The sequence below is a fragment of the Rhinolophus ferrumequinum genome, chromosome 5, assembly GCF_004115265.2.
Source record: "Rhinolophus ferrumequinum isolate MPI-CBG mRhiFer1 chromosome 5, mRhiFer1_v1.p, whole genome shotgun sequence".
Classification (NCBI taxonomy): Eukaryota; Metazoa; Chordata; class Mammalia; order Chiroptera; family Rhinolophidae; genus Rhinolophus; species Rhinolophus ferrumequinum.
Window position 1 is genome coordinate 24,153,351 of NC_046288.1, and position 144,179 is coordinate 24,297,529.

Below are 144,179 nucleotides of genomic sequence, written 5' to 3' on the forward strand. Positions count from 1 at the left end.
AACATATCTTCTCTTTATTATCATTTATGGTCAGTTGGAATGTGCTTTTAGGTTACCTTCACTGGAATAATTATATCTAAGATTTTTTTTTATCTTAATACAAGTCTTTCTCTTAAGAACTTTAAGCATTATGGTTTAATTTTTTTTAGGTAGAATATATGAACAGTGATTATATAAATGAATATATAAATTAAACATGTAAACTGAGTTACATTTAAAAATCATATCTCCTCATTGAAGAAAAATAGTAGAGCTAGAATATAAGAGAAAGAGAAATGAAAATGAAAGTGATACACAAAATACTCATGTTTTGTGAGAGGAGCTACAATTATAATTAAGCCTTTGAAAAAATAAATGCATGCATATTTGGGTGCTTTTGATTTCCACTTTTGTGACTTTACAGGGGACCCAGAGAAATTTTTAATTATTTTACAATAGTCTTTAGAAATCTGATTTGTTTCTTTTAATAGAAAACTGAGACAAATTATCCCTATGATTACATAGTTTTGTTTAAATTACTAAGAGTTATATATCATTCTGTTTGGAAAAAAACAAAATAAAAACAGTCTTTTAAAACAACTGATTTAGTTCAAAAGACTTACTTTGTGATAAAAGAGAGATGCAATATGCAAGTGTCTTATTGAAGGACATTATTTAACTGAAATAATCATTCCGCCATCCATTTCAGCACTTTCCCCTAATTTCAGGGTTACCTGTGATTGAGAATCTGATGATTGGATAAGAAGTAGAAAGTTATAACCTAAAGAATGAAACCCTTCAAATCCTAAGTTACCTTGATACTTTCATATAAGACAGAAACAGCCAGAAATACAAATATTATTGACATGATTTTTTTTTTTTTTTTTTGTTTTGTTTTTTTTTTTTTAATTTCAAGGCTTTCCTGTGGAGACTGCAAACCATTTCATTCAAACCAAGTGGACGTAGTTATATAACTTAGTAGTCTCTTGGCAGAGGAATGGCAGTACATGAAAGTTAAAATTGGGGGTCTATACAGATATTTATTATGTTGCATTGTAGTGTTTATTTCACACATTCCATTTGGTTAACTTAATACTCATTTGGCCATGCGAATTTCAGGTCCCCAGCAATACGAGACTAATAAACACTTAACACCAAATGGACTACATGTTCAGTCAGGATTCAAGACCAAAAGAAAATGACATTAAGCATGAATAAAGATAATGTTCATCAAATTATTTAGAGACAGAATATAGAGGGTAAGGGGAAAGATTAAAAAGTTTATTGTGCTAAAGCCTTGGGAATTTATCAATTGTCAGACTTAAGTGGGGATGAATGGAAAAGTAACTAGTATTACTGGGTGCTTATTATGTGGCAGGTGCATTATATGGGTGTGCCAAAAAATATACACACATGATTTGTATTCATCTTTTGTTATCGGTGTATATTGAGTATTGCAATTTTAATACAATTTTTTCCTTTCTTAAAATGTGTATACATTTTTTGGCACCCTCTGTGTATATGGAAGCTGGATACCAATCTATGGTTGGACACAGATTCTTCTACCTTATTAAGAGAAAAAATGTCCCCTGTTCTAAGTACACAGTAAACTTCCTTATATTGCTTAAGACGTGACATTTGGCCTGCCCCACCAGTGTGCCTGCCCCCTGCAGGGAGGGGTCAACTATGAGTAGGAGCCTGCTGGAGATATGTACACTCTATAGACACTGATCTTGTTGCATTTCTTCTCCATCCTGTAAGTAAAGGAGTCCACCAGTGACTTGTGTGTTGGTTCTTCCTTGACTACTCCCAACCTGTAGAAAATGGCATGAACTGATCGATGTCTGTCAGCTCCTACTTCTGGAGGTTGGCATTGTTATAGTTTGTGCTATCCCTCTACTCATGGGAATCCTGACCTGGGATTGGTAACTAGATCTTTCTGCTCCACAGACAGTGTCTATTAGATCTAGTTGGTTTATTGTGCTGTTCAAGTCCTCTACTTCCTTACTTGTCTCGTATCTTATTCCATTAATTATTAAAAATGGTATATTGAAGTCTCCAACTATTGTTCAAATGCCTATTTCTCCCTTCAGTTATGTAAAATGTTGTCTCATATTTTAATGGTTTATAATTAGAGATATAAATGTTTGCCATTATTATATCTTCATGATGTATTGAATCTTTTATTAATGAATTCTGTTTTTTGTTTTGTTTTGTCTCTTGTAATTTTTTTTTTTTTTTAATTTAAAGTGTGCTTTGTGTTATATTAGTAAAACCTCACCTGTTCTCTTTTGGTTACTATTTGCATGGAATATATTTTTCCAACCTTTTACTTTCAAACATTTTTGTCTTAAGATCTAAAGTAAATCTCTTGTAGACAGTATATAGATGGATCATTTTATTTTTTATCCATTATGCAAATCTCTATCTTTTGATTAGAAAGTTTAATCTCTTTGTATTTAAATTAATTACTGATAAAGAGGGACTTTTGTTGTTTTTTGTACACCTAATAGCTTTTCTATTGTCTCTTATTTCTTGCCTCACTGTCTCTTTTACATTTAGCTGATTTTTTTTTCTATTGAAACATTTTAATTCCCTTCTCCTTTACTTTTGTATATATTTTATGATGATTTTCTTTCTGGTTGTAACAGGGATTACATTTAACATCCCAATATTATAACATTCTGATTTGAATTTATACCAGCTTAATTTCAATAACATATAAAAACTGCTCATGTACTGCTCTGTTCCCACTATTTTCAGTTAGCGATGTCACACAATTGCATATTTGCACATTGTGTGTCCCAAATGATAAAGTAACAATTTTAATGCATTAGTCTCTAAAATAAATTGGAAAACAAAATGAGGAGTTATAAGCCAAAGTTACAATAATACGAGATTTTAGACTAATAGGTTTTTAATGTGTAAGTTTCTTAAATCATGAAAAAAAAAATAGAGTTCTAAACCCTTGTTACAATAATTCTAGCTTTTATAATTCCCCATGTAAGTGCCTTTACTGAAATTTTTATTTCTTTTTATGTCTTTGAGTTACTGTTTAGTATTCGTTCATTACAACCTTTAGAATTTCTATCAGGACAAGCTTACAGATAATAAACTCCTTGAGCTTTGTTTATCTGGGAATGTCTTCATTTTTCCTTTATTTATGAAGGGCAGTTTTGCCACACACAACATTCTTGTTTGGCAGTTTCTTTCCTGTAGCATTTTAATCCATCAACCCTCTGCCTTCTGAACTCCAAAATTTCTAATGGGATATTTTGTTGAGGATCCTTTGTATGTGATAATTTACTTGTCTCTTGCTGCTTTCAAGAATCTCTCTTTGTCTTTATCTTTCCACAGTTTGAGTGTAACATGTCTTCATATGAGTCTCTTCAAAGTCACCCTACATGGGGTTTGTATTCAGGTCTTTTGTTATATTTTTGAATTAAATTTATATTAAATGGTCTCTTTTCCCATTGCATTTCTTTGATAATTCACAAGAATTATCTACATTTTCATTTAGCTCTTAATAGTCTGTTGATTTTTAAAATAGTTCCCCTTCAGAGAAGCCATGTTATTGAGTGGACTGAAGAGTGTCCCAATAATCAATCTGGGACTATATAGCTTCTTTTTTTTTTTTTTGTCCTTTTTTTTAAATTAAAGTTTATTGTGGTGAAAATTGTTAGTAAAGTTACATAGGTTTCAGGTGTACAATTCTGTAATACATCATCTATATATATCACATCGTGTGTTCACCACCTAGAGTCAGTTCTCCTTCCATCACCATATATTTGATTCCATTTTTCTTCATTTGTTTGTCTTGTTCTTTTGTTGTTTTCAGTTTTGTATACCGCATATCAGTGAAATTATATGGTTCTCTACTTTTTCTATCTGACTTATTTTGCTTAGAATGATAATCTCGAGGTCCATCCATGTTGTTGCAAATGGCACTGTTTCATCTTTTCTTATGGCCAAATAGTATTCCATTGTGTATATATACCACTACTTCTTTATCCATTCATCTATCGAAGGACATTTTTGGTGTTTCCATGTCTTGGCCACCGTAAATAAAGCTGCAATGAACATTGGAGCACATCTGTCTTTATGGATAGATGTTTTCAGATTTTAGGGGTAGATATCCAGGAGAGGGGACCACTGGGCCACATGGCAACTCTATTTTTAAGCTTTTGAGGAATCTCCTCACTGCCCACCACAGCGGCCGCACCAATCTGCACCCCCACCAACAGTGTATGAGGGCTCTCTTTTCTCCACAGCCTCTCCAACACTTGTTACTATTTGTCTTATTGATGATAGCCATTCTAACTGGTGTGAGGTGATATCTCATTGTGGTTTTTATTTGAATTTCTCTGATGTATAGTGATGTGGAGCATTTTTTCATATGTCTATTGGCCATTTGTATGTACTCTTGGAAAAATGTCTCTTCAGGTTCTCCGACCATTTTTTAATTGAATTGTTTGGTTTTTTTTTTGTTGTTGTTGTTGAGTTGTATGAATTCCTTATATATTGTGGATATTAGCCCCTTATCAGAGGCATTATTTGCAAAAATCTTCTCCCACTCGGTTGGTTGCCTCTTTATTTTGTCGATGGTTTCTTTTGCTGTGCAGAAGCTTTTTAGTTTGACATAGTCCTATTGATTTATTTTAGCTTTTACTTCCCTTATGTTTGGAGTCAAATTCATAAAATGCTCTTTGAACCCAAGGTCCATAAGTTTAGTACCTATGTTTTCTTCTGTGCAGTTTATTGTGTCAGGTCTTATGCTTAGGTCCTTGATCCATTTTGAATTAATTTTGGTACATGGTGACAAGTAGCAGTCTAGCTTCACTCTTTTGCACGTGGCTTTCCAATTCTCCCAGTATTATTTATTAAAGAGGCTGTCTTTTCTCTATTGCATGTTTTTGTCTTCCTTGTCAAAAATTATCTGTCCATATTTATGTGGATTTATTTCTGGGTTCTCAATTCTATTCCATTGGTCTGTGTGTCTCTTTTTCTGCCAATACCATACTGTTTTAATTATTGTTGCTCTGTAGTACAAGCTGAAGACAGGGAGTGTGATACCTGCAGCATTGTTCTTTTTAATTAGGATTGCTTTGGCTATTTGGGTTCTTTTGTGGTTCCATAAAATCTGATGATTTTTTTTGTTTATAGAGCTTCTGATGCACACTTATTTTGCCAATAAGGCTATGTATGACTTCTTCTTATGTATAGTAATTAAATACTATAGTTGAATACATTTCATATGCTTTGCATTTCCACCATCATCCTTTGAGGGAAACGTTGATTGACACTTCCATGAAATAGAAGAGTTAAAAAGATTCATAAAAATACAAAATGGAATTAAAGCTCCAAAAATATGTTACTTTAATGATGGGCAGACTAGAAAAAAATCATAGATTCATTTAATCTTTCAATTTTGTATCAATGGATTCTGAAGGTAAATGTTGAAATGGCAATTTTACTTAAGTTTAATTTTTATTTAATGCTGCCTAGCCTTTTTATTCAAAACTATGAACATTTACCATATCTTGGCAAATTTTAGCAACCTGCCTAGTATATCACCAGCCCATTAGTTTATTTAAATATATCAAAGACCCCATATATCACTCTTTTCCTTTGTCCACTTTCTTTACTCTTGATACTATAATTTTTCCCTGTGTTATAAATTGTTTGTAGAGTGCATATCTCAACAAAATGTTTGACTGCCCTGAGAAATAAAATTGTATTACTATTTTTGAAATATTTCTGAAAAAAAATGTTCTTAGTGCTTCTCGGGGGCAAAATTCTTTTTTTTTTATTTAACTTTTTTTTAAAATTAAAATTTAGTGGGTGACATTGGTCAACAAAACTACATAAGTTTCAAGTATACAATTCTGTAATATATCATCTATATATTGCATTGTGTGTTCACAACCAAGTCAGTTCTTCTCCCATCACCATATATTTGATCCTGTTTACCCTCATCTATTAACCGCCTCCCCCTTTACCCTCTGGTAACTACTAAACTGTTGTCTGTGTCTCCGAGTTTTTGTTTCTTTCTTTCTTTGTCTCATTCCTGGCATCATTCACAAATAATAGTGTACAATGTGATCATCCATTAAAGTCTCTCTAGCAATGTCAAAATTTTAAGATTTTTTTTTTCTTATGTGCTATGTGTTTGGATACTCCTCAGAACACAAAACTGCTCACTTTGTTCAGCATTTCCTAGTAGCCTGTCTCACATGTTCATATTTAGTGTTCTTTCATGAATTGAGTTCAAATAGATGGAAATAACCTTTTTCTGTAAATAAACAGTCCAATTGTCAGTTTTTTAAAACTGGATTTTTCTCCATGTAGCAACTACAAGAAAAAAATAATTCATCTGAATTATACTATTGTAAACAGAAACTGATTTTATATAAGCAACTTAGATTCAACATTCCTAATTGATAGACAGAGAAAGAAAGAGTGCTAACATTGAACTCTTACAGGTATGTCATCTGTAAACTGATCCCTTGCAGTGTCCTTGAATCATTGCTCATCACTGCATATGCAAGGATGATTAACGCTTTATTGTTGCCTTCAAAAATGCATAAAATATACTGATATTAGAACAGGAAGATAATAAGTAGATGTAATACGATAAAAGATCTAGAAACTACTATAATGGGTACATTTGAGTATAATAGAGTATAATAGTTATATTTAGGAGCCTAAAAGAAATAACACCCAAACGTGCCAGAAGAGAGGGGACCAAAAGAAGAAAGGTTATGGAAAGTTTTATAGAGAAGTCAATTTGGTTGATCTTTAAAAATAATTTCATAGCTTTATGATTTGTCCTATTTTGATATAAACATGTACACACACACACACACACACACACACACACACACACACACACACTAATGGAGATGAATGCTGGTGAAAGTTGGATTAGATAAACACCTACCCTTAAGGGATTTCTTGAATATTAAAGTGTGGCCTCTTATTGTTCGGTTGGCTTAGAGCCTGGTACTACCAGACGGCAGAACATTATTTTCACTCACATTTAAATTAACATTAAATCCACATGTTAATTGAGTTGTAAGTGCTTAATAGTGCCAAGTAACTATAATCAAGGTCTTAACATTTAAAAGTGTATGTACCTATTTGTCTCTAATTAATCACAGGTATAGAGAATCAGTTGGCAGAGAGAAACAGCTATTTAAAAGAAAAAAATGTAAAATAATAAAATAGCTAAAAAAATACTTTTTTTTCTTTTTTATTAAAGTTTATTGGGGTGGTAGTAGATGAGGATAAAGGGGATCAGATATGTGGTGATGGAAAGAGAACTGAGTGGTTGGTGAACACACAATGTGATATATAGATGATGTATTACAGAATTGTACACCTGAAACCTATGTAACTTTACTAACAATTGTCACTCCAATAAACTTTAATTTTTTAAAAAAAGAAATCTCCCACACATTTCTTATTAAAAGTAGCTGGAGAAGGGAAAAAGCTCAAAAGAAAAAAAATGTTGAATCAGCTGCCATATCACTCTACATTATCACAGCATGTTGGCTCTCTTCCCCATACCTTAATCATTTCTCCCTCAAACTTCTAATTTAAAGATGTTTTTGGTTTATTTACAAGTGTTTTCTAAAAATTGTTTGGCTAAGTTTGAATAAAAATAGACTTGTATGTAGTGAATTTTTTCTTTTAGCAAAAGTTTTGTGAAAAGTTATTCTCAGACTCATGCAGACACACGCACAACAATTTTAAGCAATATTTCCTAAAACAGTTAATGAAAACATGGTAGCATCAAAAATTTTTAAATAAATATAACACATTCTCATTTTTAAAATGTGAATATTCAACCTTACTTTTCTGTAAAAAAGTTATGCCCAATATCCAAGCCTAATCAAATCTTAAAATTAAATACTATAGTTGAATACATTGTATATTTATCTTTAATCTTCTAGTAATTAAACATATTTTCAAGATATATTAAGTTCAATTTTAAGAAACTAGCATTCAGTACAGATTAAATTTTAGCAGTTGATATATTTCAATTATAATATTTATACTTGTAAGATAAAATAAAATGACGTCTGAATCAATAATGAAGGTTTCTTCTATTTTTATTTTAATAATAATAATAATAATAATAATAATAATAAAACTTGTGGCTGCTCCCCGATATTAGAGGTGATTATAGCAAATGTTACTTTATAAGTACAATTAAAGGCATTTATGCAGTCTTTGCATAATGATAATAATTAAAAACCATTTATTTTAAAGGCTGCTTCAAAGTTAATTTTCACCCAGGTGCATATTGAAGCCTATAATTAGCCTTCCTTCAGAGAAGGTTTGGTTGTAGAAATATACAAAACCATTTCTTGAGGCAGAAGTTCCCTGCTAGAATGGGATTTTAATTTTTAACTTTAGTTTGATAATGCTTCTTAAAACATGTGAGGAAAAATTGCTCTGAAATATTTTTAAAAATGTAACCGAGGGTGTTTAGACTAATGAAATAAGTCAGAGAAAGACAAAATACTGTACGATTACACTTATATGTGGAATCTGAAAAACAAAAACAAAGAAAAAAAAAATAACAAACAATTCAGAAGCAGACTCATACGTAGATGCAGAGAACAAGGTGATGGTTGCCAGAAGGGAAAAGAGTAGGGAGGAAATGGGTGGAAAAGGTGAAGAGAATAAGGGTACCGATTTCCAGGTATAAAATAAATAAGCCACAGGGACGTAAAGGATGGCACAGGGAATATAGTCAATAATATTGTAATAAATTTTTACAGTGACAGATAATTACTAGACTCATCATGGTGATCACATCATAAGGTATATAAATGTTGAATCACTATGTTGCACACCTGAAACTAATATAATATTGTAAAATAAAATATTGTAATAAACTATACTAAAAAAAAGTTAAAAATGTACCTACAATCATCCCAGATTTAATTTCTTGAAATATGAAAGACATATTTTCATACTATTCCAATGTTTGAGAAATGAAATCTTTCCTCTCTAACGGGATGACTTTCCAGTTGACTTTGCAGAGTATTTAGCCAGATAAAGCATTGCAGGTAGAACATATTTGACACACAGAATTAATGTATATAAGATTCTGAGACATGAGCCTGTCAGTTCTTTCAACCTGTGGTATTTTCCATTTTGTATTCTAGTTGGATATATACTCATATATCATTGTGTATTTAACTTACATTTTCTTGATAGCTAATGAAGTTCAGTTCCTTTTCATATGCTTAATAATCATGTGGGTATCTTCCTTTGTGAATTGCTGTTTGTCTTTTTTCCAAAAAGCTATTGAGTTTTCTTTCTTATTAATATGTAGGAAATCTTTATGTATTCAAGTTGTGAGTTCTGTGTTTTATATATCTATCTATCTACTCTCTACTCTATCATTTATTTTATCTATTCCTCTATGGGGCTATCAAAATAGAAAATATATTCTATTCTGTGAGTTGCTTTTCTGGTCCCTCAAGTCATATTTTAGTAATTATTAATATTAATATAGTCTACTTAATTGTTCTAGTTTATAATTATTGCACTTTGTGTCTTTTTAAAATGTTATTTGTCTACTTTAATGTCATAAACATGCTTATCTATATTTTTTGCAGGGAATTTTAATATTTTATCTTATGTATGTAGATCTGCAATCTATCTGAAACTGATGTTTATGTGTACAGAGTTATACAGAGGCCAAAATATATTTTTATTGCCTAGATAGCCAATATCCTATACTTTTTATAAAGAAAAATATTGCCTATTGCACTATATAACATCAAAAATCAGGTAAGTGCATATGTGAGATTCTATTTTAGGTATTCACAATTCTATTCATTGGCCAGACTTTTATTGTTGTTGTTTGTTTGTTTGTTTGTTTTGGTTTGGGTTGAACCTTGCATCCCTCCTACTTTGTTTTAATTTAGTCATGTTTCCTACTAGCATTCGTACTTCACCTTCATTTTAGTTTGCCTTCTTTCAGGATACTTTGGTTATATTCGGGCCATTGTGTTTTTATTTGAGTTTTAGAATTATTTTGTGAATTTTTATTTTAGGTTAAAAAAGGTACTATTCCAGACAATTATTGAAAAAGTAGCTATTAGAGTAATGATTAGATTAAATGAGCTATCAGGTTTCTGTTTAATATTTTGTGTAATCACAAATCTAGAAAATTCTGGTGTTAACTTAGAATCTTATATGCTTAATTATGTTTATAAAATTTAAATATTGACATTCTTGACTACCATTCTTAAGAAACTCCTAATGGAACGTGCAAAGCTATAGCTTGTCAGGGATCATAATTATTACATTAAGGGATTTGGAGATAGAAGCTGCTATCTGTAATTATATCTTTGCACTCCTGCTTAAGATTATTTCCAGGCTTTGTTTGGATTAATATATGTATCCCACCTGTCCTTGCTGCATCAAAGATTTAATACTGCAAGGATGTGCAAACTTCTTGGGTTGGCATTAGTCAGGATCCAATTAAGAGAACAGAAACTATTCTTTGTCTTTCAACAAAGGGACATTTACCACAGGTAGTTAATTACATAGGTGTATTAGGTGTATATGGTTTAATGCATTAGTGCTTCCTCTAGACTTTTGCATGATTCCATGCTATTTTGCTGAATGGGTTTTAGGGAGTTAAAGTTTGTTGTTGTCATCCCCTGATATATTTTAATACCCTATATTTGGGAATGATAACCATGCTTTTAAAAGGGTATTTTTGTTACTTCTTGAATAATTGACCACATATATTAATAATAAATACCCACAGAATATATATAGACCTATCTTTACCGAGGATATTTTGTCAAGTACATATATAATCTAAAAACTTTAATGAAGATATTCTGTTCCATATATATAAATATCAATCTATGTCTATATCTCCATCTCCAGCTTCACTTCCATCTATATATCCGAGAATTGGTAAGTCTTTAGATATTAACCAATCTAAATAATCCCAATTTTAAAGTGATGAAACTGAGAATGTCTTTTAAACATTTAACTAATATGTACTTGATCTTTGTAATATCAGTCATCTCGTCAAAATGTACGTGCATATTCACATACACACACGCACGCATGTACAAGGCTTTGAGAGGGCATAAGCCTTTAAAAATGAAGCTGAATAATAATTATTGTCAACTATAGTATATAATATATAGTCACAGGATGTGGCGTACAGTATAGGGAATAGAGTCAGTGGAATTGTAACAGCTATATACGATGTCAGAGGGGTATTAGATTGGGGGAGGGTGTTTATCATTTTGTGAGGGATATAAATGTCTATTGCATTATTTTGTACACCTGAAACTAATTTAAAAAAAGTAAAATAAAGCAAAAAATATTTTCATTCTAAATCTCAAAAAATCTCCAATTGCACTCTCCCTTCATAATCACATATAATCCATTTGACCTGTATATATTTTAATATATATTACACATAAACATGATGGGTATATAAATGTAAAAATATATTATCTATTCCAATAATTTAAAAATGTCTATAAATTATTTTAATTATTATAATTTCAGAATGATAGCACATAATATTGTATTATGAATAAATAAGATATATAACTAATTGCAAGTATTTCACTTTTAATGTAGGTAGTATTTCACAAGAAATTGAACTGCTAATATTATATAAGATACTCAATACTTCTCAATAATATTTTGAATAATGAAGAAAAAATTTAACTACGATGAATATAATGTATAAAATTCAAGTGATTTAAATGTCACAACTTCTAAAAATATTTACTTTAGAATTCAGATAATTTAATTGTCTTAAGCAAATAGTGTTATGGAACATTTAATGAAGTAAGAAAATTGTATTCAAGGACCAATCCCTTGCAAACATACTGGATGCTATTTTTTATTACGCATGTCTACTTTTTCTAGTCTTCATTTGCCTTAAGTTTATACTCTAAATTTAGCTATATTCTGACACTTTATGTTTGTACTCAATATAAATTTGTGGCTTGTGAATTTCCGGAACATAATAGTCAAACATCCTCAATCAAGTCTCAATTAGTGAGTTTATGTAAATATTTTTCTATATATAAGATCAGTTATTTTTTTCTTACAGTATGAATGGAATCATTGCTGATTTCCTATGCATATAAGAATTAAATTTCTTCAGATAAATCTTATGTTTCTTTTGTGCCCACAAAGACATCTGGATACTCATCAGAAGTGTAAAAATTCCAACTAGAAGAAAAAAGAAATAATTATCCTTTCTTATTATAACAAGTTATATTAGGGGTAAAAACTCATATCCACCTCTTAAAATATGTCTCAAATGCTGCATAGTTCTCTATCAGTTTTCATTATTGATTGCCTAGCATAATATGTGTTCATTCAATATTTATTGCATGGTTGAATAAACATAGAAAGTATATAGCAGAGGTCAAAATAAATCCACATATTTTATATCCCATTGCCACAAAATACTTCCAAATAAGAAATATTTTTGTCTCTGAATGTTTCAATACTGTTTCCATATGTATATAATATACCTCTACACACATACACACAAATGCATATAACAAACCACCTTCATTATGATTCAAAATTTTTGTACAATGGAACGGAGAATGTATGTAATGGCTATATATAACAAATATCCCTTCTAATACATGGAGTTCATTGATATTTCACTTCCTTGCGTGTGTTGAAATGCCCAGCATTCAACATTATACACTCATGCCCCTAGCCTGCCCTACAAAAACATTCAAGGACACTAGAATACACAGCACATGCATGACTGTGCATATGCACAGGAGAGAGCTTCAAGTGAAATGCGTTATCACCACTTCTTCTTTTTAACTATATTTCCTAGCTTTGATTAGGCCTCAATTATAGAGATACAGAGTAAATATTGTTCCAATATATTATAAAACTGCTTAAAAATCCAAAATAAAAATGAAAGTGCAAAATCCTTTTGTAAACATGACAAACTTTAGTACTAGAGCAACTTCTTCTCAGAAATCACTTCTAAAGATACATTTACTTCAACTGTCAATAAACCTGGTCTTACCTGGCAGGGTTTGTGTCATAACTGTGAAACTGATCCATGATCCAATCTGTTAGATTAAAACATAAATTAACAAATATCTATGAGTAATCTTGTAAGTTGCTAATTTGTGTCACTAAACAGCTAATTGAAAGCTTAAAGCACAGTATAAAAATTACAGTTAGAAGTAAATTACCTCCAAATAATAATTTCACTGTAAATAATAATTTCATTGTAAAATCATAACCAATCTTATAAAACAGTATCATGAGAAAATGGAAGACCTTGTTCTAAAAACTTTGATAAAAAGATCCTCAAACATCTCAAGATAGTTCATATGAAGATTGTAGAATTTTATATAAATATGGGTAAATATATGTACATTCTTTTTTCCAGGGAAAATTGTGGTTGAATTGTTCCAATTTCCTATGCCTATAACTTGAATTGAAATCTATATCATAATTTATGTCTATGTCTATGCTATATCTACAAATAAAAAAAACATACATATCACATATTAATGTACAATAAATGTAAGCACATAAATATGCTTATTATGTAAGCACATAAATATCAGCAAATAAAGTTTGATTATTTACATATATAAATAGCATACCTCATAGGTATAGTTAGGACATGAAACCAGGAAAAACATCCATGTGAAGGGGTTATAATTTGGACTTGGAAAACAGGCATTAGTCCCTTTTAGAAAGGAGAGTAAAATGTCAATGATGCTACATATTGCAAATTTGATCATATATTTATTATATAATACTAAATTCCCTAGATCAACTGCTATATACCACATGAAATGTCATCATATATTTATAGAAACCTATTTCACAGATTATTCAAAAGAGAACCATTTTCAAATGTTACGAATTTTGACTCAAATAGAATACCTGTAATTTTCTGACCATATCTATAGCTATATTGCTATAAAATTTCAGAATACACTACGATAATCAATTTTTAAGAGTTTAATAAAAATATATAAATGTTACTTTGCACACCATAACAGTTACAGCAGTATTGCATACTGATATTAATAAATATATTTTAACAATTTTATGCCTTTTCATATTCTCCTTCAGTGTCAAAGAGGATAATTTGGGTTGAGATTATTAAATACCTCAGACTTCCCTTTCTACTAAATTGGTGAAAATCTAAAGGGAATTTATAAGGATATCATATATATGAGAAAAGTGTGAAAATCTCTCATGATACGATTACAGTGAATATTGGTATAGTTAATATTCAGAAATACCACATAAATGATTTCTGTTCAGCAATCAATATTGTTATTTACAGCTCTTGTTATACTTTGCATATTGTCACTGATTTCTGTTAGTAAGTTTTCGCCATTTAAATTTTTTCAAGAAACATTTTAGATAACAAATTTATAATGATTTCAAGTTGAACTTTGAGCTGTGACATTTGTAAATGTGAAATATAAAATTGCTGTTTATTCTCCATAGCAAGATTTAATCAGATAACACATAAACTAATCTCTTCTAGTTATAGTTCTAAAGTCATAATGAAATGTCAGTATGGTTTCAAAATCGTAACTATTGGTAAAACATCAAGGTACAAATATATTAGGTTCTGTGCAGCTTTCATGTACTGCTCGTTTCAAGATAAGGATAAACATGTATGCTATTTAACATTACAGATTATGTGGTTAACATTTATATAAACACCTTTGTATAATGCTCAGGTAGCCATCAACAGAAAGATAATTGAGGAAACTTCCATGTTATATCCATGAATTTCAGAGGTGGAAGATGCGTATGAGATAATCTGGGTTAAACCCTCTACTTTAAGACTGTGCAGCCCTGAGGGTTGTTGGTGATCAGGCGGCCACAAATACAAATTTCTTCCAGATGTAGTTTGTGAATGAAATAACCAATATATCTTGTGATGTAGAAAAACACATGTATATACGTATTGTCTCAAATATACATAGTCGCTGTTAATTGTAATAATAAATTTAGGCATTACCAATTTAATACTTACATTCCCATGATATGTTTTTTTTCAAACTATACTTACTATTTACAGTAGAGTTGCTATTAAAAGTCTGAAGATTTTTTTTTTACAGTATAATGCTGTACCACCTCAATTCTTCAGGCATCAAGCATTTATTCAACAGCTTCAGGAAGTATTGCTGACAGAGAACCTTCAAGTCTCGACACCCACTATGAGGTTGCCTGGCTGAAGGAAGTGACCTCACCCAAGGTCACGTTCAATTGCTGGTTTAGCCTTAATCCAATATTGGACCAATATGGCAAATTAATGTCTCAATTCAGAACAACATTGACAATTCATCACAGATTTGTAATGTTCCATAGGTTTATCTGAGACTCTCATTGATACTGTATTGCTCTCAATTTCCTACACAAATATGATTTCTTTCTTCCCATCCATAAAGTTACTCCCTAGCAAAACTCTTGAATGCTAATCTCCATCTCATCTGCATCCTATAAAACTAAAGCTACAGTATTTGACACCAGGGCATTCCTCATTTATAAAGAAGGGTCTTAAAACCTGAAGATCCTGTAGTTGTCAGGACAGAATCACTACTGTTGGCAGAATAATTGACCCTTATCTTGAAGAGGAGGTACACCTGCTATTATACAATAGGTTAAGGTGATTATATTTTACCTGTAGCCCTTGGACACCTTTTGGTACTCAGTTGACCCATAGACATCTATGTCCTGATAAGTACATAGAGACATAATCTCAGACCCTCAAGATGAGAGTCTATGTTATGCTAACAGATAATCCTTGAGATGTTAAATGTGCCAGTTAAAGGTGAAGGGAATCTAGGGGTTTGTGGAAGAGGAAAATGGTGCAAATTAGTTGTTATACCAAAACCATGTGCAGTGGTGAAGGCTGTATAATTTCCCACTAACATATCTCTTTTAAATTTGCCCCAGAAAGAAAGGCCCACTAGCATCCTATGGGCGTGTTCCCAGAAAGTATACAAATACATAGACCTGTGAAGTAAAACAGGGGACTATGGTGGATGCTGTGATATGCTGCAAGATCCCCATCGGGAATAATGAATTTCTTCCATAACTGCTGAGAAAGCTGGTAGCAGAAAGCTTTCATCTGCCAGACCTTCTGAAAGGAGGGTCTTGATTAAAGACAGCGTCCTTATCCTAGATCATTCACCCTTCCCAGGGAGACCCAAATTCAGTTAACCATTGCTATATCCTCCAACTTTGGAAATCTCTATAGGGTTATCCTAGCTTCAATTATCTCTATAGAATTGACTGAGACCATTGCTGAGACAGCATCAAAGCTCACTTTCTCCCACTTGGCACAATTCTCCTTCCTTCCCTCTTTTTCATACTTTGTAATAAGCTTCTTTTGAACTTACTCTGTATCAAATTATGTCTTCCAGGGAACACGTTTTGTGACACCTTGTTTAAACACTCAACGTTAAACATCACCCTATACATAACTCATACCTAAAGCAAATCTAACTAGTTGATATTACTAAAAGCTTCAGTTAATTTGTAAGTGGGGAAATAAAAATCCAAGAGCACCAGAGACTCATTTAGAGCTGATACAAGAACTGATAGTTGGATAACGATTTCACATAAGGAAAAATAATATTTTGAGTGTGTAACTGTCTATAGTTCGTTATCAAAAGATGAGGGTCTATCCTGTAAAAAGGTCTGAGACCTGATACATCTCAACATGGGATCTGGAGAACTGAAGTGAAATGATTTCATAGTGAGGCCAGAGGTTTTTGTCTTAGGAGGCAGTACTTCCAAAAGAGGACACAGTGGTATAGGAAGGCAGCTCAGAAGGGGAAAACATTGCTTGGAGGCTTACAGAAGGGAAAGACGGAAACAGTTCTGGGAGTTAAGGAATTTAGAAAACAAAAGTGTTTAGAGAATCAAAAGACACAATGAACCCCGCATCCCTTCCAGAGCACACATTTTTAGAGACTTCAACACCATCACTCCATCTCTAAAAACATGTTATTTCTTTTCAATAACAATGCACTTAAAAATGAACATTAAGTTGATCTGCATTCATATAAATATTCTGCATGTATAAAATAGAAATTGAGAACCTTCTCTTTTCTCCTGCTGATAAAAATAATCCCCCAAAGAGAAACCAAAAAAATTTAATCAAACACACATACCCAGAAGCATTTGCAGTTACCAAAAAACATAACCATTAACAAATGCCATAACTCAAAATAGATGTGGACAAAATAACAAGTAGAAAAAAATGACAGTTGATGGTACTAAAAAAAGGTAGAAAAAAAGTCATCTCCGTAATTATTGAACATATTTCAGTTTGTCTAATGATCGAATGTTCAATAGAATAAGGAACATTACATAAATGAACAAAAACAACCAAATTAAAACAAAAAAACCCTATAAATAGGAAGTGATAGATATATGTTTATATGTTAGAGGCAGATATAACATAAGTTACTTTAACATCACTCTCCTCCCACAGTCCACAAAGTGACACAGTGTATTTTAAAACTTTAATAAAAGAAAACTTTCCAGAACTAAAAAAAGACATGAATCAATCTATTGGATGATTTCATCATGTCCCTGGGGAAATGGAGTTGGAATTGTCAACTGTAAGATACACCCTACAAAACTAATAGACTTTGATAATAAAGAAATGTCTTCTGAGTCTCCAGGCAAAAAAAAAAAAAAAAAAAAAAAAAAATCAATTAAAGAAAAGATTAGTTGACATCTGATATCTCAAAGCAAGATACAGTGTGGAGTAACAGAGACACAAGCAAAGTGTCACATGAATAATTTCAAAGTGATGTTTGACTTTGAAAACATGATGACTTAAATTTTTCATTTTTAAATAACAACATATTGCAGAAGGTTGAAGAAACTTAAGCACAGTTATATTGTTAAAGGATCAGAATCAAGATTAAAATTTGTGATATTTTTAACTTTGGCAATTTCAGCATTTTTGTAAGATTCTGTTGTATTTTTCTTCAACACAAAAAAACAACCACAATATCAGTTTTTCATCCGGGCTTCACACACCTTCAAAGAGAATTCAGCAGATCTATGAATATGGACCAGGTAAAAATTACATTCAACCTCATAATTAAATGTACGCTTTACTTTTATAAAAATGCATGCAACAAACCACAATAGCATTTGATTAATCTGTTAATTTTTTTTCAGCAAGAGTCAGAACAGATAGTTTTAAATCATATTGTAGTTTTATATATCCATATATAATAATATAGTTTATGGTCATTGATACTCAAAAAAGATAAGTTGTTATCACAATATTATTTGATGTTTTAAGAATATATAATAACATTTATTATATTAAGCATTTTTCATGTATGCAAATATTTTAATATAATAAATTCCATTTATGATTCTATGTATTTCATTGTACGCCTATATAAAAATTATTCTGGAAAGTGTTTCATATACTTCAGGCTGCCAGAAATGTGCAAGACAAAAAAAAAATCGTTAAGATTTTTGTAAGATTCTGTTGTAAGATTCTGACAATTTCTAACAAATCCAGATAGAAATTAAAACAAACTTGAAGAAAAACATACACTATTATATTTTCAGCTGGACTGATAACAACATGAAGTCCAAATGTTGATCATTACTATTTGAAATATACAATTAAACTACGTATTGTGTACAATAAGCATTTGTGAATCTCTACTGATAATTGAACCTGAATGGGTGGATTGATTTACTCAAAATATCTTTAAATGATATAGATTTCAATGTTTTCAAGTATTTTTGGGTAACTACCAAATTCCAAGTGCTCCCCTAGGCAATGCTTGTGTCAATCATTGTGCAAATTAGATCAAGTTTGAGAACTAACCTAAGTAATCTGGATATTCGTCAATGGATTTCATAGTGCTTTACTTCTTAATCATAGGTTTATTTTTGCACATTTTTAAGTGAAATTGTTTGGGGCATGTGTGTGTTGGAGGGGAACGTGGGTGTGTGCATACACACTTTAGAGAAGCCATTATTAGGGCATATGATTTTGTTTAAATATTTGGAAAACATAGACATTATAAGGTAAGGAATAGGGCATACTATCATAAATGTTTCCAACAATTGCTATTTCCCTTTTTAAAATCGTTGATTTTAAGGCTTTTTAAAATAATAATCAACATAATTCACTCTAGAAAAGATTAAAAGAAAAGAGACTAACCTGTGTGATTGGGATGCGCCAGCACTACATTGATGAAATGATTTCCAGCTTCACAAATCTGTAAAACATTTTTTTTTCAGTGTGATATACCTCTGCCTCGTTAAAAAGTGCATTCTGTAGATATATTAGTATCCATGTAACATATTAATCCCTAAGATTCAACAGATGTATTTTACTCTAATTGTAAGGAGAGGGAATTTTGTATTATAGTAATGAAAGTTGTCGGTGGCATATGGAGAATCAAAATAATGAGTCATACTGAGTTAGAAATTCTGAAGATATTATTGATTTCATTTACTAAGTAGGTTCAAATTGCCTGGTTAGTCAGGTTGTGCTGATTATCTGCTTTGTACTTGTTACAGTGGATACATTTTCATGTCATGAAGAGACAAGTGACATTGCTGAAGATACAAGTGGCATATGTTTACATAGATTTACATATTCTATGTATATTAACACAGAAGCAACCTTTCTACTGTAAGCTTGGTAGTTTGATTCCCAGCTTGTTTCAGCTCAGTTTAGAAAACCCATTTCAAGTAGTACTGTCCCACAAAGGCAGTTGTTGCTCATCTGTCATCTGACCACTACCTCATGTATACTGTACTAGTAGTTGTCCCTGTTAATAGGCCACTATGACCCTCTAAGAAGCTCTGGCCTTACCAACATCTCCTGGGGCTAATGCTCCCAATTTGCAACGTATATCTTTGGAAGATAAGACCCTTTTCTTTGTCTGTTACATGTACCTTATCCTATGAAATACAAGGTACATATTCAACATATAAAGACTGTATTATTAATAAGAGGTTAGGCATTTTTAGATAAGAATTTCATAGCTGAAATTATTTATATGTGAATGAGGTTAAGAATGTGGGCTTTTAGTAGGATGGATTTGAGTTCCAATCCTGCATATTTCACTCTCTCTTTGTTAGAGATTAAGCAATTTAGACATTTGAAATTGTGTGTTTTCATCTAAATGAAAATATTAATTCCTTTCTCATAGATATTATGATGATTAAATAAAATAAATATTTTCATGAATTGTTCAATAAAATTATTATGATAATTTTAGTTACCCACATAACCAATAAAACCTTCTCCAGAAAGTTCATCTTACTTCTCTAAATTTCTATCTCACACATTGTAAGCATTACAAAACACTTAATTACCAAATTGATGACTTATTATATATCTGTTTGGACTTGATATCTTTTGCTCCTCTCTCAGTCCTGACACCTCATCATACTTATTTTTCATCATTCACAGTACCAAACACAAAATAAGATATATGATAAAACTATGAATTTTAGGAAAATTAACTTACCAAATATTTATGAACAAATTTTATATTAGAAATTGTTTTCTCTTCAGGTGAAACATACTTTGTATTTATCAATATTTTTTACTCAGTCAACCATCAAAATATTTTTTTTGTACTTACCACAACTGAACTAAATATTAAAATATTAATCATCTACACCAAGTATGGGCATAAATAAAATAGCATTTTGGTTTTAGTTAGACCAGTAAAGCAGACCTATACAAATGTCCTAAATTATCATTAGGTGATCTTTACCCAAACCAGTCAGTAGTTATAGTGATTAAATGCGTATCTAGATACCTTCTGGAAGTGGGGAGAAAAAAATCCAACTATATCTATATGCTTAGAAATGCTTAGTTTATCATCAATTTAACAACTCCCTAATGGATTTTTTAAGAGCAATGTGACAATTTATGATTTTCACCTTAAGCACTGGCTTTAAAACTCTGGTGAATAAGTAAGTCCAATACAATCTGCAGTACTAATTGACCTAGATAAAAATGGTTGATATAATTTACTCTAGGGTCAGGGCTGAGTAAGATGAGAAAATCCAGTCAGTGCTGCAAACTCAATATATGCTTCTTTCACTGATTAAACTTCCAGGGGCATATTAAATGTGAAACACTGGAACATTTCTCGGCATAATTTATACATTTCTCTTGGGTAGATTTTTACCAAATTTAGATGTCTTCAACTAGGCATATTATATGTTAATAAAACCACTTAATAAAGTGTGGGACAGTTGCTGTCTTTAAGTTTGATTTTACATTATTTAAATTTTAAATTACTTTATTTTAAATGTTTAATGATTTTTCAATTATGGTTAAAATACATTATTATATTAATTTCAGGTGTAGAAAACAACATAATGTTTAGACATTTATATACCTCATAAAATGATCACCCAATATCTATTACCCATCTGACACTGTACATAGTTATTATAATATTATTGACTATATTCCCTACTCTGTACTTTACATCCCTGTGACAATTTCTCTTCAATTATAGTTGACATTCAATATTATTTTATATTAGTTTCAGGTGTACAGCATAGTGGTTGGATATTTACATAATTTAAGACATGATTCCCCCAATAAGTCCAGTACCCACCTGACATGATATATAGTTTTTACAATATTATTGATTATATTTCCCATATTGTACTTTACATCCACATGACAATTTTGTAACTACTAATTTGTCAATTTGTACTTCTTAATCCCTTCACCTTTTTCACCCAGTCCCTGAGGGGATTCTAGAGGAAACTAAAATGGCAAATGCTGAGAAAACATACAGTCCAAGATTTTTCTTTGAGTCTTTAATAAAATATAAATGTAAATACTTTTATCAATAATAGGCAAAGGATCAAAAAAATTGTCACAACCAAACTTTAGCATATTGCTGAGAATGAAAGCACTTAACTTTGGCACACTTTTTCTCTCATTCAACTCATCCACAAATACCAAATATTCACAAGCAGTTCTCTTGCCTTTCTGTGATTTCCACAGTAGAGTCCTAACCTTTATTAAAAGCTATGATATGTTGTTCCCAGCATCCTCTCTCCTAATCAAAAATTGCTGTTCTGTGCCCAAGGTCCTTCTCAGCTAAATGTTAAAGAGAAGGTGTGACTACTTGATAAGAGCATAATTTATTACTTCTCCAAGATTATTTGCATTTTAATAATAATAATAAAAAATCTTAACCTAAGTGAGTGAATGGATAAATAGGGATGAGACTGGAGACACAGAGGTGAAACCAGGGAGAAGAGTTATTTTCAGTTGTTTGCAATGTTCAATGTACACAGAATTATCAAAAACTATAATTGCTTTTGCAGAGTCAATATAAAGTTGAGAGGAAGAGTAGATAAAGGAAACAGAATTTTATTTTATAAAATAACAAAATATTAAAAATTATAAAATATATTTTGTTTTGCAGTTGTGATTTTGGTGTTTTTATCTGTTGGTTTGTAGGTGGAGTTGGGGTCAGAGGATAGAGGGTCACAGAAATATGAAAAGGCTGGATTATAGTGTGTCTACAATATTTACAGCAAGAAAACAAAATTGCACCTAAAATTTATAGGGAAAGGTATTCTAATATCTTTATAAATTTCCCCATATTTGATTCTATTTGATTGATTTTTTTCTTATAGATTATGTAATAACAGAACATATTTAAGGAAACAAAGTTGTATAAAGTCAGAAAAAATTTACACAAAGGGAAAAGTGATAAAATACTTCTCAGAATATACTGTAAACATGGCAAAACTCGCTAAAATCAAAGATTTTGCACAGGGTATTATTACCTAACTTTCTAGTACATTAAGTATGCATTGCAAAGTATGTTTTATGCTTACAATATATTTTGTTTAGTATATTAGGAAAATCAGAATTGCAATAAAAAGAAAACAGAGGGAGCAGAAGAGAAAACTATAATTGTTAATGGTTAGTCCACAAAATGGATGATTCGTACACGAGTAATTAAGAGTTAACTAAAATCATACTTAACAAGGTTATAATATATAATTTTCTTACCAGGGATAATCTGGCTCTATATAACAACAGAAACAAAACCAACTTTTTTCATTTTTTGGTTTTTTTGGGTTTTTTTTTGATGTTAGGTCAGTTTTTTTTTTTTCAATTATAAAAGCAGGAATAATGCCCCTTCCGATGCTTTATGCCCTTTAATGAAAGGCATGGGTACTTCATGAAGTGTGGTTTTTCAGTAAAAACCACATAAAGGATATGGACTTGTACACAAATCATGGGAGTTAATCAATGTCTCAAGGATTCTTATTATGGGAGTTAATCTTTCAAGGACAGGAAGGAGGGAAGAACATGAACAAGCAATGAAAACATGGAATTGTGTTGTGTATGAGACTAAATAATATGTCTAATAAAATAATGCTTGTCAGAAATAAAAAGGCATAGGTTGTACTCAGATTGATATGTACCTGATTCAAACAGTAATATGTGAAATTAAATAGAATGATTTAAAGAACTAGACTGAGAATAATTAAGAATGATCTACATCTCATTCAAAAAAGCAAATTATGTTTTCATCTGCACTTAGTTAACAATTATGCCAAAGTGGTTTTTGGATGTTCATCTGTTAGACTTGTAAAATTTTTGCTCTTAGAAGTTTGTAAGTTGGTAAATGTCAGACAATAAAAAGAATTAGTGATTATAGTTATCCCAAATTTTACTATATTTAAAATAATTCTAATCATCCTCCTTCATAAATGAGAGGAACATTTTGATTAAAAAATTTAGAGAGCTAATGACTTGATTATGGGAAGTTATTTGATTTACTTCATTTAATACCATTATGTATATTATATAAAAATAGATCATATTATTTATATGGCAAATCCTCAAATATAATCTGTTTTGTATTTTAAATAATATCACAATTAGAGCATGAATAGAAAATAATATAAATAATACATACGAGAAAATTGATAGCAGATACCGTGACTTGCCTGTTTCCAAATGCTAGAAAGGAGATAAAGAAGATGTTATGCAAACACTTATATTTTGGATTGTCACATTACACACATAATTCAGGCAAGGTTTATTGGATATCACTATTCTTTAATCAAAAGTAATCTCATATGTAATTGACCTTTTGGGATGATACTTTTGCAATCTGAAAAGAGGTAAATATTTTCACTTTCCACGTGCACTTTATTTGTAGTAACCTAATTATATTTAGAATACAAATCAAATTTATTTTTAATTTGTGTTATTAAACTCTTTGAACACAGATTTAATCTATCTTGTTTGTTATTTTCCAATTAATGTTGTGTTTATTTATTTTGATTATTCTTTAATACATGTGCCGAATCATAAACTGAAATTAAGATATTGTTTTAATATTAAAAAAATAAATAAAATCACCCAATCAGCATGGCTTAACATATAATAACACCCAATAATGTCTTTTGATTCTTGAATGTTTAACAATAAAAATATGAATAATTTTTCTTTTTGTATTGATTTGTAACAGGCAATATTTGAAATATTTTATATTTATTCAGATAAAAACAAATATGAGACAAGTTTTATTGTTCTCCTTAAAATAAAGGAAAATCATAGGTTATGTAACTTCTCAAATTATATAAAGAGTAATAGACAAAGTGGAATTTAATACAGTGTCCTACCACGTATCACCTTGCTTATGGTGGAAAAGTTGGAATATACAAAAGTACTAAACGATAGACTTAGCCGATTAGCCCATCATCTGTATTACCAATTGCATTTCTTCTAATTTTTATGTGAGTGTATATACATGCAATTTAGTTAAGAAGAGATTCTACATACATGGTGGTGTATACCGTGGGTGATTAATGTAGTAGGCAATCCAAGAAGTGAATCCCCAATAAAAGGCACAGCCCTACAAATAATACAAAGTAATAACACAAAGTAAAAGTTAGGTTTATATGTAGCATGCTATATATAATATATATCATATATTTTTTATTTATCTATCTATCTATCTATCTATCTATCTATCTATTCTATCTATCTATCTATTTAAGTATGTTTTTTCAAGACCCATCAGCTCCAAGTCAAGTAGTTGTTTCAATCTTGGTGTGGAGGGCGCAGCTCACAGTGGCCCATGTGGGTATGGAACTTCGACCTTGTTGTTAAGAGCACCACGCTCTAACCAACCGAGCTAACCAGCCACCCCTATATCATATGTTTAAACCTCATACATTTAGGTGCCACACTGCAATAGTTTTACATGAAAAATGGTATAAATTTTCTAAGATGGATAAATGGAATGCTTCTTCACCCAGTAAATCAACATTTTAAAAGTACCTGTTTAATATCAATCAAAAAGTGCATTCCTTTGTTCAACCCTTATTAATGTAAATGGGTGTTCAAGATATAGGGCAAATTTAGGAAGGTTTTTCAAGAATGGTTTTTTTTGTCTATCAAGTAGGAAATATGAATGAAGCAATAAAAAAATAAAGTATGTATTAGATACGTATTTCCTAACAGTAAATGAATAAAAGAATGCATTATTTAACCATTAGTAATAATACATATTAATTTATTACAAAGGGCAAAGGACTGGTTTTAGAAGTCCTAGGCTATAACACTGATCTTACACTGTATGGTAAATTTGAATACTTCTGTCAAAAGAAAAGCTAGCCTAAATGATTTCTAAGGATTCTAGGAGTTCTAGAGTCTCTGAGGTTCTAGAGTTCTAGGGTTTACTGTCTCATTACAATGACAATAATAGAATGGCTGTCTTGTCCATATTTTTGGAAAACAGATATTTGCAATAAAAAACAGGAATATTTTTGGAAGGACATAATATTGAAAATAAATTTTAAATTGGAAAAAAATTAAAATTTAATTTGAATTAGAAAATTGAATTGTGGTACTACCTAATGTATATTTCCACTTCAAAGGTTCAGAAAATGTCCTATTTTCTTAAATAGTTATTTGTTGGTTAATCACTGTTGCATTTACTATTTTTGAAGATCAAAGATACTGTCATACACTGACAACTATCATAAACATGGGAATAGCATTATTTTAATCACACAGATGTATATTTATAGGAGAGTTCAATATGAGATTCTTCCTCTTCAAATGGCACTTAAAGAATCTGAATCTAATACTAAGTACTAAGTATTTCCAACGTTAAAAGGTGCCTAAGTATATTCACCTTGTAACACAAGCTCTTGGTAAATCTTTCTATGAAGGATTATTGGGTGAAGGCAGCTCCAAAGAAATAGGTCAACCAGGAAATGACATTTCATAACAGAATGTTTGATATGTGATAGATGAACAAAAAGAAACTAGGCTTGAGATAAATAAACATGATTGAATTATTTTGCAGATGATCCAAAATACAAAATCTCTCAATAAATTAAAATTACAAAACTTATCAATCCCTACCTTTATCAAATTTTTCAAAGGTGTATGACCTGCAGAAACTCTGTGAACAAATAAAGTTTCCAAAAGATATCGGATATAGTGTATACAATGACAAAAGCATGCCAAGCTAAAAAAAAAAGAAAACGAACACATTAAATTTCATTGAGAAAATCTGGCTTGCCTTATTCATAAAACATTTTCATTTCTTTTTTAGTTTACTATGATATTCTATATTAGGAAATATTAATTCCAGTAACCAAAACACAAGTGTTTAGTATAATATTTTCAATCCAGAAAAATTCTGAATTTATTTAATAAGTAATGGTACAACAGTCTCTATAAATTTACTTCTTATGACACTAGAAATATATTATAATACTAGTTATAAGCTGTCTGTTCACACCTGCTCCAGGAATATGTATGAATATAATACTTGTTAATGTGCTCATATCAAAATGCCTCTAAATTGAAGCAGATAACTTAAAAGTTTTAAAAATATCCAAAATATATTTAGAATGCATTTGACATTTTATAATACTAAGAGTAACTTTTTCATTATCTTGTTGTTCCTTGCAAGTACCATAAATTAAAAGTTTGAATTTAATCTTCTATGAAGCCAACACAACTTGTGTTTTGTTTAGTTTATATTTGGTTTGTACCAAACTAACATATTCCAAAATTTTGTTTGTCTCTGTGTGTTGTGCTGCTGTTGTTCTATGTTGCCACCTCTACTTGTCATTTATATATAAATACTATTTATACTATATATAAATACTATTTGAAAAGTAAATATCAAATGTGATTTCCAGAAGTATATTTTCTTTTATATATATATAAAAAATATTTTCCACAAACATATGTGCCTATTTTGATATAAGTAAAAATATAAAATTTCAAAAACTTTGGCTACTATTCAAGAAAATCAATATGAATCAAAAATTGCATTATCCAACCAATAAAGGTTGAGCATGCAATTTACTCTATGTAAAATGAATATTGAGTCTCCACTGGGAGTTTATTTTAACATAAATGAATTAATTATTTCTGGTATTAATAATAATGACTTTAAGGAAAACAAACAAATAAACAAACACAAACCCACCTGGCTAAGTCATCAGGGAATTTATCATTGTTGATTAATTCATAAATATATAATTGTGCACGTATGTCGGAGAGACATGTTTTATGTGATGTGTTTATCTATGAACAATAGACAATTTCTGAAATATGTGAGAGAACAAATAGTGTGGATATCTGGGGGTGAATTTTCTAGACAGAAAGACCAACAAAAGCAAATGTTCTGATATAGGAGGTTGCCTTGTGGGTTCAAAAGACTGATGAGGGAATTGGTCTGTGTCCTAACTTGTTGGGTTTTTTTTGTACAAATATTTCTATAATTACCTGAGTAATAAAGTTTTCCATTTTGTCAGAAAGCAGAAAAATTAGGTTATGCCCAGCAATGTAAAAGAGCCCTAAATGAGAAATTCTGTTTCAAGCTATGACACCTCTAAATTAGTTAGTTCACCTACTTATTTTATGCTATACTATGAGAGCATAGAGACCAAAATAGCATATACTGTTATGGCTTTACATTTGGATACATGCTACTTTGCACATTATTGGCAACTTGCTAAGTTTGATTTCATTTCAAAATATTCCTATTTTATTTAATTTTGATTGACTTCCTTTGAAATATCATCTCTCTATTCTGCACTTAACTAACTGAACATCCATAAATAGGCTTGGATTCAACTATTTTCTCCAGTTATAATATTTGAAAATATATTATCCTTTATTAAGTGAGTTTCAAGATGTGAGGGCTTTGAAAGAAGACACGTCTCAGCTTTACAGAGCTGCAAGGGAGGCAGTGTATCAGGTTACTGTTGATGAAGAATATAAAGGCAATATTCAGATGAAAAGTTGAGGATATAAGAGATTTTGCTAATAATGAACTTTGAATTGCAGAGGGCACCATAGAAGGATTCCAGGAGTGGGGTAGGATTCGGAGAAGGCAACAAATAGAGGACGAGAGTTTATTGAGATGGAGTGTGAGAGATGAAGGATAACCTGAAAGTGTGGGGTTAATGAGGTGGGTGAACTAAAGAGGGATAAAGTATCTTAATATCTGAAGTATCCTCTTGTATTTAAGGCAGATAATTAAACTGAATGCTGAGTGTAAGCTGCTTTTCCATCCCTCTCTAAAGTATCCATCTCTAGCTGCTTTTCCATCCCTGATGATGCAGTTAGAAGCTCCAAGGAGGTGAGGTCTTAGCCCCAGAGAGCTAGTTCACTCAATCCCTCTATTGGAAGGACCATGATAATTTTGAGTATGTATTTTCTATCTTAAATACTGTCAACTGCATAAAGAACATCTGTGTTACACCAGGCTGTGGATCACCTTTAACTACAGGTAGGGATAGAGATCCTGCAGGAGATTTGACCCGAGCTCTAGTGTACAGAGGTTTCCAAGAGATTCCAAAGAATTTTGTGGCAGTTGAGTCACATATAGATCTGAACCTAGCTGAACAATACTTTTGACTCTCTGATTTGATTCAAAGCACTTTTGGAGAATTAACATTGGAGTATGTGGCAAATGGATATAGCATTTTAAATTTTATATTTTTAACCTTGAGAAATGACATCATCCATCCTGAAATTGGATTGCCTTAGAAGACTTGTGATTATTTTATAAATCTATACTAGACATTCAAATTTCAGAAGTAGTTTGTGTATTTGTGTGAATCTGTTCTGGAATGATTTCATATAACCTTAACAATATTTGCTATTTTGGAATTATGTTGCAAAAAATATTTATCACTGAGGTGTTATAAAACCATACTGTGTTTGTATGTAAGAATAGTAACCAACTGTCAGTCAATTCCTTTGAGAATACCACTGGGAATAAAAATGTTCTTTTTTTTTCATGCTGTGCTATACATCTCGTATATGTTACATATTTTATCTAAAAATTGAGTGCAATTACATTCTCTTTATGAATTCTCCATCCTGTACTCTTTCTAAGTGAATTGAGCATTCTCTTCACTTGAGAAAAAGAAAGACAGATGTTAATGCCAAAAAGGCCCTGAACAACCTGCCCTGTATTGACCTGGCCAATCTGCCCTTGCTTGTCTGTGTCTCTGCCCTACTAGCTTTCGTTATGCTCCAACAATGCACCAACTGCTTTGTACCACAGAATTTTTCCATATGAAGATTCCTCAAATTTAACATCTGACTCATCCCTCCAGAAAGAAAAGAAAATAATTCAAATGCAACATTCTTAGAAAAGCCATCCCAGAACTCCCATCAAGGTCAGGTTCTTCTCTTTTATATTCCAAAAGCAACCAATGTAAAAAACCAATGTGTGTAATTTGTTCATCTATCTTAACATTCAAAACATTTATATTGAGTATTCCCTGTAAATCAGGTAATGTGTTAAGCAGTGAAGATAGATTGGACGTCAAAGTGCATCCATTATAAAACTTTAACTCTATAGAGACACAAGCAAATTATTATATAAATATATGATTTTAAAGTAAAAAATTGTATAAAGGAACAGTACCATATTTTAGTACCATATTTGTCATGAGAGGAATAGCAATGACTGCCCGGAGTAAGACATGTTTAGGTTCTACTTGAAGTTCGAATAAGAGATAAGGAGGTAATGAGGATGGAGAAAGAGGGACGGCCTATATAAGTGCCCTTGTGTGAAAGGGAGCATGGTAGGTATAAGGATAAGAGAGGTCAGTGTGGCTGGAGTACAGACATTAAGGGTTAGGAAAAGCTTAATTAGAGATGACAAAGTCAGGAATCAAATCATTCTCTGTCTTCTAGTGTCCTTAAGACTTAAATTTTGCTTCTTAATTCACTTAGAATTTTGTCACTTCATCTGGTTCTTTTATTTTGTACCTATTGCTAATCCTACAGATCAATGTATCATCTTGAATTATTCTCTTTCTCTTTAATTTGGTATGGAGAGAGAGGGGAGAGACAGAGACAGAGACAGAGACAGAGATTCTACTTTTTATAACTGTGCTAGTTTTTGTTTGTTTGTTTGTTTGTTTGTTTGTTTATGTCTTACTTCAAAGTCAAATCTTAGTTTGGATTTTGACTTACTAAAGGAAACTTGCAAAATATTTTTTTCCTGTTTATTATTTACATCATTATTTCTTTCCTATGCAATGTTGCCCATGCTTTTAAAGAAGTATTTATATTTTGAGCCTTATACATGGCCTCACTTTATAATTTTAAGCTTCTTCTTTTTCTAAATTTCCAGAATTCTCTTGTTAATTATAATTATTATAAACTTAAATTAACTCTATTTTAAGGTAGTATATCTAATAGCTGTTTATAAATGTACAAGTTAGTGTGTATACATTATTTGTTGTTACCTAAAACATATTTCCTTAAAATTGAATCCATTCTAGTTTTATAAACTAGTTTTATTAACATCCATTAGTTTTATAAACACCCTTTACTAACATAATATCTGCATACTGGTTCATCTCCACTTTAATTCTTTATATGTACTATGTGTATTACTTACTGTACCACAGAGTGGCGTATTCTTCTAGAGCTCTCTTTCATGTCATATATATATGGAATCCTCAAATAAAAGAGGAGATATATTAACAGAGGTCCTGTGTATTCAGCCAAAAATACCTGAAAATAAGAAAGTAATTTAGGTTAAACAATAAATTAGCCTGTTGTATGAACTGGTGAGATGGACAGTGAAGCATATACTTTCAGAAGAGTTAGACTTTGTACTAATAAAATAACAAGAAGTCTTCCCTGGACAAACGAGCCAAGAGATAAAGAGGACAATTATAAATATAATTTAAAATAAAAATAAATATTAAACTTACTATAATGATTTCTTCATAAATAGAACAAGGGGTTTCTATTTAACTACCAAACTCTTATAAACATATTTCTGTGTGTCTCCCCAGCCACATGCATACTCCATTTTCTATGGGAACTGTCCCCGTGGTCACTGAATGATTTGATCCTGATTCAAATTGAAATAATTTAGTCCTTTCTTTTGGAAATTTGAGACTTTATTTTTAATGAATCTGAGCGGGTAATTAAAAGGTTGTCCTCTGGATTCTGGAGCTGAGAGGCCATCATATATGTGGAGAGAAATATCTGATTTATAGAGAGACAATCATAAGATTTGGAAAGAGCATTGGAAACAAGACCAAAAAGATTATTCAGCTGACAGGTTTCAGATAGTTTTTGACTCTGGTAACTGTCCATTATTTGGTTTTATTTTGATGCTAAAACCAAGTTAAAGTTATTCTCTGGAATTTTCAGACAGAGAAGGGAAAGTAATTTACCTCTGAGCATTCAAGGAAAACAGAAAGGATACATACATTACAATGATAAATTCAACTGCCATTACTACTTTGTCTTCACCGATTTTCATCATTTTCTAAGGAAGAAAATGTAGAGCTGCACGTTTTTCTCAAATATACAGGTATGCCCATTCATTAGAAAGTATGCATAGTTTTATGTATATATGCACATATATATGTAACCATATATATGTATATATGTACTCACATATTGTCATTTATATATGTAGGCTTCTTAAGTTATAATTCTTCCTTCTAACCATACTTATTATCTGTATGTGAGGGTAAAAGCAATGCAACATCTGATAAATTCAGTGTAAAAGTGATCTTTTTACTGAGAGACTATATTAATTTATGGAGATAACATGCCTGATTATTTATATATAAAGAAAAATACCAATTTTGAATGCCTACTAATAAAGTATCATTAATATGCTAGAATAATAAAGAGAGTGATTGTTTTATTACAACAAAAAGTTTAAAATATTTATTTAATGCCATCTGATCTAGTCAAGCCAAATTTGAGTAAATTTTTTTATTATTATATAAGATGTGAAAAATGTTGTGAATAATAGTTAACCTGGCCAAACATCACTTTTTATTAAGTTCATAAAAATGCTATTACAAATATAAAGTTTCTTTGGATCAGAGGAAATTAAACTACAATCTTATCTCCATCAACTCCTAAAAATAAATTGAGAGAGACTGCTAGTTTATAGTAATATGTTCTAGGAGACCCAATATTTTATCAAAAATATCGTTCATGCTGAAACAGGAGAGTTAAAACAGTACCCAAGTATGAAGAATAGATTCTAACCTGAAAGCACTAGAAAATGATAAGAAATAACTTTCAGACAATGCATTTATAAAAAAAAAAAAAAAAAAAAAGGAAAAAAGAAAAAAAAAGTTCATTTGGGTGTAAACAGAAGAAAGTAGGGCAGGTGTTTTAATAAACAAACGTGAAACATAATCAGAAAATAGTTTCTGAATAAATAAAAAGAAGGGTCAGATTGACAAATATTAATGACAGCCTTCTAAAAAAGGAATTACTCTTTTTCAAAAACAGAGAGAAAAACCAAAACCAAAATAACAAGCAAATATGCCAGGTATAAACCTAAGCAAATCAGACAAATTTACAAAGATTAGGAACTCCATTATAATAAAAAAAATTAGTAGAGATTCTATAATCAAAATAAGCAGATACACTTTTTTTTTTACTTTGAAGATATATAATACTTTTAAATTCCAGTTTATTTCCAATATCAAATTACTTTCATGCTTTCCTTTTATGGAAAGTTCTCTGTATTGAACTAATGTGTTGCATTAAATGTAAAATTCACTACTTCCACTAAGCAAGCTAGGTAATTGGGATTTTTTTGGAACTTCTGTGGCATATTCCAGTTGGTATATGTCTAAATTGCAAAACAGAAGAAAGCAATAAGCTATTTTAGAAAATTAAAATTAAATTGTGCAACTGCGATCATGAATTGAACAGCACCTTTGTGCTTAGACTGTGCTTAAGGCATTTCATTCTTTATTGGAAAAAATATATATATATTAATCCTTTCATTATTAGGGTGATATTGGCTTTACTTGTTCCTAAAATTACAATTGACAATTGAGAACAAAATGAATTGCACATTTCACAGTTGTTGAAAATTACCAACAAAAATAAAGCAGTGCCAACTTTAATCTTCTAAAGATAGGAGAGCTACTAAATAAAATGATGAAAGCACTTTCTAATAGTAATAATCATTTTGTAGTCAAGTAGTATTGAAGCTAATCTGATAGTAGAAGGATTTTTGTGTTTGTTTAGTCTAACCATTATATAATTAACATATAATGAAGAATTCTATTCCAAGTTTTTCAAATAAACCATCCTAATGAGATCAGAAAGAAAAATTGAGTAAAATGCTTTTCAGGCTTCAAAGAACTACTGTCATTGAAGAATGAGAAAGTTAAGATTTTTTTTTAAATAGCATTTTTTTGTTAAAGTTTATTGGAGTCACAATTATTAGTAATGTTACATAGATTTCAGATGTACAATTCTGTAATACATCATCTATGTATCACATTGTGTGTTCACCACCCAGAGTCAGCTCTCCTTCCATCACCATATATTGGATCCCCTTTACCCTCATATACCATCCTCCTCCACCCTTACCCTCTGGTAACCACTAAACTATTGTCTGTGTCTATGAGTTTTTAAATAAGTCAGACAGAAAAAGTCGAGATCCATATGATTTCATTGATATGTGGTATATAAAACTGAAAACAACAGAATAACAAGACAACAAAAGAACAAGACAAACAAATGAAGATTTTTTTTTAAATGAGGCTTTTGAGTAGTGCTTGAATCTGGGATATGAAGCTGATAAGAGCCGGACAAGAAAACCAAATCTTCTGTGGGTGCTTGAGAATAGAAGGACAAAAACAGTTGCTTGATATCTTTCAAAGATGAAGGTAGCCTTATATAACCTACAGAATTTGGGTTAGGAGTTACACCCTAGGAGTGAAAATGAATCAGAAATCGATCTATCTTCACAGGTACTGAAGCTCAGCTTTAAATTGTTTCAATCACTGATTGGATTAAGATGACTAGTAACCCTATAATGCCCTTAGTCCATCTGCAGGCTGATAAATTATCTTTGAAAGAACATAACATTATTCTAAGCCTCATGTTATTTTTTAAATTTTTTACATGAATTGTCCTGCACTAAGGCAGAAACATGCAAGTATACAAAGAGTAAAGATATTTTGTGACCAAAACCTAGGGAAACAGCCGACATTTAAAATAGATGAAATGAAGATTGACCTAACAGAATGAACAGATGCATACTTTTAGACACTGTATTTTATATGTCTAAATAAGTTAAAGATAAGGTTGAGAATTTCAGCAAATATTTGAAAACCTTAAAACAAAAAAATATAGAAATGTAATATGAGACCCAAAGGAGAATACAAAGAGACTAATGGAGAATCAAAAGGTGAAGAGATAGTCTATTTTGTTTCCAAATTAAATATATAAATTTATATATAGAGAGATATACAGATATCCGACTCAGATTATACTATAAACTCAAATTAATATAAATAGAAACATAATCATAACTGTGTGCATCTTAGTCCAACTGCTGATAATCAAGCAAGAGAAAGTTGTAAAATCAGAGAAAAGACACATTAATTTCAAAGGAATATAGTGGATTTTTCAACAGAAACAATAGGATTCAAAAATCATAATACAATTTTGTGAAGTGAAGCCAATAACTACTGCTAACATGGTATTATTTTTTTCTGCAAAAATATTCTCCAAGAATGAAAGTTAAATAAATAAATTTTAACATGAACAAAATTGAGAGAATTCATCAATAGCAGACTACAATAAAGCACTAAAGGTGTTCATCAGGAAGAAGGATAATTTTACCAGATGAAAGCTCAGCATTAAAAGGAAGAACTAAATTGAAATAAAAAATGATAAATCTAAAAAAATGTTGGCCATATAAAATTATACTAGTGAATTTGCATTAGAAATATAGAAAAATAAAATATACCACAACAATAAAAGATGAGTCAGGAGGAGCTCAAATATGTTAGTCACTCAACTATCTATGAAGTATCTTCACATTAGTAAACTTAAATTAAGCAATTTAAATTAGTGTTTAATATTTTAAGATGTACATTGCAATCTCTTGGGTAACCCTTAGAGTTACTAAAAAAAGAAGATATAACTATCAGAATAATAGGCTAATAGATAAGAAAGTATGACAATTAATCCAAAATGAGGCAAGAAAAAAAAACAGAAAATGAATTGTAGAACACATGAGGAAAATTGAAGAAAATATTCTTTGGCAATAAAAAAATAGATAATCCCTTACATAAAAATAGGTTATGATTAAAATGTAAAATATAAAACTATTAAGTATTGGATGAAAACAGGAGAAAAACCTCCCAGATCCAGCACTAAGCAAGGGTTTTTACATGTGCTAACAAAGGCAAGATCCTTAAGAAAAAAATCAATAAATTAAACTTCATTAAAGTTGAAAACTTTTTGCACAACAACAAAAACATCCTGTTAAGACAATGAAAACACAAATTAAAAAGTGAGAGAAAATTTTCATAAACCACGTATCAAAGGACTTGTATCCAGAACAGAAATTATACTCTTGAAACTCAACATTGTGTCCCAGGTAAATAAAAACTTATGTTCACACAAATACCTCTACAATAACAGATGGCAGCATCATTTGTAATAGCAAAATACTGACAGCCACCCTGTCAGTCAATGTATGAATGGTGAAACAAACTCTGCTACATCCATGCAACTGAATACTATTAACCAATAAAAAGGAGCTGAGTATTGACACATAAAACAACTTGGATGGTTCCCAAAGGCACTATGCTCACAGAAAAATACATATCAATCTCAAAAAAAACTAAACTGTTTAGTTTTATTTATATAGCATTTGCGACATGACAAAAATATAGGGATGAACAGATTGGTGGTTGCCCCAGCATAGGGAAGAAAGTGAGTGAATATAGGGGGTAACATGAGAGAGTTCCTTTGTGGGGATGGAACAATTCTGTATCTGATTTTGGTGGGAGATACATAAATCTTTGAGATAAATTGCATAGAACTACACATACACATGAATGAATGTAAAAATGGTGAAAAACGAACATCTTTAGTCTAGTTAATAAGATTTATATAATGAGGATGGCTATCATATTATATTAATCCTTTCTCCTAAGTCTTTCAATAAGTTCAATGAGGCAAGAAATTTCTTAATATTCTGTGACAAGACATTCTTACTTGATGTAAAATATTATTAAGATCTTAATTTTGACTTTTCTAAATTAAAGGGATTGTTTCTAAAAAGAAAAAAAAACTATGATAATACTTTTATTATAGGAGCACATTTTAATATTTTATAAGTACAAGAATGTTATGTGTGATAATATATTGCTTTTATTGTATAATTCAGTTGATATAAAGTGGTTGTGATTGCCATGGAATGTGCATATTTTTAGCATTTAATAGAACAACTCATTTGCTACAGAAGACTGTGTGAACCATAGGGTTAGCTTAAAAATATCCAGTTTATTTGCAGAGTTCTCTTTGTCACCTAAATGACTTTCCTCTCAAGTAAGCTATAATTTCTAGTACAATTGTCATAGAATTCCACCTTAGCACTTTTTCTCCTCAGTGCTTATCCAAATGATGCAGCTGGAATTTCTAATGAACTCACAGTTAATGCCGCTCACCCTGACAAAACTTCTGTAGACAGAATTCCCTTTTCATCATAAATGTGGACAAACACTGAATATTTTAACCTTTGAAGACCAAAATCTGCTTGTCTAAAATCTCTCTTAGCAAAAGTCTGTAGATATCACATTTAAGTATTAAATGTTTTTCTTACACAATGCCTGCATTAATAGGTTGTTTTGTGAACATTCTAATACACCTCACAAGGATTGTGAATGTCATAGATGCAGTTTTTAGTGCAGCTAATTAGTACTCAAAAGCTCAACAAACTATGGAAACTGAAGCAACTGTTTAACCAAAAAAGATAAAATAAATATAATTATTTAAGTGAAAGGAGATAATATATGTTAAAGGAAAAAGTAAAGGGTGTGACTGTATTTTAACTAACGGATATAAACTTGAATTACTCTTCTCAAGAATTAAATAATAATGCCTGAATTATCTTGTGTGTATAATAATTTTAAAAATAGATTGTTTATAAAGGGAAAATAAAGCAGTAAGGATGATAGCATTGATCATTAATGGAAACAGGAAAGCAATTTTAAATTGAAAATATTAAATGTATAATCACATAACAAATGAAATGGAATCACATTCCAAATGGAATCACATATGTAATAGAATGTATTCCAAAAATATTTAAAAATCTAAACAATATAAATAAGTTCAATTTAATTGAAAAGTAGAACAATTGCATTATTCTTTGTATATCAGTGTCAAAATTATATGTCAGATTAACAATTTCATTGTTTCTTTCACTAATTATCATAGTATTTCCTCTTGCTACTAAAGCTACCCTATCTTTTCCATTACTCATGAATAGTTCAATACTTTTGAATTAATATCAAGTATGTTCTCTGTTTTTTAGTCCTCCATGTCTTTTAATGTACTTGCCATTCTTCTAATGCCGTTGGATTCAGTTGTCACTACTCTTTTGAAAGCTCCTCCTCCAAGTAGAACCAAAAGAACACCACCACCACCCTGTCCACGCACCCATCAAAGAATTCTCACTACTTCACTCTGTTTCTAAACTGTCCTCCCCCTGACTTAGAACATTTTTTTGTTGAACATTTTTATTTCCCCTCTTTCCAATGTGAAAAGTTCTTCATTATCCCAGGTTTCTAGAAATAAAAACTAAAAAAAAAATACCATTTAACTGACAAGACATAGGGTAAGTAGAAATGGGGAGAAAAGTCATAGGACAGACTGACATTTTTAAAAAAAATCTTCCTTTCTTAAACTGTGTATTTCCATCAATACAATTATTGAATGAAATTTTGGCCACTGATCATAGTAACAATGTAAAATTCTAAATACCATTCAGTACAATATTTTTTTCACTATGAATTTATTTGACAGTATTTGTCCTCTATGTCAACAAATTATTCACATCAAAATGTGGGACATGTATGTTGCATTTCAAATTGATACTTACTGTAGTCCAACTGACCTGTTGACCGAGGTCTGTAAAATAGAGTGTGACAATAGAGGAAGCAGCAACACTTTGAATGGTTATGTAATCCTTCAAAAAAGGTCCACCTTAAATCATAAAGAAATATTATTTCAATACAATTTCAGGACATAATGATAAATAATTTTTAATGTGAAACCAGTGAAAGCTAAGGATTAATTTCACATAAAAATTTCATGTATAATATAACTTTAAAGTAAAATAAATTATGAACAAGTCAATTTTCTAAAATGTCTACCAAATTTTCAAATGCATAGTAGTTTTACAATAATATCTAAAGTACATATTACCCCTAGCTACTATCCTATTATTTTCTAAGAAAATGTAACATTAGACAATTATGATCAAATACAATACAAAGTAACTTTTTTTGGTTCAAATTTGTTTGAAATTTTTAAAAAAAATTTATTATGTTTATTGGGGGTAGCATTAGTTAGTAAAATTACCTATGTTTCAAGTGTACAATTCTATACTACATCATCTATTTATTGTATTGTGTGTTTGCCACCCAGTCAGTTCTCCTTCAGTCACCATATATTTAACCCTTGGAACCGCTAAAATGTTGTCTGTGTCTATGAGTTTTTCTTTCTTTATTTGTCTCGTTCCTTTGTTGCTTTCAGTTTTATATACCACACATCAGTGAAGTCATATGGTTCTCGACTTTCTCTGTCTGACTTATTTTGCTTAGCATAATAATCTCAAGATCCATCCAAGTTGTCACAAATGGCATATATGCCACATCTTCTTTATCCAATCATCTATCAAAGGACACCAGCTGTTTCCATGTATTGGTTACTGTGAATAATGCTTCAGTGAACATAAGGGTACATAAATTTTTACTGATAAAATTTTTCAGATTTTTTGAGTATATACCCAGCAGACGGATTGCTGGGTCATACGGTAATTCTATTCTTAATTTTTTGTGGAACCTCCATACTGCTGAGGTTTTGTCATACGTGGCCTTTATTATGTTGAGGTACTTTCCTTCTGTACCCATTTTATTAAGTGTTTTAATCATAAAGAGGTGTTGTATCTTGTCTAGTGCTTTTTCTGCATCTATTGAGATGATAATATGATTTTTACCCTTTTACAGTATAACTTTGGGTGTCAGTAGACTTACATTTCAACTGTACTCTGAATGATTTTATGGCAGGATAAATTTATTGGGGTAAAAATGCTTCCAGTGAGTGTTGCAAAGCACCAGGGGAAAGGCATGATTTACCTTTTTGAAAGATCACTCTGCATCTCTGTATGTCTCATGCTTTTTTTTTTTTTTTTTAAATTGGATATTTTAAATAAATGTGACAACTGTAAATCAGATTCTCCCCCCTACTCAGGGTTTGTTATTGTTTATTTTTTTAGTGAAATTTCTGAGTTAATTTTTTGTTGCTTAGCCACTAAAATCTCTTCTTAGTTAAATTGGTTGTTAGATAATAATTAGATAGAGATTTCCTTAAGTTATTAGACCCCACAAGTCTTCATTGTTACTGAGAGCTCTGTGTACATGTTGGGGCACACCTTTTTCACTCTGCCAGCAGTTAACAACCCTGACTTAGCCTTCTGCTTCTCCTGCTTCTGCTAAAAATCAAAACTATCCGGATGTAAGAGCTTAGGGCCTCTTCTGTATTTCTTGAGTAGTTATATATCCCTGAGCATGTGCACATGCATGACTTCCTAGATTCTGTGGAATATGTCAGTACTTTTCAAAGCCCCTTTGGACTTCTTATTCCACAGATTCCCTTTTAAGCTTTTGCTCTAGCCCATATACTATGTTGAAGAAAGGGTATGCAATAAAGACTATCCTTGAGAAAGCCCAGACATTGGATACATTTGAAAAACTAATGCCTTAAAAGTGTATCTAAGAAGTTCAATAAGTTCCAAGAAAGATAAACTCAGAAACACAAGCTCAGACACAAAATAACTAAACTGTCAAAAATCAAAGACAGACTCTTAAAAGCAGCAATAGATAAGAAGCAATCACATACAAAGGATCTTCAATAAGAATTATAGGCTGATTTGTCATTAGAAACCATGGTGACCAGAAGATAGTGGGATGATGTAATCAAAGTGCTAAAAAAAAAAAAAAAAAAAGAATTCTATATCCTGTGAAACCATCCTCTAAAAATAAGGGAACATTTAGACATTCCCAGATGAACAACTCCTTCCCTCATTCTGTCCCTCTTAAAGTATCATCTGGAAAAAAAAGTTACATGTGATTGGCCTTCCATAAGATCTTAATGTAGACATTCTTATGGCTTGGCTGATACCACTGAATTGCCTCAGAGAGCAAAATCACTAGAAATGACCCTGGAAACCATCCACCAACCTTTCCAAAATCATGTTCCAGGTTTTCCCAGGTTCCCCACAAGGATGCTTTGTTGATCACTGTGGGAATCAGAAGGGAAGAAAGAATAGCCCGGACTCTGGATCCTAACCCTCTTTCCAGACACAGAAGCTTCTTGTGCTACAGATAAAGGCTTCCATGGACTATTCCATTAAAAAGAAAAATAGCCTCCACTACAAGAAATTAAAAAAAAAAATGTTTTATTAAAAAAAAAAAAGATCACTATGGATACTGTATGGAAAATGGGAAAAAAGGAAGGAAAGAAATTATATAGGAGGAGCTCTAAATTCATCAAGTAGGGAATGATATTTGTTTGGATTAAGATGGCAGTGGTGGAAACATTAAAAATGCATCAATCCATATATAATTTAACATAGAGTGGGTTCATCTTAAGAAGAGAAGATTCAGTAAGATAAAGATTGGTCTTAGATTTCTGGCCTGAACAATGAGGAAAGAGCAGAATTTGTAGGTGAAAATTAAGATTTCTACCAGGGTATGTTAAGTGTGTGATATCTATGAGACATTCAAGTGGGAACTGTCAAGTAGGTAGTTGGGTAAATATATCTATAGACATTTGAAAGTCATTAACATTTAAAACCATAGGGCTTGATAAGATTATTTATGTATCCTGTTTAAAAAGATAAGGGAAACTGAGATTGAGCTGTCTAGCACTCTGGGATTTTGAAGTAGGAAGAGAAATATACAGCAAAGATTATTGAGCAGAAGACCCAGCCATATTGTATCTTCAAGCTAATAAGTGAATGTTATTTTGAGCTGCTAAATTTGTGATAATAAAGGGTGTGGATGTTTGCAAACTGTGATGGGAAGAGAAGGGCCAACTCTACCCATGTTTTACCTTTCTATTGTAGAAATGCTATGATTCTAAGAATTAGAAATTCAATCTTGTACTTCCAATACATTATGAAGTCCTGGTAATTAATCTAGGAAGAGAGAACACATCATAGTAACCAGTGCGTATGACAGACTTAGTGCAATAATGGCTCCAATTCTTCACAATTACCATAGCCATATAATTTACAATATGACTTTTAGTTCCTCCTGTTAAAATTGGGGTCTATTCCCCTACCCTTTGAATATGGGCTAGCCTAGTGATTTACTTTGGCAAACAGAATGCAAGCCAAGGGATCAAATGCTAGTTTGAAGCCTGGGCCTCAGGAATTCTTGAGTACGTGTGCTCATTTGTTTACACCTCTGATTTCACAATGAGAACAAGCTCAGAATATTCTGCTGGAGCAGGAGAGACCAAATGGAACAGAGAAGAGTGGTTGCAATTGTGATCATCCTAGACCAATCAGTCTCCAACCATCCACCAGCTGACCACAGGTGCATGAGTAAGCCTACCACCTAAGGCCAGTTCTAGTCCAGCTCAGCAGAACCATTGAGCTCAACAAATGTTTGTTATTTTTCCCATAAAAATCAATGCTTGTTATTTTATTTATGTTTTAATCATGTCTTTTGTGTGAGGAAATTGTAAAACACTCTAAATCCACATGTCATTCCTCATAGTATAACCATTCTGACAAATATATTCTGACAGCAAACATCTGTAAACATTTAGTCCTTGCTTTGTCTTTGGAGTTGAGTCTTTTTTTCTTTAATAGTATAACTGTATTTATAGTTGTAACTATGATTGATAAAACATCTACCATATGCAAATCATTATACTATTTTATAAGCATAATCATATTTAATATTTACAAAAAATAACTTAGGGTCTTTATTGCCTCTATTTTATAAAAGAAGATCCTATAAATAGGTAAGTACAAGAGTCAGGTTTAAAGTCCTGAGGTACTCCAAATAACCTCTTCTTTGCACCATACCCTGCTTATCTTACTATATTAATTAACTCTTTTTTTCAAATACATCATCACATTTCTCCCCAAGGACACTTTGGTATAATTTATTCGACCACACCCTGGTACATATAACCAGGTAAATAAATGTGAAACGAAAGTAAAAATTCACATTTACCAGAAAGGTTGAACTAACAGAAATTTCCCCAGTTCATAATAATAGCTTTCAAATTGAAATTACATTTGACATTGATGCCTGTGGCATTCTAAGACTTCTTTATATGAGTCAAATTCAGAAAATGATACCCCTATTTCATGTTATGTTATTTCAGCATCCATGTGTTGAAAGGCATTTATGTGCCTGGCATATACTAGGCTACACAGAGACAAAAATAAACAAGACAATGATTCTTCTATTTTAAACTCTAGCCAGATGGGAATTTGTCTTGAACATTTGAACTTGGAAGAATTTGAGATCATCAAAAAAGTGTGACTTTTAAAAATGCCATGGATTCCTATGTTTTGTGACATAGAGCTCTCAGAGAAAGATCAAATGTTTAAGACAGCAAGCAGTTAGAGCTAGCACATCTTAGATATAAGGAAATCATCATGTTTCTTTATATGAATATGATATTTGAAAAATGAAAGCCTTAATATTAAAAAAAAGCACCAGAAAAAATACAGTTTACTATTGTATAGAAACAATAAGAGATTGAAATTCCTTAATAGATGCTTCTTGTAGATTTACTATTACGGACTTTGACTTAGTATTCCTCCAACATTTACATTCTTCCCCACAGCCTTTATTTAACAAATCCAAATTCAAGGTCAAGTTGATCCAATATCAATAGCAATGATTCTTAGCAGGACACATTTTTAAGTATATCTATCTATTAATTTTCTGAATGGAAGTTAAGGTTTGATATTTTGAGAAACTTGAAGCTTCATGATGGATATAATGCTTTTCCCTATAATTCATCTGTATCTGCTCCTCCTTACCTCACTTATTCTGCTTTAGAACAGCGAGAGAGAGAGAGAGAGAGAGAGAGAGAGAGAGAGAGAGAGAGAGAGAGAGAGAGAGAGAGAGAGAGAGAGAGAGAGATTGAGAGAGAGAAGTTGGATCCCTGAGAATATATTAGAAGGCAGAAGAATGAGCGGTAATAGCTTTAGAGATAGAAAGATGTAAGTTCAGATCCTGCCTCCCATATGCACTGACAGTGAATGGCGAAAATTATCTCCCTTTGAGACTAAAATTCTTCATCCATAAAAGTGGAGCAATAGCTTGTTGAGAGTATCACATGAGATAATATCGTTAGAGCATTTATTACAGTGACTGCCATGTAGTAAATTATAAATAAGTATTAGCTATTGGAGACAGAAAAAAGGATTCCAAATTAAGTAAATAGATCAGCAAAAGTTCTTACCACATTCTAGCTGCAGGCCGACTCGGGAAGGGTACCATTTTGGATCTATTCAATGAAAAATAATATCACTTAATTGTCAGCACAAGAGTAAACATATTTTAAAATGTACTGGTTTTCATTGGAAGACAAATTAGGTATTAGGAAGTGAATAAAATGGTTATCCAGTATCAGAAATAGAGATAGCGTTTACCCTTGGTAGGGTGCAGAAGGGCGGAGGTGGATAGTTCTGAAATAAAGTCCGATGGGAGTTTTGGGGTGGTAATTTTCTGCTTTTTGATCTGCAACTGCATTCAATTTGTGGACATATACCAAGGTATGTGAACTATGACTTGTGTACTTTTTGCAAGTTGTTCTTCAGCTAAAAAGGTTAGGTAACTTCATTTAAAACTGGAGAATTTGCTGTCCTGCAAAATGTATTTAATATAGACATGTGAAAGTGGGTTATTTTCCTATCAGTAATAAAGCACTCTATCAGAATAATATGTATTATTGACTTTTAATATTACAGGCGTATTGATCATAGTACAAACATTCCTTTGCCATCTTCTACTTATACTATCATTAGGAATAAATAGATTGCTAAATAATTCTATCTGGATAGGAAAATCAAAACATCTTTATTATAAACTGCCATGATAAAAATGTTGGTTCACAATTACCAGAGTATAAGTCTTTTAAAATGAATTATGGGTTATTATCTTAAAGTCTTTACTGAAAATCTAATTCTTAAATTTGAGGTCCAATTTTAAGCAAATTAACTTGCTAAATAATAAATTAAAAGAAGAGTATTGTGCAAGGAATATTTCATAATTATTTTTTTTCAAAACACGATTTTTTAAAGTGTCATTATTTTTTAAGGAGTGATAATAATGTGATATAACTAGACTATGGCAATAGATAGTCAACAAAAAAACAACTTATACATGTAACTTCCAATGGACAAATAACTCACAAGTCAAAAACTGTCATCACAAGTTAAAAGCTATTTAGGATTACATATAAACAAAATTTAGTAATAGCATGGCAAATGAGGAAGGCACAAACATTTAACTCTGACATTTGATTTTTTAAATTAGAAAATATTCAGATAAAGACACTATTTTTATTTTGTTTTTGTATTTACTAATACAATTATTGTTTATATAACCATTTGCTGTTCTGGAATGTATGCTAACATTATTTGATGAAAAATATTTAAAAATAGCTACCCTTATTACTCATAGTAAAAATCTGCCAAAGAAAATATAGTGGAAATGAATATAATGGAGACATATACAGTTTTGTTTTGTTTGTTTTCTTTTGTTTTCTTTTTAATTAAAGTTTATTGGGGTGACAATTGTTAGTAAAGTTACATAGATTTCAGGTGTACAATTCTGTAATATATCATCTATATGTCACATTGTGTGTTCACCACCCAGAGTCAGTTCTCTTTCCATCATCATATATTGGATCCCCATTACCCTCACCTACCACCCCTTTCCCCACTTACCCTCTGGTAACCACTAAACTATTGTCTGTGTCTATCAGTTTTTGTTTCTTCATTTGTTTGTCTTGTTCTTCTGTTGTTTTCAGTTTTATATACCACATATCAGTGAAATCATATGGTTCTTGACTTTTTCTGTCTGATATTTTTAGCTCAGCATAATAATCTCAAGATCCACCCATGTTGTTGCAATTAAGTTTCCAACTATGTTTATTGGAAAAAATAAACCTACGAGAATCTGTTTATATTTGACAGCCATTGAGCACCTGTGATTATTGTACATGAGCTGGCATGTTCTGACCCTTCTAATAATATCCATGTAAGACATCACCCTCACTAGTGCTTTATAATGCCTTTCATGACGGAAATGTTAATGCAGAACTAATTGCATCATTTTAAGGAAGTAAATATATATATGAACTATGTGAGTGAATATTGGCAGAATCCACAGTGATAAAACAGAGAAGTTAGAAGCTCTAACTTCTTCCAATTCTATCAACATGGATAAACTATAAATATACTGATGAAATAACTTGGTATTTATAGGTTGTAATTTTTGAACATTGTGTCCTAGTGAAAAAGACTTACTAACTGCTTATCTTAAATCTTTAAAGTAGTTTCAGTCGTCCTTTAAAAGAACACAGATACATTTTTCTGAAGTGTTGTGTACTTTTTGGAGTGAGGTAGAGTAGGCTAGAAGAATAGCAGAAAAATAGACAGTTTATAAAAGATAAAGGACACATGTTGCATGACAATTTTTAGCATGTATAAATAGTCTAAAAGATTATTTATAATGCTGAGTAAATTGAGCTTAAACAACTGGTTCACAGCTGAATTAAAACTATTTAGTAGATCTAATGCGTCTGACACTATATAAAATTATTTAAGATGCAGCACTTGATTTGTGTAGCACTTATCATATTCTAACTATGCCTTAGAGTTCTTTTCTTGATACTTGGAAGTGTTCATATCACTATATAATAACTTCCTAAATAAGTAATGTCTTCATGTAATTCAAATATACAGAGAATGCATATATATATATATGCACACATTTTAAGAAAGGAAAATACTGTATTAAATTATATTAATTGTAATAATATATACTGATAACAAAAGATAAATACAAGTCACATTTGGCATCTGCAATTACAAGAGGTGCTCAAAGTGGTTACCATCAGTGTCCAGACACTTCTGATTACAGCGAAATACTGCTTGAGCATAAGTAACATCTCTTAAAATGCATATATGGTTTTTGTAACCCTCTGTATTTTAATAAGGTAGTTTTCCACATGGCTGATTTTGACCCATTAGTAAGTTAAAAAATAGAATTAGTATATTATTCTCAGCATTATATAAAGCAATAGAATAGAGTAGAATAGAATAGAATAGAATAGAATAGGAAAAAAAAAACAGAATAGAGTAGAAATGAATTGTCATGGCATTGGATGCCACATATTGAAATAAGTTCTAGATCAGTAAAGTATTATTTGCGTTTTTATAAGACTAATATGCATTTCTTACTCTAATTCATAGTCAAAGAAGTTTGAAATCCCTGGGTCTCTCTCTCTCTCTCTCTCTCTCTCTCTCTCTCTCTCTCTGTATATATATATACACACACATATATGTGTGTGTGTGTGTGTGTGTGTGTGTGTGTGTGTGTTTTAATTTCCTAAAACTATATATTATGGAAATTTTACATAAAAATTGGCATTCATGATTGAAGTAAATCCTGAAAAATAAAACAGTTTTGAAGTTTTTGAATATTTCACCTCTTGGAAAAGTTTTTTTTTTTTTAATTCTGAATGATTAAGGAAGAGGGCAATAATATAAATTATATTATATATACATCATCTAAAATATGTTATAAGCCATATTCATTCAAGTATGTATGTTAGATGCCTGCTCTTGTTTGCTTTTAACCTAAGGGCATGTTAATTACCATCATTTTTATTGCAATTAGAATTTATCCTATAAGATATTGGTCAATAGTATAAATTTTAACTTAAATGTATTACTCGTGTTTCCAGAGATCCAGTTTTAGAAATTATAAAAGTAAGCAATAGACAAATGAAATCTCTTATTTTTGACTTACTGGTGGCATATCTTTGCATATATGAAAATAGAGAGCCAATTAGTAGTCAAGACATAAGCTAAAGCATACATAAAGTTAGAGTAGTATATAGTCTGCAAGATATTAATAATTATTACTTATAGTTCTTGATTATAGATGGTATTAAATAGTAAACTGAAGCCTATGTGTCATATTATTGCTGAAAAAAAAGAAACATAGATGCAAATATAGTGGGGACATTTTTCAGAAACAATTAGTATCCTTGATGACCTAGAACCTTGAATTGCTCATTTAAGACTCTAGGTAAAACTTGTCCACTAGCCTCAACACTTTTCTTGACATCACCGATTCCAGTAGGAAGGAGAAGTTCTGAGAGCAATTAAGAATTAAACTAAAGGTGATACTTAATTTATGTGATGGGATATTAAAGTGGACTACAGAGACTTTGGGGAAGAAAAAAATTGGTGATCAATTTTGATTGTTTACATCCTGTGCTATCTGTGGCAAGTGTGATGAGATATGATGAAGTGTAAACAGGAACAGAATATGGTTCTGAGAAGTATGCTTTGCAGAGCTGACTCTGTTCAAGACTTTAGTGGAAGAAAGGTAAAACAATGATCTACAAGTTTCTACTTGGCTCAGTTCAGTGCCTCAATATTCCAGAATTTCATGTAGGAGGAAATAAGTGAAATAGAGTGTCTTTTAATGAAAATGTAAAATAAGGAGATTATTAGACAGACAAATCTTATACTCAGTAGATACTTTCTGTCTGAGTAGATGGACAACTAAAGGTCCAACTTTGAGAAAAAGTAATATAGTCCAGGGCTAAAAGATGAGATAAACTAAACAATATTGAGCAAAGAAGCTAGCATATATGTGGATAATTCTATATAAAATAACTATATATATTTATATATGATTATATAAAATAATGATAATTTATATTCATATACAAAAATAATATGCTGAACAACTATAATATACAAAATGGAAGGTGTTTGGATTTAGAGCATCTTGAATAGCTTTTGTATTTAGGAAGAAGTAGAAATAGTATTAATCTTAGATTTTGATAAAATGACTTTTTTTAAAAATAAAGGTTTATTAGTAAAATTTCATACTTCTGTGAAGCCAAATGTGTCCTAATAACTTCCACCTATTTTCCTTGTTCTGTCATCCAAATACGTATACAACTTTCTTCTTTCCTGTCAGGCAAAAGCCTGACCTAATGGGAAGTTCTAATGTGTACAAAACTAAAGGACAGGGAGTCTCAATGAGGGACTGGAATGCTAAATAGGAAACATGATGGCATGACAGAATGTTCTGTGTGCATTGCATTACCATTTTGACTATATTGCTTTATTAGTTAGTACAGTATTGTTATACTGTTTTCAAACATTAAAAGCCTAAAAGTGTGAACCAAATGGCAGGCACATTAATTCTGTTTCCTGTTTCATTAAAAAAAACAAAAACAAAACGAAACAAAACCAAAAAAAACCCACAACGACAACAACAACAACAAAAAAACATCAAGCATTATTATACAAAACTCTGCCTTGATGTACTAAAATACTGATTCAGTACTGTGAAATCAGTTGTCTTATTTGTTGGAAATCATTCATTCATTACATTACATTAATTCACTGGAACTAAATGAACCATTTTATTCCCTGTAAATCATTCTTGCAGTCATATAAATGTTACCTAGATAATTAAGTGATCAAACTAAAGTGGAATCAAGGAAACCAGCAAGATATGATATGTGTGATAGTATTTATCTATTGGAGAAATAAGAGAACCTCTTTCTATTTCATACCCAACAATAGCAAAGTTTTAACACTCAACCAGCACCAACCAACATGTATAAATTTGCTGACCTTGAAAAGAAAATACATCTGCTAGAGAGTTTGTTTTTACAAAGTACTCAAATAAGAAAGACAAAGTGTTATAACACTCTATAATAAGCTAGTGCAAAGCAAGACTTCTTAGGAAAACACATAGTTCTAAAAATGGAAAATTTAAAAGCTGCATGAGCAGATATTAAAACCTATAACATAAAAAAGTATGAAAGCAAGAGGCATAAAGTAACAAGCCAATTTCACAAACAAATTCAGTAAAGTACAAGACACAAAGCAAGAATAATGTGAGACAGGAAGAAGAGCATACAGAGTGCAACCAAACTATGTATCCTCACTGGTCTAAGTTTATAACCAGTTTGTTCACCTAAATACCCACCCTCCCAGGATTGATCATCATGCCTATGTTCCCATTTACATTAGACACTGTTAGCTGTCCAATTCTCCCAGCGTATCCACCATCACAATGCCACTTCTCCCATTTTTGCTTTGCGCAGCTATTAATCAGTCCTGACTGTCCACATTTCCATGCCTTCTCAAACTCCCCCAGTGTACATTAGGGCACTCAGTCTGTCATCAGCAAAACCTTCTAAATCAACAACTTCCATTCAAAATCCCTCTATTTTGTTACTTTGATATAAAACTTCTCTGCATATTCTTTAACTGGTATTTATTTTTTCACATCAAACCTGCCCAATTGTGAAACTAAAAGTATATTAGGGATCCTTTTTGCTATTAAATCCAAACCATTTGTTTTTGGTTCCTAATGGAATGCAAATCACCAGGCTTTACAATCTAATATTATTTTTTCTTTTTGCCAGCTACGATGGACTGAACTTTCCACCTAAATCACTGATAATTATAACTCAGAATATGCTCTCCATGACTACTCATTTATCATTGTTGGTTATTTTAATATTAATTTAATGTCCTGTCCTTTAGTTCCTGGATCAACTCATCCAATTATCCTCTACAGTAATGTGCGTCATAATGATGTTTCTGTCACCATATATGACAGTGGTCCTATAAAATTTAAAGGGAGCTGAAAAATTCCTATTGCCTGATGACATTATAACCATTGTAACATCATAGTGCAATGCATTACTGACTCACCCAGAGCAATTCTCAGTTCAGCAAGCTACATTCAGGATAACTTTCCTACACCGCTATACCATATTTTCTCATTCATATCACATTTCTACTACCTTTTCTATGTTTAGATGCACAAATATTTACCACTGTGTTACAGTCACCTATAGTATTCAGTACAATAACATGTTGTACAGGTTTGTAGCCTAGGAGCAATTGATTAGACCATCTATATTTGTGCAAGTGCACTCTATGCTGTTCGCACAATGATGAAATCGCCTAATGACCCAATTCTCTGAAAATATCCCTGTCATTAAACAATGCTATGACTGTATCTACTTTCTCACTCTTTCCTAGAGTCTCATGCTCAGCAATAAATATACCACATCCAAAATACAAATATCAAACATCCTACTTTCTCATCACCTTTACTTTTCCTTCCTACTTAAACTAGTATTTCTAGTTCAAATATTGTTTTTGATTCTTCAAAGATTTTTCAAAAATTGTCTTATTATTTTCATGATGACAAGTTCCTTGTTTCTCCCATATTGTCATTCTTCTCTGGGCTCAATTCTAGGATCCACAGGTGTAATCACACCTTCATCAATGGACTTAACTACTTTGCCGAACATTTTCTCTCTCACTACTTAGAAAACATTAAACCTTGTTATAGTCAACTATTCCATTTTCTGTGTATGAATCTGAGTTTTTGAATGGCTCTTATACAGAGAGAATTTCTCTGATACTATCAGAATGAGCAGATCCCAGTATTACTTCCCAGTTACTTTCTCCCATTACCCTGTTCTTGATCTTCCTATCTGAAATTGTTATTTACCTGATAAAATGTTTAGTATACATTTTTTTCTTACTATTGTGCAACATCCATGAGAACAGACAGTCAGGATCATTTGTATTACAATTCCATATTCAGTGATTAGAAGATTGCCTGGCACAGAGGAAAGTGTGATTTTGTACTATTTGAATAATTATGTGGCCTCTAATTGAAGAAGAATTGGTAGAAGTTATATGTACACCATGTTTTAATCAAATGTGAGATTAGTTATTTATAGTAAATATTATCCCTGTATAAAGAGTCAATGTTTTGTGGCTAATGAACTAAAAAGTCAGTGGACATTGACTGAGTTTAAATCTTCAGACTATATTCTACTAGTTGTCGTATTGGTCTTGGGCATGTAACCTCTCTGAATCATATTTTTCTCATCTGTTAAGCAAATAAATTAAAAAAAAAGAGGAGAGGCAACAAAGGTATCTGACTATCAGGGATGGCATGAGCCTTAAATGAGATCATGCATGCGAACTACCAAAAGCTGTTAAGAACTAATTTAAACTATGTTATTAATTTTAGTTTTAAAACAAAACAATGCAAAACTTTTCAATGACTTGTATAGATAGAAGAATTTCTGCTAAAATATGATAGATGCATTCTTGAAACACCTCTTCTGCAAAATTACACTGAAAATAACAGGGGTTATGAGAAAATAGAGTTGGGAAGGTTATGCAATATCTGTACAACTCTGTATTGTGATCACTAAGAGAAACAGTGTTGTGATCACTGAGACATCAATAATAATCATAATAAAATTACCAGTACGTTTTTTAATAAATAAATAACACTAAAATATGAGTCTTTACCTTCTTTTTAAAAAGTAAAAGAAAGATTGATGGAAATATGTGTAAGAAAGATTTGTGACTGCGGAAATTAACAAAGGCAATAACCATTTCCAAGGCAGAACACCTGGGCAAATTGAGCCAGGTGAAAAAATAGACGTCACGATATAGTGTCTATTCATGTACAGTTTCATGTATCTATGAAATGTATTTTGCTTTAAGCTGCTGTTCCTTGGTCATGCAAAATGGTCCTGTTCAAAGAAAAAGTCTGTGTGAACAACTGTAAATTCCACGTTATGCTAATGTCATTATCCTATTTATCCATCATATATGAACTAATTAGTGTTACAGAAACAAATACTGCAGATAAATAATTGAGTATGGATAATTTCACAGTCAACATGCAGTGGCTGTTTAACAAGAAAAAAACAAGAAAACATTCCCCACCCCATCCCTCAAATTATCTATTCGATAGTTTGTTATTGTTGCTTTTGCTCCTACCAAGGTAAACACATACATACGTTCATATAGAGTATGAGGAAAGTGTGAGGTCGTCAAATGTCATAAGGAGCTTGAATTTGGTGCTGGGGGTAGTAGGGTAATAGGGATAAGATATGAGAGCAGGGTAGTATATGAGAAAATGTATCTAATAGGAGACTATTATAGGTATCTACATTAAAAATTCCAGATATTTGAACTGTGAGATTTTGGATATACCAATGGCATAGAATTGGTAATGTGTTTTTTTGTTGTTTGTTTGGGTGTTGTTGTTTTTTTTTTTTTTTGTGTGTGTGTGTGTGTGTGTTTTAAGTAGTAGTCATAGACCTCTTTCAAAATATTGCATTGCAACATACGATCTAAAAATTTAATAAATATACTTATAGGATGGTTATCTATACACATACCTACACATGTATATATACACATACACAGGTAGTTGTTCTTATAATCAAGAAATTTTCATTTGTTTTGGAGATAGGAAAGTTTACACTAATTTGCCATCCCCCAAACCCAATAGCTTCAAATATAAACAAAATGCCTAGGGTAGCTATGGTTTCTCATTATCACACTACTTTAAATACTGAGAAGTCCAAAAACAGTTTTCAGGGGAGGCAGATAAATAGTTCATAAGTTGATAATTTTCCATGTCAATAAATTCCAGGCATTTTAATGGCATTTTTACACTGCACGATAATTCAGTATGAAGTACATTTTACTATTTCTAGTCCCAAGAGTTACTACATTTCAGTTCTCACCAATTCTTAAAATTTGGAAAACAATCCTTGAACGTTTTCAGAATGAATATATTCTATATTCCTCCAAATTTGTGTGTTAAATACTAATGAATCCCTTCAGAGGTGTCTGCAAGACATACAAGATACTGAAATGCCACATTGGCTGTTTAATATACAGTTGAAACTTCTGGGAAGGAGACAGTTTTGATTTCATCCATTCATTATTCATATTTTCTAAACCATGGAAATTATGGAGAGCACACAAAAAGAGAAACAAATGTAGAATTAAAAAGGAAGAATGTTGAAGATTGAGCCTCAGAAGTAATACCCAGTATTTAAGAGGCAAAGAAAAATGAGAGGTCCATAAAGGAGTCTGAGAATGAGGGGTGAGAGAATACAGTGAAAGTGTGATATCTTAGAATCAAGTAGGCAGAGACTTACAGACAAACAAAAGGAATCAAACCATAAGAAAAGTAGTGTAGATGTCAAATGTAATTTACAGTTCAAGTTACACATGACCAAAAATGATCCACTGCCTTAGCAAAAAGAAACAAACAAACAAACAAAAGAACTGCCACTGCCTTAGCTGTATCTTGGCATGTTGACAAAGAAATCTGTTCTGAAGTGAGTGCTAAGTGATGGATAGGTGAAGGAATGATGACATTGCTATAAGTGGTGTGTAAATTGGGAAGCTCTTGATAAAAGAATAAAGAAGCATTTGAAGATATAGACAAAATGAGAGTAAAAGGAATGAATATTCTAAGAATATAGAGAGGACAGCATAATGGAGCTAAGAGTTTGATACGAATCAACCAGTAAGAGAGCAAGTTTAGATAAAGTACAAAATACAGTTTTAAACTAGATGACACTTCAGAAGAAAGATGGTATTCTAGAGACTGTAGATAATCTCAGTAAGTTCCAGAAACTGGGCGTTCTGAAGCAAGAGTGAGATATTTGGAATGGTAGATGGTCATGTGGTTTGTTCAGAGATTCAAATATTAAAAGTAAATTATAACTAATGGCAAATCTCATGGTGTGAATAAGTGGATAAAGACTTAAAGCAGAGAGGAAGTAAAAGTTCCAGAGAACCAAGTCATTTTGTGATTGGTATATTTGGATGGTTATCATTTTAGATGTAATTTTCAATGTAATGTCAAGGCTTAGAATGAAGGAAATAATCTGTAAGCCTGATACAATAGCTCTCAAAGAAAATAGAGAAATGTTGGTAGGTAAGTAGAAACAAACAAACAAAAAAAGTTGAAAGGTAATATACTAGAATGACGTGAAACTTATAGTAGGTAGGGTTTTTATGGGAGAAAAATTACTTAAATTTTAAAAGTAAACTACATAAATGATGTAATGTGGATTGTTACAAAATATATAGATTTCACTTGATAAACATTCAGTCAACCTCAAACTGATACTGTAGGGATATTCTCTAAAATATTCTTTCTAGATTAAATCTTTTACTTTTGATATTTTTATATTATTTAGGTACATGTTGAAAATAACTGACACAAGCTTTAAAACTCAAAAGGTACTGTGATAAGGAATTAAGATAGCCTAGTTAAGAACATTGTTGATTATTGTTTGGAGTTTCTAAAAATATTTTGTTTATGCTAAAGACAGCCAGAAATGATTGCTTAATTCATATAGAAGCATTTGATAATTTTCTGAAAACAGACTTCAGATCATCTCTATACATTCTTGGCTCTATAGTAGAAAAGATAAATATTTAACTATATATTTATTTTATGACAATGCCCTAACATATAATCATACAGACACACACATACGAGTACACACATACACATTCACACACACAATTAACGTTTGTATATTAAAATGCACATAGTACATATATAATACCACATAATTTTACTCTATTATCTTTTAGATGGTACTATAACTAAAAGGTCTGTCAATGTGGATTTATTTTATAAATATTTTATTCTAGCTCACTTCAGGAGAGAAGTAGTTCTCACTAAAATAAATGGAGTAAAAATAGTGCTATACAGGGTCATATTTGGTAACTATTGAAAAATAAAATATTGTCATACGGTATTATGTTAATATTTGGATTATAACATTTGCAAAACATCATGTCCCTGAAAATGCTTGGAATTCAAATTTATGGAATGCTACACACTAAACTGAGTTGACAAGAAGTCACCTGATCAAAATTATCAGCGAAAGAATGGAGGATTGATAATATAAAATAAATGACCAATGAAATACTTTTAAAGTAGAGTTAATTCTCTAAGATTTAGATTTTGTTTTTAAAAAACAAATAATGTAAATGTATCTAACATAGAGAAAGTAGATATATAAATTCATTAATAATATATGATTAAAATTTAAGTTTATAAAAATGATAATTAAAATGGTTAGAATCATTATTCCATTCCTTATACCAGGATAAATCTCAGATATTAAAAAATAATTATGGAAAAAATAAAACTATAACTTACAAACGTGAGGAAAAAAACATAAATCAACATTTTAAAAGATTAGAGGAAGAAAATACTTCTAAAAAGCCACACAAAACAGAAAATATAAAATAAATAATTGAATAATTTAGATCTATAAAATTTAATTTTCCAGCAAAAGTGGGAAAATGTGTCTGTGACCTGTATACTAATTTATAAAGACCTTATATGATATAGCAATGAAAACATCCAAATGGAAAAAGATGTGTATAAAGACAGGCAATTTCCAGAAAGAAAATGAATATAAATCACAAATAAGAGTATGAAAAATTTCACTAATGATCCAATAAATGGAATCTAATACCACATAAAATTTTTTCTCCACTCATAGTTATCAAAAATTAATAAGTTGTTAACATCCAGTCTTATTGAGGAAAGAGGGGGGACAAAAGACATTGTGAGGTACTGCTTTGAGGTCTGCAAATTGGGAGAGAAAACTTGGCAATACACATTAGGATTGCAAATGAGCTAATTCTTTATAACAGCTTTTTTTCCCCTCTATTATTCTTACAAATATAACTAAAGAAGTTCACAGACATGCATTATTCTGGTGAATGTTACAATTCATGGTACATGGCAAATGTTCAATAAATGATTTTCAACGTTCAACAAATATTGTTGAATAAATAAACATATATTGCTTTTATAGAAGGAATTAGAATGTGTATCCAGAGAATGTACATCGCACACCTAAGCTAAAGTTCATCTCCACCAATACTGATCATGTAGATCAATATGTATTTATAGAAAAATATATCAACAATATGTTTATCGGGAAAACTATTAAAGGACAATGTTTAACATATGTGAAATTGTATATATAGGCACAGAGGTATCTCTAGACATTAGTGAAAATAATAATAGGTGGATAATGCTTTATTCTTTGTAAGTTTTTATATTTTTAGAAATTTACCTTGTAATTCATTTTATTATAGTAAAAAATGAAGCTCTATGACCTTGCAAAAATAATTTTATTTATTAAATCTGATGCTGTGCCAACAAAATATATACAAATTAAACAAAAATAATACATGAAAATGAGATATTGGCTCACTGTTATCTTTTGGGATTATACCCTGTTTCCCCAAAAATAAGAGTTGACCAGACAATCAGCTCTAATGTATCTTTTGAAGCAAAAATTAATATAAGATCTGGTATTATATTATTATATTATATTATATTATATTATATTATATTATATTATATTACCCGGTCTTATACTAAAATAGGTCCGGGTCTTATGTTAATTTTTGCTTCAAAAGACGCATTAGAGATGATAGTCCATCCGGCTAGGTCTTATTTTCGAGGAAACACAGTAGAAAATAATTTAGTCCATCTGGATTTAAAATTAGATTATTTTTATTTTCAAAAAATGTATAATAGGATCTGAGTAATTGTCTGAATATAAACTGGTTTTTGAAATGTGAAAAATAAAATAATGTTCACCAACTACATAGATGAGAAAATGTGTAAAACGATTTATATTTTCTTACAATAATGAAGTATCAATAATATTTCATTTAAAATACTCATGTGCTTGTTTTCAGATTATTTACATAGAATGACATTGTGATGCATTCCGTATCTTTCTGAAAATTTCCATAGGGAAGAAAATCTCAAGAATGAGAGAAGACGAATGCTATTTCAAGCTATACCTTAATAAGCTCCCTTGGTTTTTTTATATTACTCATCATATATTATGTCCATAATCCTGTTAATGAATGTAATTTAATCAGATGTGTGATTAAATAGGTGGAAAAAAAAAGAAAGGTAAAGGAAAAAAAAGAAAATCGAATATTCATTAAAGTTTGACTCTGTACCAGTGATCTTAGTGCTCTGTGTGCTTCCTGGTTTGATACAGTTGATAGCATTCCTTTTTAGCATAGGATGACTAGTCTTTCTCACTGTCTAGAGATCAATGTTCCTTGGAAATTTAAATGTCCTCACACAGTCACATATTCAAATATAAATTGGAAATCAATCATTTGGTGTAAATACACTATCTGTTCTAATATTTGATGCGTCTATATTTGCTTAAGTTCAAATATTGCTAACTCAACCATTTTGATGCTTGAGGATTACAAAACAAAATTATTTCATAATATCAGGCTTGGGAAACATAGCCCTGTCATCAAAGATGAATCAAAATAACCCTGACATTGCTCGTCAATGCACAGGTTTAAATGCTGTGCTATAATGATAAACAAAACAATTTACAAACAGGATCACACCTCCTGAACCTCAAGAATTGTATTAGTGATAACAGTTTTATTACATGAACATGGACTGGCAAAAAAGCTAACACTTCCTCTCATTTTGATCTCCTGAGACACTGCAAACCATCATATATCTTATAAGTAAAGAATTCTCAACACTTCTGTATTGATGACAGCAATTTTTGACTAGTATTCTAAATTTGACAAGTATTCTAAAGTAGTAACATTGAGAAGACTTCTATTTTCAATACTGGCAAATTAACATGTGCCAGTGGTTTCTATTGTGGTTTATATTGAAGCCACAAAGAAAACACTGGCTTAAGAAATTTAAGAAATGTATTTATGGAAAAGGCCATTTAGTCAGTTAAGAGAACTTAGAGACAACAAAATTGTAGTATTCTATATGTCTTTAATAAATTTCAAAAGAAAACATTAATAAGATACAGTAAGAAACTATGTTTTGAACAATGTGTTATTGCACTTTGTAATTTACAGTACATATTACATAGCATAATGGGAGATTTCAAATGAAGTTTCTTCTCTAAATATTATTTCAGTATGTTTGCGGCTCTTAATATCATGTTGGTGAATAATAAATTATTTAGTGTTGTTTTGTTTTGTTTTGTTTTGTTTTAATCTCAACTTGCCACGTTAAGAGCAAATTATTATTTTTTTTTTTGGAAATTTCAAGATTAGGGAAGCCATCTTTTTCTAGCATTACTTTTTTTTATGATTTAACATTTTTCTCCATTAATATATAAAGTTGCTGTATTATTCTGAAATCTGCTTAAGAAAAAGAGCTGGAAATAACCTGTCAACTACTTTTAGCATCAGGAGATGATCTGTGGCCACACAGATTAAAATTGATTCATGTAAAATAAAAATTTCATAATTCTTCACTAATGCATTCAACATTATTCGATTCAAGAATGCCATTCAATTTTTGTGTGTATGTGTGTATACACGTGTGTGTTTCTGCATGTTAGAAATTCTTGATAGCTACATTACAAATATTCATTTTTTAGTACTGTAGCATAGCACCTGATTATTTAACTTGATTAATGACTATTTGTTGAAATAAGTTGAATTAAATGATTATATTTTTGTGACTCAGGTAGCAAAAAAAGACCAGTTTTTTAAAAAGATGAAATAGATAATACAAACAGTTTAAGCTATTATGTTGTAAGATAATCATGAGGAAACTTATAAAACATTTTCTGTGAAATAATACATTGTAAATTATCAAATATTATTGGGCTTCAAAATTATGATTCTTTCACTACACTGAAGAAATAACTTTCTAGTTTACTCTCTATTTACAAACAGGGACTAATGATAGCCTTTCCCAAGTAAAATAAACTGGTATTATTTGGATTTCTACCAGAAGAAATTAATGAAAAATATCACTCAGTAAAATAGAGGCAATGGAATTTAGTGGTTAGAGTACAGGGTACAGAGTCATATTCCCTGAGTTTAAATTCCAGCTCTGCCACTTATTAGTTATGACTTTGGGTAAGTTACCTAAATTTTTTTGAAGACTTTCACTTGTTATACTACGAGGTGATCATAGAATTGTTGTGAGTATTAAAAAAATTTCTTACATGGAAATATTTTAGGAAATTTGTGACAGAGTATTTAATAAAAGTATTTGATATTTGTATTATTACAAATGTTAATACAAGGTAGCTATGTTACCGGAGTAATGGCTTGATCCTTTTGCCAACTCAGTAAAGAATTACAGATCAGCAAACATGAAGGTATACAGTAAGGAAAGTTTATTAGGATACATTCTAAGCGAAGAGCAGGCCAAGTCAAGAGATACAATGGCACCAAAAGGTTTGGGGCTTGAGCCTATATTGTTGGCTGGGGACCAGTTCTGTGTGTGAGGTACAGACTTGTGTCATTTGATTGATATGTGTAGGTTATATAACCCATTCCTTTCTGTGTATGCCCTTACCCATAATGCACACAAAAAAACCCATGAGGGGTGGGGAGAAGGGTAAAACCGCAATGCTAATTTACTTTAACTATATTATAATGAGGTTAATGTTAAATTAAGCCAAGGGTAAGCTTTAACATTCTGTGCAGACATCAAATACCACACAATTCTGGTTGGATTTTACTTCCCTCTTATCAGGATGTTTTAACAACAAAATTAGTCCCAGGGGGTTGACTTAGATAGTCCCTGTGGAGCAGACCTAGCAGTACAAAGCGCTGATTATATTATGGCCCACCCCTCTGTCACTCTGGCCTACCTTCTTCCTAACGGTTTCAGGGATAGGAGTGGATCTTATGCATATGTAAAAAACTTCTTTCAAGTCATTGAGCCAGGTATGCATATGGTCTGAAGTAAACAGAATCATTGAAAATGGTATTCAAAATTTTGGATATTAACCCACTATCAGATGTATCATTGGCAAACATCTTCTTTCATTCAGTAGGATGCCTTTTTGTTTTATTGATGGTTTCTTCTGCTGTGTTTTTTTTAATTATTATTTTGATGTAATAGGTTTGTTTTTTTCTTTTACTTCCCTTGCCCAAGGGGATATATCAGTAAAAATATTACTGAGGGTAATGTTTGCAAATGTACTCCCTATATTTTCTTCTATATTTCTTTTAGGACTTTTATGGTTTGGATTTTATATTTAAGTCTTTAATCAATTTTGAATTTACTCTCATAAGGAGGTGGTCCAGCTTCATGGTTTTGCAAGTGTCTGTCCAGTGTTCCCAGCACTATTTATTGAATAGACTGTCTTTACCCCAATGTAAATTCTTGCTTCCATTGTCATAGATTAAATGACCATATAGGTATGGATTTATTTCTGGGGTCTCTATTCTGTTCCATTGATCTATGTGTCTGTTTTCATGCCAGTGCCATGCTGTTTTGATTACTATAGGCTTGCAGTATGATTTGATGTCAGGTCATGATACCTCCTACTTTGTTCTTATTTCTCAAGATCACCATGGCTATTCAGGGTCTTTTATGTTTCCATATATATTTTCAGGATTATATGTTCTAGTTCTGTGAAAAATGTCATTGGTAGTTAGATAGGAATTGTGTTGAATCTATATATTGCCTTAGGTAGTATGGACATTTTAACTATATTCATTCTTCCTATCCACGAGCATGGTATGTGTTTCCATTTATTTATATATTTCCCAGTTTTTCAGCTCAGTTTTGAAAAGGCTTAATTTCTCTCTGCAACCTTTGTGAGAAGATGGGGGTGAATAGAGGCTGATCTATAGAGATATGAGTGTGAAGATCACTGAAGCTCTACAGGAGATAAAGATACAAGCAAGAACAATAATTGTAAGGGTTAATGAATAAATAGATGAGATAAAGAAAAACTAGTGGAGGATTTGTAGCTGAGGGCATTTCACCATTTTTGGTATATTAAATGAGAAAAGGAGAAATAGATGAAAGTAATATATTTGTATTCATGTTTGTTTGTATGCATATATATAATTTTTAGGTGAACAGCTATCTCTTTTTCATGAAAACCATCACTCGTTCCCTTTTGCCTTAACAGCTAAGATTGCAATGGTAGTTTCCACCCCTTTCCATTTCCTCACCAGTCTGATTACACCAGAGTAATCTAAAGTATGACTCTTACAACAAAACAGAACTGAAACATTATAAACATTGGAAAAACATAAGATAGGCATTTTACAGGAAAAGAACAATCACAGTAAAAAAGTTCTAAAATAAAACTAAGAAAAATATAAAGATGAGGGAAGTCAGAAAAATAATAGGCAGATAAGAAATGAAGATTACTCTGAACACCTAAGAGAGCAAAGTTTACAGATAAAAGACATGTAAGGGGAATTCTTTCCTCAGGAAACCAGTCAACCAGTCATCTGATATGGGTTTTTTTTTTTTTTTTCTTGCAAAATTAACAATTCCTATTTTAACTCCAAGGCCTGAAAATAAACACCATCAGAAATGTTATAATGAAAAAATAATTTGGTGTCAGAAAGTGAAGAAGTTCATACAAATCTAACAATTGTAGTTACATAAATATAAACACATCTACAACATATTATTATTAGTGTAATATATTTATAAATATGAATAAAATACTCAATGTTACCTGATTTTAAAATATGCTACAGAGATAAAATATGAAGCCAATCAACACATAACTCTTTTTTTTTTCCATTGTACTTACAGTCACATATTGTTAGTGTTAACAACATTTCTTTGGTTTACTTTACTATTTGGTAAATATATTAAACATAATGTCTAATTTAATTAACTTTGAGATACTTCTCTGTAATGTAATACAAGCAAAAAACCTGTTTTTGTTTTTCTGTGTTTTGTAGAACCTGAAGACCAATAAGTTTTTAAAATATAGTATAATAAATGCAAAATTTCCTGACTATCATTTTTCCTGAAGTGGTGGGTACACTTTCAAGATAAAGGTAATTTTGAAAAAGTGAAGAACATTGCAATTTATGAAAAACTGTTAAAAATTAGAACTGTGCTCAGAAAGGTAAAATAATAGTTGTCAAGAAACCATAAGCCTTGATACAGATACTATTAAAACTAACCATGTTATTGACATATATTTAATTGTCCAGTTCTGAAAATGGACATTTCTATAATTTTGCACAAATTACCAAACTCACTTTCCTAATACATAGAAATAGTCTCTGGATCACATAAATACAGAACTTCTGGCTCTACAATTTTAGTATTCTGTGTAATTGTTATGTACAGGTATGTCTATATGTAGATACAAGCTATCATGAAAGTAGTCACAGAATCACACATTAAGGTGACTGCACATTCTTTCTACACATACATTAGCCTTTGATTCATTTCCTCATTTCCAGACAAATATAGAAATAACATGAATTTCTATGTTTCTTATATTGTCATATTGATTTAAATGCAAATATTTTATTGCATCTTCTGCTTTCAACTAAAAAAGTCATTTTCAAATGTCTTCACACTTATTACTCCAATTTAAATATTTTGAATCTATTTTATTATATAAAATTTATCTACATTTTTCCAAAGAGGTCAATTAAATTACTAGTTTAATGAGAACCATATTTTATCCAAACATACACATAACTCAAAACAAATACACTTAGAATGCAAACAAAACTGGAAATGCTTGTGGGGAGAAACAGAGTAAAATGGTTCACATAGATTATGTGATAAGACAAAAATGTGGAGTTGAAATTTTTTTTCAATTTATAAAATATTGGCATAAATGGAAAAATAATTTGATTATCATGCTAAAAATAGAGAATTAATCTATGACAGATCTTTTGTTTTACACTCTTATATTGTTTTGTTCTTTTTTTCTTATTTTAATCCCATTATGATTATTTTCTGCATATTCAAACCTTACACATCTTTACATGGTAAAATACCAGGATTCACCTTCTACAAGAATTTGAAGCGTATTTCAAATAATTCTGTTCCAACCTGCTTATGCTTTCTATTCTTATTAAAAATTGTAGCTTTCCCCCAAAATGTTTAAAAATTTTAGATACATTGTTTTATTTCTATATTTAACATACTGTAAATATAATATATATTTATATTACATTTAATATCTCCCTCAGGAGGCTATTTTTTGAAGGCTAATGCAGATGTCTGTTACCTTCATTCAGTTAGTCATTATGCCTACTATCATAATGCCATATGTATAGAAAGTTTTCAGTAAATATTCTGTATTTTTTCCTGAAAGAAAATAATGAAAATAATAAAACAGTTGTACTTATTTTACTCTAAGGTGTTAAACAGTTTAATATTTTAGTTTGTAAGCTTTAATATTTTCAGAAAAAAAAACCCCAAAACATTGTTCAACTAAATCCAAAGAACTTAAAAGCTTCCCTAGCAAAACACATAGACTTTGTAACACCAAGAATGAACTCCTATAAAAACTATGGACTTTGGGTAATAATGATGAGTCAATGTAGATTCATGAGATGTAAAAAGGATACTTCTCTGATGTGAATATACCACTTTGCTATGAATCTAAAATTGCTCTAAAAGGAAAAGCTTATTTAAAAAAAAAATGCTCCCTAGTAATTAAAAATATTTTCAGTATAAGTTATGAGTAAACTTTGTTAAAAAGTTCTAAAATAAAAAAATCTAATTTAAATTAACCTCATAAAAATATTCCCAAGTAAATAATCATAAGAGATTTCTTAATAAGTTATATTTATCTGTTAATACAATTAAATAATATAACTTAAATGTGTACAAAATTCCTATGTGGGGCCAGCCAGGTGGCTCAGGCGGTTAGAGCTCCATGCTCCTAACTCCAAAGGCTGCCAGTTTGATCGCCACATGGGCCAGTGGGCTCTCAACCACAAGGTTTGCCAGTTCAATTCCTCGACTCCCGCAAGGGATAGTGGGCAGCACCCCCTGCAACTAGCAATGGCAACTGGACCTGGAGCTGAGCTGCGCCCTCCACAACTAAGATTGAAAAGACAACAACTTGTCGTGGAAAAAAGTCCTGGAAGTACACACTGTTCCCCAATAAAGTCCTGTTCCCCTTCCCCAATAAAATCTTTAAAAAAAAAATCCTATGTGGAATCAAATTGATAGATATAAACACATGGAGTAAAAATTTTGCTTAATATTTTGCTTAAATATGAAGAAATGTGTTGTGTTGATTAATGCCTTTTATATATAGGAAGTATTCTGTTAGAATGAAAAATGTTCAAATATGAACTAAAAAACAGTTTTGTGAAAAACCAAAAAAGTGTTGAGGATTAAGCATTAATTTGAGAGTAAGATACAAGAATGTGCATGGTATTTAGCATAATATTATTGTCCAGTTTCACATTAAAATATAGTTTTCACACACTCTATCCATCATAATATTGCAACTTATTCCTACAGATAAATTTGGACCAATTTGATTAAAATAAGACTATAAGATAAATTAAAAAGTCTGTATAAAACTTACATTCTTTGTGAAATTTTTGTTTAACATCATGAATAGTAGAGGTTTGCATCACCTGAAAAGGAGAAGAAAATAGAGACAGAGAATTACAAAGAAAAGGGATTCATCTGTTTGCTGTATATTTGTTTTTTTAAGAAAACATAATATGTTTAAACTGTAAAATTATTACAAAATATCCTGTTTGTTTTGGTTAGCTTTTCAGTCACTACTGCTTTGACAACTTGAAACATTGCATCAATATACCTTTTCCAAAATTTTAATTTGTATATAGCAATAATGATGTTATTATATGAGTTCATCCTAATATATATGTCTAAAATATATTTTTGAATTTCCTCATAATTTTCAATTTCTGGTTTTCAAATGTGTGAGATTAACAGTTAAAAGTGTGAGTAAATGCACAAGATAGATAGAAGGTAATGAGTGTATGACCGAGGAGCCTGAGAATGTGAAATTGATTTATATGGATAAAGAGGGACATGTTTACTTCATAAAATCATGAGGAAAAAAAATTATATCTAAGCCCACTAGTTAGTTATGTTATTAAAACTCCTATCCAAAATTATTATCAATTCGTCAAAATCCATGATAGGTATATAATATGGATCCTTTAAATGAATAGTGGTTTGACTAATTATTTGGTCTTAATCTACTCAAATTAACTCTTTATAATATTAGAAAATGAATAAAAGAAATGTTTCATCTAAATTGGAAAATTCGTGATAAGGATAGTTCTATCCAAATACCTCAAGCCATCACAAGACTGTTTGACTTTCTGACTTGTGCATGTCAAAAGACATTGTCATGATCATGCAAGAAAAATATTTTTTTCTTTGTCTAAACATGTAAAGAATATTGTGTACATGAAATATTTATTTATTTATTTATTTATTTATTTATTTATTTATTTATTTATTTATTTTTGTTACACTAACATCTGCTCATTGTTTAGGAAGGTGAAATGAAAAATAACATGTAATAGAGGAATAATGAGAGTAATACTCATTTAGTTCTTATTTACATTATTACATTATATTTAATATTTTTATATATTAAAAGTATAACAAGGAATACATTTATTTTACCATTTTCCATTCCCTTTTTAATAGAACTATAACCAAGGGTGTGCTATACAATTCGATTTTTTTTCATTGTTATTTATTTTTATTAATTTTTATTTTAAGATTTTTGTAAATATAGCTAATATGCGATATTATATTAGTTTCAGGGGTATGCCATATTTATTCAACACTTATATACCTAAAGAAGTGATCACTATTATTAATCCAGCAACCATCTGACACTGTACAATGCTAACACAATATTATTGACTATATTCCGTATACTGTACATTAAATCCCCATGACTTATTTGTTTTATACTTGGAAATTTGGTCCTCTTATTCTCCTTCACCTTTTCTGGGCTTTTTAATTTTTCAGTTACAGTTGACATTAAATATTATGTTATATTAATTTCAGGTGTACAGCCTAGTGGTTAGACATTTATATAATTTAAGAAATTACCCCCCTTACTGCCATGGCAGTTATATCAGTGGCTAATGGCTAACTGGTTACAGCTGATGGCCAACTAGTTATAGCTCATGGCCATCTACTACCCGAGCCAGCACTTTTCCATGTGAGACAGAGAGCCTGGAAACTGCTCTCTGGGACTCTGTCCCCACACTGACACAAGTACCAGGCCTAGGGTAACTCCACAAAAAGCTGGGGTACCCTGAGGTCAGTTTCTGCCCGCTGACTCCCTTAAGGATCAGCCCCTGGTAAAGCCTTGTTGGTACACAAGTTGGGTGAGGCAGCACCTCAGAGTCACTAGAGTGACAAGAATTGTGACCAACAGGTTAATGTGTTAGGTTGGTGCAAAAGTAATTGCAGCTTTTGCAATTATTTCTAACCTTTTAAACCGCAATTACTTTTGCACCAACTTAATATTTTCTGGTTTGGTGCCAGTGCTGAGCAAAAGTCTCAGAGCACACCATGGCCAGCTGCTGCCCACCTGGGTCCTGCAGACTCCAATAGTTTTTTAAAAAAGAGTGCAATGCCAGCAGTGCCGGCTTCTCTTGGAGAAAGTGCCTCAGGTGTTGGGCAAGTTGTGTCGAGCAGAGTCCCAATGAGTTAGCAGGGCGGAGCAGCAGAGCTCACCAGGCCAATCAGATTCAGATTTGGCCTGTGGGGGAGGGCTCGACACAGGAAGATGGCTCTCACCTGTCAGCCGCACAGGAGGAAACTCCCTCACACAGAAAATGGCAGCTGTCCTCCAGCTTTTGCTCCTAAGCCACACACCTCACTCTGACCCCTGTATGTCTCCGACGTTCCCTGAGTTACTGTTCCTCCACTGGAACCCAAGGTGAGTGCCTGGGAGTGAGAGAATCTGTGTGCAGACCTTTTAAGAGGACGCCTGGGTTCCCCGCGGCCTTCTATCCCACCTGGATGGTTGGAATCCCCATTGTTTTACACAACCAGATGTGGTGGGAACTCCTCTTCTGGGCACCGATACTCTGGGCTGGGGAGGCTGTTGTGGGGTTGGGGTGTCTTGTTCCTCTGGAGGGGAATGTCTCCAGCTGAGATAGCCCTCCTAGTTCTCAACCAGCCCACGGAGGTTTGGGGCTGTCCCATTTCGCATCTCCACCTCGCCTACAAATCTGACTTCTTTATATATAAAGTTATAAAACTACTGTTCAGCCAGAATTCAGATGGTTCTCTAGGATTATTTTTCTGTAGTTTAGTTGTAATTTTAATGTGTTCCTGGAAGGAAGCATGCACAGTGTTTCTCTACTCTGCCATCCTGGATCTCTCCAGATTTCTTTTTCTGATGTCTTCTATGCATATGGTTTACTAAAGAAGAAAATTATAAGATTTAAGCATTGGAGAATCATATTAATTTCCATTTCTGTTATGCTATAAATAAAAAACGGACCATAAAAAATTCTCTGAGTATGAAATTCTCAAATATTTTGTAACATGACATTTCTCTGCAAGATGTTAGGAAATATTTGAAAAACAGTTTTTAGAGACAGTAATATATGTACATATATATGTATATATATGTATATATACATATATATGTATATTCATATTTGAACATATGATATTTTAATTTTGATTATTCAACACTTATATTTGTAAAAACTGGCGGTTTGTCTTAACAGTGTTCCTTGTTTTAGCTTACTGTTACTGAATCATAAAGCACTCTTGTATGTTTCTTCCACTAACAGGAATGCCTAACATTCACATGCAATTCTCTAGAGTAACAAATGTTTATCCATCAGTCATTTTAAGGACCATCCGATTTGGAAAAACATAAAATTTTCATCATCAATAACTCCTCTATCATGGTTTGCCATGTGTCAGCTGTCATTTTCTAAGAGCACATTATCTTTTGTTTACATACTGGCTATTCAAACAATCTATAAGTTCCTTGAGGACATGACCTAGTGTTACTGTATATTGTGTTTCTATATGTAGAACACCATATAGCATATAATAAAGTTTAAAGTAACTTTTATTGAAATGAATAATAAAGTTGTGAGTGCAAAGTCACGTGAAAACAGGTAGAAGTTCCTTAATCTGTTAAGAACAATCTTTCACAAGTAGATTTGTGTGGAAAAGCTATATGCTTTTCTTAAAACTAGAATACTGTAAATTATAATCTTCTAATTTGATGTATGCATTTATCTCTGAATTTCTAATCTTTCCTAATTAAACTTATGTGCTCCTAAAAGAAACCTACATGTGGAAGAGGGTTGTTATTATAAGCATTGAACCAAGTTTTGAATTTTATTTATATTTTTAAATTTCATTTGACTATCCCATGTTAGAAAAGTGCTGATTTTGAATAAATTTTTCTTTGAGAACTGCCTTTTTAGGAACAATTTTGGTTAAATCCAGCAAAATAATTTACCATTAAATGATTTAGACAGTGTTGCTCAATTAGCCACAAGTCTCTGTTTGATAAATTGTTTTGGGCTTTTAGTTGTATTCAGAGCACAAAGAGAAGAAAAGATGATAATGAACAGAGCACATAAGACTTTCTGATTGCTAAATTGGTGTCTCAGTAGCTTCACCATGAAGTTTGTTCATAATAACTTCTAATTTTTAGCCAGTTTTACAGTCACTTAAACAGGACAAACTACCATCATGATAATTTATTCATTTTTTATATCATAATTAATTGCAGATGGGAGAAATAGGTACCCCTACATCTGAAATTCTGAAATTCTCATTAACATTTCTTTCTTGTCAGAGAAAATTAATCTTAAAATATTAAATACACAAAATAAATGATGCTTGTTAGCTGAACCAAAAATTTACTTCTAAATTTTAATGAAACCTCATAATGGAGATTTGGTTAATCATTACTTTATCCAACATTTAAATTGATAGACTTAGAATAAACTTTTCACATTCAAGTGATTAATGGAAGATTTGTTAGAATTTGCCCCACATAAAGTTACTATAATATTTTACACACAAAATATAAATTTTTGTACTATTGCTACTTTTAAAACAGTATTTTAGCCACTTTCTCAGGAACTCTTTGAACTGAACAGATGTCTACAGAATACTGTTTCTCCTGCCTAGAGAAATGATAATTAAAAGATAAGGAAAAACAACAACCACTTGAAATTCATTTGACAGAGAAATTGGGATGTGCAATCCAAAAATTATCAGTAAACATTGTGCAGAAAAGAAATAGGTCTACCAATAAAGACACAGAGAGAAACAGAATGCAAGATAAATAGAAATGCTTAACTATAGAGTGTGAAAATACACACAAACACACACACACACACACACACAAAATATCCAGCGTAGAATTTCTAACTGGCAAGAGCTCTTTCTTTCTAGTTTTGGGGACACAAGTAAGAAAACTAAACTAGCCTAGAAAATCATATTTTAAGTTTGATTAATTCAGGAAAGTGGGAAAAATAACTCTGAGAATTTCCATTAGAATGTTTTACACTACTAAATAGACTATGTAGTTGCATGTATTTTATTCAGAATGGAAGGGAATTTTCTGAGAAAGCAAATATTATTTTACTAGTAAGTAATCTTCAGATTGTACCTAAACTATAAATAAGCCATCTATAAAAATATTTTTATAAATCCAGAATGTGTATTATATTTTATAGAATATTAAGAATTTTCACTGAATAAAATTGGCACTACACCATGAATGTGCAAAAAAGTCAATATTAATAAGGTTTAAATATTTTAAATTTAACTAGATTTTGTTCTAATCTAGGTTGTAAAACATATACTCTAAAAATATTCCAGAAAGAGTATTAATTTTTTTGTTCCCAAATCTGAATATTTTCTAATTTATAAAATATTTCCTTATATTTTCAATATGTTATTATTTCACATATATGTATATATATTACAAAATAAATGTCTAGGGTATGCTCCTTAATAATATTTATATGTAATTTTCTGGGAATGAAAGTATTTATATAAAAGCATATTATTCAGATACATATATTTTTACAACAGAATATGTATTATATTTTATAGAATATCAAGAATTATCATTATGAATAAAATTGACACCACACTATGCATGTGCCAAAAAAAAAAAACATCAGTACTAATAAGGTTTAAATATTTTAAATTTCACTGGATTTTGTTCATTATTTAAGAAATTGGAAAATTGCATCATATCAATTGTATTTCTGTATATACTACAACTAATTATTTTAAGTGAGTTATTTGTTTTGTTCAAAATTTTATATATTTACATATATAAACACATATTTCAAAATTTTGTATCATAAAATGTTTATATGTGGCAATAGCACCTTTGGTTACTGTCTTTTCCATTCAAAAAGAAAATAAGCATAAATATATAAATTAATATCTTTAAGTATTCACCACAGGAAGTTGTAAAAATATATTTATCTGAATAATACGCTTTTATATAAATACTTTTATTCCCAGAAAATTACATATAAATATTAAGGAGCATACCCTAGACATTATTTATTTTGTAATAAATATACATATATGTGAAATAATAACATTGAAAATATAAAGAAATATTTTATAAATTAGAAAATAATTTAGAATTTGAAAACACAAAATTTTTAATACTCTTTCTGGAATATTTTTAGAATATATGGTTTACAACCTAAATAAGAATGTTTTAAAACAGGATGAGACCATAAAGATCACAGAATTCAAAGCATACTTTTAAGAATAAAATAAAGCCTAGTGGAATTAGCATTTATGATTATTTTTTAGATGACTTTGATTATGTTTTTCTGTTGAAAGTTTGTGAAGCCAAGGAAATATTCTTGCAGTCAGGAAAGTTTACATGTAACGTGGCATTACTGAAATAAGTTAGGAAACCCAAGTCACTTTAAATGAAATGGTTTCTGTATAAATACTGAAGGAGCATTTCAAATAAGAGTATTACCTCTGAGAAAACTAATAACTAATCATTTTTTTTAAATCTGTTAAAAACACTAGTACTCAAATGGCAGTAATTTTATTTTCCAAATAGTCACAGGTATTATTGTATGAAAACTGTCACGTGAAGAAAGTAGTTCATAAATGAATGGATTTATTATTATCCATTGGTTATTTAGCTTCATGATCATAGGAAAAAAGACTAAATGTATGTGTGCGTAGTTCAAGTTAATTCATATATATTTTGTTGAAAAAAGTGGTATTTTCTTAAATAGAAAAATTCTACATCAATAATACAGTTCATTAAAATATAATGCAAATGAAACGAGGGAGAAAATATCTATGGGGTAAGTTTTAAATCTAGTTTGAATTTTTAAATTATAATCTGTAAAATATTTCAGGGATCATATTAAGAGATAAAATTGCCTAGCGATGACCAGAATCAAAGGGCTTTTTTTAGAATAAGTATGGATTTATAAGTCTGTTGAAAAATTATTGTTTAAAACATAATTGATTTCTACTTAATGATTTGCAGTGACAAGAATAGGGACATTTGCTAAATTCACTTTGTCTTCAGTTGTATATAGGAAGGATAACATTTATACATACCTTCAATTAGTATTGCCATAGAAAATATCTTGAACAAAGACTCAAATGTAGTGAAAATAATGAGAATGATAAGTAATAATGGGCTCAATAGTAGTAGGATTTGGGAGATATGCTAAAGTAATTGTGGTGACACTATTATCTATCAGTCTGTTTTGTGTGTATGCATGTATGGATATAGACTACTAGAAATAAAATGTATTTTATCCTGTACTTTTCTATCCCATGCTATTGTGGTGACTACACAAAATAATCACAGTGTTTTGTAGATTCTCCTATCAAGCGGTAATTTTTCCCCCAGGCCTTAAATTTAGGCTGACCTTTTTATTTGCTGTAATCAAAAACATGTGTTGAAAGTACAGCTGTGCAACTTACAAATCTAACACTCAACAGGCCATGTGTTTCTATTCTGATAACACCCTTGATCAGTGCCGTGTTAAGGAGCCTGAGCTAGCTTCCCAAGTGATAACAGACACATCGACTTGTTGCCCCTATTCCTTAAGCTAACCGCCTGATCAGTCACCCAGCTACTTGGCAGCTGGCTGCAGACACTTGAGTGAGCCTAGCAGAGATCTAAATCGCCAAATAACAGAATAATTAGATAAATATATGGTCTTTGTTTTAACCTAGTAAGTTTTTAGTAGTTTGCTATCAAGCAGTAAAGAACTATCAAAAATATTAATCATTTAGAGGAGAAAAGAGAAACACATAGCCATGCGCCATATAGCGATGGTTTGGTCAATGATGAACCAGATAGGACAGTGGTCCCAAAAGATTATAATGGAGCTAAAAAATTTCTACCACCTAGTGACGTAGTAGCTTTCTTAACATCATAGTGGATTGATATTCTTCACATTGATGTTTGTGGTGATGCTGGTGGGAAGAAACCTACTGTGCTGCCAGTGGTATAAAAGTATAACACATACAATGATGTGCAATATGTAATACCTACTTGATGATAATAAACAAGTATGTTATTGGTATATGTATTTACTATACTATACTTTTTAATCATTATCAGTTATTATCCTCTTTCTACTTATAAAAAGAAAATTTGCTGTAAAAAGTATGCCTTTTTATGCCAGTAGCAGCCTCAAACATCTTGTGTTTACTGTCTGTTGATTGTTAATTTTGTCTTGTGCTTAATTTAATCTCATGTCATTTTGTATTATGATGTGCTATACAAACTTTTAGCCTAGAAGCAATAAGTTATACTATATAGCTTAGGCGTGTAGTAGGCTATACCATCTAAGTTTGTGGAAATGCACTGTATGATATTTACACAATGATGAAATCGCTTATGACACATTTCTCAGAATGTATCCCCATTGTTAAGTGGTACATGACTGTAGTTCAATCATTTCATTGTACAAATTAAAACCAAATTCAGTAGGGTGGTTATTACTTTTTTAAAATTTACATCTGTTTTTTAAACCACCTGAGCAGTTAACTTTGTTGTATAATTAATTTGTTTACTTTGTCTTCTGCTGATGATATATTTAATAGTTATGTTGATTTATTTTAACTTTAAAAAATGCACTCAAGCTTCAAATTTTATATACAAAAATGAAACTAACATGGCCTTCGTGATATATGTCATACTTTCAGTTTTATAATGACTCTGAAACTGTGACTCCCAAATATTAGATACTTAACATTAGTATTCAAGATACTTAATGTTTGCTTTTGAAAAATGCACAATCCAGTTAAACTGAATTTCAGCAATCACACACACACACACACACACACACACACACACTCACACATGCTCAAGATTATTATGCATAAAATTTTTCAATATGTGGTTTATTCCCCTGGTGATTAAGGAAATGCTCATGTTAAGATAGACAATATACCTTGGGAAATAATTTATGATGGGTAGCCATTTTTTTTTAAGTAGGATTTTACCTACCTCTTTAAACATCAAATATTATTAATCTATCTGATTTGAATACTTGTCTCCCTAAAATATATGTCTTGTCCTACCAAGAGAAGGATAATTTAAATGGTTCTTGGAAACTGAATATTTGTAGCAAAATAGATTATTTTGGCAAATATTTGTTCTATTCCTCACCTCCACTTCTCTAGGAAGTGATGTTGGTCGATGTTGGATTTCGCTCTTTGTCTTACTTTGGGTAACAGAATATGGGCAGAAGAGGCAGTATGCCCATTTTAAGCCTTAGGCTTCTAAAAGCATTATGAATTTTCACATATTTATCTAGTACCTACTAACTTCTACTATAAGTTTGTGTTCTGGAAGCTTCTGGTTCTTGCTTCTTGGACATGTCCCTATACTTGCTTGCTACAGGTCTCAATTGTCTTTCTGGCTTAGATACCAGGCAGCTAAGATTTTTCCAAATAAACATATAAATTAATAGAATTAGAATGAAAAAGTGAGGCTCTATATATGATTAAAGTGAATAAACCTTAGCACACACAAAAAATGGAGTAAACATCTTTGTTGAAGAGTTTTTGCTTACTCTGGTAGATTTATAATTGTTCAAAATATTTGTTGTTCTTCCCTGGGCAGGCCTCCCAGAGGTAGTAGTTTGTATCTCCACCATGTTGAACTCTGGTTTGGTCATGTGACTTGTTTGACCAGTGAACTGTGAGAGAAAGCAACATGTTTAACATCCAAGCAGAAGCTTTAAGAGCCAGTGTGTAGTTCACCAACTGTTATGGAATGAATGTTTGTGTCCCTTCAAAATTCATATGTTGAAATCCTAACGCATGGTGGGATAGTATTTGGAAGTGGGGTCTTTGGGAAGTAATTAAGTCAAGAGGGTGGGGCCCTCATGCTGGAATTGGTTTCCTTATAAAAGAAACTCCAGAATACTATTTAGCCTGCTAGATACAATGAGAAGATGACAGTCGTCAACCTGGTAGAGTGGTCTCACCAGAATCCCACCGTGCTGGCACCTTGATCTTGTACTTCCAGCCTCCAGAACTTTGAGAAATGCATTTCTGTTGTTTATAAGTCAAGCAGTCTATGATAATTTATTATAGTAGCCCAAACTAAGATGTCACTTCTCTGTTTACCTGGACCTGAAAATGACAATAGTTGTTTCATCTACCTGGTTCCAGAATATAGAACACTAAGAGCAAAGCCATAGCTCATTCACTGGGCATGTCATATGGGTGATAATTAAACATTTTTTATTGTACATCATTGATTATTTGGAGTCATTACCTACTCTAGCCTGAAGGGCACTGTTATGTATTAAATATTATCTATATTTTAAAAAAAGGCAGGATTTTTTTTAGATAACTGGATTACATTTATTGATGTGAAGGGACCTCATATCTTATACCTTGATAGATATAGATTTAAAATGACTTCCAAATATCAGAGATTGCTTCAAATGTTGAAGTGATGGTCATACATTTTCTTTTACTTACTTCAAGATTTATGTTACATTATTTAAAATATGAAGAATGTGAAATGAGTTTGAAGAAAAAAGAATTAGGAAGGAAAATCAACTTCAGAAAATTAATGGATTGTTTGACAGCAAACCATAGATAGAGATGCTACAATTATTTCTGCACCATTAGCTCACTGCTCTCATAAATGCTACTACATAACGCCAGCCCCTGAAAGTGATTGCACTGTGGCTATTTCATGTTCACGGAAGAATTCATCCTCAAAAATTGAACAAATTCAGAGTATTTTTCACCTTAGAGAACAATGGAAATTTTATTATTTAGTGTGTCTGATATTCTGAAAAATGTTTGATGATTAAATGAGCCATGAAGCTTCGAAATCTATATTGTATCACTTTCATGATCATGTGTAAAAAGTAAGTCATTATTTATCTACAAAGCTAATCTCATTCATTCCCATGACATTGAATGCCATATATTTCCATACTGTTAAATGTATATCTCCAGCACCAACTTGTTGTCATAGCTGCAGATGTATATGTAAAACTTGATATTTAATATTTATGCATGGATGTCTCACAGTGATCAAAAACTTAAATGGCCAGAACTGAATACTTTGTTTGTTAAGCCAAGAACTACTTCTACTCCATTCATAACACCAGTATTCCATTTTTTTAAACCAGAATCTTTATATTACGCACGTTAACCCAAATTCATGATCTGAGAAATATGGGAGTTCTGTTAATTCAACCTTGTATATTTAGAAACAGACCACTTCTGCTGCCTATTTTGCTCAGTATCACCTACTAGAAATCCTAGTATATATTAGGTACTCCTTAAACATGTGTTGATGCAATCAAAATCCAGTGGCTAGACTGAGTATCAAATATAGTGAATTTATTAAATTATTTTGTTATTTTATAAATCTGCTTTTCATGTGTTTTGTTTGTTAAAGAAGTTCATTTTTAACTTTATGGAGGTATGATTAAAAAATAAAATGGTAAGATATTTAAAGTGTACAACATGATGATTTGATATACATATGCATTATGAAAAGCTTCCCCCCATTCAGTTAATTAACACATCCATTATTTCACATATTTACCTTTTTTGTTTGTTTGTTTTTGGTGAGAACATTTAAGTTCTACTCTCTTAGCAAATATCAGTTATACAATACTGTGTTATCAGCTGTAGTTAGCATGTTATACCATAGATCCTCTGAACATATTCATCTTGCAACTGAAAACGTGTATACTTTTACCAACTTTTCCTTATTTCCCTTACTCCTCAACCCCTGATTTGACTTTCTTTTTTTCAAATTCCACGTATGAGTAATAATATGCAGTATTTGTCCTTCACTTAGCTTAATACCCTCTAGGTCATGCATATTGTTGCAAATGACAAAATGTTCTTATTTTTTGAGTGAATAATGTCCCATTGTATATGTAAAACACATTCTCTTCATCCGTGTATCTGTTGATAGACTCTTAGGTTGTTTCCATACTTGGATATTGTGAATAATGCTGCTGTGAACATCGGACTACAGATGTCTCTTTGAGAGAATGATTTTGCTTCATATTTATATATCCAAAAGTGGGATGGCTGCATTATATGACAGTTCTATATTTAATTTCTTAAGGAACCACCATACTGTTTTCCATTCTCTGTACAAGAGTTCCGTTCTCTATCCAAGGTTTTCCTTTTCTCTACAATATCATCAGCATTTGTCATCTCTTGTCTTTTTGATACTAGTCATCCTAACAAGTATACGATGATATCTCATTGTGGTTTTGATTTGTATTTTCCTGATGATTAGTGATTATGAGCTCATTTTTATGTACCTGTAGGTCATTTGTATGTCTTCCTTGGAATGGAATAGTGTTTATTTAGGTTCTTTAATTATTTTTATATTGGGTTATTTGTTTTTTGGGGTTTCTTTTTCTTGTTTGTTTTTTTTTTTTTTTTTGTATTGAGATGTATGAGTTCTATATATGTTTTAGATGTTAACCCCATGTTAGATATGTGATCTGCCAATATTTTCTCCCATTCAATAGGTTACCTTTTCATTTTGTTAATAGTTTACCTTGCTGTGAAGACACATTTTAGTTTCATGTAGTCATGCCTTACAGTTTTAAAATGAGATTAATGACATTGATGTGTATGTAAAGGTTTAAGAGGAAAAAGTAGACAATGATATAGAAAACTTCTATTCTCTCTCTCTCTTTCTCTTTCTTATAAGTTTTTCTAATGATGGGGGGATCTTTCGTAATAAATTGACAAAATCATGAAAGCCATGCAATTCAAGTTTCATTGATTGTACCTGTCAGAATAATCTAGGTTGGGACAAAATCTCAGTTGTTTAAATAATATATGCTTATTTTTTACAGACTACATGTAGACCATAGATTGGCTGGTAGATCTGCTCTGCATTTTCCTCACCTTAGTGTCTATACTGGAAAAACTGACAACATATGGAATATTACTTGTTTCCAAGGCAGAAGTTTTTAAAAAACAGAGGTGGTCAGATTAGATTAGATGCTTAAAGTTCCCCTCTGGACGTAAATATATGCCTTTCACCCATATTTCAAAGCATAAAACATGTTACTTCAGAGAAGTAGGAACTACCATGTTCCTGTGTGAGAACCATCAAAAACAATCTGAATAAATAACATTAACATTTACCATAGTCTACCCTTCTGATGAAATATTTGGTCCTCTTCCTCTGCATTTTCAAAATACACACACAATATTTTCATGGAAGCAGTGCAACATTCCTTTTAGTCATGGTATCAATCTCAAAATCTAAGGTGTCTCAATGTTATAAGGTATCTAAACCAGAAACCGATGAACTAAAAGACAAGGTCTGCTCTCCTAGATCCCACTTTCTACCCATAGGTGTTTGGGGAAACAACAGTAATTTTAAGACTCATGAAGTCAGTTTCCACAAATGTTTAAAATTTTATTTTCTTGTCTAAAATATAGAAAACCATAAAACCAGGTACTATTCCCATCTTTTCTCTTCATGCTAAGTAAGAATACATCATGCATTTTAATAAATCATGTTACTTTAATCTCTTGATAGATATAAATATATAGATGTTATATATTTCAAATGTTATCATATATATAATATATATACATATATACATACATACATACATATATACATATATATACATTTATACATATATATATATATATGTATGCTGTAGTTGGAAAATTCAGGTTCCTTCAGTATGGGGAGGGGATAGGATATAAAATTTAATTCATTTTCTGTCCTTCGCACAAGATGTATGCTTTTCATCCTTGACCAAGGCATTAATTTCCTGGACACATAACATAAATAAAAATAGCTCATAAAATGTTAGATAAATAGAAGATCAACTGTTTTGTTACATAAGTTATAAAGTGACCTCCATCACCAACATGACCTACTATGTATAGTGTACTTAAAATTATGATTGCAAGTAATAACAAAAAATTCCTTTCCTACTGTATATAGCAGGAAGCTTAGCCTCTGTTACTCATGGTCCAGAAGTGGTAACTATCAGGCATTATCACAGCATCATTATCCTCATGTTGTGTAGCTAGCATTGTTAAATTTAACTTTTATCAGTCTTTCAAAACTAGAAAAACTGATCTTCAGTACTTGTGCAGGACACAGGCTTCTAGACTGCATTCATCTCACCGCTTACATGTAGAAAAGATTAACATAGAATTTATAATCCCAATTAAAACAATATTAAATGTAAAAACGTGCTATTGATAAACACACCAAGAAACAGGGATAAAAAGTATGATATAGATAACGAATTCTACCTCTGCCTTTCTGAACATAAACTGTCCTAATATAACTGCTATGGGCTTATGAAGACAGTGAATGTTATTGAATCCTATGAAATAGATCAATTTCAATGCTCGATATATGCTAATACTATTAATACTATTATTTTTATATAGATGAAAATATTTTATCACTGAAGTGAGTTTGCTAGCTAGTTTTGTGTTATAATTAAATAATTGTCTCATTTGTCTTTTACCTTAATTTGTCAGAGAGAAATAGCACTGGAGGTCATTAATGCTGTTAGCAGTCGTAAGTAACATCATTGAAATGCTTAGTAAGAGTCCAGCACTATCCTAAGACCTTTTATCTTTGCTAAAGAATTGAACTCACACACCATCCTTATGGCTTAAGATACAGTATTATTTTTACTTTAAAGATGAGAAAACTCTGACTCAGGGTGGTTAAGTAATTTATCCAACTCACAGCTAATAAGCTACAAGGATGGACTTCGAATCCAAATAGCCTAGTTTAAACCTTGTACCTAACAATCTTACTGTACCATATAGTGGAGAGGAAGAAAAAAGTGGAGATGAGAGGTGGAGGAAAATGTGTTGAGTATTTACGAGTACTATGTTGGAGCTACTACTTTAAGGTCTAGTTAGATAATACTTGGTCATTGTAAACAACGTTATGAAGTATGTGATACTGAGACTCTTTAAAATATGAAGAAATCATGGTCATGAAATATGTCTTCCTAAAGTTACACCATTGATTAGTTAATTAATACAAATAAAATCCTTTTTGAAAGTGTTCACTGTCCAGATATGCCTTGCTGCTCATAATACCTACTTCAGATATTATGGCTTAGATCTTGACATAAACTTGATCACCGTTAATAAAACAAATCAATCATTACACAAAGCTAAACTAATATGATATGGTAAATATTTATGGTAGTTTGCTGTTTCATTCAAAAATATTAATTGAGTATGAATTATGGACAAGTAACTTTGTTATATGTCATGCATATAGGAATGTAAATACATATACGCACACACACACACACACACGAGTACTACTCTGTTTTAACATAATAACCAGCACATATATAGTGTTTTGTATGTACCAGATACTCTTTTAAGCAGTTAACTCATTTAATACTTCTAACAACCCAAAGAGTTAGGTACTATTATTATCCCCAGTTGACAGTGCAGAAACTGATTTACTTAAATGTTATGAGGCTTGCACCCTGTCACACAGCCAATAAGCCACAGAGCTGGATTAAATACAGGCAGTCATGTACCTAAATCCATGTGCTAAAACCCTGTGGTGCAATGGCACACATTGAACTAATATTCTAGAAGAAATGAGACAGACTACTAAGAAATACTTATGTAATATATCTGAGGGTGATTAAGTTCTAAAAAGAAAATATAAAGAGATCAGAAGTGATTGAAAGAAGTATGATTCTGTTTGGAAGGTAAGGATATATGAGTAAAGGCTTTAGCTAGGAGAAAATTATGTAGATATCCTGAAGAAGATTCTTTCAGACAGAGGAATCAAGGGCAGAGACCATGAGGGATCACTACATCAAGAGTGTTTGAGAAATGGCAAGCAAGTCGGAGTGTTTGTAGCAGAATGAGATAGGGACAGCTTGGTTAAAGATATGACCAGAGAGATGAGGTTGCAAAGATAAATCCATAACCATTTAGAGTAGAGGACAGCAGTTTGGATTTTCTTCTGAGTAAATTGTGTAGTTGTAGGAGAGTTTTCATTAGAGGAGTGACATAATATAACTTAGATTTTTAAAAAATCAATCTGGCTTTTGTAAATTAAACAGATTCTAGGTGACAACTGAAATGGTAATGCAATAACAAAACCATTTCACTTGTAATAATCAATTTCAATTCTGTTTTACCTCGTGATGTTGTGAAACATATGGGCTGTAACTACATCTGACAGAAACTATAGTATCTTCATTGTTTTGTTACATATCCTGTGGGTGTTCAGTCTAGACCCAGGTAGATCAATCCGTATGTTAGCAGTGATGGCGATTTAAAGTAGGAAGTTACCAGCTCTTGAGGACTTATATTATAACAGAATGAAATGATTTACTGATTGATTGGCTATGGAACAAACAGGGCAAGATTCTAAAGAGTCAGCAGTTCTAATAAACTAAGGTGAGACTTTTTCCATAGCTCATTAAAGAATTAGCTCTGTAGATGAATTCTCTATTGAAGGGGACACTTTGATCATCTTGCAATCACTGAGTCTTTTCAACTTCATAGATTAATGACCATGAGGCAAGAGCCTGGACTGATCTGGAAAATAAAATTGTTCATTCCATTACATATATATGTATTATGTATTCTGGAACTCCACACATTGGCGCCTGCTTTTAGGACTGATGTGATGGTGAGTGGTGTGAGTAATTAGAAGAGACATAATCAGGCAAAGGACAAATGGGTGTCCTTGTGTGCAGAAGCAAAGCTAAACTTTGAGTCCAGATTTTTCTTGTTTATTGTAGCACATTATAACCCCTAAAACAGCTTGAGACTCAGGTACTTCAGCCAAACTTTACTTAAATACTTAAACTATGACATATTGGACCATTAAGTTAGAGGGATTCTATTACCAACAAAGGCCTAAGAAGACATTGTCTGTACAATGCCAGAAATGTTGATTGAAAAGTAAAAGCAAATTAGTAAATGTATTAATCTATTTTTTATAATTAGAAAAAAGCTGATTTTTTTCTTCGCATTTTGAAATGAAGTAAATATTATTTTAACAATCAGTAGGTCAGCGGTTATGGCTGATCTTCTAGCTGTTTATGTTTTTTCTTATCATGTTGAGTTAAAAAAAATCTACATAAAATAGCTTTTGAAGTTTATGGGAGACAAATAATAAATCTATATTCAATGGCACACAGACTAGTATCAAAAAATAAAAGACTGTATTAGACATCCAGTAATTCATCAAATGTTTTGTTAAGAGAAATTGCTAATTTTATTACACTTTGATTTTTTTTAAATCAAATAACCGATAATTGCAAAGTTAGAAATTCCCTAAACATGAAGTAATACTGAATGCTTATTTTGGCAGCAGTAAAAATGTGTAATGAGAAAACTTAAACAGCAATAAGGAAAAAAAGACAGATAATAATTAATTCACTTTTCACAAAATTATTTTAGAATGATGAGTTTATAAGAAGGCAGATGTGCAGCATTCCTTGATTTAAGAGAAATATCAATTCTCAAATAAAATATATGTTATCTAGGTGTATTAGGCAGTTCAAAATAAATTCATCTAAAAGAGAACAACTTCTCATAGGAAAATAAATGACTGTGACATTCATAGGCTTTAACTGGTGGCCTCAGTTTACACAGTTGAATCCCAGTAGATCAACAGGGATTGAAAATTATTTGAAGACTCTCAATTTTAAAATCCACTAATAAAATATTATATACTAATGCTATGGAGCCTGACAAGTTTGCACACTTGTAACTCTTGTGTGGGTAGGGAATTCATCTTTACCTTCCTTCCTAAATTCTCCAGTGGTATCTCTATAGCAGTGTGCCTTCCCTTAAAGCCCGAAAGGCCAAGGATGTAAGACACTTAGTAGAGATAATTTCTACTTTAGGAAATTACCTTTTATTGTTAGAAATAACCCTAGGATGATCCTTCAGTGTGCTGGGACTGTTTATAACTGGAAGAGATTTCTAAAGCCACTCTCGTTTTCTTCAGTAGAAATGAGAAAAATGATTCATATGGGCTCAGCAGCACTTTGTTGGTACCTCTATTTTAGCTTGCATTATATTATCTTGTGTTGGACTATTTACATGTCATTACCCATCACAACACTCTGAACATCTGAAGAGAAAGGAATATATTTGGTTTGGATTGGTTTGGTCTTCATGCTGGTGTTCCCAGGGTCTGTTACAGTGCCTAGCAACTGGAAGATTGATTGGTATTCTTCAATGTATATGAAGAAAAAAAAATAAACAGGAAAGAAGAAAAGGAGAGAAGGAGGGATGAAGGAAGCATGCAGTGCTCTAGGATTATGCCACTGCAAGATATTCTTGTAGGTAGTACTTAATCATAATGAATTGAGAACATTTTAGGAGTAATAGCTTCAAACAATGATTGCCCAATCAACCTTTGAGCTCTTCTCAAGTAGCCATTCAAATAACATAATTTTCACAGCAGAAGTAAGATTCAATATAAAAATACATAAATCTAAGATCACTCACATTTATAATTTGGGACGGCATTGAGCTTAAATGCTGTCATTACACCAATTCTAGTAGAAATATAAATTCTCTTGTGCTTATGCTTCTAATAATGCAAACTTCAGGCCTCAGGCAGCACAAATGTGTGTCCAGAAATGTTGTATGAGGATATTAAAAGTCTTAATGTGATATAAATATTAGTATCCACTTGCTACAATATTATCCCATTCATACCTCTCTCCCTAAAGTCTATAGATAATTTAAAATATAGAGTAATGGGATTTTTATTTGTTAAAGTTGCCTTAAATTATTGCTCATTTATTAAACCCTAATTTTATGAGGAACAGCTGCAGACAAGTTGTCACTAGATCATTTTGAGCACTAAGGTAAGTGAGAGAAAACAGCAAAAAAAAAGTGTGTTGTAGTTAAGTATACACTGAGATCAGCACAAGTTAGGTAATTGTTTTGATAGCTATTTTTGAAGCTACAAAAATGGACCAGTAAAATGTTAATCTGGACAAGATACATATCTAATATACCATTTTCCTTTAATTTCTAAAGAAAAGGAATCAAACAAAAGCACAGTAAGGTCAAACCAAAATTATTTCCCAGAAATATGTTATGCGAGCATAGTCTTTATCTTTTGTGTTTGAACTGCTAGATCATGAAAGAACTATAAATTCCTTCATCATGAACTTTTTTATGATTAGTAGAGCATGCACATCTTCACAGAGCATTAGACAAATATCTCAAATAATATTTATTGAATTAATAAATTCTTGATTGTGACATTCTAAAATGTCAAACTAAAGAGTTGGAGGACCACTGAATCTGGTAAATTTTAATTCTTCTTAGATGCATCCTCTCAAACTTACATATGTAGACTTTCTAAATGGACTATCACTGTATCTCATGTATTAGATAGAAGTGACATCTTTATAGCTTAACCCTAAACAAAACCAATTTTCTTACATGGTGATATATTTAAATAGAAAAATGCAGATAAATTTTAATTCAATACTCATAATTGACTATATTTGTTTTATATATTTTATTCATGAATAGTTTTCTAGAGTTTATTCATTCTTTCTCTACTAATTACATTGTGTGCAGTGCTTATATGTTCATTGGTATCTTTCATGGTATATCATGGTATAATAAACAGATTTATATTATTTGGAGTATGAGATTTGGATATAGAATGTTAGAAACTGATACTGCAAAGATTGTCTCTGTAGCTATGTTTTCTAATGCTGACAGGCTTCCTATTAATTTCAGGAAAAGATAATGACTATCATTTTAAAATGCTTTAATTCTTATAGGCATAATAGAGAAGTAGTAGCTCAATTTTTTCTCACTGCAGTGGAATAATAATATTTCTAATATATTGGCCCTATCTAAAATATTACATTCATTTACAGACAGCTAACCATGTGCATGCATGGTGCTATAATTTACATACAAATATAGAATCCTTAGTTACTCCTGGAAGACAGATAGTTACTCTACTTTTGATAAAGGAAAACCAAGAATCAGAGTAGTTAAGTAACATGTTAAAATTAGAAAAAAACAATTTTCAAATTTTCATAATAATATGCAAAATACAATTTGCATCAAATAAAGGCATAAATATCTGACCTCCGAGCATAAACCACTCTACCACATTGCCTGTCATGACATTCCATTTTAAATATAATAAGACTACTTTTTCTGAGAGAAATCAAAGTCAGGGAAAATAATATTAAGCAAAGTGCACTGTTTCTTTTAAAATTAGAACTGCCTATAATATTATGAAATTCCCAAGCACATTCAGAAAGAGGAGTGGGTATACGGGCACCTCTGGGTTCACAAAAATTAGTATTTTCATTACCTCTTTTGCGAGAAACCATTCATCTAAATTTTGTAATTTTTAGATATAAAATTTTGATAGCACATGTGGTCTTGATTTTTTTAAATTAAAGTTTAATTTTAAAAAAATAAAGTTACACAGGTTTCAGATGTACAATTCTGTAATACATCATCTATCACATTTGGTGTTCACCACCCAGAGTCTGTTCTCCTTCCATCATCATATATTTAATCCCTTTTACCCTCATCTATCACCCCCTTTCTTCTTTCCCCTCTGGTAATCACTAAACTATTGTTTGTGTCTGAGTTTTTGTTTCTTCATTTGTTGGTCTTGTTTCTTTGTTGTTTTCAGTTGAGTATACCATGTATCAGTGAAATCATATGGTTCTCTACTTTCTGTTTGACTTATTTCGCTTAGCATTATAATCTCAAGATCCATCCATGTTGTTGCAAATGGCATTATGTCATCTTTTCTTATGGCAGAATAGTATTCCATTGTGTATATATACCACATCTTCTTTATGGAAAGTCATTCTATGTTCATGGATTGGAAGAATCAACAGAGTTAAAATGGTCATATTGTCCAAAGCAATATACAGATTTAATGCAATCCCCAGCAAAATCCCAGTGGCATTTTTTAAAGAAACAGAACAACAAATCATCAGATTGGTATGGAACCACAAAAGACCCCGACTAGCCAAAGCAATCCTAAGAAAAAAGAACAATGCTGGAGGTATCACACTTCCCGATTTCAGCTTGTAGTACAGGGCAACAGTAATCAAAACAGCATGGTATTGACAGAAAAACAGACACACAGAACAATGGAATAGAACTGAGAACCCAGAAATAAACCCACATAAATACGGACAGATAATTTTCGACATAGAAGCCAAAAACATACAATGGAGAAAAGATTTATTATTAAAAGAGACTTTATATTAATATATATATATATATATATATACCTATACACATATATACGTATATATACATATATGTATATATCATATATATACGTATATACGTACATATACATATATATGTATATACGTATATATACATATATACGTATATACATATATACGTATATATATATATATACGTATATATATATATATATATATATATATATATATATTTCTAGGTTTGAAGGTTAATTGATGCTATTTTATGTCCATATATACAAAATAGAAAGACTGCTTAAGAGCCTTCCTTTGTCTCAAATGGAAGGGCAAATGGACTTCCTTTGAAAACAGAATTTCTGTCCTGAAACACACTGCGTCAAAAGTCAGATGCCCCCAATGATGAAATTAAACAGAACACATGAATTGTGGCTAGTGACAACTCATTAAAATCTGTCAAGTAGGTGTATAAGAGCTAAGAGTAAGGCACAGAACATATGTGTGCATTGCCAGGTTCAAAGTTTGGTTCTAACATACACTAAGTTCTTCCTTTCAAATTGCTGTACCACAGCTTCTCCTCTGTAAAGATCAAGAATAATAATAAGTAAAAAATTTTGTAGAAAAGAATAATAAAGGGCAAAGATATTGGCTCATGTCCAAGGAAAAAGAAAAAGCAGTCAGATTAATATTAAAATTCTAGTCTGTCTGACTCCAAACCGTATAAGCTTTGAAATATATCATTCTACATAATAGGAAGTAGGAGAAATGGGACTGAAGAAGAAGGAAGGAGAAAAAAGGGGCAGGGATGGGAGGAAAAGAGGAGGAAGAAAAAGGAAGAAAAAGAGGAATGGAAGGGGAGAAAAAATGTCATTTATATATACATGAAATTTTGAAAACTGCCATGACCATTTTAAAGCAGATTTTACAGATGAACAAATTGAGGCATAAATATGCTAAGTAGCATGCCCAAGGTAAAATATTAAAAGTAGCAAGTCAGAAATTGAAAATTCTCCAAACTTCTAACTAAAATATTAAAAGTGCAATTATGCAGTCTTATCACCCTATAATTCTATTGACTGTTTTCTGGGGAGGAAAAAAAAAAACTAGTATTTTTACCATTAGAAGGATTGGAGAATTACTGAGTGTTTTATTTTATTTGTAAGAAGGCTTTAAAAGGCTTTTGAGAGCTTTGACATAGAGCAAATTAAACAATAAGAGAAAGGGAGCTCTTGAAGTCAAGCTCCTTAGACAAGAAATTAAAGAAAAAACTATGGGATGCTATTGGAAATGTTTATCACCTCTAGCTTTTGGAGCTCTTCCTATGGTCTTGAATCATCGACTTATAGCAAGATAAGCTTCTGACATTTATAATATAGAAGTGAGATGGATAGTTAGCAACTAGAAATAATTCATTGTTATTTTTTTTAATTTGTATTTTTTATATATTTTGATGTTCCAATAATTCTTTAAAATGATATTAATGATATGTTTTAAATCTTCTCTCTATCTTTTTATCCTTGATTAGTCATATTATCTTAATCATTCCTAGGAAATAACTAAATTATTTAAATATCCCTCTCTGTACTGTCTTCTTTGAGAAAAGCTTATTAGATTTTATAGTCAGAACATGACTATCTGTTAGTAACTTATACGCTAATACAAAGTTAAATTTTATACATCATTGTTGGAAGCAAGTCAGGAATTTGGACATTCAGTAGAAAGGTTAACTAATGTACTTTCCTATGAATATATTTACAATGGTAATTTGTTTTAGAAAATAGTAATATGTATTTTCAAATATTATACTCCTGTATTCCAAAACTATCAGAGCTAAATGTGAGTGCATTATAAAATCCACATATCCCTTGAACAGGCATTGAATTATTAAATACATATTGGTTAAATGTTTTCTTTGTGCAAAGCACTGTTGCAGATACACAAGTGATAAAAATCAAATCCCAGATTTTGTGAAGCTGGCATACCAAGGGTAGGCCAAATAATAAACGAACTAAAAAGGAAATAAGTGTTAGTAAAGAAATAGAACTAGGAAGAGTAATATAAATCATTGCCAGATTTTGCAATTTTAACTATGTAGTAAGGAAAGTCTCCAAGAAAAAAAGTGACATTTAAGACCTAAAGGAGTATACTGACTAGTTTTGAGTAGTGAATGATGTTCTTTGATGTGATTTAACAGGCTAGTTCTGCTGCTGTGTAGGGAATAAATGGAAGGTGGTAAGGGCAGAAACAGGAAAGATTTAGGAGTGCTGGCAGTAGAGGAGGTTAAAATTTGTCAGTCTGGATACATGTGAGGTATCATCATGAAGATGGATTGTATGTGGGTTGAGAGATTAGGAGGTGAGTCGCGATGCCTCTAAGTGTTTGTCTTCAACAATTGGAAGGATGTAGTTCTATTTATTGAACTGGAAAAATTTTTAGGGAAGCACAAGTATTCAGTTTTAGATATATGAAGTTCAAGATGCCTAGGAAACATCCTCCAAATAGGTAGATAGATACATAGATAGATGCATACATAGATACATAGGTAAGAGGATTTGTAGTTCAGGGGAAGAGGATGTTTATGAGTCACCAATAGGCAGATGCCATTTAAAGCGATGGGACTCAGTAAGATTAATGACTAAAGATGGGGAGAATTTCTGATGACGAAGTTGGTGACAGTCCATACCCAATAAGTCAGATAATGAAGAAGCAGCAAGAGGAAAGGGAGACGCCAGGAAAGTAGGCTTAAAAAAAAAAAAAAATGTGTGTGGTATTATCCTGGAACTCAAATAGCAAAGGTGTTTTAAGGAGGATGTTCTTAACAGTGGCAAATTTACTGATATACTGAGTAAAATAAAGTATGAGAATTGACCTTTGATTTAGCAAGGTGTTTACCACTGCCTCACTGGTGATCTCAGCAATTTTATATTCTGAGAAGTGATGGAGGCAAGCGTCTGAATGGAGTGGGTTTATGATGAAATGTGAAAAGGAAAATGTGGGCAGACAAAATGAACATGAGGAAAGCAATGAGAGGAATGGACAGAACCTGCAGAAGATACTGAAGGCGTAGAAACTGGTTTGTTTGTTTGTTTGGTGTGTGTGTGTGTGTGTGTGTGTGTGTGTGTGTGTGTGTAAGTAAAAGGACATGTTTCAATATATTTTCTTTAATCCCAGGAATTCTCTCAATGTTTTTGTTACATGAATATCTTGTGTACATGCTCTGTCCATTCTGAAGTTATCTAGATGCAAGCACAGTTTCTACTAGAGCTCAGCATATACCTATTATTAAATCCACTCTAGATATCTGAAAATTTGTGTCTAACCTAAGCATTAAAACAAATCATGTCAATGAATGAGTCTCAAGAAGTCAAATTTAAATTCTGTGTCAGTATCACAAATTCATCACTTACATGTTTCTTGGATTTTATACACATAAATTTATCTCTTCAGATGGTTATTAAAACATATATATACGGTGATGGAAGGGGAGCTGACTCTGGGTGGTGAACACACAGTGTGATTTATGGATGATGTGATTCAGAATTGCATAACTGAAATCTGTGTAATTCTACTGACAATTGTCACCCCAATAAATAAAAAAAAAAAAAAAAAAAAACATATATATATACATATATATACACACACGTACATATATATGTATATATACATATATATATATATTCGAACATGTATTATGTTCAATGAACTATGCTTTGCATGTTACATATCTCATTCCTACTCTTCACTATAAACTTACAAAATATATTTTATTAACCTATATTCTAAATAAGGGTCCTGGGGATCAACAATTCAATGACTTTACTGAGCCTTGATAGATATGGTTGATGTAACAGGGAGTTAGTCCAGATATGCTTAGTTCCAAAGTACATGACCTTTAACTTTTATGACTTTATAAAACAGTACTTTCTTTGCTGAAAGACAGGTACTAAGTCATAAGCAACACTTCTTTTGTATAATAGGTAGAACCAAGTATAACAAAAGGCGCTTAACATGACCTTACTATTTATATAGCTGTCAATTTGTCTAAGAAAAACATTATCTTAAACAACAAACAAAATCAGCCTTTCCCAGGTTTATAAACTTGAACTGGTAGGAATCATGAAGCAAAAAAAAAAAAAAAAAAAGAGAAAGTTAATCTAATATTTTTTTCTTTTAAATTTCTTGCCATCATTATGAGAATATTTTAACTAAAACATGACAAGACAAAATCCAGTTCTATTGACAAAGATTTGGCTATAGTAAGTTGCACATCATATGGTGTTGATTGTGCAGTAAAGGCTGGTGAGGAATCCAAAATTAATCCCTATCTAGCCTACTGAGTTTCCCTAAAGCTTTGCCACTGCAAATGAAAATACCAGGACTCTTACAGTTCAAATGTGAGATTTCTGAGCAAAATCCTTATCTCTAAAGAATGCAGGCTTCCAGCATGATTAATGTTTTTTTCAATTTAATTAATGCTAGAAGTGTAAAACTCCATTCCTTAGCTTAAAATAAAATCTCAATAAAACAAATTTAAATGTTTGAGAAAAATAATTAGAAGCCCATCATTTTCTCATTATTTTAAGGTGGATTTTGTTGTCAAGGTTTAGACACATCAGAAAGGACACAAAACCAGTCTTATTTAGTATCTTGGTCCTCATAAATCCTTGACCAATTTAATATCCATTCCATTTATTGCTTTGTTTCCCCTGATTTAATTGTATTTTCCTTACAAGTATTAAATTTTTGATAGAGAGATATTGTAAATATCAGCAACTTCTGGATGAGAATTTTTTTTGTCTTATTTCTGCATGACACAGAAAAATGCAAAACCTTTACTAAAATGCTAACATAGAAGTAAATTATACCATGCATGTAATTCATAAGTTAAAGTTCTTTATAAAAAACATATATCCATCATTTATATATGTTTCCAGTTGTACTATAGAAAAAAAATATGATTTAGAGTTGTATAAAAATGGTTTGAATCTCCGACCCTCCACTTATGTGCTGTATGAACTTGTGAAAGTTCTTTATCTTTCATTTCCATCTGTAAATGAAAGTTAATATTACCCAAATAATAGGCTGGTCATAGTGTTATAATTACTAATTAGGAAAGTATATGTTATCTCTTGGCAATTAAAAACAGTAAACGCTCCTCTTCTTATGTGGAAACACAGCTAGAGCATAGTGAAATGGAATCAGTGATTGAATTTTATTTTTAGAATGGCAAAAATATTATTTAACATGTCTGTAAAGAAAAATAAATGAAGATACATTTTATTAAAATATCAATCTTTCACATAATAAATTAAACTACTAGTGTCTTTAAATTTTGCAAAACAAAATGTTTGAAATATTGTATGTACATATGTGTATCTACAATGTACACATATGTTTGTGTGAGCTAGGTAGTATTTATTTTATCTTTCCTTAGTGAAGCATTTGTGATATGAATATAAATAGGTAAAATTAAGCAAGACAATCTTTAGGAACGTGGACATTGTTGATTTGAAATGAGTAAACCTTTTATCAAAAGTGAGATGTTTATTTTTCAAGACAAGTAAATCAAAATAATTTTTAAATGACGATTTTATCATATACACAAAATGGAATATTTTGTAACTTCAGTGGCTTTTGCTTGCTATTTTCTATAAATACTATTAAATTCTCTGATAATATGAATATGCAATGAAGTACATGAAAAAATCCTGAAGACTTTTTTTTTTTAATGTAGACTGAAAAGGTGAGCCCTGGAAATTTTGTCTCCCGACAATGTTCAATGTTAGCAAGACAGCCCGAACCTAGTAATTATTAATTACCGTTCAAATTGATTAAGAGTGATGCAGCAATATCGTTCTACTAAAACACAGTATAAAATATCCTGCTCGTCAAAAAAATTAACACTAAAAGCCAGGAATATATTTTTGTACAGTCTTGTCACCTTTTAAGCAAGTGATTAATCATCATCGGGACAGATAAGAGAAATTTCAATAAATAAATAAAACTCACCTTATCTACGATACATATCTGTTTTCTTGTTTGAGCATCAAGTATTTCAATCTCAAAATGAGAAGTTTTTGCATGTTTAACCGCTGGAGTTGATTTCAGAGGGCCTGCTGAAAGTACAAGTTGTGACAAAGAGTGAAAATTTCTCATGTTATCCTTCAGCATGGACCGGGTAGCTCCTTGGGAAAATAATTCCCTCTTGCTTTCTGAAGGAAGAGACTTGGGCCTTATGAACATTGTGTGAACTACCAGGAGAATCTGTCATGTCAACAGGAGACACTTTGCAAGTGTGTTTCCTTTACACCAGTTAAATACTGCTGGTGAAACCAGAAAGGTCAAGTGGCCGTGCCATTCCAAGAGTTCAGTTTTATTTAGCAGGGTTGAAAACAAAGACTGATCTTATTTCTATATATAACACACCATTGTCAATTGCTGCAATGTAGAGGATTACTTTACTGGCATTTGAATTATTTCTTGCTTTCTCCTTTTATCTCTGCTTCTTAATATGACCAGTAGAATCTGAAATTCCAAGCAAGAAAGGAATAGACAGAATTTTTATTTTCTCTGAATTCTGGATGCATTAATCTTCAAGGACATATATTATTATACACAGATTCATATTCAAGTGTATTTAAAAATTAGCTTAGTGCTATCTCGTAATTAAATGTAAAGATGCCTAGTATATTATTACATAACAAAAATTTTTATAGATGTTTCCTAATAAAGACTTGTGGCGTGTTTTTAATATATATATATCTAATACAAAATGGATGAATTCTTAACTCCATAAATGGAGAGTAGTTTTATAAATTAAGTAAAAGGAAGTAAACCTTATTTTAACATTTCTACACATTATATATCATTGGAAAATCATTGAACTTATATACAAAATAAATCAGTACTAAACATCACATTTACCAAAACACTAAGTTATGGCAAATTCAAATAATCTCAGAATAAACAATGAAAAATAATAATCAACCTGGAAAGACAAATTTATGAAAAAGATTCCAAGTACTGAGACCTGTTAAATTTGGTGAAGAAACAACTGAAAAAAATTTAAAACATATTGTTACTGATTCAAAAGGATATTACAGAAAAACATCTTGGATATTATTTTCAATCTAAACACTGAAAGGAAAACAGCTACTATTACAGAAGTGGAATCTGTATATCTAGATGAGGCTAATCTTTACTTTTTTAATTAAATAAAATAATGTATTATTTATTTTTAGTTTTTATTACACATTATGCACTGGAGATTTACTTGCACGTTATTTAGTTCTCATTTTCATACTCTAGACCACCACTACAATCAATATTTAATGTTTAAAAAAGCATAAAAGACAGGGATATATGTATTTATGTGTCTGCATGTATTTACATGCACACATGCACATGCGCATGTGAGTGCGATTTCATCACCAAAGTGTTCGGGACTCCGAACATGGAATCATCCTTACCATCTCCCTTTCTCCCACACCTCAGATCTAATCCATCAGAAATCCAGAACAATCTTTTCTCCATCCCTGCCGCTAACTTCAGAACATCAGTCTCACCTGTATTGCTTTTCCTAATTTGTCTTCCTATATCAACATTGACCCATCTATAGTCTCTCTTTAACACAACAGCTAGAGTGACCAGCATCGATACTGAAGCAGATAAAGCAATAGTCTGCTGAATAAACTGCAGGGCATGCTCTTTCTTTTGCATATTCTCTGTGAAGGTCTACAAGGTTCTGCTTCATTAGCATCTTTTTATACGTATATATGATCTCATCCCCTAAACTATCTGCAGTGCCTAGAATAGCATCTGGCACACAGTATGTGCCCAATAAACATGTATTAAATTAATACATAATCAATAAATGTGTCTTGAAGGTGTAGGCAGAATGATGTGATGCCAACATGGCTGGAGTAAACTATTGCAGTATATAAAATGACATAACTATAAACCCATATAATGTATTTTCACAGTTATTTTCTATTTTTTAGGTTTTTATCTAATTATAGCTAAATACAATATTATATTAGTTTCAGGTATATACCAGAGCTATATAACATTTGTATACCTAAAGTGGCCACTGTGATAAGTCCAGCAACAACCTGACACCATAGGATGCTATCACAATATTATTGACTGTAATTCCCATGCTGTACGTTACATTACCATGACTTATTTGTTTTATACCAGAGATTTGAAGCTTTTATTCCCCTTCACCTTCCCCTCTTTTAAATTCAATTATAGTTGGCATTCAATATTATTTTATATTAATTGCAAGTGCAAATCACAGGGGTTAGACATTTATATAATTTAAGCAGTGATACTCCTGATTAATCTAGTACCCACTGGGTACTATAGATAGTCATTACTAAATTATTGACTATATTCCCTATGCTTTACATTCCCATGACTATTGTGTAGCTACCAATTTGTACTTCTTAACCCCTTCACTTTTTCTCCCTGCTTCCATCCCCCCATCTATCACCCCAATAAATCCAGTACCCATTTGACACCATGCATAGTTATTACAGTATTATTGACTATATTCCTTACACTATAACTTACTTCTCCATGACTGCTGTTTAACAACCAATTAATACTTCTTAACCTCTTCCCCTTTTTCACCCACCTCCCCAACACCCCGTCCCCAATACCCCAATACCTCATCTGGCAACCATCAAAATATTACCTTTATTTATGAATTTATTTCTGTTCTTTATTTTATTCTTTAGATTCCATACATAAGTGAAATCATATTGCATCTATGTTTCTCTCTCTGTCATACTACACTCAGCACAATACCCTCCAGGTCCGTCCATGCAGCCACAGATGGCAAGAACTCATTTCCTTCCATGGCTGAGCAGTATTCCATTGTGTATATGTACCACCTTGTCTTTATCCATTTGTCCACTGATAGACACCCATGCTGCCTCCATATCTTGGCCATTGAAAACAATGTTGCAAAGAAAATATGGATGCACATGTCTCCTTGAAGTAGCATTTTGATTTTTTTTGGATAAATACCCAGAATTGGATTACTGGGTCCCTCTTTGTCTCTTGTTAGAGCCTTTGTTTTAAAGTCTATTTTGTCTGGTATAAGTATTGCTACTGCAGATTTTTTTCCATTATCATGAATTATCTTTTTCCTATCCCTTTACTTTCAGTCTGTGTGTGTCTTTCAAACTGAAGTGAGTCCATGTAGGAAGCAAATGTAAGCATCTCATTTTATCATCCATTGAGCCGCCCTATCTTTTGATTAGAGTATTTGATCCTTTTATATTTAAAGTAACTGTTGATATATATGTAGTTATTGCCATTTTATTTTTCATATTTATGATTTCTATAAGTTACAATTTATAGAGGTGACAATGGTTAGTAAAATTAAATAGGTTGCAAGTGTACACTTCTATAATACATCATCTGTATATAACATTGTGTGTTCACCACCTGGAGTCAGTTCTCCTTCCATCACCATATATGCTGTGGGGCTCAGTGGAGCAACCTTCCTGGTCACTTGAGCCATTAACTCCAAGTGTGTCCCTTATGCAGTTTGTATGTGCATTCCTGTTGTAGTTGAACATTGATTACTGTTGGCATGTCAGTAGGAAGAATTGACTCTCGGGCTGATTGTTTGTGAAGATTGGCTGTGACTCTGGTGCCTAACTGATCTGCCCTTTGGATGTTACATCCTTGGAGGAGGCCACATAATGCTCTGGCTTGTTCCAAAGGTGGCCACCTAGTGTGCCAGCCCTGGGGCCTCCTGGTAGGGACTATGTCATAGGTCAAGTTCAGATGCAGCCTGTTCCCTGCCTTGGGCTACCTGGCATAAGGCATAAAGCAATCTGCAGATGGCAGCCACACTTGCTGGGCTTTAAGGTGCCTTGAGAGGCCATGCCTCAAACCAAGGCTGGCTGTCATTTGTGCCAGGCTTGGGGCTATTCAGCCAGAGGTATAGGACAACAGAAGCCAGATTCTGCTTCTATGGTTTTGTGAACGTTTGAGAGATTTTAGGAAAGGCTGCAGCATGATTTGATGCAGGCCGTTTGTATGGAAAAGCCACTGGAAGTGGTGTACGTGGTCCAGAATGTTGAATGAAGTAGGTCTCAGGGCAGGGTGATGTTAGCCAGATTGATGGAGACTCAGTTATGTGGCTACCTGCATCTGCATGCCAGTAGGGGAGAGGGCTCAACAAAGAAACAATGGCTTGCACTAGCTCCTCCATGCAGAAGAAAGCTGACCCTCCAGTCCTTGCCCTGATACCACACGATTCAGTTCCTCCCTGTATGTCCCTGACACCTTTCAAGGTGCTGCCCCAGTGCTGGAGATCAGAGGGAAGGGGTTCGTCAGTGAGTAAGTCTGTGCATGAGCCCTTTAAGAGTAGTGTCTCCATGGCTGAGATATCCCTCCCAGTATTTAATGGTCACATGCTTGTATGGGACCAGCCCCATTCTGCGTCTCTGTCCTTGCTACCAGTCTTAAAGTAACTTCTATGTTTTCAGTTGTAGGGTTTCAGTTCAGCTGCACTTCAGGCAATTCTCAGCAATGGTTGTTATGTACTTTAGTTATAATTTTGATGTGGTCATTTGAGGATGCAAACATAGTATTTACCTACTCTACCATGTGAACCGAAAATTCGATAGTTTCTATATTTAGGAAAAGGAATAATCAAAAGGACATAGAAGCCAAACTGAAAGATCTCTCATTGCCTAAGTTGGAATAATTCAAGTAAGAAAATAAATACTAATGATAATAAATTCTAATTCAAAGAGCAATAAAAACTAAAAGGACAATAGTACATACTGTCATAAACAAATGATTAAAAAAACAATAAATAAATAAATGGGGTAGAGATCAAAATATTCTTGCACACGGATTTCAAATAATATATACAGATATCCTCCCCTTGAGTGTTTTCACATAGTGACACATTTACAAAAAATAATGAATGAAAAGGGAAAATTGAAACTTTATAGTGGAGAAAATTGGCAGACAGCATTTTAATCAAGAGGCTAAATCTAATACCACCATGAAAAGTTGTGTTCATATAATGTATCCACTGATATCATGAGAAGAGGATACTTCACTATTATGGTATTCTTCCAAGAGTTCATTACTTCAGTATAACCATGGAAAATCGTCAGACAGACAGAAATTGAGGGTCATTTTACAAAATATCAAATACTCTTTAAAACTGTCAAGGATATAAAATATAAGGAAAATTGAGAGACAGTGACAGACAGAAAAGAACTACATGGGGACATGACTAGAAAATACAGTGTGGACCCTGATCTTTTTCTGGAACAGAATAATAAATTAATGGGAAAAAAACTGGTAAAATAAGAATAACATATAGTTTAACAGTATTGTATCAATGTTAATTTATGAGTTTTTATAAATATACCATGGTAATGCAAAATGTTAATGTTAGGGAAGCTGGATAAAAAGTACACACAAAAAATCTGTGCTTTATTTTTGATGTTATAAAATTATTCCAAACTAAAAACATAAACACACACCTCCTACACACACCAAGCAATGTAGAAAGAGAAAAATTGGGAGTAAACAGCATTATTTAAATGGGGAAAATTGCAGATTTTTGTCTGTACCAATGTTTACAAAGGTAAACATTTGGAGAATAAAAGTTATTTCAGATATCATGCTATTTATTATTTCATTATATGTTTTTGAAGTTGTTTGAAAATAAAATGCTTTGTATTTGCTAAGATGTTCTTATGAAGTTATTGCTCTATAGATCACAATGAAAATAACACCCTGAATTGATATTTGTTTAATACTAGACTGGGATACTACTTTGTAAACTAGATTGTAATATACTCATATATATTTAAAATAGTAAACTATTATAAAAAAGATGCAGTATCAAATGCAATTTATTATAATTGCATTTATTAATAATGAAATATGAAGGGTGGGTTATAATATCATTTCTCTTTACCCTCATATGTTTCATATCTTTTTGACAGAAAGCATTCCATTTCAAATGTTTAATTTCCGTTTGAAGTGCTACTTCTTCTTAGATCATTTTAAGTAATCAATAGACTTATTTTTAGAGCAACATTACCTTAGAAAAATTTACAGAAAAATTGAATAATGGAGAGTACGGAGTTCCCATAAACTCCTTTTCTCTGCCAACCCCCAAACACACAATTCTTTCCTATTATTAATATTTTGCATTAGTGTGGAATATCTGTTACAGTTGAAGATCAATATTGATAGATATTTATTAAGTAAAGTCTATATTTTAGAGTTTAGTCTTTGTGTTTTACAGTTCTATGAGTTTTGACAAATGCAAAAAATCATGTATCTACCATGATATACGATACAAAATAGTTTCACTGACCTGAACATGTACTGTGATCCACCTATCCACCCTTCCCCACTCCTTTCCTCTGGAACTTCTGGCAATCGCTGATCTTTTTACTTTCTTCATAGTTCTGCATTTTTCAGAATATCATTAGTTGGAATCATACAATATGTTGTGGTTTTAGACTGGCTTCTTTCATTTAGCAATATGCATTTAAGTTTTCATATCTTAGAGGTTGTTTTTTCTTTCTTTCTTTCTTTTTTAAATCACTGAATAATACCCGATTGTATGGATGTTCCACAGTTTATTCATTAATCTATTGAAGGATGTCTTGGTTGCTGCTATAAACATTCACGTTCAGGTAGATAACTAGGAGTATGATTGCTGGATTGAAGGGTAGACCTATGTTTAGCTTTGTAAGAAATTTCAGAATGACGTCCAAAATCGCTGTACCATTTTGCATTCCCACCATCAATGAATGAGAGTTTCTGTTGCTACATATCCTCACCAGAATTTGGGGTTGTCAATGTTCTGGATTTGGTAATTCTAATAGGTGTGATGTTTTAATATGCAATTCTCTAATAATAAATGATGTGGGACATCTTTTTGCTTTCAGAATCATTTGTTATATTTACTTCCAATTTATATATCTTGTCGTGGATATTTATTTTTCCTCAATTCTCATGAGAAGCTCATATGTATTAGGTACAAAGAGTTGGAGTCTAGGAAGTTAAAGTATGAGCAGAAAATCAATATATATATAAAGATACACTATATCTGGACCTAGACAGATAGATAAGTAAGTAATAGGTATGTAGGAAATAGCATTGTTTAGTGAAATAGTATGGGTTTAAGAAGTTTCTTGTTATAATTAAATAGATAAGTGATCTCAAGCTTTCCTTTATATCTTACGTTTTGATAACATTATGAATTTCACAAGACTTTTATGAAATCTGTTAAACAACACATACAAAGTAAATAGAGAAGTTTCTCAAAAATAGAGGCTATGTGTGTATGTGTATATATATATATATACACACATACACATATATATATGAATATATATGTGTATACATATATATGTGTGTGTGTGTGTGTGTGTGTGTGTGTGTGTGTGTGTGTGTGTGTATAATGTATTTCCTGAGTGTTGGCCTCCAAAATCAGATTTATGCCTCCCAAAATTAAATCCATGTCTTTCTTCACAGCATCACACTACTCAAGCATTCAGATTATACCTGTTCTCTACCTTTCTAAACTTCAGTGGTTATAATACTAGCTCACAGGAAAGTGAAATTTACTCAGAATAATCATACTGAGAGGTAGACACCATTCTGACCTAGTTTAATTAACACCTCAAGATATCTGCAAGTATATTATACCCTCTTCCCCTGTAAAGTTTATATTGTCTTATTTTTTTTCTATTTGCCCAATTTTAGTAATACCAATGAACTATGAAATGCGTTCTGAATCAGCAGTCTAAAAGCAAATAGAAAGGACCTTAGTAATACAAAAATAAATTATTTTCTGAGTCTCCAGAGTATACTAACTTTCCCCAAAGAATATTTTATATCCTGACCTATTACACAAGTTTCTGCAAGTCCTTAAACTACAAAATGTTAAAGCCACTCGTGTTAATATTTCAACTAATACATAATTACACATAATAATTGAAGAATTATTTTGGTTACATGAAATAAATCACTTGTGATAGCAGGAAAGGGATAGGAGAAATGTTTGCAGGAAAGGGATAGGTGTTCTTACCATGACAAAGTTTCAGTTTTACATTTTTGACCAACAGATTAGGAGAGTTGATCTAGATAATCATCAATAAGAAATAAAGATGAATAAATCTGTTCAAATAGATAAGCTCTATTGAAAAATGTAGTGTAGCTGAAATGTAAGGGAAAGAGCTCTGGAGTTAAAGTCAGAGATGTGGATTCTTGTTCTAACTCTGCCTATGTGTGCTATGTGATATCGTGTAAACTGGGAACCTTTCTTAATACTAGTTATGTCATTCATGAAATGAGCACATTCTCTACATGATCTCTAATGACCCTTCTATCTATGATTTCCAGGTAATATTTAAATGTGTATTTCCTGTTTAAAATCAGTCATAGTAAAAAATAGAAATGCAACATACACAACAGTCTTTCCCTCACAAGGTTATTGTGTAGTTAAAGTAATGTATGCGAAAATGTACTGTGAAATCTTATGACGTTATTATTAATTAATAAAACAGACTCAGGTGAAAGTCTCTGTATTTCACCAAGACTATGGTGAAATTAAATGGTTTCCTGAAAAGCACATCAATTGGATTGAGATTTAATCTTTTTTAAAGAAAATTGAGGAAAGCACAGTCTTATCTTGTGTGTATTTCCCTGGAAGAGACAAAATAAAAAGGAGGAGACAGAATTTACTTTTCTATTCAGTTTCAAACAGGCCATGTATTTCTGTTTATCTTGATTGTCTATTTTTTTAATTTTGATTTGAATATTTACAAAATATTTTTATGAACCATTTATACAAATTATAAACTCACCACACACCATTCAATCTCAGTTTTAAACTGAGCTCTGCTTGCTTCATTTTTCTTAATTGCATGCTATCCTTTTTCTTAGGACAGTTGTCTGTGACCTCCCTTGTGTTTTCCAAATCGTCCCTGGAGGATTTCCAGATCATTCAGGCCTGCCTTTCCTCAATGTCTGTCTTGTGATTACAGTTGTTCCTCATGTGTGTTGGCACATGCTTCCCTTTATTTTGAGAGCTGAGGCCATGTCTAATTCTCTCCTTTCAGGGATTTCTTGTTTTGAATGGTGTGGACTAGAGAGCTCCTTTATCAATGTTGAAAGAACTTAAAAAAAAAAAAATCCCGCTACTTGGGATCTATTTATTTAGAAACAAAATTAAACACATTTTATGCAGTTGCTCTCTACTTTGGTAAGTTGTAGGAAAATAATGGTCAAAGGAAAAGTCAAGGTTCAATTTGACAATGAAGAACTTAGTTTATTTTTTTTATTACATGTAGTTGATTTTTTCATTGGGATGAAGGATTGAGGCCATTACATTCATTCAGTTTCATTGGTCTTCAAGAAAACTAGTCTAAAACAAGAAATCAGAGCAAGACTAAGACTAAGACAGTACAGAGTGAAAGTTTTAACTCTTAATTCTCATAATTTAAAAATAAGTAATATTATTTTTATTTAACTTTAATGAACACTTAAAATATTAAATAATATGTCTTGCAATGTTTGAGATATGTTTTTCAACTGGAGGCAAAGAGATTGACTATTTTAGTATTTGAAATGTCATCTTGCTTTATGATTCTCTGGAATTGTCATGTTGTTTTCATTTTGGTGCATTTATGCCACAATTCACGTAGTTTAATCTAAATAGAAAAATAAATAGTTATGTGTAAACTAGAGTACTTCATATTCACAGAATAATAGCAACTCAGTGCTTATTCACTGTGTAAGATGGTTTATACTAGAGATGTAGAAACAAAGGCACAGACAGTTTAAGAAATTTGACCAAAATGATACAATCAAAAAGTAGCATAATTGGTCACAAACCAGTCTAAGTTCTTGATAACTTCCCAGCACCACCTTTTATGGACATACACACACACATAACAGAGCTAAATATATATGTAGGGATCTATTATATATCATTAAATAGTTAAAATTAGTCAATACAGATACATGCAAATACTAGCAAAATAAAATGGTAGACACGCACAAACATTTTCAATGGCAAACTTTAAAAACCTAAGGATCTTTCACACATTATATCATCTATGAGTGAGTATTTTTGTGCATACACATTGTATGTGTTTGTGTGTGCATGTGTGTGTGTGTGTGTGTGTGTGTGTGTGTGAGAGAGAGAGAGAGAGAGAGAGAGAGAGAGAGAGAAAGAGATAACTTATAATAATTGATTTTGTTGCTCTGTGGAGAGCTTGCTTTTAATGAAATGTCAAACACAATGTCCCTTGACTGATATATAAGCTCATGCTTCTCAGGCTTTCATTCGTTCACTATAACTTTGCCCCAAAAGGTACTTTTTCTGCTATTCCTACATCCCAGCCATTCTGGGATTCGCATGGGCTATAGTAGTAATACCTACAGTTACACAATTCTCTGGACTGAAGTAAGCCACGACAGGTTTTGTTTACTGAATAATGAAATTAAACCGCACTGTGCTGAATAGTCATTTTATTTTGTCTTTTGATTTGGTATATCATGCAGTTTTTATAAAGGAATTGTATTTTCTTTAAATCTCAGGATTTCTCTTAGTTAATCTGTTTTTGAAAGAATACAGCATAATACCTAGTGTATAGCATGGCAGGCACTCAAAATTTAATGAACAAAGGAATAAATAAATGGCAATATAATAATTATGCTTAAGACAGTATAAACAAAAGGGATAAAATGTATTTTTATGGTAATAAGTACACTGAATATCAATATTAGTCTAAAAAGTATGTGGGACCAGAATATAACTTTGATTATATTAGAAAAGAAAGATTTATTCAAGAATGTTCATACTCAAACTCTGCCATGTCTGTTTCCTGATAGAATGGACTTACAATAGATGAACTAAGAAGAATCACATAACAAGAAGATATAAAACATCAGACACTTTTTGTATCTCCTGTCTTATTGGTCTATGCAATCACATAAACAGTGAAGAATGAAAAATGTTTACAGTAGAATACCAACTAATAAGGAATAATATAATCATAAATACACCATTTTTCTACCACAATATTAAAAATGTTTAAGGAAGTAATCTTCAGTGGACAACAAAACAGAATATTTAATTGTTTCAAAGTATCTTCCCATAAGATAATCACTAGCTACAGAGGGAACAGTGTATTTCATTGAAGAAACCTGGTAACCATCCCAGGTTACCGTAGTGGTCTATGATAACATCAGCAAAAATATGGTAAACTGATATCTCATATCTCCTAATATGATGAACTGAGGACATATTAATTCTGTAGTATTGCTTCCCCAAATAATCATTCACTTTAATCATAAGGAAATATTAGACAAAAATAAACAAGACATCTGAACTAAATTCCTCAAAAGTTACAGTGTAAAAGAATGACTAAATGACTGTTTCGGATGAAGAAAGACTAAAGAAACACGAACAGTATGTAATATTTGATTCCTGATTGGATGAAGGATTAGGTAAGAATTCTTGATTGGATGACGGATTAGGTATAAAATATGAATTTGAGGTAATAGAAGAAACAATAAAATGTATATTAAATAACATTTTAGTGTAAATATGAAGGATAAATATATACGGATACAACCTTTAACTTAAAATTTATTCCTCATTTGTAATGAGATTAGACATAAACACACAAAGAATATGGTAGGAATGTAAAGTTTTATTCCAGAAATCCATGACATCTTGCAACTTTTAAACTCCTAATAAGTATATTAGTAGCTTTGCTTCCTGGCTAGTCTTCACAGCAAGGAGTTTCACTGTTAAGATATCACATCATTTATATTTTAGTGCAGTCTGCACATAAAGGGCACTCAATAAATTAGAGCAATGAATAATTACCATAAAATCACTGTAGAATTCACATTGCACCAACTACCTTATACCAGGAACTATAAAATAAAGTTGTACAATAATCACTGTTTTCTCCTAATTTTATAGATATTTCCACGACTCTTTTCTTTTGTCTATAAATATTAGTAAATCTACAGGATGATTTTATAAACTCCCTAAAATGTGGTTCTAAATGTCACATAGTTCATCTTCTGTGTGATCAATATTAATGTGTTTATTATTTCACTCTTGAGTGATATAATATAATTTAATATATTTCTATATTTATGTTTAAATTAAGATATTTAACTTTCTTCAAATTTATCCACCAAATAAGTATTATGTTTATTAACTCTTTGGTTATTAAGTCTTATTATACCTCTTGACCTTAAAAGCTCTTGAGCTGAAATGTCACTGAAAATTACATTAAAACTTTTGAATGTTGAATGCTAATGAAAAAGAAAAATGTATATGAGTATATATATATATATATATATATATATATATATGAAAATATTCACATATATAAAGCTATAGATAGAAAAATTATTAATAATAAAAGTTAACAGAAAATGTTTGTGTTATAAAACCCTTTCTATTGTGTCCAGTATGTATAGGAAGAGGATTTGTTTGGAAAGGGCTAATCTTTACACTTCACTATTGACTCCCTGTATATCCGTATTTAGTTGAACATATCTGAGTGTCTAAGACTTTCTCTTTTTTTTTGTTCTTCTAACACTTTTACCCCTGCCTCCTCTCCCTCAACAGTTGAATTTTCTTCACATATCAATAAGAAAATATCAGGAGTGGTACGAGAAATTCCCTATCTGTTAATAAACCTATTTTGTGCCTATGTATTCCTACTCTTTTGCATTCATATTGCAAGATTGACCATTCTCCCACCATCCAGTGTACAACATTTCCAGTTGTACACTGAATTTCATTTTCTTTTGCCCGGTTGAGAACATTGGTCCAGCAATTAACTCCTTCTTTACTGTATCATAAGTTAAATATTTTTACTCAATCATTAATATCAGCTTGTGAATGTCATAGTACCACTTACATTTAAAAAAAAATCTCTTTACCCCATATCTTCTTTCTGTTAACTACTACTTATTTCTGTGCTCTATTTGATATAGAAACTCTTGCAAATTTTATGTGGTATTCTTTTCCCATTTCCTTTACTCTTATTCCCTTTTAGCCTCATTTTAACATGCTTCTTGCTTATACCTAGTTGTTCTTAAGATTACCATCAATGTCCTTTTATGAAAATCACATTTTCAAGTGTCAGACTTCAGTTTTTGAATTAGTCTACAGCATTTAATATAGTAAGTCACACTCTCCAAACATTTTCATCAGTTGACATCTGGGATTCCAACTCCCCTGTTTCTCTTTTACCACTTACCTGTCTCCCAAGAATTGCTTCTAGAATTCTTCCTAAAACCCTAAATGCTGCTGTTCTTCCCTTGGGTTAGTCTAAAAATTATTTTTTATGCAGTTACTGTCTAAATAATCTTACCCTGTTTTATGGTTTTTCCTTTATTACACTAATATTTATTTAGCAGCTGTTATATTCTAGGCACTGTGCTGGGTTGTAGAAATCTAACAATGAACAAACTAAACCAACATCTGGCCCTCTACAGTTCACATTATATAAGGTGGAGAGACCTATAATACCTAATAATAAACTATATTGTGTATTAGAAGGTGGTAAATATTAAGGAGGAAAATAAATCCATGCTAGGAGTTTTGTAAATTAAAATAGAGTTGACATAGAAAATCATGAGCCTTGTGTGGTGTCTGACTAAACTCATGAAGAAAGTAGAATAGTGAGCAACGGGCTCTCAGGAATTCCATATAACTTTAAATACAAACTATGCATGGAAAAAAATCTTAAGTTATAACCCCAACCCTGTCCTGTGTCATGAATGTCACCTTCCTATCTACCTACTAATATCTTGTTTGAATAGCTAAACTAAGAGGTGTGTCAAATACATGTCTAAAAACAAAACTAATTAAAAACAAACAAACAAACAAAAACCTGATTTTTTCCAACAATCTCCCTGTAATCATATGTTTAGGTAAATGGCAATTCTTCTCATTTTTCTGGCCAAAATTCATAGATCGACCTTACCTCTTTCCTTTCAAGCACCCCAATGCCAGTCCATTTGCAAATACTGTTGGCTTTATTGTTTAAAACTATCTGGAGTCTGAGCATTTTCACAACCTTCACAGAAAACTGTGAAGACCTCACGACTCTCAAAACATCATCTTCTCTCATTTTGAATATGACAATAGCTTCCAAACGATTATCCCTTGTTCTAATATTGTTTCTTACAAAGTCAATCCCTGCAAAAACCAAATTGCTCTTATCATCTCCCTAAAAAGTAAACACAAAAATAATATCATATAACACAGTTTTGTGTTCCCGGAGCCCTGATCTCCTCTCTTTGCACACTGTTCTTCTCTTTTTTCATCTACTCCATCACTCTGTCCCACGCTTTTTCTAGAAAACACCAAGTGTCTCTCCCTTCAGGTTTGCAATTTGTCTTCACCCTTCTTGGAGTGCAGTTATTCAGATAATTGAAAGATTAACATGTTTTATTCAGATTTCTGCTAAATATCACTATTTCAAAGAAGATATTTCCTAACCACTCTATTTCTATTGGCCACAGTCTGGGTCTTTGTTCTCCTTTATTTCTTCTGAACACACATCACCAGTTGACACCTTAAATATGGATTTTTTTGTTTGTTTGTTTGTTTTGTTTTGTTTTTATACTCCTTCTACCTCCACTAAAATATAAGGTCCACAGAGTAGGAATTAGTCTGTTTTGTTTACCACTGTATCTTCAACACCAAGAATAATTGCCAGGCATATGGTAGGTATATGAAAAAATATTTATTGAATGTGTCTTGGATGTATTAAATAAGAAGCAATGCAGTTAGTTTAAATGAGCTGTAAATTATTGTGGCTGAATATAGACTTAATATTTAGTTGATTTGTTGATTTAGTTGTTATTAGATTGAAAATGTACGAAAAAGACACAGCTATACCAGGCTACATCAAGAAAAACCTTTAGACCAAAAGCTATTTCTTTCACACCGCTGACCCTCTTTATTCATTATTTTAAAAATTGTTTGATTTTTTTTATTTACAGTTAAGATACAATATTGCATTTTAGGTGTACAACATAGCGATTAGACATTTATATAACTTAGAAAGTGATCACCATGATAAATCTAGTACCCACACGATATCATGCATAGTTATTGCAATATTATTGGCTATGTTAGTTATGCTATACTTTATATCCCCATGACTATTTTGCAACTTCCAATTTGTACTTATTAATCCATTCCCCTTTTTCACTAACCCCCGCTTTTAGATGGCAACGATCAAAATATTATTGGTATCTATGCGTTTGTTTCTGTTTATTTTGTTCTTTGGATTCCACATATTAAGTGAAAACATAGGGTATTTGTCTTTCTCTGCCTTACTTCACTCAGCACAATACCCTCCAAATCCATCCACACCACTGCAGATGGCAAGATTTCATTCTTTTTATATTGAGTAATATCCCATTGTATATATGTACTACTTATCTGTTCATCCAGTGATGGTCACTCAGGTTGCCTACATATCTTGGTTATTGTGATTAATGCTGCAATGAACATTTGGAGGTACATGTCACTTCAAAGCAGTGATTTGGGTTTCTTTAGATAAGTATCCAGAAGTGGGATTACTGGGTCTTTCTTTGTCTCTTGTTATAGCATTTGTTTTAAAGTCTATCTTGTCTGTTGTAAGTATTGTTACCCCAGCTTTAATCTTTGTTGTTATTGTGTCCATTTTCATGAAATATCTTTTTCCATTCCTTTACTTTCAGTCTGTGTGTATCTTTTGATCTGAAGTGAATCTCTTGTAGGTAACATAGGTAAGGGTCTTGTTTTCCTATTCTTACAGCCACACTATGTCTTTTGATTAGATCATTTAAACCATTTACATTGAAAGTAATTGTTGGTATATATTTAGTTATTCCCATTATATTATTCATATTTTCCTTCTTTTTTTTTTTCTTTTTCATTTTAAAGAAGTTCCTCTATCATTTCTTATAATACTGGTTTGGTGTTGATAAACTAGATTCTTCTTGTCTGCGAAACTCTGTCTATCCTTCAGTTCTAAATGATAGCTTTGCTGGGTAGAGTAATCTTGGTTGTAGGTCCTTTCTTTTCATCACTGTGAATATTTCTTGTCAGTCTCTTCTGGTCTGCAACGTTTGTACTTAGAAATCAGCTGACGTCTTATCAGACCTCCCTTGGAGGTGACCAACTGCTTTTCTCTTGCTCCTTTTAAGATTCTCTCTGTCTTTAAACTTTGTCATTTTAATTACAGTGTGTTTTGGTATGGGCCCCTTTGGGTTCATCTTGTTTGGGACTCTCTGCACCTCCTGGACTTGTATGTCAATTTCCTTCACCAGGTCTGGGAAGTTTTCTGTCATTATTTCTTCCAATAGATTTTAAATTATTTGTTGTCTTTCTTCTCCTTCAGACACGCCCTATGATGCAAATGTTAGTATGCTTGATGTTGTCCCCTTAAACTATTCTCATTTTTTTGGACTCTTTATTTTATTTTATTTTGTTGTTCTGATTGGGTGTTTTCTGCTATTTATCTTCTGCTGTTTACCTTCTAAATCACTGATTCAGTCCTTTGCTTAATCTAATTTACTGTTGATTCCCTCAATGTATTCTTCATTTCAGTTATTGTATGATTTATTACTGACTAGTTCATTTTTATGTTTCCTATCTCTATGTTAAAGTTCTCAGTGAGTTAATCTACTCTGTCCCTAAGTTCATTGAGCATCCTTATAACCAGTGTTTTAAACTCTGTGTCTCAATAGATTGCTAGTCTCCTTTTTGTTTAGTTCTGTTCTGGAGCTTTGTTCTTTCATTTGGTACATGCTTCTTTGTTTCACCATTTTGGCTGCTGCCCTGTCTTTTTTTCTATGTACTAGGTAGGGCTGCTATGCCTCCATGCCTTATGAGAGTGGCCTTATGTGTAGTTGTCCTGTAGGGCCCCAGAATGAGGTGTTCCGGGGTATTTCTTGTGTGGGTTTTGTGTGACCTCCTGTTGTTGTTGAGCCTTGCATGTCCATGGGAGGGATTTACCCTTGGGCTGATTTATTGTGAAGAATAGCTGTGACTACATTTTCAAAGCTGGTGTACAGGGGCTGATGCTACAGACCAGGATTCGCTTTAGCAGGGCTCTGGTACCTTCCCAGTCTGCTCTTTGGTGCGTCAACCAAAGAAGCTGTTGGGTGGTCCTGCTGGGTCTGAAGCTTGCCATAAGGCATGTTAGCCCCTCTGCAGGCTAAGTTCAGCTAAAGACTTTGCCCTGCCCAGAACTACATGGCATGAACCATAAAGCAATCCACAGATGGCAGCCACCCACGCTGGCCTTGGAGGTGCCTAAGAGAAGCCAAATCTTGAACCGAGGGCAGCTGCTGTTTGTGACAGACTTAAGCCAGCTCACCATGAGGTATGGGGCACACCAAGGCTAGATGCTGCTTGTTTGGGTTTTGTGACCCTTTGAGAGATTTTAGGAAAGTCCACAGTGTAAACTAAGATAGACTGTTTGTACAGAAAAGCCACTGGAAGCAGCTGGGGTGAGTGAGCAATTTGGGTGGCATGAGGTCTCAGGGAATCACCAGGGTGGGGCGAAGGAAAGGTGTTAACCAGGTTGATGGAGACTCAGATATGGTGTCCTATTGCATCTGCACTATGAGAAGTGGGAGAGCACAACAAAGAAATAATGGATTCTGCCAGCACTCTGTCTGGGAGAAAGCTGTCCCTCCAGCCCTCACCCTGATGCCAGACAATTCATTTCCTCCCCATATGTTCCTGGTACCTTTCAAGCTGCTGCCCCAGTGCTGGAGCTCAGAGTGAGTGAGTCCATCAGTGAGTACATTTATTCATTTATGGTCCCTTTAAGAAGTGTGCCTGGGACTACAGCCGCCATCTGTCTCACTCAACCACAATCTGCTGGTTTTCACAGCCAGAGTTTTTGGGACTTTTCTCCCCCAGACATTGGAACCCTGGGTTGAGGAGCCTGCTGTAGGGCTGGGATCCCTCTCTCCTCATGTGGTATCTCCACAGCCACGATATTCATCCTGCTTTTTAATGGCCACATCAGGTGTGGGGCCAGTCTATTCTGCATCTCTGATCCTCCTACCAGTCTTGAGATGACTTCTTCTATATTTCCTTAATTGTAGGGCTTTAGTTCCGCTAGACTTCAGGCAATTCCCATTGTTGGTTTTCATGTAGTTTAGTTGTAATTTTGAGGTGGTCATAAGCAGAGGGAATCACAACATTTACCTACTCTGTGATCTTGACTGGAAATATCACCTCTGACTCTTTTGAAAGAGTTTCCAAAATTTTATTTTTCTTGATACTTCAGACAGTCTAAGTTATGGAAGAGTATAATATAGAAGAACTAATGCTACTTGGTTGTCAATCTAAACAAAATGGAGAAGATTTTCCTATATGATGGAAGATGCATGCTAAGGATTTAATCCTAATAGGCTCTAATCTTTGTGTTTGCACATGTTTAAATAGGTATAGTGGGTATTGTGTAGATATAAAAGGAAATATACATATTTAAACATGTGATTGTACCTGTGGATTTCAATTATTTTTATTTCTGAAATATATTGTGAATACAAAATACTACACATAACACAACTTTAAAGTTTAAAGTGTATTAATAAAACAAAAACTCAAGTATTATGACATAACATTAAAAGATATATTTAAAGTTCTCTTTGTGCTCCTCCACAAAAACATCTTGCTCTCTCCTTCAGTTAACCTTTCTTTAATTTTATATTATTTATCCTTAAACAATATATTTTGTGGAGTTTTGGGGGCTGCTTTTTGATATGCATATAAGCAGTTCTTATTGTTCTATGATTTGTCTGTTTTCCCAAATATTCTATTGTCAGCAGTGATTCCAATAGAAGAAAATTGTCACTAATTATTAGACCACACTTTGTCAGATTATATCATTCAATATTTTTTGTATGTAGTAAAATGTATTTAAATGTGACTGGACACAATATTTTTTACTATATGTTTGCAAGGTTTCTAGCTTTCGTTTTCGTTTTTATTTTCTTTTACAAATAATCCTGCAATAAAAATTTATGTACACAGCTCTTGGTACACACATGGAAGTATTTTGCTATGTTGAACACCCAGAAATACAATGGTTGTATCATAAATGCAGGCATGACAACAGTACTGCAAAACTAAAATTATTTTCCAAAGTTTTTGTAAAATTTAAGTATTCAGTTGAGGTGTCTAAAATTTGCATTGCTCCACAATCTTTTCTGTACTTAATATTATCATATACTTTATACTTTTTAACATAGTGTATGTAAAATAATTTTTTGCTCTGATCTGAATTTTCATTTCCAAGATTATTCATGAAATTTACCATATTTTCATAGATTTTTGATATGTTTTTTCTTTTGTTAAAACCAGTTCAAGATTTTTGTTTATATTTCCTATTAAATCATTTGCTCCTTCAAATAATTTGCAGAACCTCTTTAGTTTCTATATTTAAATTCTTTATTGATTATGTATATTGTTAATATCTGCACTAGTCTTTTGACTTGTCATATCTTACTCTTGATGCTGTGTTTAATAAACACATAACTCTTAATTTCAGAGTGATCTAATTTATCTGTTGTTTTTCTTTGCCTATTTTGGTAACTTTAAGAAAACTTTCATTTGCTGAACTGATAAAGCTTTTCTTCTAAAGGTTTTCAAAATTTGCTTTCTAAATATATCTCCATAATTCATCATAAACTGATATTTTATGTTATTATGAAGAGTTCATGTTTTACCCACATGATAACAAGTGGACCCAGTATCATTTATTTAATAGTCCACTATGACCCTGCTAAGCTACAATACCAGCTCTCAATATATGAAATTTCCATATAAATAAATAGAGATTTGATTCTGTGAATTGGTAAATTTCTCATTCCTATATGATTATGACAGTATTTTTATTATTATAGACTTATAAGTAGCCATGAGAAAAACTAGGACAAATCCCTTTTGGTTGTTCTGCAGATTTAACTTGTGTATGTTTGGCTCTTTTCTCATTTATGGTAATTTTAGGATTATGCTATAAAGTCCCTTGAAAAAAACGTTTTGATTGTAATTATAATTTGAAGAAAATAACATTTTACCAATTTTTATAATATTCTTATGATTCATATCTTTTATCTGAATTTTCTACAAATGATATTTTGAATACTTGCATTGCTTTTCTGTTTTTCTTATATTTCTGGTTAGGACTTATTACTCATTTTTAAAAAGAAATGGTTAGAGAGACATCAGCAAGATGGTGGAATAGGAGGTCCTTGTCTTCCTTTCCTCTCATGAACACACTGAATATACAGCCACACATGACCCAGTTCCCTCTGAGAAAAATAAATTGGATAACCTAGAACAAATAGATAAATTCCTAGGCACATACAAACAATCATGACTGACTCATGAAGAAACAGAAAATCTGAACAGATGAGTAACGACTAAAGAGATCAAAGCAGTACTAAAATATCTCCCAACAAAGAAAATTTCAAGACCAGATGGCTTCACTTGTGAATTCTACCAAAATTTAACAAAGAATTAATGCAGATCCTTCTAAACCTTTTCCAAAAAATTGAATAGGAAGGAACATTTGCAAACTCATTTTACAAGGCCACCACTACCCAGATGCCAAAGGCAGATAAGGGCACCACAAGAAAAGACAGCTACAGGCCAATATTCCTGATGAATATTGATGCAAACATCTTCAGGCTGGTCCAATATTCTGATGCCTTGTACTTTTCCAAATCCATGCTTTTGTTCTTAGTGGGCCCTTAGGATATTAAGGTATGGCAGGTCCAGTCAGTGACCCAAAGGAGGTGGAAATCCCACACATATTCAGACTCCTTGAGAATTACTAATTGCCTGCCCGTCAGCTCTTAGATACAGGCTTTCTGGAAGCCTGACTGTAAGGCAGCAGCTGTGAAGGTCAGGATATTAGATATGCAGTCTAGCTTCTTTCAGGGAGAGACCTAGTTTTGCCAACTAGGTCGGTGCTAAGCCTGGGGGAATAGCCAGGAGGAGAGCTTCTGTGTCCATGTAAACCTGCCTCTTTATTCTCTGTGTCCTGGGAAACTAAAAAATTCAGCTCTATCAGTTCCCTAAGTTAGACGACTCAGTAGCCAGTCCCTTGAATGGCAGCCTTAGAAGTTTGGATGCTATATGTGTGGACATGCGCCTGCCAGGGAGAAGCTAAATACCGTCTTATTATTGGAGAGCACTTGGAGGAGAAAGCAGCCCATTCCAACTCCCAGAAGATCCCACTCAGCTCCCAGATGCAGGCTGATTAGAAGCTTGACACTGGCAGCAGCTGGGAAACTATACAGTCAAAACCTGCTCAGGGAGAAACTGGGAGCCTGCATTTTGGCTTGCTTTTTCTGCACTGGTGGTGGTGATAGAGAATTTTGTTTCAAACTGCTTCTTTGTTTAAGGTGGTCCCTAGGTGACTGGCAAATGTATATAACCTCATCGGGTAATTTGGGAACCAGTCCCCTCGGTGGCAACCATAAAAGTTTGGATGCTTAATGTGCAGTCCAAACCCTTTTCTCAAGAAGAAGAAGGGAGTGGGGCTTCCCTCCAACTGTAAGGCTCTTCATGGGGGATAGAGATTATGGTATAGCATGTCTCAGCTTTTCCTATCTGTTTCAATGTGGATATTTTCTCAGTCATCCAATGTGTAGGCATCATACAACTAGTTATCCAATTTATTGGTGTATGAATGTTCACAGTAGTCTCTTATGATCCATTATATTCCTGCAGTATCAGTTGTAAAGTCTCCTTTTTCATTTCTTATTTTATTTATTTGAGACTGCTCTCTCTTTTCTCTTAGTCTAGTTAAAGAATTGTCAATTGTTTATTTTTTTAAAGCAAATATTAGTTTTATTGCTCTTTTCTATTGTCTTTCTAGTCTCCTTTTCACATATTTCTGCTGTGAATGACATTAATTCTCAGTCTGTTAACCCAGTAACTCCCAGAATAAATAAAAAGAAATCTACAGCCAGATGTATCTTAGTGAAACTTCAAAACCAAAGATAAAGAGAAAATTTTTAGAGCATACTAAAAGAAAAAAAGAAGAGGGAGGGAATAGATAAATTACTTAGAAAAAAAATCAAAGTCGGTCATTAATTTATGTCTTAACAGTGACAAGGGTGGCATAAACAACAAAATACATTTTGCTTCTAATTTAAATAAAATAAATCAATACGCATTTATATATGTTTTTATATGAGCTTGTACAATTTTACTAATAAAAATTGGATTCTTGACCCTACTCCACTTCTTGAGAAACATGTTATCTTCTGGGGAAATTTACAAGATAAGCCATTTGGCTACATTCTCATAAAAACACAGGCTATAAGAAAAACTAGCACTTAAAAAATAATCATGTTCATTACACATATTAGTGATTTTTTTCTAACTGAGAATTTTTTTTTCATTAAAATCTCAGCATAGAAATAAGTATAATAAGTTCAAGTGAATGTAGGTACTAAAAATTCCCTCTCACAAAGTCCTTTCAAAATTTTGTGAAAACTTTTTAGAAAGGAAAATATATATTCTAACACTCAAAAAGAGAAATGTACATTTTAGATTCCAACATACATTTATTTTATGTTTATTGTTAATGGGTATAAATTCATTTTGTATGCAAACTTCCTTACACCCAAGCCCCAGTTTCATTTTCTAAGTTTCAGTGACCATAAAGTCAGTTATCTGAGTTCATCTGTATTTCAGGTCATCAGTGTAAGCTGCCAGGATTCTTACACAATTGTTAAATTATGTTAAGTTTATTCTCATATATTTACGTGTGTACTTACGTTCCAACTGGTTGATAGAATCACATAATTAAATCCTTAAGGAATAAGGGAGAATAACCCGATACTAGAAATGAGCAAATTTAAAAGTGAAAACACACACATAAACACACACCATACTCTACAATCAGTATTGTTTTTTGGAATAGAAAGGATAAGATAACTATTTATATTTACAATTACATATTATAGCTTAATAATTAGAATTTATGATTTTAAGGTGTACAGAAGAAACAAATTATCAATAAAAAATATTTTGCTGCTCATTGGTTTCACAATTTTGCTTTTATAACACTAGTAGCCCATTTTGATTGTTGATATAAAAGTATTTTAAGTTAAAAATCTCTATAAATTGTATATTAGAATTTATTTGGTAAATATCACAATTCTATGATATATTGTCTTCTCTTACAATGAGTAAAGGGAGAGAATTAATTTCCAAGCTGACATCAAGTCTGGTCAAAGGGGCTTTATGAAAAGACCAAACAGAATTTGATATTTGTCTGCCTCAGTCTGCTTACAGAACCAGAAGGGGTCATGAGGACTTTATGAGAGTTTCATGAAAGATACATTCATAATGACAGCACTGAGAGTTTGTTGGGACAGGGAATGCTTAGGGCTATCACTCAGGAGTGAAAAAGAAGGGGGTGTGTGGAGGGCAGCTATATTTAAATCTTTCTCAATCGACTGCTTTGAGGAGCCATGGGCCCTATCAGGAGAGTTAGGGGAGGAATTTTAATTGGCCATCTGGTAGAAAAACAACTTCCTTTAAGTGAAATACAGGTAAGGGATCCCCAGTGGAGGAGAGTCTCTGCGAGTCCGCAGAGCTTTCCACAAGAGACAGACTGATCACCTACCAATTTATAGGTAACATCAGTGACAGATTATGACTAGTCAACTAGGACCTGGCCTTGCCACTGCTCCAGCATCAGAAGGATCATTAACCATGTTTAGCAAGTTGGAGAAGTTGTGAGGAAAAGAGTGGGGAAATTAGTGAGGAAAACCTATTATAATCACTTCAGATATCCAGAATGGAGTCGGCCAGGTCACAGAATGTTTCACTTGAAAGGTAATTCAGAATTTTCCCGTTATATATTAGTCAGGTTTCTTCAAAGAAACATACCATAAGATTGTGTGTGTGTGTGTGTGTGTGTGTGTGTGTGTGTGTGTGTGTGTGTGTGTGTACATGTGTACATCTATAGAAAGAGAGAGGCAGGGGGTATTTTAAGAATTGCCTCATGTAATTGTGGAAGCTGGCAAGTCCAAAATCTGCAGGCTAAGCCAGCAGGTTAGACACCTAGGGAAGCTTTGCAGTTTCCCTCCAGGAAACTGTCTTTTTTTGTGTCAAAGCCTTCAGTTGAATGAATGAGGACCACCTACATAAAATAGGGTAGTCTGCTTTATTCAAAGTCTACTTATTCAAATGTTAATCTTATCTAAAAAGCATTTTCACAGAAACATCTAAATTGGTGTTTGACCAAATATCTGGGTATCATAACCTAGCCAAGTTAACACATATAATTAATCATTGCAGTGCTTTATGAAGACTGTTAATATGATTTTATTTTGTTTTAAAAAGTTCTCTGTTATGTCGAGACTGCATGTTGGAAGCAGGGAGAACAGTAAAGAGTACACAGAAATAATCCAGGAAAAAGATTATCTTAGCTTCCACCAGAATGGAAGGAGTAATTGGAGTGTGTGTGTGTGTGTGTGTGTGTGTGTGTGTGTGTGTGTGTATTTGAAGAAAATATGTATTGGATATTAAGATGACTTGTATGTGGGGTAAAAGACAAAATATAGTTCCGATTTGTGTGAGTGTATTTGCATGTATTTTTATGCATGTGCCATAGTAACTAGCTAATGCAGTTTCCGTCAATTGATGTGCAGATTATGAGAGAATAGTTCGACAGGAAGGATATCTGTTCTGGATTTAAGCTTAAAGTAACTTCTAAATGGAGATATCATGTTTGCAGTTTGACACATAAACCTGGGTTTAAAGGGAAAGTCTAGGTAGAAGACTCAAAGTTTGAAATCTTCAGCATGTTAATGGTATTTGCAGCTATGAGACTCAAGAAATTCAGTGTTGAGAACAAATAAAACAAGAGAATGGCTTCTTCCTTGGCACTAGGCGTCTCTGGCATTTCGAGACCTAGATCCTAGAAGTTAAATGAGAACAAAAGAAACTGAGTAGACATGACCCATGAGATAGGAAGAAATCCAAAAGAGACTGGTGTTCCCGAAATCACATGAAGTTTTTCAAGGAGGTAGTGATGAACTCTGTCAAATGCTCTGGTAATTCCAGGAAGATGAATACTGAAGGTTTCACATTGGATTTGGCGGTAGAGAAGCCACATGTGTCCTCAACATGTAGTTTCTTTGAGCTAGTAGACATGGAAGTCTGATTAGAGTGAATTCAGGAAATAATCGAAAGTAAAGAAATGGAGATAGTGAGTGTGACAATGTTTACTTAGTAGCTTTGGTTTTAAGGGAAAAGGAAATAAATAGTTGCTGAATGGGAATATGAGGTCAAGAAAATACATATTTTTTGGTACATAGGAGATGTTATAGTATCTTTTGCTGTTACATATATAGTATCGGTTGGTTCAATCAGAGTGATACACTAGAGAAAACAAATGGTCGATAAGAAGAATATAATTCCTGGAGTGTCACTGGTATGCAAAAAGGGATGAGATCTAGTTTATTAAGGAGGTTCTGGATAATAGTATAGGAACTTACCCAACCTAACAGTACTTAAAGCAATATATGTGGGAGCAAATATATTTATTTATGGGTAGAAGAAACATGTAGGATATCTTTCTTGATTGCTTCTATTTTCACTGAGAAATAGGTAGCATGTTTATTAATAGAGTTTTCGGTATGGAAGAAGAGGTTCTGGAGGCTTTAAGATATGACAGAATTTGTGAAAAAATCATCTAGGAAAGTGGAAGAGTGGAGTAGGAAAATGTAGTAAGCAAGTTGAGAAACACTTAGGACTTATTAGATATTTATGGTCCTGAATGTAATGTGAGTACAATCAGTGTGGTTTTATGAGTTTTTCAAACAAATACACCTATCTAAATTTAGGTACAAAGTAGGTAATACTTTGGAGTTAACCAGAGTAGGGAGTAAGATAGGCAAAAAGAATGGTTAAATTGGTACCCATGACTTGTAATGACCATTTTTTAGGCTCAAATGAATGGAATTTAATACACTTTCTTTATTCAAAATGAATGCGAGAGTATTTTTCCTAGGAAAGATAGACTTTCCCTTTCCTTAAATTTAGATTCCTTATAGCTAAGAGAGAGAGAGAGAGAGAGAGAGAGAGAGAGAGAGAGAGAGAGAGAGACTCTTTCCCTTTCTTACCGTTCTTATATTCCATCATTTTAAGGCTTGATTGAAGCAAAATCATTTTTACTCCGACTGACTTTGTACATACCAGAGAGTAAGGGGCAAGGAGGGGGCAGTAGAAAAGCGAAAAAGGGGATCAATATATGGTGATGGAAAGAGAACTGACTCTGAGTAGTAAACACACAATGCAATATACAGATGATGAATGATATAATTGTACACTTGAAACCTATATAATTTTATTAACCAATGTCACCCCAATAAATTTAATAAAACAACAAAAAAATAGAATCCTTTATACTGCTTCACAGGCCCAAAACCAAGGAGTAAGTAACTTTGAGAAACACTTATGCAATTTGAAACAGAGTATTATGCAAATAGCAGGATAAAGCATGATTCCAGATAAAAGTTGGTTTAGTATGCATTTACAAAGATAGATATTAGCCTCACAGGCTTACCAGTAATGGGCCAGGAGAAAAATTATGTTAAGCCCAAGGGTAGCAGGGAAATAGCAAAGAGAGTTGTGGACCTTAAGTGGTCAAGGGAGCTGCAGTAAGGGGAAATCCCATTGAAATCTATATGGATATATCATGGAGGTAAAAGAGTGAGGGACATTAAAGGTGATGGTTTTCTCAGAGAATATCTCCAGGCAATGATTGCATAAGAAGAGATGAGATATTTTGCATTCAAGCTTTGGCACAATAAAAACATTTTTTTTCCAGGATACCAAATGAAATAATTGCAACTGTCTTTACATATTTTTTTCTTTTTTTTTTGGTTAAATTTCAAAACTCTATTCAGAGGTCTGGCTTGTGGGGGTGTTTCTAATTGCCTTGATGAAAACCTCCAAAATCTCTTCATAGACTTATTCAATGTTAATATATTTTATGAAATTCCAGAAATAGAAATTTGATATTATTGTTTAAGTTTTATCTCATAACACTAATATTATACATTATCTTCTCAATGTGGCTTTTGACACAATTTGTTTAACTTAATATTACCTTTAATACTATGAAAGAATCTGGTATTTTCCTATTTACCCCCTTTCTAAATCACAATGATTTCTGTAATGAACTTAGAATGAGTCATATATATGTCACTTATTTTTTTTCACAGAATATTGAAATTATTGTTATAATCAGGCAGAGAATCCTTTACATATTTGAATGTGAAACATTTGTCAGTCTAGCCAAAGCATAAAGAAAAAAGAGTATGAAGTAGTTTAGACAATCAATTTGAAATAAGTATTGCTTTACAAATATTATATTTTTTCACCAAAAGGAAATTGATAGGTAGTTTTATTTAGTAAATCAGTAAGCTAGATTATTTTCCCCCATACAAAGTTTACTAGATAGGAAATATTACTATTATTTTTTACCTGATATTTTTCAGTGAGATTAAATATATGAAGTAATACTGCCCCGTCCACTTTATAAATAGGATTTTCTCAATTATACTGAAAACAAGGGAGTTATAAACATATCACATTGGTTTTCATCATTCTAGCCATTCTTTAGGGATAATAAGTCTGATGTCTTAAAAACTGAACAAGATTTTATCCAAAGTAGTTTGATTTTATAGCAACAGAGACAGATGAAAACAATTCAATGAATGAAATCTGACTAAATAAATGAGCTTCTTCATCTTCAAATCTATATAAAAATCCCAGCCCATACCAGAGAAAACTTGAAATTGTGTGTAGGGGGCAGGGGAACTTATGATTCATTTCATTTTCATTGATTAATAGATTTCTCATTTTTGCCTGCAGATAGCTGCAAAATTGCAATCTATGTTTGTAATTAATTGGATGCTCTTGTCATTTTCCTGTCTAACAAGAATGAACAAATGGCACCTAAATTTAGGTGGGATAAATAAGCTTCTTTTTTTTTATCATCTTACTAATATTTTTCCACTATTTTCTTTTCAATTAACATGTAAATGAATGTAGCCTCCTTAGCGCTACAAAACAGATTTTATAACAAAAGAGAAAAAGATTTTGTGTGTTTCTGGTGTGCACAAGGAACATTGTAATTTTTACAACTTAGAGAAAATAAAGGTGATGTTATATATTCCCCATTTTCATACAAAGACTTAAGAGCAGATCAGTAAAATTGACTTATGTTAGATTAATTTTGAAATGTTATAATATAAAAAATATTCTGTTATCTTTCACTTAATAGACTGATATAGAGCATCTTAAGAGGGTAAAAGGGGTCAAATATATAGTGGTGGAAGAATTACTTCTGGGTGTTGAACATAATGCAATATATAGATGATGCATTATAGAATTGTACATTTAAAACCTATATATTTTTATTAACCAATGCCTCCCCAATAAATTTAACAAAATATAAAATACCTTTTTGAAAACCTTATTAATAAGGTATTGTTAGAAAATTGCTATTAAAATCTACAATAACTACCGTGTTTCCCCAAAAATAAGACATAGCTTGACAATCAGCTCTAATGCATCTTTTGGAACAAAAATTAACATAAGACCGGGTCTTATTTTACTATAAGACCGAGTCTTATATAAAATAAAATAATATAATATAATATAGTATAATATAATGTAATATAATATACCAGGCCTTATATAATATAAGACCACGTCTTATATTAAGTTTTGCTCCAAAAGATGCATTAGAGCTGTTTGTCCAGCTAGGTCTTCTTCTCGGGGAGACACAGTATTTGCTGATTTAATTTTAAAAGGACACTTTATAAAAATACTTGTTGAGAAGTCTTCATAGAAAATTAATTGGCAATCACCTGATCATATCGAGTAGTCATCTTTTTCCATTAAACTATTTTGGGCCTGTTTATATAAGTATTTTGTTGTAAATACCTTTGTCAGTTTCTCATATTAAATATGCATACTAGTGTGTGTGTGTGTGTGTGTGTGTGTGTGTGTGTGTGTGTGTGTGTGTGTACACAGCCATGTATCACTTAATGACTAGGTTATATTCTGAGAAATGCATCAGTGTGTGATTTCTTCATTGTGCAAACATCATAGAGGGCACATACACAAACCTAGATAGTATAGCCTACTACATACCTAGGGTACAAGCATGTACAGGCTGCTTTTGTATTAAATACCATAGGCAACTGTAACAGAAGTTAAGTATTTGTGTATCTAAACACATCTAAACATAGAAAAGATACAATAAAAATATAATACACAGTACTTTTATACAACTGGCAGCACAGTAGATTTTTTTTATACCAGCATCACCACAAACACATGAGTAATGCATTGCACTATAACATTATGACGGCTACGACATCATTAGGAGAAATGACTTTTTCAGCTCCATTATGGTCTTAAGGTACCACTTGTTAAAATTAAATACAAAGTGTAGATGCGTAGTCTCTGAGGTCTGTCATTGACCTAAATATCATGATGTGGTTCATGATTGACTAGTCCATGTTATAATTATCAGTATTTTAGGGGTACTTGGCTACACATAGTTGAAAATCTCCTGTCAAATTAAGGTGAGTTTTTAAATGGAAATTTACTTTTCTTCTCTTTTTGAATTATTAGCATGAAATAGATTTATAATAAATATTTCTATTATTTAAATTTGTTCAACAGACAAAACCAAAAACTGATGGCAATGGTGTTCTTGAGAATGAATCAGACATATTTTTCTATCTTCAACATTTTCCAGAATGCATAATATTTATGTAGTATGTGTAGAAATTGTAAATATGTTCAGAAATTGTACAACAACTTCGGGCCATAATTATAAAAATGTAGGTCTCAAAGGATGAGTATTTATTTGTAACCAAAACAAATCACAAGATAATCTTTGGCCAAGAGATCAGAACCAATTATGGCTACAAATACAGTAACAGGCGTTCTGTGGTCAGAGCTCTAGATTTAAAAATGTGCTGTGGATTTATTTTACTCCTGATCCACATTACCAAATAATAGACCCTAAATAAATGTATTTCGGAAGCACACATAAGTGAATAGATGAAAGCATGCAGACTGATTTTCTCATGCATTAATGTAAAATAAAATTTCAAAATCATTGCATCTTATAACTACTATTTTTTTTCCTGTTAATAGTCTTGAGACCAAATGGAATATGTAGAGGATACATTTATAAATGTGGAAAATTAGATTTTATCTGCAAACCATTTCTGTTATTTGGGGAAAAAATAAAGTCACATAACATGTTCAAGTTGATCAGCAGATTTACCGTAAGGAATATATTGTATTCCAGGTGGGCTATCTAAAAACCATTTTTAAAAAATAAGAAAATTCTGCATCACATGTTGCATAGTCTTTGAGGGCCTATTAGGACTGTGGATGTGGATAGGGGCTCTGTAATTAATATTCTGTAATATAAATATAACAATTAAAAAGTTTAACCATTCTGTGACTGAGAAGAATTCTTGGACTTCTCATTTAGATAAGCAAAGAGGAGAAAAACATTCAGAAAGAGGAAGAATTGAGCTTTCAGGAACTGAACCAAATCGTGGGCTGGCCTTTAAGCTGTAAAAATATTAATTCCAAGTTGTCACCTTTTGATTTTGTACTTTTGATAGATTTTTTTACACTTGATTTATATCCAATAGGTTTAATATGATAGAGAATAATGGACGTTGTGATGGACGGCAGTAAGATAAGTGGCAATACAATTAATCATGATCAAAAAAATAACTGTGAGATAAGCCCCAGCCTAAAATTAAATAGCTTGGGACAATAGGACATGGGGAGAAAGACAGCATGAGCCAAACATGTTTCTAGGACCTAATAAAGAAGGCTGGGGGTTCAGAGCAAGGCTCTATTATCAAGGAAAAGTAAAACATAAATTAGAAAAGTGAGACAAGCATCAGTGTCTCGTTAAAATTAAATACAAAGTGGAGACCAGACTTGATAATTCCCTGAGCAGACAAAACCATTTCAGCCATGTAAGCAAAGTAAATTTAGCTTATGTCATAAACATAAGTGAAACTTAGGTTATTTCTTATAAATACTCTGAAAATCATAAATACAATTTTAGTTGTCCCCCCAAATTGACATGAGGTAACCACTTTTAACCAATCCCCTATCCCTAGGAAAACTCTAATGCAATAACCCATCTTTGTAAAGAATAAACAGCCTCTGCATTTCCCCTGTATAAGCTGTCCTGTAACAATATGCCTCTGAGCCTCATACCTCAGTTGATTCGAGAGATCCTAGTTCACAAAATGTTTCTATATGCACAATAAACTCTGGCTAAATACTGTTTTATTGACCTGGTTGTTTTAATTTTGTTATTAACAGATTTTTGACAGTATTGATTAGAACCATAATAGGCTTCAGGCCTGTAATATCACCACAGGCACACTGCGTAGATAGCAAATCTGTTATACGGAGTCTAATGACACTTAAAAATCAAAGTCACACAACAAAACCAGAAAGACAAGAATCGCAATATTCTCCTTCACTGATTAGAATTGTTTAAGGAGCTTACAATGTTTGAACCAAGAGGAAATTTTTCTGTTTTCCATATATCAAACTGATAGTCCATAATATACACAGTTTATTTAGTTTAGAGCATCTGGAGTTTCAAGCTAGTCCCATGTGATCTCTTATAGTTTTTAGTTTAGTTCATTCGTTCTCTTTCTGTCATTTAGAAATACTGTGCTTTGAAGTAATTTTTGATATAACTTTTTGACTTTGTGAGTAATAAAGTATGGACCAACACGACCAGCATCAGTAATAACGTCACCAGTAACAGCGTCAGCACAGGACCTCTGAAAATCCATCCTAAGTGGATAACTTTCCATCTAAAAAGAAACATATCTTAGGATTTCTCTTAATTGCCACGTAATTGCACATTATTCGTGTTTCATTTTATTTACTGCTTTCAATTTTATAGGAACACAAATGGGAAATGTTTCAAGAGCCTTACTTTATATAACTTACTCAGCAAGAGAATGTAAATTTGTTTTCATGGGACTCTGTCACTTTTTCTTGTCATTGCCTACTGGCATAATGGAAAGGGGTGATTACATTCTTGCATTTATCTCTGTGTGATAGCCCTGTGGGAAGAATACTGACACCAGCGCACAAAAATAGTAACAGACAGTTGCTATGGCATGTTCAGAAAAGACCTGGACAAGACTAATATGCAAGCAGGCACTGCCAAAAGGAAACACTTGACACTTGCTTGCTAGAATAGCCACATGTCAGTCAGTACCCCTGTCCTGAGATTCTGAATATGAGACCTTCTAATTAGACATTAGATCCATTTCAATCAATTGCAGAGTGGCAACAGCAAGCTTTAACTCGAATCTGGAAAGAAAGGGGAAAAAATCGGTGATGTTTATTTTCTTTCTCTTATTGAAAACTCTGGTCAGGGTGACAATCTGAACACATGCATATATTCTCCTTTCTCTGAAATTTCTGCAAAGAAAGTAATCAACAGATATTTTAAAATACTATGAGTAAAAATCATATAAATGATTGAGAAGACTGTTCTACTAAAACAAAGTTAGAGAATAAATATAAAACATGGAAAAAAGTCTAATTTATATTGTTAGAAGGATTCAAAGCAACTACAAGGAAAAAGAATCCACAGATGTACACGTGTGCATGCAAACACATACATGCACACACACACACAAATACACATATCCAGATCCTATTTCTCATAGTGAAAATATTATAAACACATGGGGGCAAAATAAACAACATGTAGATGATAGGGAGAAAATTGCAAAGCATTCTGAAAGTTAAGAGAAAAATTAAAGAGTCATTTTGTTTTACCTAAAATACTTTTGTGAGAGGCAACATACTGCTATCATAGAGCCCAAAACCTAGTGAAACTGTGACATCATCAATTTTAAACATATCCTTATATCAAAATATTATTTACAAGAGTGTCTTAGAATCAGTTTAATACAGTAAATTAGGACATGCACCAGCTTCTCGGCTGGAGTTTCCTTGCTGTAATTAGATCAATTGCTTTCACATTTTACATATATGAATATACTTGATGGCAGGTAAGTCCAGTGAAAACTATAAGATGAATTCTTCTGAAAGTATAAATCATGTGATAAAAAATACAATGAGTTTTAATATAGAATAGCAATGAAAGCAGTTCTGTCCTACTAGATATTAATATATGATGAAATAATTGTAAATGGGCACTATTGGAATAAGAATAGCCAGTGAAAGCCAATGAAATTAAATAAATGGTCGTGAAATAAAAAATAGTTGGTACAAGAAATAGATACACAGAATGCATGCCATCAAACTTTGGTGAGAAAAAGAGGAATCATTTAACAAGTATATCAAAGAAGGCTTTATCCAGAATTTTAGGGGACAGTGTAGAATGTTAGAGTCAAATCTACTTTTCTGAATATTCATTACCAGTTTATTTTCCAGGATTAGCTATAGTGACAGATTTTCCAACCTGCATTTTATTACTCATAAAGTCGACACCATGAGATAATCTGCACTCTCTTAATATTTCTCTTTATACCTTCCTCCATATTAGTAGTTTCCAAACTCTCTCATTTGGTGTTTCCTGTGGTGTCTCTACGTAACCTCTGGGAATAAGACCACTGTCAACTGAGCAGAACTCTAGACAGCCCAGACATATGCTTTAGTCAGAGAATCTCTGCATGTGTTTCCTTTACACCCTCGCTTGAGGAAGATGGAGAAATTTACCTGCACTTGAAGGTTTAAATACTATTCCTTAGCAAGGCAGAAACCTGAATTCAGACTATATTTGTTGATATTAATAAGCAGTAGTTTTTTTAACTTAACATTGCTTAGAAATTAAACAAGACCATATGAATTTTCATATAGAATCAGGAAAATAATTTTGTTCAGTTAATAATTATTGTGTGATGGTGTAAGGAAAGAAAAATTACTTTGTTTAAAATTATAGCTAATAAACATTGTCTGTATTCAATATGCAAGAGTCTAATGAAATGACTGTTGATTATTATGGGACAACTGTATAAAATTACATTATTGCTGTTGGTACATTGTCATTTTAAGCATACCTAGATGAATCCACATTCATCTTTACCTGGTTATAGTGACTATAATTTTCACCAGAAACTGAAAACATGATTGCTAAAATATTGGTTATTTATGTCTCAAAAAGAATGTTATGTAACTAGAGCTGCAATTCACCTTAATTGCAATATAAATGCAATACTTTAATTGAAAAGTATTAATTGAAATACTTTAATTATACTCATACTTTAATTGAAAAAAGAAAACCAGATGGTTTACCTTTGTAATTTTGAGGGAGGAGACATATAATTAAATTTCACACTAATACCAATGTCTCCTTCTAGAAAAGAAAAAATCATTTGCTGATAATTATTTTTTAAATAATTTTAGAGTTTATTGCATTTAAATCAGCCATCTTACATTTTTTTATGAAAGTTTATTGGGGAGACAATTTTTAGTAAAGTTACATAGATCAAGTGTACAATTCTATAATACCTCATCTATATACCATGTTGTGTGTTCACCACCCAGAATCAGTTATCCTTCTATCACCATATATTTGATCCCTTTTACCCTCATCTACCACCCCTTCCCCGCTTACACTCTGGTAACCACTAAACTATTGTCTGTGTCTATGAGTTTTTGTTTCTTCATTTGCTTCTCTTGTTCCTTTGTTGTTTTCAGTTTTATATCCCACATATCACTGAAATCACATGGTTCTCGACTTTTTCTGTCTGACTTATTTCGCTTAGCATAATAATCTCAAGATCCATCCATGTGTCCCAAATGGCACTATTTCATCTTTTCTTATGGCAGAATAGTATATCATTATGTGTATATACCACATATTCTTTATCCAATCATCTATCAAAGGACTGTGGTTTTTCAATGTCTTAGCCACTGTAAATAAAACTGCAACAGACCTCAGAGCACATATATCTTTAGAGATAAATGTTTTCAGATTTTTTGGGTAGATACCCAGGAGAGGGGTTGCTGGGACATATGGTAAGCAAGCACGTCTCTTGGAGAGATTATAAGAATAAATGATTTCAATTAAAAATAGGTACTTTTTTTTTTTTTTGATGACACATTTACAAGGAAGGTTGTGAGAACTGGATATATAAGTACTTGTAGAGATTGATTTGTATTTATTAAGGGCCTATTCTGTCTCAGCCACCATTCAAAATATATGTTGTCTTTTATTTAATTAAACTTTCACCCCAACCATAAAACTTTCTTGTGAGAACTTGAGGCTTTGAGAGACATGAGCACAAAATTAGTAAATAACAAAGTCTGTTAAATTCCCAACTCCAAGCCCTTTGTATAATTTACCATATACCTTAAAATTATCAAATTCATTGAGATTTGCCATTAGACTTCACAGAACTAACTCTGCAAAGAACTGTGTTGCAATATGCAAATTGCTTTAAAGAGAAATTGATCAACAAACTTAGAGACCACATCATTGCTTACAGAATAAAGCAAAATTAAAGCTTACCAGGTTATGAAAATAAACTTTAACACATATTTATGTTTATGTTCACCAATTAAAAAAAAAATTCTAACAAGTTTGACATTGCTAAAATAGCCAGATTTGTTACCGATGTATATAATTTGACAACAGGAAATGTATTCTTCCCAGGGAGACAAAAACTTTTATTTTGTCCACCTATGTAAGACTCGTCTCAATATACACTTTAGCACAGCAAGCTTTAACTTGGAAACAGAGGATTTGCAGCAGCATGTGCTATAAAATGTCTCTTTAATAGTCAATAAAACTGGCAAGAGTCATTGCTTACTACCTGATAGCTAGTAAGTTTTCAAATTATAGAATTCATTTGTCACACTCCACTTAGCATATCTATAGCTTTCTAATAAGAAATGCCATCTTTAAGCAGTTATTTTAATGAGTGAAGGATTAAATGCTAAAATAAGAAGTGATAGAAAGGGAAATGTGAAAGGCAATTATATCCTGTCTCTTAAGACAGAAATGGGGATCACCAGGAGGTTCATGTCTGTGTTCTCAACAACCTTATTTAGTAAGACACATAAAAACTTAGAAAAATAAATAGCACTGCAGTAAATGCTGACACGGTTTCAGATGCATCTGTAGATAAGATCTTTATAGTGGTAGTTAGTAGGTGTCATAATTAATCTTACACAGCATACAGGGGAAAAAAAGGTAATTGTTATGATTCACTGAAACAAATATACATCTATACGGAAATGTACCTCCTGCTGTTACATGGATATATTAAGACAAATATGCCAAAATTATTCAGTCATATTGAATACTATTAACATTTGGCTTTTTATTCAATAATGTTTGATTAAATGTTTTAATAATTCTTGAGATTCTATACATTTTCTCAGAGCACTTTTGTCACACACTGAACATAAAGTGGGATAGAAATGAGTTACAGTCCAGAACACAACAGAGTTGAGAAAATAAAAGTGGTTAAGCACTGATAGTAGAGTTCATTCTAAGTGTCAGGAGAGAACTTTCTGAGTTGCCCTACTATGCCAAAGTTGTCATCTAGTGATAAAAAATAATTTAAACGGGAACTACTAGAAACTAGAGTAATCATTTAGCAGTGTGTTAGGACTTTTATCATTTTTAGGTGGTGAAAATTTCCCAAAACTAAAGATGTACAAGTTGTTTAAAATAGGTTGCTTCTCTTAAATATTTAGTAGGTTCTTCCTATTTTGTATTACATTTTTAAAAACATTTCAGATTATATTTATGTCAAAATATTGTCTTTGCAAATAATCACATTACTTCCCTTTATCTCTTTAATTTGTTTTTCAAAACTTTTACTCACATGCATATTCTTTCCAACAAATTCCAGTATGTAGTAATGGCTTTGTGCTTAGAATTCCTCTATGATTTAGGACTTCAGAGGCTCTAAGCACCTTCAGTGTATGAAAATCCTTTGATAAGAGGAAAAATCTTCTACTAACAGAAAATCACCTAAGGAGAAAAATTTGTTACCAGGGCAGCCAGTTGGCTCAGTGGTTGGAGCATAGTGCTCATAACTCCAGGGTCGCCGGTTCGATTCCCACATGGGCCAGTGAGCTCCACAACTAGATTGAAAACAACAACTTGAACTGAAGCTGAGCTGCACATCCCACAACTAGACTGAAGGGAACAACTTGACATGGAGCTGATGGGTCATAGATAAACACTGTTCCCCAATATCCCCCCATAAAAAAAATTAAAAAATAAATAAATTTAAAAAAATTTTGTTACCAAAAACATAGTTAGCAATTTGTGCTTTGGAAGAACTTTCATGTGTTTAATTAATCACAGAAAGCTTGACTCTGTTCTCAGTACTAGCAAGAGAAAGTAGAGAGTTGAAATAATGAATGAAAGAATGTAACGGATAAAATATTCTTTACATTTTGTCATAAGGGATTCTTTACATTTTTTTTCATAAGTTGTCTGACGACCAGGTAAATGGGTAGAGTTAGAAATTGAACCAAAAGAAAATTGAAGTTAAGTTTGCCCATATGTACCAAACAGAAACATTTGGGAAATAGGTGATGTGTGTATATTGATATTACTGAACTTTGTCCCAATTCTTCTTTTGATTTTGTTTTATTAATTTTTATTGGGGAATACTGGGGAACAATGTGTTTTTCCAGGACCCATCAGCTCCAAGTCAAGTCATTGTTTTCAGTCTAGTTGTGGGTGGCACAGCTCATTGGCCCATGTGGGAGGCAAACTGGCCACTTTGGTGTTCTGAGCACTGTGCTCTAACCAACTGAGCCAATCGGCCGCCCCTTCTTTTGATTTTATTGTATAATTACATTTCTAGTTCACGCTTCTAATATAAATTCTGAATACAAGCAAAATTATTTTGCTTCTCTCAGAAATTATCAATATCACAACCTAACAAAAACATTTCCCTCCCACATTTCCTAATTATAATCGAAAACCAAAGTTTTCAATTAGAATAAAAATGTTGATTCTATTTACTCCATGAAACTTGTTTTTAGAATCATTTTGTTCTCTAAAATTTTCCTAAGATGACAAATTTTCAAATCCACTCATGTAGCTCTACCCAGTGAATATAAGTAAGGTACATTCTTTAAAGTGGGGGGAAAAGAGATATCTGATTCTCTTTAGGTTTCTCACATGTATGTTTAACAACAGCTTAATATTTGTGTAGATTTAATACTTAGTGAGGAAATCAAAATACAACTTTATCGAAGTAATTTCTGTGAGTTACTGTACCTTTTAGCCTAATTTATCTGATACAAATCCCTTTAAAGATGCATGTCACGTCTGTGCTTTGGTTTGGTCCACTAATTATATACTCAAAGCTCTCAATAAAGAAAATGTATACCTGTGATTCAAAGGACTTTAAAGACCTTTTACAATCAAGAAAATATAATTCTAGAGCTTATCTCCATGTAACACAGAATCAAATTACACATCTCATGTGAAAATTGGATTCTTAGATAAATGTATAGCGGATAAACTTGGAAATAAGGTGACCTGAGGGGAACACTATTGCCATGAAGTTTTACATGTAATATCAGACTTACAGTGGGTTTTATCTTTCATTAATCTATGGATTTTTATACATTGTCAAGTAAATATATCCCAGTATATTTAATTGAAATTAAATCATTTCAAATAATTTAATTTGAAATGATTTACAAATACTAAATGTTTTATTAAGTTGGTGCAAAAGTAATTGCATTTTAAAAGATTAAAAATAATTGCAAAAGCTGCTATTACTGTAGCACCAACCTAATATCCCTGAATCATTAAAGTATCTAAATATTTTGAAGATTTATATTAAGAGCCAGTGTTTCAGGGTTCAATCAGAGGAGCTAAACCACTAGGAGGTATTTATATGTAATTTGTCACAGGAGTTTGATCTTATACAATTGTGAGAGCTGCTCAGTCATTCTCTGTAAGGTTGTTGTGCCCATGTGTGATGCTGGATCCTGAAGTAATCAAGGCAGGTACTGAGGAAGAGGAGATGTATATAAAATGGTGGAGAACAAAGACAGGCAGCATCCCATAAAGGTGGACTGAGACCCATGTCAGCTTTTGCTGTTTCTGATATTGACAACATGGCTGTTCTGTAGAAGCTGGTACTCTTTCCCATGGAGCTAAATGCTTTGCCCAAAAGTTGAATAAGCTACAGGAGGATCTAGGCAATAGTCCTTGCAGTCCTGGCTGCAGCCTCATGCTAAGGAGATAAGCGGGCAGATGAGTGACAGCGGGTATGGACTATATCATAGGTGCTGCTTCATCTCAGCCCTCCAAATCTTGCACAAGAACCTCTTCTGAGGCCCATCTTAAAGTGAAACATCCATAGAGAGTAAATCTAGGAAATGTAGATCAGCATAGCCAAATTGACACATTACAAAGCCACCAGAGCCAATACAATTTCTGACTCTACTTCTCAGTCCCTGAATTGTAATCTTCAAACAATCTACTTTATTAGTGTTAATAATTTTCTATTTTGTTTCCAAAAAGAAATGTATGCAGTAATACATTTTCTTGCAGTTATTTTATATTGTATGTAAAGATGATTTTTTTTAAAACTCTAAAATTGTTATCCAATACATCTTCACTACTCTTTACTAGGTAAAAATTTATACAACATTTAGGTCAGCATGCAAAGAAAAGTATTCATGGTTTTCACTAATTGGAGGGAGAGGTAAAGAAAAATGTCTCCTTTCTGGTACAGAGAACAAATTAAAAAAAAAAAAAAAGAAGAATCTGAAAGGCTAAGCATAATGTAGCAGAAACTTTACTATGTATATCTTAAATGACCTGTAAAATAAATTCTAAAATTGTGCTACTTCTTTCATAATTCTCTGAGTCATATATGCCACAGTTAATCACCCATCTTTTTTTTTCAAAAATGGAACATAAGATTTGCTTTATATTTTGTAGTGATTTCATTTTCAGATGATGAAATAAATATCATAGGTTACTCATTTTAAAAGTGTGAAGAGTGCTTCTATTTCATGAAAGGAGTATTTAATGTCATCCAAGTACTTTATATAAAATACTTGATACATATTATAGAAAGTTACTGTTGAAGTAGGAGGCCATTTTTGTGTCTACACCATTTTTAAAAATTCCCTCAAATCTTATGTTCATAAACTATAACTTCGAGAAAATTTTTGAGTTTATAGAAAAGATATAAAAACCTATATTGTAATTCTTATATTTTCGGCAACCAGGTCAGAATAAGACTGAATTAGCCATATCAATATTTAAAATATTCAAAGTTCTTATCAGTGTGTGGATAAAACTAAGATCAAATGACATCTGAGTTCTACTATTAGCCCTCATTGAGAATTCTCCAATACATAACTGGGTATCCCCAAAGAGAGTCAGACATAATCTCGGAAAGCAAACTTGGTTTCTGGTTGGGTAATTGCAGCCTCCATCGTTTCTATTTTTGCCTTTCACCTCTTCTCTGGCCTCTGGTATCCCAAGATTTTCTGTCAACACCCCCTCAGCTCACTGTTCTGATCTGTGGCTCTATCAAGGTAAAGATGTCCTCTGCTGACCTCAACAAGAGACAAACACAAACAGCCTCTAATCTTAATGAAACTGAAGAGCTGGGAACTCTCTTATTGTTATCAGATACAGAGATTCCCATGAGGTTTTTCCCATGAAATTATACTGGTAAATTACCCAGTAAATGCTTTTAATATAATATAAAATTTTAATGTATCTTTATTATTTGAAGGAAAAACTTAATAAGGAATCAATTATATTAGAAATGCCATAAATTCTAGTTAGTTATTCCACTAGGCAGAAGTTTACACAACATGAAATGTGTAGCTCTGTCTTCATCAGACAGAATATGACCAAATTTTCCTAACTACTTCATATTTCAATAAAGTTACTTTAATATTTCAGTGAAATGTACTTAATGAGTTTTACATTCTAAGTTACAATATATAATAAATTTAGAATGTACATTCTATATTAGTATATATATATATATTCTAAATTTATATATATATATATGTATATATATGAGTCCCACTTAAAATGTAATAGATTACTTATACAAATACTTGTAATTGATTATTTACAAGAACAATTTGGCATTGTTTTTAAAGTATTATGAGTTTGTGACATATTATTTTGTTATTGAAATATATGTTCTCTAAAATGAAAATAGCCCCCAATTCAAAAATACAGATGGAAGAGAAACTCATTCAGCTAATCGGTAATAAACAGCTGCAATGATGATAATAATAATGATATAATATGTCAATAATAATTAATGCTGATATAGTAAATTTAATGCGGTAGGAACTGTTAACTGTTCTACTCCAAAAGGGATTTAGTTTAGTTTAGAAAAGATAAAATTAAAGGACATGAAATAACAGGGGACAATTGGACATGACATACTACTAAGTTGGACTGTATTTATAGCAGAATCTTCATTTGGAAATAGCCTTCTATTGTTTTTCAGCACCTAGTGTCATTGTTTTTCTAGCATGAGTTGCCATACTGATTTTTCTCTTGAATCTTTACCAATTACTAATATTACAAAAGTTTACTAAGAGATTGATGAACAATAATCAATCACTCAGTTACCACCATGCAAGTGTCAAGCCAATTCTACAATTTGCCTAGAATTAGAGGCTTTGTCTAATCTGCAAAGCAGATTATAGTTCGTTAAGAAAAAATTATGGATCATAATAACTAGTCAACTCTGTTCATATCCAGAAAATTAAAACTACTGTGACCAGATGTTTCTCAGGCAAATAAAAGAACACTATGAAAGTAGGTGTAAATTCTGTTGTATTTATTTTTTGAATTGGTGGCATATTTGATTATTATTCTTGAAAATAGATCTGTTGCTATATAAAGTTTTTTATCTTAAGTGAAGCTTAAAAAAAGAGAGATGAATATCAGTTGGAAAACACCAAAGACAGTAGACATGCAACAGAGAGCTAAGTGTCCTTTCGTATTATGCCCATCTATATAGCGCCTTGCATATTATTCCTGCATAAAAAGATATTATACTAAAATGTAATGAGATACTATATCTGTTAATATAGTTATTTATTGAGTGTTATGTATAAGTGCCATTGAAGTTTCAAAGAATGGAAGAAAAAATTTAGTGTTAGTCTAACTACCGTACTTGAAGTACTTACAGTACAACACTAAAAACTCAACAAATAATCACATACTTATATATAAACAAGGGGTGGTTGTGTCATGTGTCTGGGTCCCAGGAGAAATCAAAATATACCCCAGATGATTCAAACAAAAGGACTTCAATACAGGGACAATTTTCATAGGCATAGGCAGGTTTAAAGAAATAAGGAAGAGATTGTGAGGTAATCAGTTCTTCGCAATAGCATAATACCCAAAACCACCCCAGGGCTGAATGGATACAGGGAAGAACCAGGGTCACTGGGGATCATTGAAAACTGCAACAGTGGACGAGGGGCTGCAGTCTAGGAATGACACAGCTATTGCTAGTGGTGCTGGGCAGAAACAGGAAGGGAGTCCCCCCAAATTAAAAAACAAACAAGAATTATATATATCATATATAATGTCATATATATTATATATATGATATATACATTATCATATATATATCTGATTATATATGATCATATATATAATGTCATGTATATTATATATATATGATATATACATTATCATATATATATATCTGATTATATATCTGATATATAATGTATATATCATATATATTATTATATATCATATATATTATTATATATCATATATATTATATATACATATTATATATATACACACACACCGAGAGTGCCAAAAAAATGTATATACATGACTTGTATTCATCTTTTGTTTTTTCCTTTCTTAAAATGTATATACAATTTTTGGTGCTATCTATCTATCTATCTATCTATCTATCTATCTATCTATCTATCTTCTGTTTCTCCCATAACCTGTAGGCATTCTTCACTGCCTGAATCATGCTGTCCTTGGAATATAGCCTATTAGGCACAGAGCAAGACAAAGAATGTAAGAGAGTCGGTGTATGGAGAAAATGGGAAATAACTGGCATAGCACCTTTGCTGATTTCTGGTATAGCTATAGATTTCTCTTCCAAATTTTGTATTTTTTTTATTTAATCTCTTTGATGGTGACTTAAAAGGAACTATAGTAACAAAGAATGACTTAAATCAGCATGTAGAATGAGATGAATTCCTCTACCCAGTGCACATATTTTTAATCATGAAAACAAGCCCTTATTCATAATTCCACTTCTACTGGATGGAAGACTTGTCCGTGGCCATTTCCCCCCCTATTTTTAGAATAGGTCTAACATTACTATCCAATAATTTATCAATGTGGTTTTTATATATCATAAAATCCACATTTTCAAAGCAAGTAGGATTAATGCTAATGAAGCTTATATTTCACTTTCCCTCATTTTTTATTAAAAAGATAGGTAATATGTATTGAGGACTTAGAAAGAGCCAGACATCATATACAAATTTTATATACATCATTCAATTTAATCATCTCCACAAAACTTTGATATTTCTGGTTTCTTCTTATCCCCATTTTATGGAAGAGGAAATGGCGACTAACAAATTGATCCAGGACTCATTATCATCAAGGGACCAAGCTATTTCTTGAAAAAAAACCAAACTAATACAAAAGCTTATTTTCTTAGCAACTATGCTCTTTTTCTCTCTAAAATTATCCATTTATTTAATTAGTGTCAGTTTTACTTAATTCCGTAATCCTAATCATAGCTCTCTAAGATAGGTTTTATTAATGTAAAGATGAAAAAACTATACTCCCAGAGAGATGACAGTAAATGCTAGTAAATAAAACTTCATGGAATCTAACTATTATTGTCACTTCTTTTTACAATAATCGAGGCCAAATATAAAACATTTTGCTGACAACACAAAAACTCATTATACTGGAGGACTCTCTCTCAAGGATCCGTGATCGTCTTTGGACTGGACAACAGGGCTGTCACAGGTCATATCCTGAGGGAAGCCAAATGTGAGTCAGAATTTAGTGTCAGGATGTTTATCAGGAACAAAATCTTCCTATCAACACCTATGGAAAAAAGAAAAGGGAGCAAGTCAGAGTAGGACAGGCCCAACAACTCAGACAAACCCCAGGAGCTCTGTAGTTGAAATGGTTCATCTAACCTGTCCTGTGTTGAATAGGAATGATGAAACCCCAATACCTTCTGCACCCCCATAGTGTCATCCCACTTCCATTACCCAGAAAGGGCATGACCTTGAGCAAGGGTGCTCTCTAAAGCTAAGACCATCCTGAAAGTTCTAGTAGCTGAAGGCTGGCAGCAGCTAGGGCAATACTTTCTTCCCTGAAGGAAAGTCTGGGTTGTACCTCTCTATATCCATAAATGTATTTCTCTCCAGAGATATATAAATTAACTTTGGCAGTAATTATGAGACATAGTATTCATTCTCTCTAAAGTTGAGTTGATTTTTTTCCCAAAAGTACCATATCGTATGATGTGTCTGCACGTTTGGATATGTCCATTCAGCTGTCCCATTTCTAAATTTTAACTAATTCATTATACATCCCATTTGGTCAGACCTTTTCAAATCAGGCTTTGAATTCTTAAATTATTCAAATATGTCAATTACAAATTGCAAAAGTTCCTCTTTCCTTCCTGCTTTCACAAACACCAGCAGCAATATAACTTTCAAATATATCCTTAACCTTTTTCAAAATGCATGCTGGGTTTGTGGTAAATTTGTGGTTTGCAGACAAATCTTCATTTACTGACTACTGCAGGGCAGCAGAAGGTTGTTCTAATCATTGGAGCCTGAAAACATGGTTTCTCTGCAGAAAAAACTTTCCCTTCCCCTTTCTAGCCAGCTAAAACAGAATGTAATTAGGACAAAGAAAAGAAATCTGAAGCTCAAACAAAAACTGTATTGTTATGAAGTTTAAAGGTGAGTTTGTACAAATATCAAAAACTAATTAAGCAGAACAGGTGATATTTAACTACTTTGAAACTTTGAGAAAGGAAAATTGATTTTTGTCTCATTGGATTAAATTACATTTTCATATTGATTGACACAAAGTGCTTCTGTTACTTCTCTTCCAGACATGGTAAATACACTAGCTGCTATTTATTCATGTCTCTCAAAATTTCAGAGAATGTTATTCTAGCATTTTATTATTGAACAAATATTTTGACAGGTGATGATATTTTAGGAGATAAACAGAAATATACATACATCTACTTCCATTGTGTAATTTAGATCTAGAAAATAAGGCGTAGAAGTGGTGGAGTGTAGTCACAAGTCAATTCTGTGTCTGATGTAGATTAAGATCAATGGAATCAATAAAGCTTAATTAAAACTTTAACCATTTAATATTTTTTCAGTCTCAAAACTGACAGTATTGAGCTAAGAAATGCTAGCAGTTCAGTAATCATTTCATTTCATTTGCTTTCCAAAAGTTATTAATGGTTAAGGATAAAAACACGTACGCCCCATAGAACAATAAAACTAAAAGGAAGTTAAGAAAAGTTTCCTAAGAAAATGGGGCAGAGAGGAGGATCAGAACATAGAATCTTATTTCCTGAAACACAAAATACTCCCACCTCATTGAAAAGCACCAGTTTTAAATAATCTATTTGTCCTCTTTTAGCAAGTAAACAGTGTGATAACATGTTTAGAAAGAGGGAGTTGGTTTAGGGAAACAACCAAAAGTTAATCTTGAAGAGCAGAATAATTTGTATGACTTCAGTTCTAGGCTTTTATTATGCTGGTGGGAACTATGAGCGAAAAACAGTATGGATTTTTTGAACAGTAGAGGGACTTTTTAGAGGCTTCATGGAATAAGATCTGGAAAAGAAATAGAGCACAAGAATTAAAAAAAAAATAATAGTAATTAAAAAAAAATAATAGTATCATGAAAAGCTCAGAGCTGTCTTAAAGGGAATTTTATTATTCTATTTTGTATCCTCAAACTAAGACTTCAAATGGCTTTCCCTCTTAAGCAGAATAAAATTCAAGAGATTCAATGGGTTCTAAGCGATAATAAATGACTTTACCCCTATCTTTCTGATTGTATTTCTCACCATCCTCTGCAATGGTTTGTTCTGCAATAGCCACACTGTAATAATTGCAATTCTGTAAATATTCCAAATATACCTACAGCTCAAGCATACTGTAGCATATGTATCCTATATCGCAGATGATTTGCTTATCATTTAATTCAGCTCTGTCCTCAAATAGCAAGAGTACTACCTTGCTGTACTCCTTGATTATCCTGGTGTATCAAATTTCAGCACCCTTTGTAATCTCTCTCACTTTGATAATTTTTCACAGCTATTGTCACTTTTTGCAATATAATATCTATCTATCTATCTATCTATCTATCTATCTATCATCTATCTATCTATTGTTATTGTCTGTTTCCCCTCAAAAGTCTATCTTCTTCATGATGGCATAAAGCCTGTTTTGTTCACTCTTATATCCTAGCATCTGAAGGAGATTCAGTAAATAATTGCTGAATGAATGTATGGATCTCCTTACCTCTGTACAGAATTTTTAGCATAAAATAAACTTTCATGTTTGTGTTATGAAATTGGCTGTGCCTTGAGGCTTAGAATGAATCATTTAGTAGAGCCCTAAGATAAATGCAGCTCATAGCCAACTCCACAGCAAGGACTGAAGTAGTCAGTAACTCTGGGAGAGCAGAAAAACATCTCATAGAGTTATTTATATCCTCATGCTACTGAGGTACAGAGAAAACAAACTGAGAAATTGCATGTACTCATTACTTATTAAAATGGTGACTATAGACTCTAAAGGAGTTAAGTTCCATTCATTGGAAACTCTATAATATGATTCAAGCATATGGCTTTGCAATGATTTAATGTGACCAAAAGATAGAAACTAATAGAACTAGATGGCTTAATATAGAAAAACTGTTTACCAAAAGTATCCTTTCTCCCTGGTGAACTTATATCAGGAGTTGAAGAGCAAATTATTCAAGGCTGAAAATGCTACAGCATGGGGAATTTCCTCTACATATATTCAAAGAGCAATCATAGCTGGCTCACCCCAGTCTGTTTCAAAAACTCTACAGATTAATAAAGACAAATATTTAATTCCAGACTACATTTGCTACTTTCCTTTAAGGTTCTTAAAAAGTATTATTTTTTATTCCTAGAATAATAGTAACAAATCTAATCTTAATATTTTCCTAACAGCAGAAGGGCAAATTTGCTCCTAGAAATAAATACAGATGCGTCTTAGGCAATTTGATTTTCTCCTTCAGGCCACTAACGTGCTATGCAGTGAGAAAGAAATGAGAACTACTAGGAAGGGACACTTTGTTCCAGGCCATGCCACTAAATTATCGGTTCCATATGTCAAATAAAGTGCAAAAGTATCTAATTGTCCTAGAACATAATATCTCAACTGGTAAGGTGTTTTAGAACAAAATTGAGAAAGGGCTTTAGTGCATCTCTGAATCTGAAGCCTAAACCAAGAAAACTTTTGACGTGTGAATTTCTCTGTTCCCTATTCTTTCCATGTGAATGACAACAGAGCCTCTCACACAGGTAGGACTTTAAAAGACATGTTGAATGGTGATTGAATGAGCAAAGTCAACACATGAATTAATGACAAGGAAAGGGATATCTATATTTTAACGTCTGTTCTATGTGCATTGATAAGAGCATTAAAAACTTAAGAGACCAGTGATGCCTTTCTAGGTACAACATCAAAGACACAATCCATGAAAGAAATCATTGATAAGCTGGACTTCATTAAAATTAAAAGCTGTTCTGAAAAAAGCAATACCGGAAACCTCAGAAGGTGCAGCAGCTACAGCCTTGTCCCCTGGCACTGCCCAGAGTCTGCCTGGTCCAGGAGAGGGTGCACCGTGAGCATGGCAGCGCAACCTTGATCCTCAGAGCGTGTTCCTGCCCTTAGTGGGACTCGGCCCCCTTTCACTAAGGCACCTCCGCCAAGGCACGCCCAGTTAATGTGGCTGACACAGGACTTTGGGGAAGTTGGAAGGGTTAGAGCAGCCAGACCCATGAGGGTGGCCAGTGCAGAATCCCTGCCCCACCTTCAGGGCAAGGAGGGCTAGAGACGCCAAGAAACGGGTCCTTGGAGGCCCTGCTGGAAGATGTCTCCGGAAAGGCCCACATTCTACAGGCAGGAACTGAATAAGATAGTCTGGGAGTTGCCCAAGCATTACCAGAACCTGCCCTCAGTGGGCTCCAGCACTTATGGCTCGGTGTGTGCTGCTTTTGACACAAAAACTGGGTTACATGTGACAGTGAAGAGCCCATCCACAGCATTTCAGTCCATTATTCATGCCAAAAAGACCTACAGAGAGCTGTGGTTACTTAAACATATGAAACATGAAAATATGATTGGTCTGTTGGATGTTTTCACACCTGCACTGTCTCTGGAGGAATTCAATGATAGATGTGTATCTGGTGACCCATCTCATGGGGGCACATCTGAGCATTGTGAAATGTCAGAAGCTTACAGATGACCATGTTTAGTTCCTTATCTACCAAATTCTCTGAGGTCTCAAGTGAGTACATTCGCCCAAGATAATTCACAGGGACATAAAACCTAGTAATCTATTGGTGTGAACCTAGTTGTGGTTTTTGCATTGTTGAAATTTGCTGTTTGATATTGGAATATATTCTTAAATAAATATGGTTATGTTATATATATTTTAATGTGCATTTCTTGCTTTATGTTTTTTTTGCTAATGGCATTGCTTGCTGTTGATTTTATGTGTATTTTGGACTATGGAAATAACATTAGACAAAAAGCAAATTCGAGTGATTTTCTTACTTGAGTTCAAAATGGGATGTAAAGTAACAGAGACAACTCGCAGCATCAACAACGCATTTGGCCCAGGAACTGCTAACAAACGTACCATGCAGTGGTGGTTCAAGAAGTTTTGTAAAGGAGACAAGAGCCTTGAACATGAGGAGCATAGTGGTCAGGCATCAAACATTGACAACGACAAATTGAGAGCAATCATTGAAGCTAATCCTCTTACAACTACATGAGAAGTGGCCTAACAACTCAATATTGACCATTCCACGGTCATTGGGCATTTGAAGCAAATTGGAAAGGTGAAAAAGCTTGATAAGTGGGTGCCTCATGAGCTGACCGCAAATCAAAAAAATTGTCATTTTGAAGTGCCATCTTCTCTTATTCTATGCAACAACAATGAACCATTTCTCCATCTGATTGTGACATGTGACAAAAAGCTGATTTATACGATGACCGGTAAGACCAGCTCAATGGTTAGACCTAGAAGAAGCTCCAAAGCACTTCCCAAAGCCAAACTTACACCACAAAAATGTCATGGTCACTGTTTGGTGGTCTGCTGCTGCAGGTCTGATCCACTACAGCTTTCTGAATCCTGGCAAAACGACTACATCTGAGAAGTATGCTCAGCAAATCAATGAGATGCACCAAAAACTGCAATGCCTGCAGCCTGCACTGGTCAACAGAAAGGGGCCAATTCTTCTCCATGAGAATGCCCTCCTGATCACATGTCACACAGCAAATGCTTCAAAAGTTGAAGGAATTGGGCTATGAAGTTTTGACTCATCCACCATATTCACCTGACCTCTCGCCAACCAATTACCATTTCTTCAAGCATCTTGACAACTTTTTGCAGGGAAAATGCTTCCACAACTAGCAGGATGCAGAAAATGCTTTCCAAGATTTTGTTGAATCCCAAAGCATGGATTTTTATGCTACAGGAATAAACATACTTATTTCTTGTTGGCAAAAATGTGTTGATTGTAATCGTTCTTATTTTGATAAATAAAGATGTGTTTGACCTGAGTTATTATAATGATTTAAAATTCATGGTCCAAAACCACAATTACCTTTGCACCAATCTGATAGTTGTGAACAAGACTGCAAGCTGAAGGCAGGAAACTGCACTCAGTCTTTGACCCAGATGCCAAAGATGAACCTTGCACATATATTTATTAGTGCCAATCCCTTGGCTGTCAATTTGCTGGAGAAGGTGCTTGTACGGGATTCAGATAAGAGAATTAGTGCCCCCCAAACCCTCTCATCTGTCTACTTTGCTCAGTGTCATGATCCTGGTGATGAACCAGTGGCTGGTCTTTGCTATCCATCCTTTGAAAGCAGAGGCCTCCTTATAGAAGAATAGAAAAGCCTAACCTATGATAAAGTCATCAGCTTATGCCACCATTCCTTGGTCAAGAAGTGATGGAATCCTGAGTACCTGGTATCTATTCTGTTGATCCCACTTTTCTGTGAGGGGAAGACCTTTCACAGATTCTCTCCAAGTATTATTCAAGTGCCTTTTGTTGCAAAGATTTCCTTCTCGGTGGAAAAGGGAGGGATCTGTGTGTGTACGTGTGTGTGTGCACACATGTGCATGTATCTGTCTTTGTGGGACCGTAAGAGAATATGAGCAAACTATGATTGCAGTGACTGTAGTGGAGTTAATGCTGTATGGCCGCCTCTGCTTGCCCTTCTTTGTGAGAGTCAGCTCAGGCAGGCAAAAGCTGCCATCTTGTTACGGTTTGTTAAATGCAAGGTAAAAAAAAATATTAAATGTCAAAAAAAGGCAGTATCAAGAGAATAAAAATATAAGCCACAGAAGATATTTGCAATATACATAGCTGATGAAGTTACTGTTATGCAAAATATACAAAGAGCTCTTAAAAATCAATAATAAGAAAACAAAAGCCCAATTAAAAAATGTGTCAAAGACCTTAACAGACACCACACCTAAGAAGACGTACAGAAGGCAAATGAGCATTTGAAAAGATGCTCCACATCATATGTTATCAAGGAAATGCAAATTAAAACAACCATGAGATACCATTACACACCTATTAGAATAGCACAAATCTGGAATGCTAGCAACATCAAATGGTGGGCAGGTTATAGAGCAGGAACTCTTTCTATTGCTGGTGAAAATGCAAAATATTCCAGTCATAGTTTGGCGGTTTCTTACAAAACTAAATATGCTCTTACCATGTGAGCCAGCAAACATACTCATAGGTATTTATGCAGAAGAGTGAAAAAGTTATGTCCACACAAAACCCTGTATGTGAATGTTTATAGCTGCTTTATTCATAATTGCCCAAATTTGGAATCATCCAAAATATTCTTCAGGAGATGAAAGGATAAATTAGGTACATTGAGACAATAGAATATTATTCAGCACTGAATGAATTAGCTGTCAAGCCATGAAAAGACATGGAGGAAACTTTAATGCATATAACTAAATAAAACAAGAGAGTCTGAAAAGGCTACATATGATATGATTCCAACTTTGTGATAGTTGAAAAAGACAAAGCTATGGAGACAGTAAAAAAAAAAAAATCAGTGTTGACAGGGGTGGAGTGTGGGGAAGAGATAAATAGGGAGAGCACAGAGGATTTTCAAGGCAGTAAAAATACTCTGATTGTTGGATATATGTCGTTATATATTTGTCCAAACCTATAGAATGTATATCACCAAGAGTGAGCCCTATATAAACTATGGACGTTGCATAATTACCAATGTAGTTTTATCCTTAGTAAAAAATGTACCATTCTGATGAATTTACCATTCTGGTGAGTGGTTGTGATAATGGGGGAGGCCATGCCTATGTGGGGGTAGGGGGTATATGGGAAGTCTCTGTACCTCCCTCTCAATTTTGTTGTAAAACTAAAACTTCTAAAAAAATAGTACTTATGAAAATAAAATATAGT

The 144,179-nt window shown here is 32.2% G+C and overlaps 1 protein-coding gene and 2 pseudogenes across 1 annotated transcript; 2 read left to right on the forward strand and 1 right to left on the reverse strand.

Moving 5' to 3' along the window:
• Positions 1-12,091: 12,091 nt before the first annotated feature.
• TECRL (trans-2,3-enoyl-CoA reductase like) lies at positions 12,092-92,615 on the reverse strand. Its single transcript, XM_033106585.1, has 12 exons — positions 92,280-92,615; positions 65,102-65,153; positions 44,099-44,143; positions 38,481-38,584; positions 30,975-31,090; positions 26,453-26,558; positions 24,860-24,932; positions 23,988-24,031; positions 19,220-19,277; positions 13,641-13,726; positions 13,049-13,094; positions 12,092-12,219 (listed from the first exon to the last, which is right to left on the reverse strand). The coding sequence occupies exons 1-12, from the start codon at positions 92,511-92,513 to the stop codon at positions 12,092-12,094; spliced, it is 1,092 nt and encodes a 363-aa protein (XP_032962476.1). The 5' UTR covers positions 92,514-92,615.
• A 47,972-nt stretch (positions 92,616-140,587) lies between these two features.
• Positions 140,588-141,065, forward strand: LOC117022058 (mitogen-activated protein kinase 14-like; annotated as a pseudogene).
• A 162-nt stretch (positions 141,066-141,227) lies between these two features.
• On the forward strand, positions 141,228-142,267 carry LOC117022059 (histone-lysine N-methyltransferase SETMAR-like; annotated as a pseudogene).
• Positions 142,268-144,179: the final 1,912 nt, after the last annotated feature.

Coding starts and splice junctions, on each gene's coding strand:
- TECRL (XM_033106585.1), bottom strand. CDS start 92,513: ATGTTCATAAGGCCCAAGTCTCTTCCTTCAGAAAGCAAGAGGGAATTA. Junction 65,154..92,279: donor AGATATGTATCGTAGATAAG/GTGAGTTTTATT, acceptor TCTCCTTTTCAG/GTGATGCAAACCTCTACTAT. Junction 13,095..13,640: donor GTCCTAACTATACCTATGAG/GTATGCTATTTA, acceptor TTAATCTAACAG/ATTGGATCATGGATCAGTTT.